Source organism: Rutilus rutilus (assembly GCF_951802725.1).
Source record: "Rutilus rutilus genome assembly, chromosome: 1".
NCBI lineage: Eukaryota > Metazoa > Chordata > Actinopteri > Cypriniformes > Leuciscidae > Rutilus > Rutilus rutilus.
In genome coordinates, this window is record NC_140209.1 from 21,911,677 (window position 1) to 22,055,855 (window position 144,179).

The window sequence follows — 144,179 nt, forward strand, 5'->3', positions numbered from 1 at the left end:
TGATCTGATGGTGTTGGTTATATTATGACATTCATCATTTGAACTTGATCACTGAACTCATTAAAATCCTTCTTTCTGACTTCGATTTATGTTGTTGGTTACAGCATAACTGTGAATCTGCACAAATGGCCAGAATCTTTTATATAATAGGCTATAAAGGATTTCTTAAAAGTTGTTTAAAAAAAAAAGATTATTTTTTTAGGCACACACAGACGTCAAGATTCAGTCTATGCATCTCAACAATGGTGACGAGCAGAATATTCAATTAGGAAAAGTAAATTACATAGACAATTCAGATCATAATTTATTCATACCGCAATGCATGATGGGAGCCATTAATGAGTTGTGATTGGTGGCAGCCACTGCAACATGCTTTATTATTGTCACCATTGTTGAGATTCACAGGCTGATTATTGATGTCTGTGTTTTAAATGAATTTATCTGAAAGTTTTTTGATCAGAACATTGTTTATTAAATATTTTGAATTATAATTAAAGTACTGATAATCATATGCTGAATCACAAAACTGCTGCTAACAAGTTAAACCAAACTATCTCAATAAGTTTCCTTTTTCAGATCACAGCATGATTATGTCAAAACATAACCAACACTACCAGATCACATTTTACTTTATTCATTTAACTGTTATAAATCAGTAACAGCAGACAAACAGCAGGAAAACTGAAATATAATGGTCAAGAGACCAACTAAAGCAAACACCCATCACCTTAATGGTAACTTACAATTTGTGATTTTCTGCTTGTTAACATCAGGTGTCTTCAATAATGCTCAATATTCACTTAATTATTCACTTAATTATCTCATTAACTTTAACACTCTTGAGTGTTATTTAACACTCATATTTTAACACTTTACACTCTTGTGTGTGGACTCATATACACTCCCAGCCCCAGGAGTGTTAATTTAACACCGCTCCATCTGAAAGCAGGTGATGGCGATTTACTACTAATCAAGGGAACCGGCTTTACTGATGAGATGCGCCTAACAATATCGTGCGATATATCGCCCAGCCCTATTTCAGAGTTTGGCGATGTTGTGTCTGTTGGAGTTATCCCTGTCAGGGGATCTGTTACTCCCCCTACACACCCAGGAAGATTTGCCGTGTCTTGACAACAGTTTGAAGCAGGATAAAAAGCTCCAGGAACAATTTGTAAGTTTGCTGATTATAACGCCATAGAGTAATCTAAAAAGTAAAATTTAAGATTGTATACTGCATATATTACAGTCTGAATCCTTAGCCTTTCACATTTTTTATTTATTTATGAGAAGCTTCAGAGAAATGTAATTTGTAACCCATTTTTTGGATTTTCAGCTTGGTGTAGGGGATAAAGCATGTTTTAGAGACATGTTCCTGAAGATCATCGTTCAAAGTAAGTTGGATATAATTTTTATTATATTTAAGTAGATGTGTATGGCCTCATGCAATTCAAATGAAATGACAGATCTGTATTTTCTAAATAAGCCATCCAGAAGAACCCGGCAACCCAGGATGCCACTGATGAAGCGGTCTAGGTTAACGTTTCGCATTACCTGAAAGGAGCATCTGACCGTGAAGGCAGAAAAAGGCACCGCACAGCTGAGAGGGACCCACAGCCGACCACTTAGGCTGACTACTGACACCCCAGAATCACTGACAACTGGAATCCTTTCTTAATCTTGCAGTCAGTAACATCAAGACCCCTAAAGAAGTCAGAAGTGTCACGCTATACTCACTAACTGTGCAAAATACTTTTATTTTCTTTTTTCAAATAATGCTTGTAAGTCCTTGTGCCACAGGTCAGCATTGCAGTTATAATGGTCTATTCTACTCCAGAGCTTTACTATAAATTACTACCACTTATCCTATTGTTAGAAATGGCTTGTAAATGTGATGTCATACTTTTATTTGGTATCCTGCACATTATTTTCAAGTATTCTCTTTACTTGTCATAATTTTTTTCACCCTAGAGCTGTCCTCTTTATATGAACAATTATTGTAAGAGTTGTAATTTGCTTGTAAGGCTGTTTTTTTTTTTTTTTTACCAAAATTTAATTAGAAACCTGCATGTTAGTATATTGATTTATTTATTTTTCTGTTATGTTTCAGTGATCTGACACATCTTGTTTAAAAGACAGTTACTGTACTTTGAAATGTGGAATAAAAATGTCAAATGGATATTTGTCTGGTTTGAGCAATCATTATTCTTGATAAACTGCATGCTATAAATATTAAATATATATATATTGCCAGAATAAGCGGCGGCAGATCGCTCGAAAATAGCGCTTGCCTCCGGCGGGCCGCGGAAGGGTAGCCTTCAATATAAAGGCGGCGGAACGATGGTTGGCCCGCGGGCCGGCCGCGGAACGAAGGCGGTAGGCAGGCGGCTGCCGCTTTTAAAAAGGGTTAGGCCATTGTGTAGGCCTATAATGTGGTGTTAAAATGCACTAAACGAAATCAACTATTTATAGAACATTTTGATTACACAGGGGTCTTTGAATAAACACATCCATTTTATCTAATTTGATACTTACCTAGACTTTGTGCCATTTCTGTCTCGAAGTTTCAAAGTCAAAGAGAAAGTTTAACTGTGGAAAAAACGTAGACATGCGCTTACCAAAGATGAAAAAGTGCTTCAAACATCATGTATTTTCAAAGCTTCAAATAATCGCGTGTGATTTACATTGATTCAGCTCATGTCATTAAAATCACTCTCTCCAACCAGGTAATCAAAGTTCGCAAGCCAAAATAATAAGCTATAATCATTACAATGGCAGCACAACTGCGCAGTGGGCCTAGTACAAACATACACAAATCAGCACGCGTCCGGTGGATAAACATATAATTTAAAGTCTAAGTTTAAAGAAAGCGAAACTGTGAAAAACAACATAGGCCTACATAATAATTTGATTGTATTAAATGTGTGTTTAACAACGTACCCAAACTGTGAGCCATTTTCTCAACAACGCCTCAAAAGTTTCAAACCGAAAGTGAATTCGAGCATAATGAAGCGTAAACCCGGATATCACAAACTTACGGCCCAGGCAGTTTTACGCCCCTGTGGTTCCTTGTGCGTCCAGTAGGGGGAGGCTGTACAATTTCTGCCTTTTTTACAGTCTATGATGAGCCATCAGAACAGAGCTAATAATAGTGGTGGAAATTTTGATTCTTTCCAAAGACTTGTTCATTTTCACTTCGTTCACCAAAATGATTCGTTCAGATTCGTTCACTGATTCGTTCGGTGATAATTTCTTCATATTACATATACTGCAGCAGGTGGCGAAAAATAGTGTATTTTATGCTATGTTTTAACAAACGTATTTACTTGTTACAAAAAAAAAGTGATTTTGCTTTGTTAAAATGTGTGCCTTATTTACTAAATTAATTAACATAAGTCTAAATAAGTGGTTCAGATGACCAATCCAAGGTTTTCATGCATAATTAACATTTTAATTGTTTGGTCAGACATACACATTCATAAATCTGGGATTATATTAAATGTTGATGTTCTGTATGTTGAATATGAAAATAAACAATTATATGTGCACACCTATAACTGCGCTTTGAATGAGATTGAATCACATGCTAAATGACCGATCTACGCAGTAGGCTACACTGTAAAAAAAAAAATCCTAATTTTACAGAGAATAACTCTAAATTTTTGTATTTTTTTAGAGTATTTTTCTGTTATTTTAAATTATATTCAAAACTCTGTAAAATTACAAACAATATCTGTAAATTAATTAATTGACTGTTAATTTAAGGATTCTTCCCTTAATTACAAATTACAGTGATTCTTATGTTTTTCACAGGACAATTACTGTATTATTTATACAGTATTTTTCTGTTTTTTTAAATTATATTCAAAACTCTGTAAAATTACAAACAATATCTGTAAATTAATTAATTGACTGTTAATTTAAGGATTCTACCCTTAATTACAAATTACAGTGATTCTTATGTTTTTCACAGGACAATTACTGTATTATTTATACAGTATTTTTCTGTTTTTTTAAATTATATTCAAAACTCTGTAAAATTACAAACAATATCTGTAAATTAATTAATAGACTGTTAATTTAAGGATTATATCATTAATTACAAATTACAGTGATTCTTATTTTTTTCACAGGACAATTACTGTATTGTTTATACAGTATTTTTCAGTTTTTTTTAAATTATATTCAAAACTCTGTAAAATTACAAACAATATCTGTAAATTAATTAATTGACTGTTAATTTAAGGATTATATCATTAATTACAAATTACAGTGATTCTTATTTTTTTCACAGGACAATTACTGTAGGCTATTATTTATACAGTATTTTTCTGTTTTTTTTTTATTATATTCAAAACTGTAAAATTACAAACAATATCTGTAAATTAATTAATTGACTGTTAATTTAAGGATTATATCATTAATTACAAATTACAGTGATTCTTATTTTTTTCACAGGACAATTACTGTATTACTTATACAGTGTTTTTCTGTTTTTTTTTTTAAATTACATACAAAGTTGTGTAAAATTACAATCAAATTGTGTAATTAAATTTGTAGCTCATTATATTAAAGGTTTATATCCATACTAACAATTTAACATATTTCCTTGTGTTGTCATTTTAAAGTAAATGTTATTAGTTTTAGATTTAAGTGTATTTTTACATTTAAACTCTGTAATTCTGGATACAAGCAAACTGCACAATTATTGTTAAATTGACCTTGCTGGTCAGACAGCAGGCCAACAGGGTTCATGGTGGAACATATAGTGCGTTTAGGTCCTCCTGGGAAGTTTGTATTCATGAGGTTTTACTATTTATTTTTTTATGTTTTAAATTAATTTATGAAGCCACTGTATCATTACATATTATATTGTTATATTATAATGCTCATATTTTGTGCAGGCATTAGCTTACTTCATTGTAAATAGAAAAGCCTGACAATGTCACTGCTACAGTATAGGTATTGTGGTATTCCTCAATGTTTCTCACTGACACACCATCTTGAGACAAAACAATGGCACTGACATATTTTAAGATAAGTCAGTGCAAGTTGCTTTCAGGTAAAACAGCTGAAATGTGCATTTTAGTCTGGGACTACAGGCTTAAGCCTTGCTTGTGAAACCCGGGGTATATGTTACAACTTGTATAGAATTATGCCAATGTTAGCAAAGTGTTGTGTTGGACAGAGGATTAACCCTAAACCAACAGGTTGTGTACAGTAACAGTGCCACACAGGGTGAAAAGCAAGACATTATTAGGCATAAGAGTATTTCTAAAGGAAAGGTCAATCATTTATTAAAGTGCAAAAGGGTCATTATGGGTCACATGGATGTAATAATGTCACCCAGAGTATACCAATCCATTAGTTTTTCATGTAGGTATACAGAATTTTATATGAATACATAGGCAGTGTTTGCTCTGTTTAATAATCTGTTTGCTCTGTTAAATTGCTGTTTAGCAGAGCAGTGGTAAATATATGTTGTTATAAGTTATTTTAAGTTTAATTTTTAATCATACACTGCAATGAAAACGCCATTTAACCAATTGAATAAATATAACAGCCAGCCTACAAATACAGCTAAATAAATAGCACGTGTATATTTTTTCATGTTCTTTCTTTTAAAACATGTCATCTTTTCCTGTAATTGCAATGTTACCACACTATTGGCTGTCTCTCCGAGTTATTTTGAGCATGATTGGTTATTCAGACTGTCATCCAGGAATCTGGCCAATGACAACTATGCGCGCCTTTTACAGGTCAAGTTTGAATATGTCTGTTGGAGTGAGTATGTGTGTGTATATGTGCTGCTGCTCGGGATCTTCAGTACTAGCATACGTCGGTTCTGTGGCAAATATTGTTTAAAACATGGATTATTTGACATCGGACTGCTACATTTCTATTTTGAGCGAGTTGCGGGATGTAAATGAAGAACAAACAAGGAATATGGACAACGCATTTTAACAACGTGTAACGGACATATTGCAATCAAGATTGCAATATGTCCGTTACACGTTGTTAAAATGCGTTGTCCATATTCCTTGTTTGTTCTTTGCATGTGTAAACAATATTTACACATGCTAGCAACACATAACATTAGCCTAATACACTGAAACATGTAAGTATATCGATATAGCTCTAATTGCGTTTAGATTCTCAATTTAACACACTATATTTTGATGTAGCAGAATTGTTTTTATAAAATATAAAGTACTTTATATTTTATAAAAACAATTCTGCTACATCAAAATATAGTGTGTTAAATTGAGAATCTAAACGCAATTAGAGCTATATCGATATACTTACATGTTTCAGTGTATTAGGCTAATGTTATGTGTTGCTAGCATGTGTAAATATTGTCAGCTAACGTTAACTTAACGTTAGTTAAAAAAAAAAAAAAAAACTCGGCATAGTTTTTGACTGCAATGACTGAGAACATTGTCTCTTTAGACGGAGAGGGACTCCAACCACACTCTTTGACTCTAGAAGAATATGCAAACTAGGCTTTTGAATAGTTGTTGATCGCGGGATATAACGTTAGGCCTAACGTTACCGATCAGTCATCATAATATGTTTTGAAGTTGGTGAGTACAATTTTGCAAGCTTTCGCAAATGTCTCTGTTAGTAAAATGCTAATATACAAATAGCTTATATTTTGCTGTGTATGTGTGTGTTTCCCTCATGATCCAGGAATTTTGGGAATAAATATGATCCAGCCACATGATCTTCAGATGCGGTGAGTATTGTTATATTAAAATACACGTGAAATAGAGGCAGAACATGTAAACTCTGCTCAAAGGCACACTGGTTCAAACCCTCCAGACAATATTTAATCTATCTTCTTGAGTTCACAGGCCTAGCTGACCTAAAAATTTATGTCCTTTCAAAATGAAAGTATTTTCAAACCTGTATGACTTATGTGAAACACAAGAATGTTGGGAATAAAACAACATTGGAACCCATTGTATGGGAAAACAAAACAATGAAGGCATTTCTCAAGATATCTTAATTAAGGTTCTACAAAAGAGATTCATACAGTTTTGGAACAACATGGAGTAAATAATGAGCTGTTCTTTTAATGACATGTTCCCAGGGTCCTTTGCTAAATTAACCTTGGTTTTTATCATAGTAAAAGTTTAGAAACCATGTTTTTATGGTGGATTGATTACAATACTTTATTACCATTTGGTTAGTATAGCAAAACTCTGGTTAATGTTAGTAAGGGTTCTCCAGATTTATATAACACTTAAGGAACACATAAAGAATGGTCCTATGTCACCCTGATGATTTTTTATTTATTTATATTTTTTAGATCAAGCATTGGAACAATGTTTACGGAGCAGACCAAGCACCAACAGAGAAACAAGCCCATCATTCAGTAGTAAGTATCCACTGCAGTATATAAAACAAAAAAAGTTATCTCTTTTTTTTCTCCCTTGTGCCATCCCAGATGTATATCTGACTTTCTTGCCACAGAGATTTTTTGAAAAATGATCCATTTATTGTAAGCCAATATAATGCAAGTGCATGCTCCAGAAACTACATGCAGCCTACAAATAGCCTGCTGTGTTGTTCACACAGGAAGTTTTATGCACTTATCATATGAGCTTTACAATGCTCTTGGATTATTGTCAGATGTGTGTTTGGACTTTTTTGACCTGCAGCATTTTGTTGTCTATTCACTTGCATTATTCGACACACGAACACAAGAGATGGATAATTTTTCTAAAAGTCTAGTTTATTTTTTCAAAAATATGTGTTCATCTGAAGAAAGAAAATTCAATTCAATTCAATTCAATTCAAATTTATTTGTATAGCGCTTTTCACAATACATATTGTTTCAAAGCAGCTTTACAGAAAGTGCATTTCAGAAATGTATATAGAGAAATACAGTTAGTTAATCATGTATTGATTTAGGGCATAAACATCGCCCGCGTCGAGTCGTCTCTTCATAGGCGCCGAGTCGTCTCTGCACGGGTGTTGGAGAATCTGTAGTTTCCATGAGAGGCTGGATACAAACTGGAGCTGACGATCTGTATTTACCTCGGGACTAGCGTCCCGAGATAACAACAGAAAAGCATATGGGAAATAATTAGCGTAGCTGCTGTTCGCAATATTAATGCATTCAATCTGATTCAACTGTAGTATAAAATGTAAGTATTATGTGAATGCCTGGCTGAAGAGATGCGTCTTTAATCTAGTTTTAAACTGGGACAGCGAGTCTGAGCCTCGAACAATATCAGGAAGGCCATTCCAGAGTTTAGGAGCTAAATGTGAAAAAGCTCTCCCTCCTTTAGTGGACTTAGATATCCTAGGAATGACCAGAAGCCTCGAATTTAGTGATCTTAAAGAGCGCGATGGATTGTAGGGCGATAGAAGTTCCGTTAAATACACGGGAGCTAAACCATTTAGGGCTTTATATGTCAGTAGCAATACTTTGTAATTGATACGGAACTTTATAGGTAACCAATGTAGAGACGACAGAATTGGTCTTATATGATCGTATTTTCTTGATCTAGTAAGAACTCTAGCGGCGGCATTTTGGACTAACTGTAGCTTGTTTATTGAGGATGCAGGACAACCAGCTAATAAAGCATTACAGTAATCTAGTCTCGAGGTCATGAATGCATGAACTAACTTTTCTGCATCAGAAACAGATAGCATGTTACGTAGCTTAGCAATGTTTCTAAGGTGGAAAAAGGCTGTTCTTGTAACATATGAAATATGATTTTCAAAAGACAAGTTGCGGTCTAATATAACACCCAGGTCTTTTACTGTAGAGGATAAAGTAACAGGACATCCTTCTAAATTAAAGTTGTATTGTAAGAGGTTTTGTGGGCAGTTTTTTGGACTAATAAGTAATACCTCCGTTTTATCTGAATTTAATAGCAGAAAATTACATGTCATCCAGTATTTTATATCTTTAACACACTCTGTTAATTTAGATAATTTAGCGTTTTCATCTGGTCGTGATGAAATATATAATTGAGTGTCATCAGCATAACAGTGGAAATTAATTCCATGTTTTCTTATAATATTACCAAGTGGCAGCATATATATTGAGAATAGCAGAGGGCCTAACACAGATCCTTGCGGTACACCGTAGTTTACTGACGTTATCTTCGATTTTTCCCCATTTACGCAGACAAAATGGTAACGGTCTGATAAGTACGATCTAAACCAGTTTAATGCCTGTCCCTGAACACCAGTGTAGTTTTGTAGTCGGTCTAAGAGTATTGTGTGATCTATAGTATCGAACGCAGCACTAAGATCAAGTAAAACTAGTATTGAGATACAGCCTTGGTCAGAAGCTAGAAGTAAATCATTTGTGATTTTAACGAGCGCAGTTTCTGTGCTATGGTGCGGTCTGAATCCTGACTGAAACTTTTCATAGATATCATTTTCTTGCAAGAAAGAGCCCAGTTGAGCGGACACAACTTTTTCTAGTATTTTAGACATAAATGGAAGATTTGAAATGGGTCTGTAATTTGCTAGGTTATTATGATCTAATTGTGGTTTCTTAATAAGAGGTTTTATAACTGCCAACTTGAATATTCTTGGAACATGACCTAAGGATAAAGACGAGTTAATAATATTGAGAAGAGGCTCTTCCACTACAGGTAACACTTGTTTCAGTAGTTTAGTTGGTATTGGATCTAATAAACACGTTGTTGGTTTAGATGCAATGATAAGTTTATTTAACTCTTCCTGTCCTATAGTTGCAAAGCGCTGTAATTGTTCTTGCGGGGTGATAATTGAGGCTGAATCATAAGACACCATTAAAGATTGTACATTTACAATTGTGTTTCTGATGCTTTCTATTTTCTCAGTGAAGAAATTCATAAAATCATTACTACTACACTGTGACAGAATATTTTGCTCCGGTAACGTCTGTTTATTTGTTAGTCTAGCGACGGTGTTAAATAAAAACCTTGGATTGTTTTGGTTGTTTTCTATTAGTTTGCGGAGATGCTCAGCCCTGGCTGCTTTTAGGGCCTTTTTATAACGTGACATACTGTCTTTCCATGCGATTCTAAAGACCTCTAAATTAGTTTGTTTCCATTTACGCTCTAAATTACGAGTTTCTCTCTTTAGAACATGCGTAACACTGTTGTACCATGGTGCTTTAGTTTTCTCTCTAACCTTTTTTAATCTAATTGGTGCAACGATGTCTAATGTACTAGAGAAAATGGTGCTCATAGTGCTAGTCATTTCCTCTAGTTCATCTGTTTGTTTGGGTTCACTGAGCAGCTGAGACAGATCAGGTAAGCTATTTGAGAAATGATCTGTAGTTGTTGGAAGGATTGTTCTGCCTGGTCGATAACGCGGCGCAACATGACAAATTTCAGCGGTACGTAGTATGCAAGTGACCATGTAATGGTCAGTGACTTCATCACTTTGCGGTATAATATCTATATCGGTTGGATCGGCTCCATGTGATATAATTAAATCTAGCGTATGATTAAGACGATGAGTGGGACCAGTTACGTTTTGCTTGACCCCAAAGGAGTTTAATAAATCTGTAAACGCAGCCCCTAACGCATCATTTGAATTATCTACGTGTATGTTAAAATCTCCAACAATTAATGCTTTATCGACATTGACCAAAAGATCTGAGAGAAAGTCTGCAAACTCTTTTAGGAAATCAGCGTAAGGCCCAGGCGGTCTATATACGGTAGCCAAGGCTAGAGATAATATGGATTTCTTTCTTACATCTAAGAGAGTAACATTTAGCACAAGTACTTCAAACGAATTAAACCTGTGACCTGTTTTCTGAGTAACAGTAAGAATATCTTTATAGATTATAGCAACACCACCGCCACGACCAATCAGACGGGGCTCATGCTTGTAACAGTATCCAGGAGGAGTAGACTCATTAAGACCGAAATAATCATTTGGTTTAAGCCAGGTTTCAGTAAGGCAAAGTACATCGAAACTATTATCTGTGACCATTTCATTTACAATAACCGCCTTAGGTGTAAGCGATCTGATGTTTAAAAGACCTAGCTTTATAAATTGTTTTTGTTCACTAATATTGAGATTTTCTGGTTTAATCACAATTAGATTTTTCTTAGATCCTGCAGTAGATTTATTATTTGATCTCACTAAACGAGGAATAGACACAGTTTCAATATAATGTTCTACATTGGTACTTATATCAATTAAGTTTGGACAGCAAAGAGTGTGATTTGGACTTTGACTTACTAGTCATATGGTGTGTAGCGTCTTGGAGATGTTGTCCGACAGAATAGCCGCTCCGATTCTGCTGGGGTGAAGGCCATCAGCACGGAAGAGCCTAGGTCGCTCCCAGAAAAGATTCCAATTATTTACAAAGAGCAGTCTCTGTTCATTACACCATGACATTAACCATTCATTTAGAGCAAATAATCTACTGAACCTTTCGTGTCCTAGTCGGTAGGTGGGAAGCGGTCCAGACACGATGATCGTTGTTTCAGGCGATGTGCTGCGTACCGTCTCGATCAGGCTCCTGTAGTCCTTCTTCAGAACCTCCGACTGCCGTAGCCTGATGTCGTTCGTTCCCGCGTGCAGCACGACAGCTCCGACGGGCTCGTCACCGTTCAGAATCCCGGGAACCTGTGCAGCGACATCGAGAACACGAGCACCAGGAAAGCAGTGAGTGCGAACCTTACCTTTACCTATGGTAGCACGGACATGCCGGACGATGGAACTGCCGATGATCACAGCGTCGCATTCCGTCTCGCGTAGAGGGGAGAAGCGGTTCTGGGTGGAGATCTCGAAGGCCGGGAGGGGCGGAGAGGTCCTAGCTCTGGTCCTGGCCCGCGTCTTCCGCTGTGGAATCATCCAGGGTCCATGTTGTTGTGTCGGTGCCGGAGTGAATGAAACCAGGGATGATCGCATCCTGGGCAGAGAAACACATGGAGTAGACGAGGTCGGAGTCAAAAGGTTACTAACCACTGACTTTTGAGCATCGGCGCGTGATGTTTCAAGCGCGAAACGTCGATCTCGTAGCTCGGCCTGTCTCTCTAGTAGGTCGCGGATCTGCTTCTCCACGGATTCCAGCTCTAACTGCACAGAATGCAGCTCGAAGGTGTCCTCACCTGCACTCAAAGGTAACGTTAGACACACATCCGTTATATTCGCCATTATAGCAGATGTGCTATAATGGCGAATTATAGCTTTCAGTGATACGGGTGTAAATAAGTCGATCGATAGGCGCGACCACGCGTGTAATGCTAGCGGGCTAAGGCTAGTAGCGGAAGTTCGAAAGGTTGGATATATGTAGCGATATCAGAGCAATCCGATTGTTTTTTAAGGAGAATAGTATTCCAGATATGTTCACACGCTATAAAAATGAAAAAGTTCGTTTGTAAAAGAGTGTAAAGAAGAAAAACAAGGTTTGAACCTTATTTAATTCCCTGAAGAATGGGAGAAAGACCCTCATTACCCATATCACAGCAGTCTGAAAACACCTCCATTTAATACAAATATTGTTGGTTTTATTTTGTAATACAAATTGGCATTTTTAGGCGTTTACCTTGCAATGAAAAAGAATGTCCATTGTTGTGAATCTACATGTTCCTTCTTTTGGTGATGCAAATTTTTCAATCGGACATAAGGTTTAGATACCAGACAAATCAGAAGACAAACAGACAATTTAAATAAAAATGTATTAAGCTTGTTTAAAGGAAACAAAAATAATTTAAATCATTTTGAGAGAATCATAGTGTGTCTTTTTTTTCTTCTTCCCAGATGCACCAAGCTGATTACTGGCCGTTTGCTGGATTGCTGTTTATTTGCTGTATCTGTCACTTCTGGTACACTTTTGTTGTATGTTTTGATTTAACTTATTAATAAACTTGTATAGTAAGGATTCTGAATGTAAAGACCATATAATATTTAATATCAGAACTATGCAGAACTATGTGACCCCCAGGGGTCTGAATAATTCCATTTTATTTAGATTACAAGTTTACATTGTTTAAATACTAATAAATTATATGTAAACACAAGTGCTGCAAATTAAAGTTTGAGATGATTTTAATCAGTTTTATACAGTTTTTTTACAGACTTATTTTGTCTTCTAAAATAAAACTGTTTTATTACATTCTTGAGCACGTCTTGACAATTTATTGAATGTGTTTGATCGTTATAATTTAGGAAAGGTCTGTTAAATAACAGTGTTTCTCAGTAGAACTTTTAGTGCCGTCACTTTATTAAAGGAGTTTGATTGTAATAATTTAGGAAATACCTGTAAAATAACAGTGTTTCTCAGTAGAACTTTTAGTGCCATAACTTTATTAAAGGAGTTTGATTGTAATAATTTAGGAAAAACCTGTAAAATAACAGTGTTTCTCAGTAGAACTTTTAGTGCCATAACTTTATTAAAGGAGTTTGATTGCAATAATTTAGGAAATACCTGTAAAATAACAGTGTTTCTCAGTAGAACTTTTAGTGCCATAACTTTATTAAAGGTGTTTGGTCATTATAATAATTGGAAAAATCCATAAAATAAAAGTTTTACACTGTAAAAAAATAATCGTAAAATAACGGTAAAAAGTCTGGCAGCAAAGTTGCCAACCACTTACCGTAAAATTAAGGTAAAATATCTTAACTCAAACAAGGAAAAATCTGTAAAAAAACAGTATTTTTTTCTAAAACTTTTAATGAAAAATTCTGTAAAATTATAGTTTTTGCACTTTATTGGAATTAAGATATTTTACTTTAATTTTACGGTAAGTGGTTGGCAACTTTGCTGCCAGACTTTTTACCGTTATTTTACGATTTTTTTTTTACAGTGTACTCTCATTCATGAACGAAAGTAGGCCTACCAGTTAGTTCATTTCGTTCACGAACGAGATCTCTCTCTCTCGTTCAGACTCAAAAACAGAGCGACCTCAGTGATAGGCATATTCGTTCAGTAGATCCAACCAAATACATGCCCCTAACACAGCCCGAACTGAAATGATATTTGCTGCCCAGCCAGCACAGCCATCCCAGATAGCAACAAAGTCTGTCTGGCTTACATTACACTTCTGGCTTAATTCTGGCACTGTTTTTTTGTGTCAAACAGTACAAGGCTAAGCTCTGGCTGGAGTCTGGCTAACCAAAAGAAACAAAAATCTAATTGTATCTTTTTGGCTGAGCCCTGGTTTGAGCTCGATCTGCCAGAATAAGAAAATATTTGGCTGAGATCTGGTTGGGTTTTGGTAGAAGAGTAAATAAAAGATCTCTGGCATGAATGTGCTCTACTGTAAAATAGGCGTGTAAAATGTGTTGTTAATTGGTTCATATTTTATACATCATTATAAGGTTAATTTTGTCAAAAAAGAATAAAACGAACCCAGCAGGCACAGGATATAGACTACAACGTCGGTGAGACGTTGAATTTTGGTTGAAAATGAAAATTGGGTTGACGTCTAAACTAGGGCTGGGCGATTTAAATCGCGATATTGTTATGCGCATCTCGTCAGTAAAGCCGGTTCCTTGATTAGTAGTAAATCACCATCACCTGCTTTCAGATGGAGCGGCATTTAGGGCTGAGGAGATATTTAAGTGATTAAAAAAAAGTAAACTTATTGAGATAGTTTGATTTAACTTGTTAGCTGCAGTTTTATGATTTTTCAGCCTATGATTATCAGTACTTTAATTCAAAATATTTAATAAACATTGTTCTGATCAAAAGATATTCAAATAAATTCATTTAAAACACAGACATCAATAATCAGCCTGTGAATCTCAACAATGGTGACAATAATAAAGCATGTTGCAGTGGCTGCCACCAATCACAACTCATTAATGGCTCCCATCATGCATTGCGGTATGAATAAATTATGATCTGAATTGTCTATGTAATTTACTTTTCCTAATTGAATATTCTGCTCCTCACCATTGTTGAGATGCATAGGCTGAATCTTGACATCTGTGTGTGCCTAAAAGAATGATTTTTTTTTTTTTACTTTTAAGAAATCCTTTATATTATATAAAAAATTCTGGGCATTTATGCAGATTCACAGTTATGCTGTAACCAACAACATATCGAAGTCAAAGAAGGATTTTAATGAGTTCAGTGATCAAGTTTTTTATTTTTTTATTTTTATTTATTTTTATTTTTTTCAAGCACACAATGAAAAAGTGTACAGTATGTACAACATAATATAAGACAATAATCGGAAAACACTGATGATCCAACAAATAAAATTCACCAAAATTTCACAAATTTCAAGTTCAAATGATGATTATCATAATATAACCAAAACACCATAAGATCACTTTTTTCTTTGTTCAACTGGCGATTATAAGCCAGATACAACAGCCAAACAAAATCTAAAGTTAATAATATATGGGTCAAGAGTCCAACTAAAGCAACCATTGATCGTCATAACGGTGGCTTACAATTTGAGATTTTCTCCTTCAGTGATTCTGCTTGTTAAAGGAGAAGTTCACTTTCAAAAAAACTTTTGCTGATAATTTACTCACCCCCATGTCATCCAAGATGTCCATGTCTTTCTTTCTTCAGTCGCAAAGAAATTAAGGTTTTTGATGAAAACATTCCAGGATTTCCCCCCATGTAATGGATTCTATTGGGACCCAAACGGTAGAAGGTCCAAATGACAGTTTAAGTGCAGCTTCAAAGGGCTTTAAACGATACCAGACGATGAATAAGGGTCTTATCTAGCGAAACGATCGGTCATTTCCAAAATAAATAAAAAAGTTTAAGTTTTATAAGCACAAACGCTCGCCTTGCTCTGTTCTGTGATGCGCGTTCGTGACGTCACGTAATACGCAATTACGTTGAAAAGGTCACGCTTGACGTGTTTACAAATGTGCAGGAGGAGGACCATATACACATTTTCAAATGTATTTGTGTCAGTTTATCGTTTAAAATGCCCATTTCGTGTGCGTATCCTGGGTGTTTTAATATTAAAAAGCCAAAAAGAACATTTTCTTCAGGACAGAAATTTTTCAAGCGTGACCTTTTCAACGTAATTGCGTATTACGTGACGTCACGAACGCGCATCACAGAACAGAGCAAGGCGAACATTTGTGCTTATAAAACTTAAACTTTTTTATTTATTTTGGAAATGACCGATCGTTTCGCTAGATAAGACCCTTATTCATCATCTGGTATCGTTTAAAGCCCTTTGAAGCTGCACTTAAACTGTCATTTGGACCTTCTACCGTTTGGGTCCCAATAGAATCCATTACATGGGGGGAAATCCTGGAATGTTTTCATCAAAAACCTTAATTTCTTTGCGACTGAAGAAAGAAAGACATGGACATCTTGGATGACATGGGGGTGAGTAAATTATCAGCAAAAGTTTTTTTGAAAGTGAACTTCTCCTTTAACATCAGGTGTCTTCAATAATGATCAATCATCACTAAATTTATCACTTAATTATCTCATTAACTTAAACACTCTTGAGTGTGGACTCATACACTCCCAGGAGTGTTAATTTAACACTGGAGTTTTTGCTGTGTACAAAGAGCCGTAGTTAACTGACAAGCTGAGCCATATCGCATTAAAAATCGCTGGCGATACGTCCACGATTTTAATGCGATATGGCTCAGCTTGTCAGTTAACTACGGCTCTTTGTAGTAAATGCCGCTCCATCTGAAAGCAGGTGATGGTGATTTACTACTAATCAAGGAACCGGCTTTACTGACGAGATGCGCATAACAATATCGCGATTTAAATCGCCCAGCCCTAGCACACACATGTACGCATGCATACATACACGCACAGACACACATAAACACACACACATTCATACACACACAGACAGACATGCACATACTACTACTTTTTTTAGGTATCAGCCATATACCCGATTTACCAATACCCAATGTGTTATGCTTGGGCAGTATACTAATGAGGTGGGTGGGACATGTTTCATGCCATGTTAGATCACATCCTGAGAGTCTACGCTTTCAGAAAATATATAGTGTAACGGCCTTTAGAGCAGTTACTTTGGTTTAGAGCAGTAGTACCTCGCCCATGCTCTAGGGGGCTCTCCAGACTACTTTTCCTCTGCATAAAAGACAGGGAGAAGAAGAGTAGGGTATGTTTGGTTGGAGAGAAGCATGGCCTCCTTCTGTTAACCTTCTGTGTAGTCTGGATTGAGAAACTGTGGTTTTGAGCTCATTCAAGTAAGTGTTGTTCATTTCATGTTGTTATAATTGTTTTGCTGGGTTACGTCATTTTCATGTAATAGCCTATGTTTGGTGTTAATGTTAGCTTGTATGTTTTATTTAGAAGGACTGCTTGTGCATACCCCATCCACATAGTTATCTTGAGAATTCCTCCCTTCCTATGCTGGAATGCTTCTGTGTGGGATTCTACTAAGTCATGCCAATTAGGGCTGGGCGATTTAAATCGCGATATTGTTATGCGCATCTCGTCAGTAAAGCCGGTTCCTTGATTAGTAGTAAATCGCCATCACCTGCTTTCAGATGGAGCGGCATTTACTACAAAGAGCCGTAGTTAACTGACAAGCTGAGCCATATCGCATCAATATCGCGGACGTATCGCCAGCGATTTTTAATGCGATATGGCTCAGCCCAGCTAACAAAAAGACGTCCCTAGAACGTCCCTGAACGTCCTCTGCGAACGTCCTCTGGACGTCTTCGTGTAGGGTTCTTTAAACGTTAGCAGGACGTCGCGGGGGACTTTCGCAGGACGTTTGCAGGACCGTCGTGCGACGTCCCGAGGGACCTTCGTGGGACGTTTGGAAAACATTCGGGGACCTTTACAGAACGTTCATTAGAAGTCCTTTTAACATCCTTTTTTTATTTTATTTTACTTCTGGCTAACCAAAGAAAACAGACACGTTGTAAGGAACAAAGTATTTATTTGAACAATTGTAAAGGTGTTGTGCTCTTTCCGTGTGTGTGTGTGTGTCTTCAAACGCGCTGGCAGCTGTGTGTGTGTGTGTGTCTCGGTCGGTCAGCTGTGGGGTTACGTTAGTCCGTTGGCAATTCTTCCCCCTGGCATCTAAAACAACAAAATTAACACATTCAGTAGTGTTATGATTTTATATGTCTAACGTTATATATGAATATGTGAAATATAACGTCGTCTCATTTCAGCAACATTTAGCAGCTAACGTTAGTTTCGTAGTGTTATCATAACTGTTAGCAGTGGTACACGGCGGACAACTTCAGCAAACGTTTTAAAAAGTCAAATTTTCATAATATGTAATGATGTATAGTGGTTACGATAACTAATGTATACTAATCTAAAAATTAAAAATACCTTTTAGACAGACGAAAGGGAAAACACAAGGCCGCGTCTGAGGAGGACCGTCAACTGTCACTACAGCTGAGCGTTGCCATGGATACATGGATACATGCTGCGTGCATAATGAATGACGTCACTCGCTTAGGTGCATTTGATCGTAACTTGCTGGTGTGTTATGGAAGGCATATTCTGCCAAAATTATAGTGTGTAGCTATATGACACTTTTTTTTGTTATTTGAAATGCAATGTGCTATCAGTCTTAAGTGCAATAATTAGAATAATATTTTTCCTAAAATAACTTATTTTGAATAAAACCAGTCCTTCGATCGCCCTGACCAACATTTTTACAGGTAGCCTAAATTAGGATACATTTGTCTTACCTGTGTTATTTTCCACTTTCTTTCCAGCATGTGCTTTTCCATTCTTCGCATTTTCCTTGGCTGCATTCATCATGTGAAGTCGATGCATTATTTTAGAGCTCCTGAGATTCAACCTTATTTTCTTCATGCGGAATAATAAATTGTAGGCTATTCAATTGAATCAATTTTCATGTTTTTGATGTTTAAATTATATTGGCTGAAAACAGACTTGTGATCTTTAATTAGTGATAGAAGTTATAAGTAACATGAAAGTTATTATCTTAACATTACAATTAAAACACTAACATTTTTAACATTAACTTAATTTTACAATTAATTTAAATAATATTTTTACTATAGTTTATTTTCAGTTATAAAACTATAACCTCAAAACCATGTTTTTTAGATAAAATCCATTATCACAGTTAATTTAATGGATAAACAAATCCCCTTTTAAATCCAATATGGGTTTATATTTTAGTTTAATAATTCATTAGTCTGAGTTGCAAGATGTCCGGTCTAATGATAAAAATCAAAGGCATGGGCGACTGGATTGTGTGTTGTCATGGAAATGGCATGTGAGGGAGACGTTCGCAAACTGGCACGGATAAATGTCCTCAGAACGTCCATCAGCGAACGTTCCAAAGCGGACCAGATGCGGACGTCCTCCGAAGGTCCCCTCGGGAACGTTCCAAAGCGGACCAAATGCGGACGTCCCCCGAAGGTCCGCTCGGGAACGTTCCAAAGCGGACCAAATGCGGACGTCCTCCGAAGGTCCGCACGGGAACGTTCCAAAGCGGACCAAATGCGGACGTCCCCCGAAGGTCCGCTCGGGAACGTTACAAAGCGGACCAAATGCGGACGTCCTCCGAACGTCCGCTCGGGAACGTTACAAAGCGGACCTAATGCGGACCTAAGGGGACGTTCGAAACGTCCGGGGGACGTCCCCTGTTTGCTGGGTTTAACGTACAACGGACATAAACACAGTACAACAACATAGCATGGCGACAGCAGACAACATAAAGCATACATCATTAAAGAAGACAAGAAAACATTTGAGATTAAGAGAGCTTACCAAGTGGCTGCACACCGGGTTGAAACTACCCAGCCAGCACAGCCATGTGGGGCCCAAATGGGTTTGACCTGGGCTATCTAACTGGGACCCAGCCAGTTTTGTCCTCGGTTTCCATGTTGGCCCCACATGGGTTTGCCCAGATGAAATGAACACTGCTTAGTATGCACAGTACAGGCTGTTTAATGTAACACTGAATCAGTGTTGGAGGTAATGAGATAATTAAGTGATTGAATAATGATTGTGCATTAATGATGAACACCTGCTGTTAACAAGCATAATCACTGAAGGAAAGAGAAACACAAGAACTACTTCCAGCCACTGCCTTGGATGAAATCAACTGAAGATAAAATACATTAAATCTCTCAAGATCTGATTAAACAACTCCACAAACAGCATTACCAGCTTCACTTATTACAAACCAGACTGACTTTATTTATGTCAGACATCTACAGAAAAGAATTAAGAAGAGGTTTAGATGTTGATTACTTATTTGAAAGTAATAGTTTGATTTGATGTTACCATTGTGGCGATCCGTGTGTGCTTTAGTCAGGCTCTTGACTTTTTAACATTAGTTGTTCTCAGGCAGCTGTGTCTGTTTGTTATGGCGAGAACAGCAAGCGAAAATATGATCAGATGCTGTAAGCTGATTGATGATATGAATATGATCGCCATATAGTGGCTTAACTCATTGATTATTTGTGAGGTTCATACGGTAGTATGTTATTCATTTTGTTTTATTGTTGTGATTCTACAACAAGAGAATAATAGAATTTAATCAGAACGTCAAATTATTTTTAAAACTCCATTTACATATTTTGGCCTCCTCCTAATCTTTCTCACACACAGACATCAAGAATCAACATATGAATCTCAACAATGGTGACATGCTTCATGCTGCAATGCATTCTGGGAGCCATGGATAAGTTTTGTATGATGCACTCAGAATGCATTGCAGCATGAAGCATGTCACCATTGTTGAGATTCATATGCTGATTCTTGATGTCTCTGTGCAAGTGGAATTTTCAGTAGTCCAACATGTGTAAATGGTGTTTTAAAAATCATTTGACGTTCTGTTAAACTGTGCTGGATCTCTTGCTGTAGAATCACAACAATAAAACAAAATGAATAACATACTACCCGTATGAACCTCAAAAATAATCAATGAGTTAAGCCACTATATGACGATCATATTCATATCATCAATCAGCTTACAGCATCTGATCATATTTTCTCTTGCTGTTCTCGCCATAACAAACAGATACAGCTGCCAGAGAAAAACTAATGTTAAAAAGTCAAGAGCCTGACTAAAGCACACACTGATCGCCACAACGGTAACATCAAATCAAACTATTACTTTCAAAAAAGTAATCAACATCTAAACCTCTTCTTAATTCTTTTCGTTAGATGTCTGACATAAATAAAGTCAGTCTGGTTTGTAATAAGTGAAGCTGGTAATGCTGTTTGTGGAGTTGTTTAATCAGATCTTGAGAGATGTAATGTATTTTATCTTCAGTTGATTTCATACAAGGCTGTGGCTGGAAGTAGTTCTTGGGTTTCTCTTTCCTTCAGTGATTCTGCTTGTTAACAGCAGGTGTTCATCATTAATGCACAATCATTATGCAATCACTTAATTATCTCATTACCTCCAACACTGATTAAGTGTTACATTAAACAACCTGTACTGTGCATACTAAGCAGTGTTCATTTCATCTGGGCAAACCCATGTGGGGCCAACATGGAAACCGAGGACAAAACTGGCTGGGTCCCAGTTAGATAGCCCAGGTCAAACCCATTTGGGCCCCACATGGCTGTGCTGGCTGGGTTGGCAAAATCACTGGTGCTTGCTTCCATGAAATCAACCAACAGGGTAAAGCAAGATTTTTTAAATCTACATAGCTAAATATTAGCACAAATATCTTGCTACTTTAATAAGAGCCAAGAGTAGGTTAAGCAAGTGTAGCATGGTGCTTTATTTCCCCCATTTTTGAATCCACAGTCCGTATATATGCACTTAGTATGTGAAAGAACTTATGAAAAGATTCTGTATGAACAGACTCACCAGATTGTCTGGATGATCTGCCCAAGTCATCCATCTTCACCCAAGTCACCAGTCACCTTCCACGGTAAAGTACATCAGGTAGTAAAAGACTTTGTTCCAGCAGTTTTTGTATTACTGTAGGTGTGAGTAACATGAAAAGCATGTCTTCATTTTACAGTAAAACTCAGAAACCAGTTGCACTTGATTTAACATACATTCCATACAACTTCCTGCATTATGATCACCAGAGCTGTTTGATCTGTCAGAGGACTGCCTGACACAAAAATACTGTGGCTATAAAACCGCATTCCACAGATAACATGGCAGTGAGGAATGGGTTGTGTCAACAGAAATGAAGTGTTCTCTTGACTCCCTGTTCAATTGACTCCCTGTGCCAATGCATTGATGAACTCAACATTTGGATGTGCCAAAACTTTCTCTGGCAGCTGAATCTGTTTGCTATGGTGAGAACAGCAAGAGAAAATATAATCAGATGCTGTAAGCTGATTGATGTTAAGAATATAGTCATCGTCATGTAGTGGCTTAACTCACTGATATTTTGTGTAACGTTTATAAGGGTATTATGCCATTCATTTTGTTTAATTGTTGTGATTCTACAGCAAGAGATTCAGCACAGTTTAATCAGAACATCAAATGATTTTAAAAATCTCATTTACACATGTTGGACTACTGAAAGATCTACTTGCACACAGACATCAAGAATCAGCATATGAATCTCAACAATGGTGACATGCTTCATGGTGCAATGCATTCTGAGTGCATCATACGAAACTTATCCATGGCTCCCAGAATGCATTGCACCATGAAGCATGTCACCATTGTTGAGATTCATATGCTGATTCTTGATGTCTGTGTGCGAGTTTTAACTAACGTGTTTACTTGTTACAAAAAACTGATTTGGCTTTGTTAAAATTTGTGCCTTATTTACTAAATTAATAAATTAAGTCTAAATAAGAGGTTCAGATGACCAAACCAAGGTTTTCTTGCATAATTAACATTTTAATTGTTTGGTCAGACATACACATTCATATGGGATTAGATTATACGTTGAGTTATGTTATGTATGTTAAATATGATCAACAATTATACGCACACCTATAACTGCGCTTTGAATGAGATTGAATCACATGCTAAATGACCGATCTACCCAGTACTCTCATTCACGAACGAAATGTACCAGTTTGATCAATTCGTTCACGAACGAGATCTCTCTCTCATTCAGACTCGAAACAGAGCGATCTCGGTCAGTGATGGGCGTATTCGTTCAGTAGTTCCAACCAATTACATGCCCCTTCACAGCCGAACTGAAATGTTATTTGCTGACGTTACGCAAATGAGACCTAACCAATACTGTCATATTTTTTGGTTTGTTTGAGTTTTTAGAGAAGTGCATATGACATGAATAAAACGTAATCAATTCATTTTTGATAATACAAAATGAACACAAGTAGTAAAGTAAAATTTTCACAGTGCAAAATACCACAAAACTAAGTCTAAAACACACAAACAAAAGAAAAGAAGGTAAAGAGAAGTGTAAATTTAAATCAAGTAAACAGTCAAGTACAAAATGACAATGTTAATTTGTCTTTGTTAGCCTATATTTAACCATGCTTGCGTTATTAAACTGTTTTCATTACAATGGTAAAGTGTAAATTTCCTTCTTTGATGCAAATATGCTGACTACACAAACCCAACTCTATCGGTTCGCCATCATTATCGTTCAAACAACTGGTTCTTTTCGTTCACGAACGACATGTACCAGTTCGTTCACGAGAAGATCTCTCTCTCTCTCTCGTTCAGACTCAAATGCAACTCGGTCACAGTCAGTGAAGGGCGTATTCGTTCACTACATCCAACAAATCACATGCTCCGTCACATCTCATACTCAAACGCTATTGGCTTGAGGTTTAGTCATTCTTGACAGGTTGAAAACACAGAGCTACCCGGTTCACTGAGCTGCTCATGCGCTGCAAATAGCGCCGCGCGGCTGTGGAGGGAGGAATTTCAGTGAACGAGAAATATGAGTCAATGGATTACGTGAACGATTCGTTCACCTAAAAGATTCGTTCAAAAAGAACGATTCATTCACGAACGTAACATCACTAATGATTATACTCTTATCATCAATCAGCTTACAGCATCTGATTATATTTTCTCTTGCTGTTCTCACCATAACAAACAGACACAGCTGCCTGAAAAAAACTAATGTTCAAAAGTCAAGATCCTGACTAAAGCACACACTGATCGCCACAGTGGTAACATCAAATCAAACTATTACTTTCAAATAAGTAATCAACATCTAAACCTCTTCTTAATTCTTTTCTGTAGATGTCTGACATAAATAAAGTCAGTCTGGTTAGTAATAAGTGAAGCTGGTAATGCTGTTTGTGGAGTTGTTTAATCAGATCTTGAGAGATTTGATGTATTTTATCTTCAGTTGATTTCATCCAAGGTTGTGGCTGGAAGTAGTTCTTGTGTTTCTCTTTGCTTCAGTGATTATGCTTGTTAACAGCAGGTGTTCATCAATAATGCAAAATCATTATTCAATCACTTAATTATCTCATTACCTCCAACACTGATTAAGTGTTACATTTAACGTGTGCACTCTCACCACCTTCAAACAACACAAGCGTACACAACTGTATTGCTCTCTCTCCCTCGCGCATATCAACATCAATTGACACAATAGTAAAAGGTCTGTAGACCGATTGTGTTTTATAGATTAGTAGTTTGTTCATATAAAGTGTTTGATTAGCAAGTACATGTTCAGGAAATGCATAATACAAATTGTATGGGTTAATGTAACGGTAAACGGACTCTGCACGAAGCTCTTTTGAAGCTGTCAAATGGTGTCACTTAATTGTGATCATTGTTGCTCTGAGGTTTCTTATAGGCTACTGTTGACTGTTTTATCGTTGTTTTATGAAGAAGCAGCAGCTCTTGCCTCGGAGAAAACAACACGGGCATAGCGACAATTTTGCATATAAATTACTACTTATATAGGACTTGAATTACAACATGTGGGCAGTTTTTCCTACATCCTTTTGTGAACGTCGTTTTACACTTGTATGCTGCACAGCGGGTCATCTTAAAAGTGCCATCGGAGCTACCAATCTCTGTATAACGGGCGTTGGAGCCCTCTGCTGGTAGCTAGGGAATCGTAAGAAGGCCGCTTGAACACTTCCGGTTAGGGATGGGCGATATATCGCACAATATTGTTATGCCCCTCTCATCAGTAAAGCCGGTTCCTTGATTAGTAGTAAATCGCCTTCACCTGCTTTCAGATGGAGCAGCATTTACTACAAAGAGTCGTAGTTAACTGACAAGCTGAGCCATATCGCATTAATATCGCGGACGTATCGGCAGCAATAATTAATGCGATATGGCTCAGCTTCCCAGTCAGCAAATTACCTTTGGCACAGATGTGGGCCAGATAAACAGCTGAGCTGTGGCCCAGATTAGTTTGTGTTTGCCGGCCCAGATATGGCCCACATCTCCTTTGCCAGAACTGAACCAAAGGACTGCCATAACTCCACCAAGCATGAGCCAAATACAACAAATTCATGTGGCCCATATGTGGGCCTGGTATGCAACTTTAGTATGGTTGAGTTCTGTTAAAATCTAATGGCCCTTATGTGGCCCACATGCAGCTGACAGTATTTAAAGTCTTAACTCACAGGTAAATTAAACACTCAACAACAAATGTACTCAAAACTATTTATTTTGACAAGCATTTAAATAATTACAGCTAAAGTGTTGTACTTAATTACAGCAGTATTCAGTTGAAAACATTTCATAAAAATAAATATAATTACAGCAAGAGTTGAATAATAACAGTAGTATTCAGTTGAAAACATTTATCAAAATAAATATAATTACAGCAACAGAGTTGAATTTAATAATTACAGTAGTATTCAGTTGAAAACATTTAAGAAAACATAATTACAGCTACTCAGTTGTACTTATTTTAAGTAGAATTCAGTTGAAAACATTCAAGAATACAAATTAATAATATAAATAGCATTCAAAGCTAATTTTTTACTCCAAAGTTCAAAACACTCGATCAAAGCTTGTATTAATGTTATGTTTAATTAGTCCAATGAGAGTAATACAAATAAATCACAGTTGGTAAAGAGAACTTTAAAGAGAAATTGAGAAAGTTAAAGCAAACTTGAAAGGTAAAGAGTTGAGAAGTGTGTTGATGTGCAGAGAAGTCTCCAATGAGGGTCGGCAATGTGTTGGCCTTTTCCAGTAAGGGGATTCTGCCTGACTGCACCTGCAATAAAGAAGAATTTAAATAATGTTAGCAGCAATACAACCTGGAAGCTAGAGCTGCAGGAGAGTGAAAAAAATCATTAATGTAAATATCCTTTAATATTTTAATTGCAATTATTAACAAATTAAACACCTCTGAATTACCAGTGTATGAAAGTTTTTCCAGTAAATTTTCAAAAGGAATTGCAAATTGTATTTTTCAATATGTGGGCCAGAATTATACCGTAATTCCTTATGACAAATTATTTCGATTTTTAGAATACTTTTGCACCAACAACCGGTTAAAATTTACAGCACTGCATGTATTCTGCTTCTTTTAAAAAAAAGACATGCACACTCTAATGTAAAAACACACCAACACAGATAGCATTAATGTCATGTTTTAGTCCAAAGACAGAGTCTACAAAAATAAGTGTTTTTACTAACAAAAAATAAACTCAAGATAATCTGCAATGATGCGAGACAATTTGGAAGCAGAAACACACAAACAATAATGGGCCAAGTACTGAATGCAAGGAGGAACATAAAGGGTTAGTTTGCCCAAAAATGAAAATTCTATCTGTAATTACCCTCAAGTTTTTCCAACTTCTGGGTTGTACGTCAGAGCGTAGACTCACTATTGGCCGACGCTGGTCATGTGTGGGATGCTGGCCAGTCGTGAGCCTATGTTCTGACGTACAACACAGAAGCGCTGTGCTGTTACACTACGTTGAATAAAGTCTTTATTTTAGCTTGTTTTGCGCACAAAAAGTATTTTCGACACTTGATAAACTTAAGGTTCAGCCACTGTATTCTTGGACTATTTTAACAATGTCTTTACTAACTTTCTGGGCTGGCAAGTTTCAATAACAGAGAAGCCTATGGAGGAGTGAGACAGCTCTCAGATTTCATCATAAATATCTTAATTTGTGTTCCGAAGATGAACGAAGGTCTTACGGGGGTTGGAACAACATGGGTGAGTAATTACTGACAGAATTTTCATTTTTGGGCAAACTAACCTTTTAAATACACAGTGATAATGAACTAAATACAGATAGTTGTAGGTATGCGCTGGTATGAGACTTTGACAGAATGATAATCTTATATTGTGATTACAGCTTTAAAATGTATGATTGAAACAATATGATTCGCAAAATATAAAAAATAACTTTCTTTAAAAACAAAACATAAAACTTCTAAATAAAAAAATGCAGTCACTTAAGTGAGCCACGGATGTGATCAGGTAATGACAAAAAAAGTTGTTTGGTTCGATACTGAGATAACAGAAATAAAAATACAATGTTCTGTAAAGCGGTTTTGAAAAGTTGTGAATTGTGCAAAGTGCAATACAAATAAAAGTGACTTCTAAAAAAGGTCTCACCAATGACAACTTCCTTTACGACCAGGCGTTGGACACCAATCTTCCCATTGACTTCTCTCCGATTCATAACGTGCCACAGCAGTTGTAAAAGTGCCTTTCAGCAGTCTCCACACGGTGTTATCCAGGTCAAAGCCACCAACCAAACCCACATAGGTAATCTGATAGGAAAAAAAACATTGTGTAAGTGGTTGAAATATGCATTTAAATAGACCACCCTAAAATGAAAGTGCTTTTATATTCAAAAATGAACTATAAACTATTATTTACTCCATCTCAAACCATATTTTCTAGGTTTTTAATATGGAAATTATTGTCATTGTCCCACCCATACCACACATTAGGGCTGGGTGGTATGACAGTATACCATAGCATGGTATATAAACTATATCGTGAGAAATTAGAGTAATTATAAAAATGTCCTGCCTCTTCCAAGCTTTATAATGGCAGTGAATGGCTGCTCAATTAATTGATAGTTAACAGAAATACAGCAATTCATTGTTTGTTCATGTTAGTTCACAGTGCATACTAAAGTTAACAAGTACAATTTTTTATATTGAATGTGTTAGTAAATGTTGAAATTAACATTAACACATATTAATATATGCAGTAGAAGTGCAGTTCATTATTAGTTCATGTTAATGTTCAGGTATTGTATCGAAAGTCATAATTTTGGTATTGTGACTTGACACTAATAGCCTACATTAACATTAGCCTACAACTTTAATTTTAAAGAGGGAAAGGTCATGAAAAAAAGTCTTTGTTGAATATCATTTCAGAGTTAAATAAAGATACAATAATGCACACGTATTAATGTGTTTATTCTTGGCATTTTTATATTATTATGATTAGTTGAATGATTGTGAACACAAATTAGGATTTAACGTTAGGTTTTCTGACAAACAGTAACACCGACATTGGACCGCGTCGCCTTAATTCACAAATAGGCTACTACACAATGACAAACTATACTATTTTATTGTGTACGACAGTGAGCTGTTGATTTATAAACAAAAACATCTTAATTTAAAACGGCAAACCAGCGAACTGCTATAGCCTAAGTTAACGGTTAAGTTACATTAAACTTTATTGTAAGTTATAGCAGTAAACTGAGGAAAATATTAGCTAGTTCAACCCCTTCCTCGATGGAACGAATAACTAAACGCATAATAACATGCAATATTGACACATAATGCTGCATATTTCATTTATATGACTTTAAAATGCCAAAACATCACTTACCTGAATGTACACAGTCGTGAGGAAAGCAGAGTAAAAGGCGTCAGCTGGCCAGCGTCGCAGTTAAACTCGCGCCGTAGTCTCACTCCACCAATAGGAGGGAAGATGCAGAGCAGCCTGAGGTGTGGAACGGCGGATGTTTGCCGCACTTGATTTCAGGATTCCTGTGTTTTTCCACGTATAAGCCAAATGTTTACCACAAGTCGGTGTTTCTCACTGTGTGCCATAGCTCAACCACATATGGTCCTCATGTGTTCGTTGTTATCTGGGCCATATACCTCAAAATCAGTTGTGAACCAAGAGAGCATTTCCCGCAGATTTTAAAGTTATGGCAAAACAAATATGGCTACGATTTGGCCCATATCTGTTCAGCCATGCCACATCTAGGCCATATGTGCCAGATAATACCCACATGTGGCCCACATGTAATTGCTATCTGGGTTGTCAGTTAACTACGGCTCTTTGTACACAGCAAAAACTCCAGTGTTAAATTAACACTCCTGGGAGTGTATGAGTCCACACTCAAGAGTGTTAAAGTTAATGAGATAATTAAGTGATTAATTTAGTGATGATTGAACATTATTGAAGACACCTGATAATAACAAGCAGAATCACTGAAGGAGAAAATCACAAATTGTAAGTTACCATTGTGGTGATGGGTGTTTGCTTTAGTTGGGCTCTTGACCATTATATGTTTACTTTAGATTTTGTTTGGCTGTTGTATCTGAATTGTAATCGCCAGTTGAACAAAGAAAAAAAGTTGTCTGATGATGTTGGTTATATTATAACATTCATCATTTGAACTTGATTACTGAAATCATTAAGATCCTTCATTCTGACTTCGATTTATGTTGTTGGTTAAAGCATAACTGTGAATCTGCATAAATGCCCAGAATTTTTTATATAATATAAAGGATTTCTTAAAAGTTTTTTAAAAAAATCTTTCTTTTAGGCACACACAGATGTCAAGATTCAATCTATGCATCTCAACAATGGTGACGAGCAGAATATTCAATTAGGAAAAGTCAATTACAAAGCCCCTCCTTGAACTGCCACCTTACCGTGGTGGAGGGGTTTGAGTACCCGAATGACCCTAGGAGCTATGTTGTCCGGGGCTATATGCCCCTGGTAGGGTCTCCCAAGGCAAAAAGGTCCTAGGCGACGAGTCAGACTAAGAGCAGTTCAACGGAGAACTTCAACTCCCACCTCCGGCAGAGCTTCGACCGGATCCCGAGGGAGGCTGGAGATATTGAGTCCGAGTGGACCATGTTCTCCACCTCCATTGTCGAAGCGGCCGCTCGGAGCTGTGGCCGTAAGGTCTTCGGTGCCTGTCGAGGCGGCAATCCCCGAACCCGGTGGTGGACACCGGAAGTGGGGAGGTGGGGAGCTGTTGACCTCAACTGGGGATGTCGTTGGACGGTGGAAGGAATACTTCGAGGATCTCCTCAATCCCGCTGTCACGTCTTCCATTGAGGAAGCAGAGGCTGAGGGCTCAGATGTGGACTCGTCCATCACCCAAGCTGAAGTCACCGAGGTAGTCAAGAAACTCCTCGGTGGCAAGGCACCGGGGGTGGATGAGATCCGCCCTGAGTACCTCAAGTCTCTGGATGTTGTGGGGCTGTCTTGGCTGACACGCCTCTGCAGCATCGCGTGGCAGTCGGGGACAGTGCCTCTGGGATGGCAGACCGGGGTGGTGGTCCCTCTTTTTAAGAAGGGGGACCGGAGGGTGTGTTCCAACTATAGGGGGATCACACTTCTCAGCCTCCCTGGGAAAGTCTATGCCAGGGTGCTGGAGAGGAGAATACGGCCGATAGTAGAACCTCGGATTCAGGAGGAACAGTGTGGTTTTCGTCCAGGCCGTGGAACACTGGACCAGCTCTATACCCTCTACAGGGTGCTGGAGGGTTCATGGGAGTTTGCCCAACCAGTCCACATGTGCTTTGTGGATTTGGAGAAGGCATTCGACTGTGTCCCTCGTCTGTGGAGGGTGCTCCGGGAGTATGGGGTCCGGGGCCCTTTGCTAAGGGCTATCCGGTCCCTGTACGACCGAAGCAGGAGCTTGGTTCGTATTGCCAGCAGTAAGTCAGACTTGTTCCCGGTGCGTGTTGGACTCCGGCAGGGCTGCCCTTTGTCACCGGTTCTGTTCATGATTTTTATGGACAGAATTTCTAGGCGCAGCCAGGGGCCGGAGGGTGTCAGGTTTGGTGACAACAAGATTTCGTCTCTGCTCTTTGCGGATGATGTTGTCGTGTTGGCCTCATCAAGCCAGGACCTTCAGCATGCACTGGGACGGTTTGCAGCCGAGTGTGAAGCGGCTGGGATGAGAATCAGCACCTCCAAATCCGAGGCCATGGTCCTCAGTCGGAAAAGGGTGGCTTGCCCACTTCAGGTTGGTGGAGAGTTCCTGCCTCAAGTGGAGGAGAATAAGTATCTAGGGGTTTTGTTCACGAGTGAGGGAAGGATGGAACGGGAGATTGACCGACGGATCGGTGCAGCTTCTGCAGTAATGCGGTTGATGTACCGGTCTGTCGTGGTGAAGAAAGAGCTGAGCCGCAAGGCGAAGCTCTCGATTTACCAGTCAATCTACGTTCCTACTCTCACCTATGGTCATGAGCTTTGGGTCATGACCGAAAGGACAAGATACCGGATACAGGCGGCCGAAATGAGCTTTCTCCGCAGGGTGGCTGGGCGATCCCTTAGAGATAGGGTGAGAAGCTCGGTCACTCGGGAGGAGCTCAGAGTAGAGCCGCTCCTCCTCCACATCGAGAGGGGTCAGCTGAGGTGGCTCGGGCATCTGTTCTGGATGCCTCCTGGACGCCTTCCCGGGAAGGTGTTCCGGGCGCGTCCCACTGGGAGGAGACCCCGGGGAAGACCTAGGACACGCTGGAGAGACTATGTCTCCCGGCTGGCCTGGGAACGCCTCGGTGTCCCCCCAGAAGAGCTGGAGGAAGTGTCTAGGGAGAGGGAAGTCTGGGGATCTCTGCTTAGACGACCCGGCCCCGGATAAGCGGAAGAAGATGGATGGATGGATGGAAATTACAAAGACAATTCAGATCATAATTTATTCATACCGCAATGCATGATGGGAGCCATTAATGAGTTCTGATGGGTGGCAGCCACTGCAACATGCTTTATTATTGTCACCATTGTTGAGATTCACAGGCTGATTATTAATGTCTGTGTTTCAAATTAAGTAATCTGAACATCTATTGATCAGAACAATGTTTATTAAATATTTTGAATTATAAGTAAAGTACTGATAATCATAGGCTGAACAATCACAAAACTGCTGCTAACAAGTTAAACCAAACTTTCTCAACAAGTTTCCTTTTTCAGATCACAGCATGATTATGTCAACACATAACCAACACTATCAGATCACACTATACTTTGTTCATTTAACTGTTAGAAATCAATAACAGCAGACAAACAACAGTAAAAATTAAAGTAAACATATAATGGTCTAGAGCCCAACTAAAGCAAACACCCATCACCTTAATGGTAACTTACAATTTGTGATTTTCTCCTTCAGTGATTCTGCTTGTTAACATCAGGTATTTTCAATAATGCTCAATAGTCACTTAATTAATCACTTAATTATCTCATTAACTTTAACACTCTTGAGTGTGGACTCATATACACTCCCAGCCCCAGGAGTGTTAATTTAACACCGCTCCATCTGAAAGCAGGTGATGGCGATTTACTACTAATCAAGGGAACCGGCTTTACTGATGAGATGCGCATAACAATATCGTGCGATATATCGCCCATCCCTACTTCCGGTGGCTTCACTGCCTAGTGGCAGTTTAGAACGTCATGAGCTATCCAGTCATTATATAGATCAGTGGTCCAAACCCCAGTGATGGGTTTAGGGGTGGGTTTAGGGGTGGGGTCAGGGGTAGGTCATTCAAATTCATATGAATTGGACAACTCGTAAAATATGTACGATATATCAAAAATTGTACGAATTCGTACGAGTGAGTTCTGTGGTGGATTTTTTAACTAATAACTAATAAATAAATACATGTATTAGTTATTAAATAAACTAATACATTTTAGTTATTAATCATAACTAACAATTATTTTTCTTGCAGGAGCAACATTCATATGCTTTTGAATCATAAATGTTTCCAAACCCTTTGGTCAAAAACTCGTGACTTTGAGTGTGTGAGTATAAAAATAACAAATAGGAGAAATGAAACTAGATAGATATCTAGGTTCAAAAACTTGTGATTAACAATGAAGTAATCAAGAAAACAGTGTTTGCTTCTTGTAACAGAAGGGTTTGCATATGAAGAACCAATCAAATTGAAGGGAAATTATGTAATGTATCATGTGACCTGGAGTCAATTATTCCTTACATAAATATTAAGCCTGCAAAAATGTGTGGCTATCAGATCATTCATTACAATCGTTGTCATCATGGAGTTTCTCGGAAAACCTGTGTGGTTCCTCAGAGAACCGCCCCTTTTGAATCACCTGGAGGCCTAGAGGATCTACAGACGGTTCCGCCAGTGTGGCAAAGTGAAGAACGCCTCCCAGGCGCTTCCTCCAGGCACTTTTTATTTTTACAGTGAGTCTCATACAGCCGGTTGGTTTAAATATCGTCTTTACACAAAATATTGTTAACATCTGATTAATGTTGTTGAGCTAAAACATTTCATCACTGCGGATCTGACAAGGCATTTTTTCCTGGCGTTTCTGATGGAGTCACAGCGCCTCCTTCAGGAGACAAACAGCGGCACACGATTCAAAGTGAAAGTGAGCAGTTCTGACATTTTGTAAGTTCTCTTATGATGTTAGACATTTCACCTCGACTCTCTAGTGTGTTTCACACTAAGTTGTACTTCCTACTTTTTGTATATACAAATGGACTTCATCCAATATTCTTATGTGTGACGTGTCTATTAATTTCCCCTTCAACAAAAGGAGACTGGATTGTTTGTATCTCCCTCCTCTTCACCCAAACCCGCTTTTGTGAAATATGCTTTTCGCAATAATAACTTCTTAAAAATAGACATGTTCCAAAACAACACTCTTACACCACCAAATGTTATTATACACTGCAGTCAATTTGTGGATGATGTCAATGGAAGAAAAAAGTACTGTTGTCTAATCATTATTTCATAAGAAATGAGGTTAGAGAAGTATTTATTTAGACTTATTCATAGAATATAACCTGCTAAACATTATCTTCTTCAATTTAAAAGGATATAGATGTCAAATTTTGATTTTGCAATGTTTGTCAAGACACAGTTATTCATATGTTACTGTGCATAAATGTCTGGCAACATGTACTTAATTTATTGTTGAAAATATTGATGGAAATTCTATTTTACAATGGAAACACACTGTGGGTCTCTATGCAAGTCAGAAAGACAAACTCACCCGTTTTATAAAAAAAATTTTTATGACCAAATTTCATTCATAACATTCAGTTTGAGTCTGGAAAATCTTGTCAGTTTATCGAGGAAAGTGCTTCAAAATACCCAGATCAAATGAAACATGAGAGAGAGATAAAACATGGAAACAGTTGTGCTGCTGTGTGATGTTTCAGCAGAACTCCTTTGTCCTGTTGGAGAAACAGTGAAACGTCAAATCTACAGTGCCAATCTAATGGAAATGTGCCTGATAAATAACAAAGCTTTTTAAAAAAGTAGTGAAGACATACCATCAGACTCTTGCTCAGGCAAAGGTTCTTCAGCATTCGCTGTATAGGCATTCAGTGATTCGGCAGCTAGAAAACCATGATAAAAGGAAGTGTGCAGTGCTATTCTCAGACATGAATAAAGCTGAAACAATATCTGAATATTTGAATTCTAAATAATATCTGAAAAAGGCATTGCAATGTATATATAATAATTGAATGCATGCAGTTTGCCTACCTAGTTTTTCGATAATTGGTTCTTTGAGGGAACTGTGAGACACAAGACAATCATATTGATCTGTTTCTTCCTCCTCAATCTCCACACTCTTCCTCAGCTGATAGGATCCATCATGGTTTGGTCTGATTCCTGTGGATTCAATCTGATCTTCAGGCAGAGATGTGCGATATTGCCTAATGGTCATCATCATGTCTTTGGGGTGGAAGCCGGTGGCCAGACAGGTCAGTTTCAGCTTGGATCTGTCCCTGATAGACCTTATTGCAAACAAATGCACATCTGGAGGAGCTAGAAACACAGGGATCAGTGGATTAATCAGTTTCATCTCTATATGAAACCTGCAGATAATAAACAAATCTCAGCATCATTCAGACTGTCAGTTCAAATATGATTGTTGTGCATGTCCGATTGGAATCCGAACACATTTAGCATGTGTGAACGGCAAAAATAAAATAAATTACATTAAAACGTCAGACGTTGTTATAAGAAACATGCTTAAAGTTGCTGCAGAAACAAGGCTGTTGCAGTTATAATAGTTCATTGTGTAATATTAAGGAGGATCTGATGACAAATGCAATATCATATACATAACTATGTTTTCAGTGGTGTATAAAGACCTTGAACCGTTATGTTTGTATTACCTTAGAATGAGCCATTTCTGCCTACACACACCTCGGGTCCCCTTACATCGACATGTTTCTACAGGAGCCCTAAACGGACAAACGTGTTTCGTTACTATGTTGTTCAGCGAATAAAAAAAAAAACACAATGATGAATAAAGTTACAATAATATTCTCAATAACATATCGTTTTACTGAATAATTAAGTAAACCTAATTTCCTTAGTTATCTTTGTAAAGAAACCTCATTGCTGGACTGGCTACTTTCTGCTGTCTCAGACGACATCACTTCCTGTCGGCCACCGTAACTTCTGTTGGTTGCAATCCGCAACCTCACCACTAGATGGCGCTAAAATTACACTCTGCACCTTTAAGTGCAGGCGCACAGAAAATTATAATATAACGGTGATATGTTTTGCGTCTGTCCTCCTTCTACCGCTGCCTCAGAAGACGCAGTAGTCCTGCACGCCAGCTCACATCGAGCTCACATGTTTTAAATAAGACAACATCTGTACTGCAAACCCCTCTGTGTTGCTGCTGTTGCTGTTGTTTTTTGCGTATACCCACCAACACAACGTCATTTCCATAGAGCGCAATGCAGAGTTCATTCGGATGCACGGATAATCAGATTTGGACTGACAGTGTGAACACACCCAAACTCACATCCGTTTCTGAGCTTCTCGTCTGCATATTCTCTTAATTTGTTGAGCCAGTCCACACACTCTTTCTCCAGGTAGCCTTTGGTGTATTGGTTTAGGATCGGCACATTGTCCCACTTTCTCTTGGTTGGTAGAGCTGCATCCACTAGGGCGACCCATTGAGACTCTTTAATATCAAAATACAGGAAGTCCTCTCCATCATAGCCGTAGTCAGAAACACCTTTGAGAAACTTCACTCTATCTCCCTGCTGCTCAACTTCACAACCGTGTCTCCACTGAAGAACATGAAGATCTGGAATGGAGATGAAGCAAAATGTTTGCAACAATAGTAAAAAATAATAATATGAATAATTAATTTAGGTATATGCAGGTTAAACAGCATGAATGTTCCTCACCTGATTGATTGTGTCGTTCCATCAGAATCTTGACATTGACATTAAACCACTGTTCTTTGCTCTTTCTGGACTGAGTGCCTTTTTCCCAGTAATCCTCCTGCATTTTCTCTTTCATCCAGGGCTGTGTGGGAATCTTTCTCTTTTCTTCACTATTGTAATAGTCGATCTGTGTGTCGTCTAGCACAGTGGTTCTCAATTCCAGTCCTCGGGACCCCTTGCTCTGCACATTTTGTATGTCTCCCTTATTTGACACACCTGAACCAGATCATCAGCTCATTAAGAGAGACTCCATGAACTGAACTGAGTGTGTCAGATAAGAGAGACATACAAAATGTGCAGAGCAAGGGGTCCCGAGGACTGGAATTGAAAACCACTGAATTCATAGATGCCCGGCAGATCCACAGGTTTGGACAAACCAGTGTAAATGTAATACAGCGAGTGTTTCTCTACAATGAAGAGGAATAAAATACCCATAACAAGGCATAAAAGAACTGCACTCTTAAAAATGATTGTAATGAAATTATTATTTTTATTATTTTAGATTCAGCTTGTTGGATAATTATGTGATTCATTTTTATTACTTTTACCCAGGGGCTGGGTAGTTTTTGTGTAACTGTACATTTTACTGACAACTGATCCTGAAAGGTTTATATTACATTATCATGACTTAAGAGATTCTTTATTGAATCACTATATGCTGTTGATGATGTTCTTCTCGCCATGTTTGATGTTCAGAGTTTATATAGACCCACAAATATCCCCTATACGGATGGCTTATGGGCGATGGAACCGATGGAACGGTTGATGCGAAACCTAATGGATTTAACAAGCATTGTCCTGACCAATAATTATTTTCGTTTCCAGAATGATTTCTTCTTAATAGTGAAAGGAACAGCTACAGTATGGGATGTAAAATGGCGCCGAATTATGCCTGCTTGTATATGGGAGTTTTTGAAAATTATTTTATTCTAAATGGATTGAATCCTTTCTTTTCTCCAAGAGTGTGCTTTATAAACAGTACATTGATGATGTTTACTATGTTTACTAAAGTTTACTATGAAATGTGACACAGCAAGTATTAGTTTTGTTGATGTAAAAGTATTTCCGAGAGTAAACTTTGAGGGGTGAGTTTTCATCCTAAAGCTCTTATCAAGAGTTTTCCTATTAGACAGTCTGTGGCACAGAAGAATCATACTCGCAATGGTCTATGGTTTAACTCTAAGATTTATGAATCGTGGTTATCACAGAGAAATTATGTTAAATTATGTTAAAAAGAAATTTGGAGATACATCTCAAAATACAAGGTTAATAATAAAAACAATCATGTAATGGTCCTGTTTGCATTGTTAAGGATTCGGCATTGGGTGTGGAGTTTTGCAGAGTCTTATGGCATTAACATAGATATCCAAAAATTTTGTATATTTAAAGAAGGTCCTCGATTGGTTTTTAAATGTCAAAATCGGCTTGCCTCCTTGTTAAATTGGGTATATTCCGACTCTTCCCTCTGTCGGGGTGTGGAAACTGTGTCCAGTGCTTTTACATATGAGTGTAAGGCTTTTAGTCATCCACACACTGGTCCTAATATTTTAATACGTGGCTTCATCACTTGTTCTTCTACACATGTGATTTATCTTATCCGTGTCCATGTGGTCTCGCTTAAAACTTCAAGATCATTTCACATTCACAGTAAAATCAGGACGGGAGATGATCACAGTCCGATACACTTTAACACTGAAGTGTTGTTTCTACCCAAATATAAAAATGTAATTAAAAAAATAAATAAACCAATGTTTGGTTTGGTCCATATTTTACCCAAAGTTGAGTTGAAACAACCAAGATTTTTTTTTTAATTTTTTTTTTTTTGAGTGTAGCCTCACACTTCAGACATACGGTTCATATTGTTAGTGCCTTACAATACATTGGCATAAAGAAGGCATAGAAAATATTTTGAGAGGAAACTGTTACACCAATAAAGATTTGTATTCTATTTCACAAAGTTTGTGCCTAATGAAGACACTGATGGTCGAAACGTACAAGTTAATAATAATAATAATAATAATAATTACCTGCTTGAATTGAAGGCAAAGTCCCATAAAGAAGAAAGACACAAAGCAGAGCAAAGATCTTCATCGTGACCCTCGTGATTATGACTGAAAGCCTTACGTTTACTATTTCATGGTTATAGACACAGGCGTAACTATCGGTAAGCAGGGTAAGCGGTTGCTTACGGGCCGGACCAATCAGGGGCCCGCCCGCGTTACTGGAAGATATTGATTGACAGCCGGGTCCCCCTATCGCATTTGACTACTTTTAGTCTGATCGCATTTGAATTTTTTTTGCGAATTGATTTGAATAAATAATGACAACAACATATTTGACTGATCATTAAATAAATGTTTGAAACGAACAATGATGAATTTGGTGTAATTTGTTTCCAATTGGGACTGGGGAATCCCCGGGTGAACATGCGCATTGCGTGCAAAACAGTAAAAAACGTTGAACTTGAGACGGAGTCATCAATTTTAAACACAAAAGTGGCTTTCAAAAGCTCAAATGAAAAGAGGAATTTGATAAATGAATTAATAAATTAACAAAAATAGGAATAGGAAGCTTCTTTAAAAAGATGACACAGGGGGAGATCGAGATTGAGATGGAGCAAGAGAGTGAAGCGAGTAAAGCACCTGAAGCGACCGTTGGTATATGATCGACAACTTCGCCTAGAGGAAAGCCTGGAAAATGCAGCTATAATGTAAGCGAGCATCTCTTTTTATCTATTTGGACCTAGGCCTATGTGTATATAGCAGTGACAGTAACAGTAACAATGTGTTATTATGGTGCGCCGTCACCAGCAGGTTTTTTTTTTTTTTTTTTTTTTTTTTTTTTTTGCGCGTAGCGTCATCATGTGTTGTAGTAGGGGGGCCGGCCTTGATAATCCTGCTTAAGGGCCCGGTGTTGGCTCGTTACGCCACTGGTTATAGATACCCGGAAATACAGTATAGCCTATTTGAAATGTGTTTGAGCGAGAAGCGCATTTCCTGAAATCTGGTCTGAGAGAAACATGCACACTGAAGTGTAAATCTTGTGGTGAAAAATAAAGACCACAGCCAGTGAGAAAAAAACAGACTGAGGTTTGCAACTGTGTGAAAGTACACTCAAATATCACAGGACAGATAAAAAAAAAAAAAAAAACCTTCACACTGCAGTTGTTTACTGCAATAAAGAAAGGTTGTCTGCGTGGCTTTTCTACTCCAACAGTTTTGTACTAATTTGCACATCTGTTGGTTACATCATTTTTTTTTTTTATGTGTGCTTGGTATTTAATCAAACAAAACTTGACAAAACACACACAAAAAAAATCACAATAAAAAGCAAGTTTATCAAAGTTTTATCAAACAACAGTACCCAGTGTGTATGTGTGAGCTGAAGTACTTGCATCAAGATTTGCAGCAATGCAGCAACACCAAAGTGATTTGTGTTAGGCTACTGACAGACAGGATGTGGTACACTGTCCCCCCCACATATATATGTTTTTTTTTTTTAACCACATGTGTGGGCAACTGACATATATTTACCGAAATCAGTTTCACTTTTAGGAAATATAAAGAGTTAATGTATAACTTTACATCTGATTTGTATGTTATTCTTTATAGAGTGGCTTAACTTCACTTAGAAAATAAACAGCTAAATATTTTTTTTTTTTTTTTTTTTTTTTTAAAAACACCTCATCCTAATGTGCCTTGATAAGTTCTTATTTGCGTCAAAGATACATCCTAGGATGTGCTGGTATATATCTTCAGTGATGTTCCTGAGGTCATTGGGTGTTTCGGGTCTTTCAGCATCACCCAGGTGACCCGGCCAGGGGCGATCGAGACGCTTTGGCTTCACTTTTCAGGACTTGTGCTGCACGCTTGGTCTGGACTGATGAAATATTTGGCCACACCCTAAACCATGTGACCAGGAAGACAAAAGTTGTGTAGTCTCCTCATTTCCTGATATAAATTACTATGTTAAGTGGTCTAAATATACATTTTTATTACAGTTTTTCTCGATTGTTTACACACATTTTCTGAAAGCATGCCTCATATTCTCAGAACTCTACACACAAATCAAAAAACACACACAATGGACAAAACCCCTCAATTCTCCTGCAAAATGAAACTTTACATTCAAAACAATGTTATTTCTTCTCAAAATGGTATTTTGTTTTCAAATGACACACACAAACCATCACATGAATAGACATTTATAAGAACCAGTTGAACACTGATGTGCTCAGTGTAAAACACTATGATGAATGGAAAACACTTCTTCTCCATTCATCATAATGACTTAGGCCTTTTTTTGGTTCAGTGTTACACTTACTACAGACAGTACATACATAAGTGTGTTGTAAAATATTTGAGAATATTGTTTTTATACTCAGAACACACAAATACACGGTAACAAATACATTTCATTTTTCCCACAAAAACATTGTACACAGTGTACATCCCAACCAACACAAAGTTGTACATACAGTGGTCTACATACAAAACAACAGAAGAATTGACTGTATACAGTTACAGTAAAAAAACAAAAAACAAAGTGGCACCCATTGCTCCATTGAAGAGCTCACCTGTTGCCCTTTTATGCTAAAGCTCTGATTGCTAATTGTAAAACTGTGTGAAAAACCCGTGTTTGCCCATGTAATGAGTCAGTGTGCATATTTGAATGGCAGTGTGTTCCTTGTGAAAACAAGAGATTTTCTGCATGAAAATTGTGCCAAAAGCAGAGAATTGTGTGTAGTGTTTTGAAAAAAGTGTGTTTTAGAACTGCAATTTGAGTGTAAAGCAGGAATTGTGCTTGTAGTTTAGCAGAATTGGTTCAAGCGGTTGGTGAATGAGTTACATGTTGTGGTCATTGTGTTTCAAGTACCAGTATTTGTGTGTAAACAGTTGAGAAAAACTTCAACCCATTTAATCCCAAATTTTTCCCAGACACAAAAATATCCAAGTCATGTGTCATTAGTATCCCTTTGAAACAATCCATCATAATTTTTAGAAATTTTCATGGAAAAGTGTGTGAAAAAGTGTGTTTTATGATCGGTCACAATTGTGACCGGTGGGATACTGTGTTGTATCAACCACTGGACAGATTGAATATAGGTCTATTTGACCTGTGCAGTGTTTTTGTGTATGTGTTTCTGAGTGTATGTGTGTGTGTGTGTGTGTGTGTGTGTGTGTGTGTGTGTGTGTGTGTGTGTGTATCAACCATTGGACAGACTGAATATAGGTCTATTTGACCTGTGCAGTGTTTTTGTGTGTGTGTTTCTGGTGTGTGTGTGTGTGTGTGTTTGTGTATCAACCATTGGACAGACTGAATATAGGTCTATTTGACCTGTGCAGTGTGTTTGTGTGTGTGTTTGTGTGTGTGTGTTTGTGTGTGTGTGTTTGTGTGTGTGTGTTTCTGTGTGTGTGTTTATGTGTGTGTGTGTGTGTGTGTGTGTGTGTGTGTGTGTGTGTGTGTGTGTTTCTGTGTGTGTGTCTTTGTGTAAAATTAGGTAGAAAGTTAGGTAGCAGCAGAAAGCATACCTGTCAAGTATTTTTTTGGCTGGGAAAGTCCCGTATTTTACCCTTCTTTCCCGCCGTCCTCCCGTATTAGTATTTTCCCGTAAATCTCCCGTTTTTAACCTGCGTTATTAAAAAATAATAATAGGCTACCCCGGGCCCGGGCGGAGTAAAAAAAACAACAAAAAAAAAACATTCCTAATCTGAGTCTGTCAGTAGCCTCGCGATAACTGTCACCTGCAGTAGCCTACAGGTACTGTAGGTGGCAGTTGTCGCGAGGTTAGTGTGTGAGGTCAGATGATGAGTGACAACCCTTACAGTCTATGGTGACAACGTGGGAAAAAACAGAAAAAAAAAAACAGAGACGGATGATGGACGCTACTACAGAGACGGAAGGCACGCACAGTATTTGTAGTGTTCTCTGTACTTATTGTCCTGTGCATTGTTCATAATAAAGTTCGTTAAAAAAAGAAGAAAAAAAGACAGAATTGGGCACTCCTGCCAAAAAAACAAAACCCTCATGTAAATACAGCGAATGCAAAGTCTGCAACAAATTTGTACAATAACTCACTAAAAGAGTAAAGAAAAGTTATGTAAAATAAAAAGAAAAACTGTAAAAGAAAAGCAATATGAAATGAAAAGAACGTGTGGAATGAAAATAAAATGTAAATGTAAAGACAAGCAATGATAAATGAACAGAAAATATGCAAATAAGCCTTTAAATAAATGCTCTTCATATACACCCTTTTGTGTTTTCATTTAGGCTATAATGAATGTTCACAGCATGGGGGGGGGGGGGGGGGGCCTATGTGTATTAGATGCTCAGTTAGCCTATGTGTATTAGCATGTAGATGCAATGGGTTATCCCACCGGTCACTATTATTGCCGGTGACATGTTTGTGAGTTCTATGACCACATTAAATAAAGTTGAGTAATTGCAAATGCATATATCAATACTAGACACCTTAAACATGATGTGTACCAAAAATCTATGTCCTATCTTTATGTTAACATACTTTACTAACATATTCTTTGGGAGCTTTCTTGCTGCCATCCTCTTCTCTTGGCGCAAACAGGAAGTAAACAGCTCTGGTCATGTGACAATTTACAGTAAACATGCAACACTGCACATATTTCATTGAGACCCTTTATTATTTCAATATCTGCTGGAAATGCATTGATAGATCATTCAGTAACATTTTTATAGCCTTAGAAATGAAATATTTTTTTACGGTCACTATTGTGACCGGTGGGATTAAATTGTATATCATCTGTGGAAGGTGTAGGATCCTAAAATGTGTTCAGGCATTTCATTCGATCCAAATTAAATAATACCATGTGTTCCCTGTCAGTCAACGTGGATTTGCAGGCCTAATTGCACAGCCTGTTCACCCTGTTCAAATTTTCTTCACATTTTCTTTCTAAAAGTGACCAAAAAGCCATTTAAAGCAGTTAATTAAATAATAATAATCATCAACATCCTCAGACGGGGATCCACAGAAACGGTTTCTATTTTTCTGCGACGTCGCACTGGAACAACAAACACAAAGTGTGGCAATGATCATCTCAGGTGCTGTTTATGTGCTTTATTTAATGTTAAAAGCGTGTAATGTGACTTTGAATATCATTTAGTGCTCCAGCTTTGTAGCTGTAAAAGCAACAATGGATAATTCACCTCAGATCTTAAAATTAAACAAATGGAAACAAGAACGTTAAAACTGTGAACAAACAAGTGTATTATTTAACAAAGATTGTTTTAGTAACTCAGTGGCCTATGTATTTTTTAAATGGTGTAATATTTGTGAATTTGATTATGTAGCCTAGCTACTTATCCATTTTCTTGCGAGTGCCGTCAAGTTTACTCTCTAGTGCCGCGAGACTCCGCCCACACGCCGTTCTGATTGGCTGTGATTTTTGATTGCCGTTGTGGCGACTCATAGTCGCGCCGTGTCGCGTCTAGTGTGGACAGACACACTGCCTGTCGCTGGAATTTTATCGCGTCACGTGTAGTTAGGACATGGTGTGAGAGTTAAACCTCTGTTTAATCCTCCTCTGCTGAGATCTTCACAGATTTAATGTCTTCTTTTCTCTTCAGTTTATTTCATCTGAGGCTGTGGCTGAAGTCAATTGTAGTTCTTGTGTTTCTGCTCATCTCTTTTTCTGTTTTCTTCTTTCCTTCAGTTATTCTGCTTGTTAACAGACTTATTAAGGATGAGATGACTCTATATTTAATATTCACAGACTTTGTGGCTCAGATAAGGTCCAGTTCTGGTTTATTTCTTTGCTCTTGGCTGACATGTGGCATTGCTATGGCTTGCTTGTGGCCCAGATCTGGCAAACAGGAGCGGTCTGCCCAAGTGCCATCATTCCACCACGCTGCATGCCAGATCATCTTTCCACAAGTACCAGATGTGGGCCGGATCTGGCCCAAAACAATGTTGCCATCTGGGTACTGCTATTCCTAAATCACAAGTATAAAGTTGGGAAGGCTGCGGTCCTTGTTCCGTTTTCTTCTACTTTAGTTTTCTGTTCCTCTTTCCGTCCAAAGTGTTAACAACAGTTCCCTATTCCTCTCTTAATAGTCCCTTAGTCCCTAAGTCACATGGCTGCTTTAATAATATATATTAAAGATGGCACTTTGGTTTAAACTTAAACTTTTGAAACAAATCTTTTTTCTTTTTTTTTTCCCCACAATGCAGGTTTTTGTGGAACACTGTTGGTAACCTTCCTTGACAGAGCCTGCAACTTAAAAGTTCAACAAGTACTGCTCAGACAAATTACACATGTATTCCCTTACGGAACCAAAATATATTTCCATATATTTGAAAACTGGATAAATAAAAAAACATAAATTTAAAGAAGTTAACAGACATCACTGCAATAGATTTCTGTCTTTTAAATATAGCAACATGAAGCATATCATTAATGTGTCTTTGTCTTCTCCTGGACTGAAGCACAGGCTCTACTCTTCAGCACAATGAGGTACAGATTTAATCCCAACATTTATTACTGGACAAAAATGTATTAAGCCGTTAAATGCATTTTAAATAACGCTGATATTATAACAAGATGCTCAGTGCTGTTATGGTAATCAGATACTTTATTTAAACACGCTGTGAACTAAGCATTTAAAAACTACTATCATATTTAGTCACACACACAGTCATCAAGAATCAGCATATGAATCTCAACAATGTTGACATGCTTCATGCAGCAATGCATTCTGGGAGCCACCATGGTATAATACTCATCAGTATATGAAAAGCAGCAATTCCTTATGTATTATTCAACATATTATATAACACATTACTAAAATATATTATTTCATATATTTTTCAGTATATTTACACCATATAATATATTGATCATAAATATATGGAAATATATTTTCGATCCGTAAGTGTTCTATTTTATTATACTTAAATCGCACTGCATTAGGCACAATTTAAAAATGTAATGAGGTCTAATATCAGTTATCTCTGAGAGTCAAAGCAAATGTCAAAGCAAATTTTAAAACCTGTTTGACATGTTGTTTAACGACTTTCTCAAATGTATTTTGTTGAAACTATGGTTAATGAATCATAATCTTAAAAGAGAAAGTCTGAAAACTTACAAAAGGGACTTCCTTCTTCACTTCTCCTTTTTTGTCTCTCTCTTGGTTTTCCATAATCATTGTGGTGAGAACTCGTGCTTTTGTCTTCTGAAATGATTGACTCTTCATCCACAGACATCCCTTTAAAACAATGAAATATGTGAGATAGTCTCCCTGGTTTCTCTCGAGCATCACAAAAAGGGGACCAAGACCCCAACTAAAGCAAAGACTGATCACCACAATGGTGATGTCAAATGAAACAAATATCAACATCTAAACATCTGTTAATTCTCACTAAGATCTTCTTTAGATGTCTGACAGAAATAGTCAAAGTATCTGTATTTTATGTCTGTGATTAAGGGCAGCACATGTGTCTGAGCCAGAAAAGTCTTTCCTTCAGATCTGGTTTCTCTGAGGCATCCTGAGAGTGTTTATTTGGTCCAGAAACAGTATCTAAATGTCCAGAATGGCCCCATTTGAACTAGTTTTTAACCTTGTACGAAGGTTCCATGAACGTGCAGAACACGTCAAAAAAAGACGTCATAAAAACCTTTATTCTGGCTCCTCAGTGGACGTCTTTTCAATGTACGACTTTTGTGACAAAAATGTTGACGTTGAAAAGATGTATTTTAGACATCATTTTGCTTAGTGGGCATGCACATGACGGACTGCGGACACTCTTGAGTCTCACACAGCCACACATTTGACTGTGGGCGGTCCGTGGCTAGACTGTTTTACTCTGAGGAGCTTTTCAGTTCAGATAACCGTTATCAGTTTTTTCCTCAATGCTAACAAAAGACAGCCAAGAAACTGTTGTAAAAAAATAGCCTAACAAGCATGGATTAGTTTGAAAGAAGCAAAGGACGCAAATACATTACAGATCTTTTCAAGTGAAACAGAAACTGCAGCTTCACCAATGTTGTGATGGGACATATTCGCACTTCTCTTTTTACATTTACATAGAATCTGAGTCTGCTTCATGAGGAGGCTCCAGGGGGCCTGACCTGGTCACTGTGTCCCATCTCAATAATTTACTCAAAGTTTCTATAAAGTCTCACAAAAGAGTACTCGGACAATGACAGACTGTGCCTTTCTTTGCATTTACTAAACTGCAAATACTTTGTGCATGTCTGAAACTTAACTGAATAAAAAAAATAATTTAACTATAAAGACATACATTTTACAAAGAATTTAACAAACATCATAACAATACAGTTACTGCCTTTTCACTTATTACTAACCAGACTGACTTTATTTCTGTCATACGTCTACAGCAGTTCTTATTGAGAATTAATAGAGCTTTAGTAAAAAAATAAAGTTTGAAGTCACCATTATGGCTATTAGTATTTGATTTAGTTGGGCTTTTGACACTTGACTTTTTAGTTTTACTTTTGTCTGGCTCCTGTAACATCTCTCTTACTAATGTAGAGCATAGAGGCATTACATCAGAACTGATTGGTTCAATGGGATCTTGCATGAAGACCTAGTCACTATAAGGTTGGGGAAATGAAGCCTCTTAATTCTTTGAAGCCTTGTTCTGATTGTTTTGGGGAAATATTATAGGCGTCAGGAGTGTCAAAAATGGTATAGTCTTGTGTCAGGTCAAATTTACAGCAGCCGTAAACCTGAGAGTGCAGCTCTGCTGTTTTATTCATTAAGCGATTGTCTCACTTTTTTTCTTTAACTGTCGATTTTTGTCATACAGGCAAGTGTTATACATCATTCAAAACTGTTAAATGTCTTTTATTTGTGTACACTAATAATAAAAACAAAATGTTATGTTTTTCGTAAAATAAAGAAAATAAACATGATGCGCGTTCTGCAGTCTCTCTCAATGTGAAGTTCATTCTGAAACGTGACAGAAAATGATCTGTAACTCAGCGAATGCTTGTCACTGTGACATTACACGTATGTCTTTACAAAGCTTGAAGTCTCCATTTTTAAATGATGTAAATCATATAAAGTCTGTGTTTCTGACTGGCTAAAAATGTTAATTATTTTCTTTTCAGGGAAATGACTTAAGAGATTTTTGATCTAAGAGGTCCACAAGTGTACAGCAGGCTGATGTTTTTATTGAGGGAGAAAAACTCATGGTTGTGTCCGATTTTAAAGGGCACCTATTATGCCCCTTTTTACAAGATGTAATATTGGTCTTGGGTGTCCCCAGAATGTATTTGTGAAGTTTCAGCACAAAATACCCCACAGTTAATTTATTATAACCATAAAATGTCATTTTTGGGGCCTATTTTAAAAAGAGCTGTTTTGGTGTGTACCACCTTAAATGTAAATGAGCTGCATATCCCCGCCCTGCTGGACCCAGATGATGAAGAGACTCTGGCAGAAGAAACGCGAAATGAGAATGGATCAAGACGTCTCGGAATGGTTATTTGATACATTTATGTACTTACAAAGTTTTAATCGCGTCCCCTTTGCAATTATGGATGTGCAACACACACACACACACACACACACACACAAATTGTGATAACGTTCGTGCAATTTTTTGAAACTACACACACACAAATACTGTGAAGTTTGCTAAGTATAAACGAAATTATATTTATGCGAGGGGTGCTGTTGCGTCATGTTGACATTACTTGTCGTACAGGTGCTTATGTGGCAAATGTGAGAAGATGGCTACAGAACCAGAAAACAAATGCTGCAGAGAGATAGACGTTTATATACTTTATATGGAGATAGAGCAGATATTAATTTATTTAAATTTGTAATTGCTGCAAAAAATGATACGTGACATAAAACTGTCTGACGTTGTTTGTTGAAACATCCTATGACGACGACAATAAAATAAATAGCTTTAGACGCATTTGTTGTTGGAACTGGCTGACATCTATTGAAATGACTATTTGCTCAAAAATCATAAAATTCATTCGGTTCACGTGACGTCACTGTAGCTTTGCGCCGCCATCTTTGCGACCGATCTCAGTAATGCCTGCAGCCGAAAGAGGAACCCTGAACTGGTATTTTATTCTATACCAAAATAAGAGAGAAGAGAAAATAATTTATTTAAAAGACTTGAAGTCTCATGTTGGTTTGTGGTTAATTATATTTCCATTATACTCTCAGTGGCCAACATTATACAGATATCGACAGATAATGTTTTGTCTATTGTTGGATCTGTTTAAATGCATTTTATCATGGTAAGTTAGTAAGATTTGGGGTTGTTTTGAATATAACTGTCTGTCTGTCTGTTAGTTAATACCTACCTAATTCTAATAAATATTTTTATGAAGTTCATAAATTGTCTTTGTCACATGCGCTTTAGATGTTATTTTGTGTAAGTAACGTTAACGTTAGCTCTGCAGACGATGCATAATCTCAGCCTTGAAATGCATATTAAAGGACTATAGTTCTTCCAAAAATGATAATTCTGCCGTCATTTAACTTACTCACCTTCATGTGCAAATCCTTGTTTACTTTCCGTGGAAGACAAAGGGACATTTTTGAATATGTAGCCTAATGGAGACTCTTGTTATCGATGTAATGAAAGTGAATGAGTAACGTTAGCCTACTGAGGGCTGTCACGCAAAAAATAATAATAATAAAAGACAAAAAAAACATCACTAAAGTATCATAAAAGTGATCTAATACGACTCGTCCGTTATATTAATAGCGTTATTTATTCATATGATAGCTTTATGTGACGAACAAACTGTAATTTAAGTCGTTATATTATAATCACTGGTGAGCTTACCTCTTGATAGCTTTTAATCGCAGCCGAATCATTCAAAAAGATTCGACTCGAAAGATTCTTTCGATATTTGTGTATATTAAACCTTCTCTCTGTAATTGAACATCTGTTCTTTTGTACAGAAATGGCAGTCTTTTATGATATTCGGCTGATGTCTCTGGCTGTGCTGATGGACGGATTAGATAGATTCATTCATGCCAGCCGAACAGCTGCAGATTCATAGATTCATTCATGACATCGCCTCGACTCTCATGAACGCGCGCCATGAAGCTCTATGACTTTAAGTATTTCTACATCATGAAAGGCCAATTGGGGCAATACTGGGGCAGATAATAATGGACTAAAGAAAACTGGCGGTAACAAATAAGGATCGGAGGAGCCTAAATAGAAATTTTCTCCAGGTATCTCTGTCTCTCTCTCTCATTCAAATGGGCAGTTTGGGCGGCCATACCGGGCGAGTCGGTCGCAAATATGGCGGCGTTCTATTTGTAGTGACGTAGGTGGCATCTATGAATACACTTACTTCTTCTGGAGGTGACGTTGGATCGCGAACAGTAGGCAACGATCCACACTTGAGGATTAACTTTGACCCTCGTTCACTAAACAGTCAGTCAGAAAATGATTCTCGCAAACATAAACGTATTTAGGAAGTTTTTGGAAGTGGCGCCTTTTCTTCATAAATAAAATCCATCCGCTGTGTTTTCAGTGGCGATGTCAGTGAAGACTACTATGTCCATTCTTACATCCCACAACAGAACATCTACATTTCTTAGGAGACATTACCGGCTGTCGTTAAACAATGGCGATGGTGTACAGATCACCGAGGGCGGGGTAACCACAGTGTCAATCAAACCACGTCGGTGGGGCTTGTGCAATTCTAAGTCACATTGCACCGAATCTTAGAACAGCTCGTTCTGAGACAGTGCTTATGATTTTTATCATTCTAGGGTGGTTTTGTTCACACACTGCCAACACACATTTATGTTCAAACACCATGTAAAAGTGACTTTTGCATTAATAGGTGCCCTTTAAATACCTTGGTATTATTTTAGACTCTAATTTAACTTTTAAAAAGCATGTTAAAAAGGTGGCTAATACCAGTCCATCAGATATAATCTGGCTAACTTCAGACACATAAGGCCATATTTAACCACAGAGGCAGCCAAACTTTTTATGCATGCCATGATTATTTTCCCACACATCATATTGTTTCACAAGCTGGTCCCAAGCAAACATGACAACTCTTAAACCAATAGAAACCCTTTATAAGCAAACTTTAAAAATACTAGATCAAAAACCTATCAGCTATCACCACTGCAATATCACTACTAAATATAACTTATTCAATTTTGACAGTTTCTTACATTATTTAGATGCCTGCCTCATTTTCAAAATTTTACATGGGCTTGCACCTCTCCACCACTGGGTGAATTTATACAACAGAAGAACAGCACTGGCAGGGCAATAGGACAGCTACCAGGGGAGACTGTGATGTACAGTATAGAAATAGCAAGTTTGGCCAAACAGTCTTCTCAGTACAGGCCTCAAATTATTGAAACTGCCTCCCTACTGAACTCAGAGAAAGCACCAGCTATCTATCATTTAAATTTACACTCAAGAAATGGATTAAAAACACTCAAAACTGCAATCATCAATAGTTGGTTTACCTATAGGTACTGCCATTCTTTGTATTGTACTTATTATTATGTATTTATTTTCTTAATTTGTTTTCTGTTTTTCATGTATTCTTTTTGTAATATGATGCTGTGTTGACCTGCCAAGGTACTACAGATGAAAATGAGCTTTTTTGCTAACTCTGGCGCATTTACATTTTGAGTCTAAACAAAAAATGTCAATTGATGTGCATTGTCCCTTTAAAAAAATTAAATAAAATTCAGTGTAGTAATAATAATAAGTAAATGGTGGGCTAATTTAGTTTTTTTATACTTGTACTGCTTATATGACAGAATATATGGTCATGTAATTCATCAAGTCGCACACAATTTTTAACCGGTATGCACTGCTTCAAGTCAAGTTATGCAGCGCTGCATTAAGTCCAACAAGCCTTCACTTTTCAGTCACATTTCAGACCACTACTCTACAGGTGTATGGAATATATATATTTAGCACCAATGCTATGTGACTGTGATGTATGACTTATTTTTTATTTACTTTTAGCAGTTTTTGTTGTCACCTAATGGAGGTTTGGTTCATTACCACTGTTTCCTTTGTCGCCTTTGGCTTTTGTCTTTTGTCTTGCTTAGTTGGGGACACTTAATATTCAACAATATTATTGATCTGCCTGCATTGACACCATTATATAAGAACTGAACTGAGCTGGACAATGACATCACTGTTTTCTCCAGAGCGGCTGTTTAGATAAATTAACTACATTAATAACTTTTTTACAACAGAAATTAACCATCACTGAACTTACTTAAGCTGGACTATGACACAATTTTCTTCTAGATCTACAAACAATCTGTATTGTAAAAAGTGCATTGACTTGACTGATATTTCATCTGTCTCTTTCTTGAACAATGCACAATTGTTTTCTGAAAACACTAATGCAATTGCTGAAAAATAAACAAGTTGATAAAAGGGTCAAGAGCTTCCCTTCCTTCCTTTCCTGGTTCCTTTATTCTCAGAGGTGCATCAGGAGGTCACAAAGTCGTGAAACTCTCACTACTCTCGATGGTGGGGCAGCCAAGTGTTACGTGAAGACTCCTCAGGTGGAGTGTGCAATTGCAGTGCATTTATGCCCGCAAAGTGCTGCCACCTGGCAGAATCCCCTGCACCTCCTAGCCTAAGTTTTCAGCTGCACTTGCCGCCAAGGCTTACAGTGCCGCTCTACAGGCTGCCTCTGCCTTGCATGCAATGGCCCTCTTGCAAGTACATCAGGCCAAAGCACTAAGAGAGCTGCACAAGGGTAGTTCTGAGCCGGGATTTATGCAGAAATAGTTCCACTAGTGCCGCTTGCACGGTGTCTGGGGACCTCTGCACAACTAAAAACTCCAGTGTTAAATTACCTGTCCTGCAGGACAGTTACTCCAATGGGAGTTTATTTGACTCCACACTCAAGTGTGTTAAATTAGCACTGAAGCAGTGTTAATGAGTTCAATATAATTTAGTGATTAATTGGGTGATGATTGAGCATTATTGAAGACACCTGATGTTAACAAGCAGAATCACCAAAGGAGAAAATCACATTTTAAGTCACCATTATGGAGACCGGCCTGCCTACTCTACAGTGTTTGTAGCGTGAATGCTGCGGACGGAGTATCTGCGTGTTTGACGGGAGGATTTTGTGATGTGGTGGTCGTCATCATCATGGTGTGTTTCCATTTGGGAGCCTGGAGTTTGCATTCATTTGGGCTCGAGGCATTCGACGCAGGTTGCTTGATGTACCAACTCTATGGACTATTCTGGTTACTTAATTTTTACTCTGTTTGGATTTTTGATCAGATATTTGTCGATTTTTCACTACTATGCATTTCATTCTGATTCCATAATCTTCTGTGGTGTTTGATGTGTATACTGTATTGTTTCTTATATTTGTCCTAGATCTTTGAACTTTGGAAATTTTTTTATATAAATTAAACATATTATTATTATTATTATTACTATTATATTTCTTAATATGCCATGTATGGTAAGGGTTGATCTTTGAGTACTATGATTGATTATTAGGGATGCATGATATTGGATTTTGGCCAATATTCGATATGCCGATATTTTCAAACTAATTTTGTCAGATGCCGATACCGATATATATATACATTTTTCGCTTGATATATTTACACTTTAATTTTACTGAAGTGAAATCAAAGTCTCTCTCCTGTACTGATTCTACCAAAAATGTATCATTTTGCAAATGTAGACAGACTTTCATCCCTGAAAAACAGGTAAATTATTTCACTTGGAGAATAAATGATATGCCAGTGCCACATTTTATTTTTAAGTTTAGACTTCGAAACTTCAGTCCTTAAGAGTAAAATAAATACAAATAAATGTTCAAATATTTTTTTTTTTACATCTTTTCCTACTGGAACAGTTCTAACAAATGCTCCCCCAACATAGTGGTTAACATGACATTGTACTTAAACTTACAGAAAACACTTCAAGTGCACAAAACAAGCAGCTGTAGTCCAGACCTCCACTTCAGTCCTGGGGCCCGTTCTTCGTACATCGCTAACTCACTTAGCTGGATTTGATTGTTGGCGATTTGGCATGATCTTGGATTGTTTGGTTCTTCGACGCTCATCCTGGACTTGCTGTCATAGCAACAGGTGCGCAATCTTAAACCTGCTCGGGAGCAGGCTTATTTCATGTTAACAGGATTAGATCCCAGCTTCATAAGCGGAGCTGATACGGGAAGTCCAGCGCAGCGCGATAGTGCACTTTCTGAGATATATATTTTTTCTCGTGATTCGTGAGATTGCCATGCACGGTAGTCTTGCCACACCAAACTCCATCATAGCTTTAGCCATGTTACAGGCATTGTCACACAGCATTACATGCACTCGTTCTCTTTCTATTTTCCATTTCCCAAACATACTTTAAATTTCGGACGCAATTGCAGCTGCTGTGTGAGAACCGGAGCATTCCTGTGAGTGTAGGACAGCTTTTTTAAGGGTGAAATCTTCGTTGATCCACTGGACAGTGAGGCTCAACATGCTTACAGGACTCACGCTTGATGTCCAAATGTCCGTGGTGAAGCTAATGTGACAAGCGCCGGCGAGGAGCTTTTCAATGTGACTGGCGACAACACTCCAACACTCTGGAGTTCAGGTAAGGCCACGTCACAAAAATAGCGCCTGCTAGGCATAGCATACTGCGGCTCTAGGTACATCATTAGCCTCCTGAAGTCAACGTCTTCCACCACGCTAAATGGCTGGTTATCAAGAGCAATAAATTTAATTATTTTGTTGTTAAAATCTTTTACCGGGTGGTCGTTGCTGTATTTTCTAGCTTTGTCAAAGGACTGAAGTAGAGGCTGCTGATGGGTTTTTGCCAGCATTTTTTCCTTCTTACTTTTCAAAAAGTCTTGGTGCTGCTCAGGATGATGGCTCTTAAGATGTGTAATCATATTTGTAGTGTTGAAAGACTGTTGTTTTACGCCTCCTCACATCACTTGTGCTTTACAAATATTGCAAATAGCAAGCTTGTTATCTGTTTGACAGGTCTCGAAATGCCTCCACACAGCTGACATGTTGTAAGTTTAAGTTTTTGGCACTCAAGCTACGTTCATGGTCGTCGTGCGCGCACATGAAACACGCCCCCCTATCGGTTTGGCTCATCGGCAGAAATATTCATATAATTGCCGATGATGGTCATTTTAAGCTTTTATCGGCCGATACTGATGTTGTGCTGATATCATTGTGCATCCCTATTGATTATGCCCTTTTTTTATTGACTATGATTCTGCCTTATCTTGTGTATAAATATAACTCTTCTCCTTAAAGGGGACATATCATGAAAATCTGACTTTTTCCATGTTTAAGTGCTATAATCGGGTCCCCGGATCATCTACCAACCCAGAAAATGTGAAAAGTGACAGCCCAGTAACTTTGTTTTGGTAAGCCTTTCTCTGGAAGCATGTCAAAAATTAAGCTAATCAGATTTTGCTCCCCTTCTGACGTAGAAAGGGGGATATTATTATAATATTACCGCCTCTTAATCTCCACGTTTCCACCCACGGCGCCTCCATTTGCTTTTCCAAAGCGACAACAGTGTAACCAGTTCTAATGCAATGGCAAAAGTTCGAGCAAAACATGCAAACAGATCTGACTTTGCTGCACAGACGAACACTGTTTGACCAAAAAAAAAAAAAAAACAGCTGTCTTATAAAGACCTCAGGGAACTGTGCCAACTTGTGTGAAAGTTAAACAGGACCGTACATGCAAGTCAATGAGCTGAAACAATGTAACTCCACAACAACTACATAAATGTATTCACAAGTCTGAAATGTCCAGGGGTCTCATTTATAAAACTGTGCGTAGGAACCTTACTAAAAGTGTACGTGCGCCCGAAAGCCAAAAATGGCGTACGCAAAAAAATATTCGGATTTATAAAACCGTTCGTACGCCAGAACCTGCGCAGAATTCACTTTATAAATCCCAGTCAGCGGAAGATTGTGCGCACATGCGTCTCCACCCCGACATAACCATATATGGAGCTTACAACGCCTAGTTTTACTATGCATACCCTCATCTGCATATAATTTGCATATGATTATTCATCCATGTGATAACGTTTAACGGTTCAAGACACATTACATTAATAAAAATCAAGTAGTTGCCTATCCTTGCCTTGTTTTTGAATACATAAATCAAATAGTGTAAAATACATTTCAGAGAAAGTTTTTCTCAATCTTTTCCACTGGCCGAATTGTATTTTTAATTGATATTTTTAATGGAAACAGATGGGCCTTGGGCATTATTTGCACTAAACTATTTTCTCAGACAGTCTGGTATTATCATGATAAGCAGTTATCTCTGTGGTTAAACATTAAAGCACAGCACGCCGCAGGAAAAGTGTTCAAAAACATCGCATCCACAACAAATATTTCTATTGACTGAATTTGAATATAAAAATGTTGTAACTTCTCAGTAATGATTTCATGTTTAAGTGCTTAACTCCATTAATTTGAATGGCATATTTAATCTAAATGTTTATATCAGAAGTAAAACATAGTTTAAATCAATATTTTATTTATTTAAACTGTTATTTGCGTCAGTTCCACTAAACTGCTCAGTGCGCTCGCTGGCGCGGACATTTAAGAAGGGATGGATATTTGCTTCAAGTGGCAGGCTTGGTGAGTGAAATTATATTTGTATTATCTTTCTGTATATGTTAAATTTTCTTTAGATTTTCTGTCTAAAAGTGACCAAAAAGACATTTAACTCCAGCTCACCATCGGTGTCGCCAATTCCCTTTGTCTCCAGAATGTGCGTACGCACGGCTCAAAGTTTGCTTAAAGGTGCGCACATTCTCCCGTCAAGTTTGTTTTTTATAGATCACAACCTTTGCGTGGGAACTGGCGTACGTACGTTTCCAGACCCGTTTTGTGCGTACGCACGCTTTATAAATGAGGCCCCAGGTGTGTCTAAAAGTCAAACTTTTCCTGAGTATCTCCATAAGGCTGCACTCGCTCTTGGTTATTTCTGAGATTTTGGATGAGTGAGACATGCGTTTTGTGCTGAGTATCTGAAGCTCGTGCAGGATCGGCCTCAAGCGGCAACATTCTAATCTGAAAAATGAAGCCTACCCGGAAGTGCAAAAAACTGCAATACATCGAAAATCCGCTAGAGGGAGGTCCCAAAAGGGAGCAAATGTCCATAGACCCCATGTTAAAATGTCCGTATTCACAGCATAAATTCATGTTTTTACAGGTTGGTCCCATGGACTTTTATTGTATTTTTCGATAGCTTCCGAGTGCCTGACAACTGTGAGGGGGGTGAATTTTTTTCTAACTCGTTAGTTTAGATTGTATTTAGATATAAAATGTATGACAAATAAGGGCGTGGTTAACTTTGATTGACAGCTGGTAAAGAGCATAGGCTGCGCCAAGGAGAATGACAACATAAGAAGCGCCATGTTTTAACACAGTTGAAATATAATACTACTGTTTCTGTATCATGAAATGTAGTTTTAAGTTTTTCAGGCGAGAATGTAGCTGTTAAAAGCTCAAATCTGTGGTTTATTTTATAGGGATTTATGAAAATTTTATCCAGTTGTGAGATCCAGTGATGACCGGGTGCTCGGTGTTCATGTACCCCGCCTGGAACAGCCTTTCCTCGGCTAGTTGTTCTGACGTTTGCCGCTGACTCTGGCGTCTCTGTAGTGGTTAAATATGAGATATAATTCGTCTTGTGTATATCTAACGGGCGATTTTTGGTCTTGTGAATCTATAATTTGTTCCCTGGCCAATCGTTTTGGCTGAGGGGAAGTTTCGTAACTTTCTAAGCTATTTAAAGGAGCCGTATGTAAGATTGTGGCCAAAACTGGTACTGCAATCACTTTCAAATTACTGTAGAGCAGTGTATCCCCTCCCCCTCCCCCTGACTCGAGGTTGCCAGATAGGCTGCAGGATCCAGCATGAACGTTTGCAGCTGCAGCTGTGGTAACTAGAGCAGAGCTGGCAACCCAGATGCTGAAACACTACTGACTTCGTGATTGGTCGATAGGTGGAGGGTGGCGCTTCAGGCCAAAACACAACATGACAACATCAACATCAGTTGAGGGCTGCAACTTCACTTTTTAAATGACAATATCCTGGCCGTACTACTGTTGTCAGTGATATAAGTATTTGAAATGAACATGATTTCTTAATGTCTAGTGACATATCAGGGCCATTTTATGATTAATTGAAATACATTTCTTACATACAGCTCCTTTAACTTTACCGTTGTATGGTTCGACTGGAGCGCTGACTTTGTATGTTTGACTGAATTGTTTGCTTTATTTGTATAGCTTCTTGTACCTTTTACTTATACTTTTATAATAGCTAATATTGATAAAACTGAAATTTAACAAAAAGAGACTGGGTTGAGTTTTGTCATTTACTCATTTTAAATTTTAATACAATGAAGATGATCTGTAATGTTGTTTACTGCAACATCTGTTGTTTAGTACAAATGCACATATTGCCTGGACCATATTAAAATGTTTAATATTTTAATTTTATATTTAAAACGAAAAGAGGCAGGTTGTGTTTTATATTTCGTTTTGTTATAAATAGGCAAACGTTATATGCAGTGAATATAATCAATACGCGTTGCCTGAACCACATTTGTATGGCTATGGCTATAATGTTTAAGATTTCTTTAAATGAAAACGAAAAGAGTAAGTATGGTGTTTTATAACATATTTCGTTGCCTAAAATATACAGAGATAACCGGAGTAGCAGAGCGAGCTGAGTGACGCGTGCTGCGTCCTTTACCCATATATGGGTTGGCCAGAAGGTGGGCGGGGTTAGGATTTCCCAAGATTTTCCAAGATGGCGCCGCCCATACCCCCCATAAACGGCTTCAAAACCGTTCTTCAGAAAGTCTATGGGTGACGTCACAGACGCTTTGTCCATATTTTTTACAGTCTATGATTGGCCTCTTCTGAACAGAGACGGAGCATCAGCTCATTTGCATTTAAAGGGACACACAAAAACGGCATGTTTTTGCTCACACCCAAAAAGGGGCAAATTTGACAAGCTGCACAATTTTCAGCTGTCCCAGACAAAAGATTTCCATCGTGAAGCAATCGTGGTGATTTCTGTGGTCATGGCTCTTTAAATGCTGGTCCTACATTGTACAGTGAGAGAGATTCAGAGACGGCCATTGTCACGGTCTTGCGACCAAAGATATTACATTTCTGACAGTGTCAGAATTTCAGCATGATCATCTCACAGTGTGTTTGCTGCTACGACCTACGTCTACTGAACAGCCAATAAAAATGCAACATGAAATCAACGCCACATGGCACTAAAACTTAAAACTGATTTCTTCAAGCTCTTTTCCCTTCCTCTTTCGCTGCTTCCTCTTTTTTTCAGCACACGTAAAAACTACAACTGCAAAAGTGTGATTCATCATTGTCTTTTTGTTTACCACTAGCACTTGCTGATGACATTTTATTATTCTATAGAAACTTGCATCATAGCTTACGATTCAATAGGTGTCATCATCGTACAGTCTACATAGTTGTACCCAAGTTTAATAGATCCATGTCGCACAGTGTGATATAAGGATCTTATAGGATTGCTAAAATCGTGCAGTCTGTACTGTATACCGCGCTTAACACCCACTGAGAAGAGACATTATACACTCTCTTAAAACACCTCTGATCTGTGGAGATCTTGGGCTGGAGATGCATAACCCCTGCAGTAAATGGAAGTATCTATTTTACAAAATAAAGTTATATTGGTATTTTGAAAAGAAACATTGACATACCTTAGAATGTATTTGAGTGCTATTAATTTCGGTGTTTATTTGTGCATGTTAACTTGCATATATTCTTTCAAATATACATATTATATGTTGACATTTTCTTGCAAGATGTTTGATTTAATAATGATTACATTCAGTAGTAGGCTGTTATATGGACAGATGACTAAATATCAATGTGAACTAACATAAAAGATAACTTCCTTAAGAGTAGTCACTATGATTACAAAGTTATAATACTTTTTCTTAATCTGAAGAGTAGATGTTTAACAGAATGTTATTTTAGAGAAAATGGAACATGACCAGGAGCTGAAGATCCACCATAAAAGCACTATCCACCATAAAAACAAAGAAGCAGTCCAGGGCTTCATTTATCAAATCATTTGTGAGCCCAAGTCAATCATAGAGAACATTAGTGCCAATGGTTTTCACACTCTACTGAGGTGTACTACAAATCTACAGTCTACTACAAATTCTGCAAATGTGCTCATTAAAAAGTGTCACTCAAAATTATATATATATATTATTTATTTATTTTTTTTAAACCAAACGGCATTGCAGTAAACAAATTATTACAATCAAAAGCATTAGGTATGTAAGTAGAAAAACGTTGCTTGACAAAATATGAAGCACTGCAAATAATTACAGTATTTGAGACATATATTTTAAGCATTAAAATCAATCAAGAAATGACACATCCCTTTGATTTTTTATTCTTCTTCTTTTTCTGCTTTTTGTCCTCGTTCAAGTCTTCGTACCATTCTTTCAGTAGATAATGTTGATCATGTTGCTCGTCCAGCCTATTCTTGAAATCCCAAACCCGCAGCTCTATTCTGTCTCTGAACTCATTCAATTCTTCTGCTTTTATTCTAACATCATCTTCATATTTCATCTTGATCTTCTTCATTTCATCTTCATATTTCCTTTTCATTGTATCGCGTTCTGTTTTCTCTCTTTGAAGATATTGCATTCTTCTCTCTGTTAGTTCTTTCTCTCTTTTTTCTTTTCTGATTTGATTCTGCATTTTAATTTTCTCCTCATCTGCCTTTTGTTTTTCTTCTTCTAGTCTCTGCGTCATGTTTTTCATTTCCATCTCATATTTGGCTTGTAATATCTGTCTCTGGATCTCAATTTCTTTGTCTCTCTCTCTCAGTATTTCCTCCATTCTCTTTTTAATGGACATCTCTGCCTCTTCAAACATGCTGTTAGTGAAGTATCGACCCTCATTAGTGTTTTTCACTTCTTCTATCATGTTCAACAGTCGAATCACTTGAGTTTTTTCTTTTTTTTCTCTGTTATTGAAATCCAGGAATCTGTTTCCACATTCTCTGATCAGTTTCTTCAGTTCTCCAGACTTACTTTGCCTCACATAATCTTCGATTGACACATCCTCAAGCTCGTCTCCTCTAGTGAACAGAACGATGCTGAACTGAGCAGCTTCATGACCAAAAATCTGTTTGATCAGATCCATAGTGTCTGCTTCTTCCTTGGTGAATCTTCCTAGACTCAACACAATGACAAACACATGAGGTCCAGGTGATGAAAGTGAAATGCATTTCACAATTTCTTCCGTCACTTGATCATTTGACAGTATCGTGTCAAAGAGTCCTGGAGTATCAACAACAGCTACTGATCGACCATCAACTTCACCAATTCTCTTTTCACAAACAGTTGTCACTGAATCTGAGCTCATTTGGCTGTGAAACTCATTTCTTCCCAGAATAGTGTTTCCTGTTGCACTCTTTCCATTTCCTGTTCTCCCGATCAGCACAATCCTCAGACACTCTGGATCATCTGATTCACCTTCAGCACCTGAAAATCACATTGAGAGAAAAAAAAAAACAGACTAACTGAAAACAAGTGCAAAAGTTTAAAAGGATTATGTTGGACTGCAGAAGTTGCAGTTGGTTTAGTTATCCGACAACAAAACAGCTGATAAAACTGGTCATTTAATGATTAATTAATGATATGAAACAAACATTTTAATTAGTGTTAGAAAGACAGAACCTTTTCTTTCAACGTACAATCACACTTTCTGTTCTCAAAATTAGCTGTCTAAGGAGGCATTATTTTAAGCCCCAAAAATAAGAAACTTTACAGTTCCTCATAATATCCCATTTTCTGGTCAAATTCTAAGGAGGTATTGACATACATTTAATGATACAGTAGTAAAAAAAAAAAATCATAAAGATATTGGAAAATAGTCATGAAAAACTGAAATGGGTATGGTAAATATTACTTCAAGTTAATTTTATTAGGGATGCTTAAAGTTCAAGTTTATTTTCAAGCATACTTTATGTAGGAAGTATTCTAATATCAATGTGCTAGACTTATATACTTGTAAGTGTACTTTTTCAGTAGTATACTTGGGACTAAATGGGCCCACTTATTAGTGTATAAATGTATACTTTTAAGGATAATTTAAGGGTAACAATAGTAAACTTTGAGTACACAACTAGTTTACAACTAAGTTTTTTGTTTGTACTGCAACTATACCACAAGTGAACTTATAGGTATACTGACTAGTCAAATACTTATATCAATTTTAGTTTATGAAAGTACACTTTGATATACATACTCTCAGTAAACTGCAAGTTTTTTATAAATCAAGTATACTTGTAAGTTTTCTTGATAAATCAATCATTTCAAACAATGTAAGTTTATAAGACATTGTGTAAAACTATATGAAAAAGGTACTTAATAGGCTACTCAATCAAAAGAGTAAACACAACTACAAGCCAAGTATACTTAACATACTAAATTCTACTTTTAAGTAGATCTCGATCAAAAGATTGAGTACAAGTATACAGTGCTGCCAGTGACAGTGAATACATTTAACAGCTTGAATGCATGATATCTAATTAATTAATTTAAGACGCTTGGCTTTATTTGCCATTTGATTACTTTATGCAGTTTATGAATTACTTGTACTGTGATCACAGCAAGGCAATGAACTTAATTTAAAAATCACATACAGTAAGAACACCTTATTTTGTGTATGAAAATTACACACTTACCCATTATCTGAAACTCTTTGATTTTATTTTCCATTCTCTTCAGTTCTTTTTTATATTTTTCTTCTGTTTCACGTCTGACTCTGTTCTCTTGAGCTTTCACATACATCTGAAGTGAGTATGGTTCAGTGATCATGTTCTCTATATAATCCAGTAGTTCTGGGATCGGTCTTGAGTTGGCAGGTTCATTTAACCCCATCACTCTGTACTGACCTCCACATAGACCGATTAACCTCTGAAATTCCGGGCTGGATTTGACAAACTTTGTCACTCTTTCGTCAACAACGAGCTCTGTAGTGAAAAGCACCATGAAATGGTCTCTGGAGTCAAATATCTTCTGGATTTTCTCTATTTCAGCTTTGTCTTCGTTGTTAAGTGGACCAACAGGAATAATGAGGAGGAAAAAATTAACTCCAGGCTCACAGAGAGACACACAGCGGACAGTCTGATGCCTTACTTCATCCTCTGATAGCCAATTGAGAGCTGGAAGCTTCACCAGAGTTATTAGACGTCCATGAAGCTTCTCTTCCAACTGACACACTGTTCTAAACTCTCTTTGATGTGACGAGGAAAGTGTTTTTTCTTCCCTGAAACATTTTGATACAGCATTCAGAGCCGCATCACTTCCACACAACATCAGGTTCAGATTTGGTTTTCTATATGACCTTAATGACACTGAAAAACATGTTAGGAAAAAGGAGTCAATTTAGAATTGGTACATACATATTCTACTGGAAAACACAACTACAATATATTGAAATATATATTTAGCTATGTGAAAGCAGATAAACAGGTGTCAATTTGTTAATTGTTATTTGATTATTTCAGTGAATAAAAACTTAAATGTAGGTCTGTTCCAGACACAAATCTAGGTGTCCCGATTTGTTTAGGAACGGACCAGGAGTAAATGAAAATACTTTTTATTTAAATACCGAGAGAACAACAGGAGCTTTAGAAAGAGCAAACACACATTTCACACAAACGATAATGGACAGGAACTAACTTAAACTGACGGCTTCAATACACAGAGCCAAAAAAAAAAAAAAAACCTTGGCACACAGGTGAAGGGAACCATTAGTGAGGGAACTTAAATCAGTAATTATGACAACCAGTAAGAAGCAGGAACATAGGAAAGTAGGTAAAACTAAACAGGCAAACAGGAACATAAGAGAAAGGACACGTTACAGTAACACCCCCTCCCAGAAGGTGTGTTCTCGCTCTATAAAGAGTATATAAGAGGAGGGAAAGAGGGAGGTGGCTCTGGTGGAGGATGTGAAGCTGTAGAGGGCTATAAGCAAACAAAGAGGGGGAGTGGAGGTTGGAAGGAGCCAGAAACCAGAGAAGCCAGGTAGGGATCCAGACCACAGCCAGCATGATGTTCCATGGTGGAGTCGCAGGAGGGCAGAGACGAGGAAAGCCTGGGAGATGGAATCAGGGATGTGATTTCCTGCGATGGAGTCAAGGGCGAGACCCAGATAGAGCCGAGAAGATATGGAGCCAGGGTCCAGACATCGCAGGTCTGGAGGGCCAAGGTAGAGCTGATAGCTCATGGGGCCAAGGCGGAGGTGAGGATCCGCAAGACCACGGTGGAGCTGGAGAGACTAAGGACAACAGCAGAGCCGGAGGAAAGGTGGAGCCTGGTGGAGCCACAGGGATGGAAGGCAGAGACTTATCAAGAGGTCAGGAATACCGTGCTGGAACATGGTGACGCCTGACCAAGGCGGACCTGGAGGGACTAGGGAGCCCAGCGGCACCAATGGGATGAGGGGCCACCCCGGAGACGAGGAAGCATGTAGCCAAGGTGGAACTGAAGGGTCCGAGGGCCGAGGTGGAGTTAGGGACTCGATGGCTGGAGGCGGAGACAGGGGATCCTTACGACAACATGGAGCTGGGAACTGGAAGGCCCGGTGCGGATTCGCACCACTAGATGGAACAGGCTGAGGATGAGTTGAAAGACAGACAGATAACAGCAGTGACAGGGCTGGGGAACTGGCTGGCTTATGTAGAGGTGGTGGGAGAGGGTGGCTCTCGTGAGTGTTCACCCCCAGTGAACTCCCAGGTCCAGATCTAAAAAGTATCGGGTGTGTTTCTCCAGTGAACAGTCCCCTTGCTCTAAGCAGAGCAATTGGACAGCTGGCAGGTCCATTTCAAAAATAAAAAACAAAAAGAGAGGAAAATGCTGCAAAAATCACCTCTGTACTAGTCCGGTATTCTGTCACAGATTGCTCAGGAGTTAGGCTGCCCCCTAATAGTCGACTAGAAGAGGCTTTATTGACCAAAATTTAATAAGTCATTTAGTCGCAGAAGAAAAAAAAAAACGAAAAAGTGGCGAAATCATGCAGGTTGTAAAGGACAGATCGTTAACGGCAGGAAATCCAAACATTCGCCTATCATTTTTCGACTTCAAATATGGCTTATCACTTGAAACATGTAAGTAGCAGCAACTTTACAAGTCTGCTTGCTCTAATGTTAGCTTAGACAAATGTGCGAAATTATTAGGCTCATATCTAAGTGTTTCTGTCGACATAAATTAACCAAAATTCAGCGTATACTTGCCTCACAGACATGATAAATATACCTATAGAAAGCTTAAAACTTTCATATTTTAAAGTTTCCTGGTGTTGTTTTGGAGTCTCCTACAACATGTTTCCATGCATCAAAGGTCAAAAAACTGTTTAATGTCCTCATAATATACATTTGCACATCACCACATTTTCAATGATTCTCAAACGACTCGTCAGATGAATCAATCTCTCTAAATCCTGCCTTTCAGCAAACTACTCTGCTCTGATTGGCCAGACAGCTCAGTCTGTTGTGACTGGTCTACCACGTACAGCGAGCGCATCGAAAATAAAAACGCCCATTGCCATTACTATGTCAGCTCCGCCTGAGACTAAACACAGTGAAGAACAATGATGTCGATTTTACCATATGAATCCGAGCGCGAGTCTAGTCTAGTCTATTCTAGTCTAGTCTAGCGAGAACTAGTTATTCAACCCAAACCTCCATCGCAAGGACGACTCGAGCAGGACGTTTCTCAGTGATACGCTACTCAGTTTGAGGTACATTATGAGATGTTGCAATTGTAATTCCTCACCATCAACATTAACATGTGCATGTCTATCAAAAAAAACAACAAAACAAAATTTTACATGTGCTAATTTATTTACAGACTATTTTTTTTTAATATATAGTGGTGAACACGTGGAAACTGTCTCAATAACAGTGCATGTATGCAGTGTATAATGGATATAGCCAATCTCTAGTGTGAAAGACTGATGTGAATGACTGATGTAACATAAATGTTGGTAAAACAAATCTTGCTCCATGCTTAATCTTTACTCAAACTTGTGAGAACGACAGACAATCTGCATTAATAGACACAGTTATAGGTAATAGTGGCTATGTATTCCAGCTATGTATACAACTATGTATACAGATGTATTTCAGTAAGACAGTGATAATGTGAGTTAGCCAGTTAGCAGGAGACCTATATAAAACTCAAAACTAAGTATTTTGAACACCATCTTTCAAGAGCAAGCGGTTTGTGAATCCTGCCATGAACATCGAGATTTGAGAAGCAGACGTCAGTAAAATAAAAGGAACACAGCAAAAGTTTAGGATTATACTGCTGTGGTATTGTGGTAAAGATGAACTTTAACCACTGATTCTTCACATGCTCCTCCTTGGGCAATGAAAAAAAAACTGGCTTTACCTTCACATTGTGGAGCATATCTTCTCGACATGAGAGTGAAGTTTTCCCTGGTGTCTGCGCATGCAATAAGTGGGCGGGCAATATGCTAATGTTTCGTCTTGACATCACAACAAAATGGCTTATGACGCGGTTGAAAAACAATTCATTTAATTGACTCAGAGTCGACTCTTACTTAATAAAGACAATAACTTTATATACGGTGCACTTTCAGATTTAAAACTTTGCAGGATGGTTTCATCCACTTAGAGCTATGTTAAAAAAATCCATAATAGGAGCACTGACGCCTGTGTCTTAAAAAAAAATTCCCCTCTATGTATTTTTAAAATAAAAAATTGAATGTCCAGTCTGTGGCAAGAGAGTAATGTTGGTGAATATAATCTATTAACATCAAATAACCACTGATGAGAAACCACTTTGGGACAGTGCTGAGATAGGTGCATTATTCTATTTTTTGTTGTTGAAAACTATATCACCTGACCATTTTTGCTTCTGGCTTTCTTTGCAACAAATAACATGTTATGGTAAAACCTGTTACAAAAACCGCAAACTCAAAAAAAAAAGTGTTAAACTGCCCAACTAAATGAAACACTGGTCACCACAATGGTGATCAAACATTTTCAGTAAATCATCAACATCTAAACCTCTGTTAATTCTCAATAAGAAATTCTGTAGATGTATTACACAAATAAAATCAGTCTGGTTAGTAATAAGTGAAGCTGGTAATGCTGTTTGTGGAGTTGTTTAATCCTCCTCTGCTGAGATCTTCAGACATTTAATGTATTTTATCTTCAGTTGATTTCATCCTAGGCTGTGGCTAGAAATCAGTTGTAGTTCTTGTGTTTCTCTTTGTCTCTGTTCTTATTGAATCTCTTTCATTCAGTGATTCTGCTTGTTGACAGCAGGTGTTCATCATTAATTCCCAATCATCACTTAATTAATCACTTAAGGATCTCATTAACTTTAACTCTGATTCAGAGTTATTTTAAGGCGAGACACGGCAGGCAAAAACATAGATTTTTCATGCAGTGGTCAGTTTTGAGATTTTGGCCGAGTTTACTCCTTCAATATGTATTATTTCAAGCTGCAATAAAGAAAACGCTGAAAATATACATTACAATGTTTATTTTGTTACATTTTGTTTACTTGCAGCAGTAAGTTTCTCCCGAATTTACCAGGAAGTTAGTATTCCATCGCGACATGCCGAGCTCCGTCTGTTCACTGAAGTCTGTCATGTCCGGGATCGTTGTAAAGCTCTGATTCTCATGCACAACGCTATGTAAACCAAATATGGGCATTTCCTTTCTATCAGTAACCAATCGTGAATGTCCAAAGGGGGATTTAAAGCTAACGACGAAATCTCATTTAAAACTATTAAATCTTTAACTGCCGTTTTCTCAAAATAATTGTTTTGCGGTTTTTTTTTTTTTGTCATTCTCCAGTAGAAACATCTCAGCCTATGTAGCACCTATGTACACCAAACTTTCCAGTTATACACTTAGCAGTATTCTGAAGATCTGTTCGGAGGGATTTGTTAATAAATCATTCCTGGCCTGATTTATGTGACATTTTAATTAAAAATAAATGTCGAAAATCGATATTTTAAGGCTGTGGACATATATCCTGAAATCCCTCTGAACATCTTTTTTCATCTTGTGTGTAATCAAAATGAAAAAAATAATTTTGCTTCTGGCTTTATCATATTTTCAGATATATCTACTGAAAAAATATGCAAAATTGCACATATTTAATGAGATAATACCTAATTTGCATAATTAAACATAAAAATGTCAAAAACTTGTAAAACATTTTTTTTTATGAACTTGTGTAAGTAATGAACTGAGGAAGTTTCATGGTGATATCTATTATTTTAAAATTTTACCCTATTCACCTGTAGTGTCTCGCCTTAACTCTCTGTAGAGAGGGACCAAATGTTCTCTGAGCAGAGTTAATTTAACTCTGGGGATTTTGCTGTGCAGGTGAATGGAATCAATAAAGAGAAAACTCAAATACAATTTTGACAATAAATAGGAAGCGGGAACATAGGAAACTAGGTCAAACTAAAGGGACAAACAGTAACATAAAAGAATGTACACGTTACATGGTTTGGTGGTTTTGGGTTTTTTTTTTAGCCAAGATTAGCCAAATCAAATGCAATGCATACATCTGTTGTTATACTTAATTGGTTTACATACTGGTAGGTCGATCACCACTTCCACTCCTCCTCCTCCTTATTCCTGCAACAAAAATAGGGGCAGCATGAAACAATGGGAACGCCTAAGCAGGGCAGTTTCTAGGTGGTCGTCTAGGGTGCCATCACTATCGATATTAACTCTTAACTCTACATTTAGCAAGAATTCATGTTAAGTATGTTTAAGCAGCCAAATCTCTTTAAATAAAGACATAGCTTAATAAAATAATAATGTAAAGATAGAATAATATATATATTTTTTTTTTAATTATATAATTTTCAAAATGAATGACGCCTTGCAGCAAAATAATGAATGTGAAATAAAAATAAATGTGGGCACCCTATATCTAATCAAAAGAATATAATTATAGGGTATAATAAATAAACTGTTTGAAAAATATTTTATTTGGGGCCACTGGACAGAAATTACTTAGGATTACTTTGCAATTACTTTTAAAAAAAATGTGTCACTCATACTTAAAATGTTCCACATTCAAGTTTGAAAATGGTCATGCCTATGTTTTATATTAAATATTCACCTAATTAAGGTGTATATAAAAGACAATTTACAAACAACAAGAAACAACTAGGAGAAAACACCAGAACGCAATAAAAGCCATACATGCGACACAATTGCATGCCTACAAACACAAAACCCACAAGAATTGAGTTGCAGATCTTTCTTCAAATTTGAGGAAATTAATCAGCATTTAATATCAGTACATTGCCTTTGATGTTTCTTACAGCATATTAACTCATTTATTTTATTTATTTCATTCTTCATTTCCTGGTTTGCGGAACAGTGGAATCTACAATCATAAAAAAAAAAACAATAAAAAAAAAACATCCAAGGTAGTCTAAATTGTTGCCTATAGTGGAATTTAACCAAGACAAATCAGGAAATTAATGACAAACTAGCATTTTAAATGTTTTGTAGAACTCTTACCTATACTGTCCGCCATTTCAGGTGTCCACTGAAGCACCTGCTACTGAAACACCTGGAACTTTGAACTCTGAAACACCTGGAACTTTGAACCCTGAAACGCACAGAGATAAACAACCGCTTGTGGAAACACTGAATACCACAGATAATTTTTTTTTTTTTTTACTGAACTGTTTATTCAATTAAGACATATTTCTTGAAATATATCCTGCTCAAACACAAACAAAACTACAAACACAAATGTGAAGTTATAGGTTATTATATAGGTTATATTATTAGCAAATAATGTACAAAGTTTTGCAAAAGGAAAGTTTATTATTTGGCAGCTGCTGTTTGCACTAAGAGCATATAGAGATAGATGCAATTTACACTAAATAGCAACAAAGCTACCAAGATCTTTAAAGGGTCAATTTTTTCTGAGATTTTAATAGAGGTATGTGTGTTGAACACCATTGAAGACAATGTTAGCATCTGCTAGATTTAATAGTGATCTGCTAGTGGGATGCAACAATTTAATCACAAGATAACAAGATTTAAAAAAAAAAAAAACACACAATTAAACACAAAATGCTGGCAGAAACAAAAACAAGGAACAAGAGACATGGGAGAGAGAATCTGAATTGTGTTTTTGCAAGCAACACTTGTGAATACACACAATTTGTAGATTAATTATGATGATAAAATCAGCATAAAGTCTGTTCATTCACTAAACTCATTCAGAGTTTAATCATGTATCAAAAATGTTACATTATCACCAAGATAAAGGATTTTAACACATCATGCACAATCAAAGAAACAGTTAAATTGTTTTGTAGAAACATAGAGATATAAAATAAATCAGCACGTCTCTCAACAATGGTGGCAATAATTTATTTATTTTTGTATTCATGCTGCAGTGCATGCTGGGAGTTTTCTAATATCCTGGAACCCAGCATGCATTGCAACATTAAACTTTTTATTGACACCATTGTTGAGATTCTTGTGTTGATTGTTGATGTCTGTGTGTGTCTGAGTCAAGCAAGAGTTCAAAATGCTGCACAAGCTGTGTGATCAACGAGCATATTTCAAATGACTCTGTACGCATTTGGATAGTCCTTCAACCAATCAGACCAAGGATCCAGGTGACGTACTTTAACAGAGCCGGTTATTAGTAAGGCAAATATATCTTTCTTTTGAAGGAATTGTTCCAGGGCAAATATAGTTCATTACTCAGTCTCTTCTCTGTGATTGAATCCTTCCAAAAGAATAGTGAAAAGTGAAAGTGCTGTTAGTTCAATTTCCTACCATCTAAATCGGAAACGATAACGTCAGTTCATGGGCAGATCTACAGGGGGGCAGAGGGGGGCAGGGGGGGGGGCAGGGGGGGGGGGGGCAGGGGGGGGAAGGGGGGGCAAGGGGCCCCCAGCTGCCCCCCTAACTTTGATGATCCAAAAACTGTACTTGTAAAAACAACCCGCCACTATGTCCACAAGCTTCTCAAAATAGTGAACTAAACAATACATTTACCAAAAGTGAACAATTAAATAAAATTTTTTAAATGTATTATTAGCCCCTCCCCCCTGCGTGCAGAGCGGCGTTCGCTCAGTCTGGCTCACACACAGTGAGTCTGCTGCGGTGCGGTGGCCGTGCAACCCGACTGGAGAGACTGAGCTGCCCCAGAGCCTCTGAAGGTGAAGTGAGTTTCCCCAGGTGTAGTTTAAACACACGTTTAACTTAAAAGTTACATTTGTAATGAATGTATTGTATGCTAAAGACGATTCAGCATCAAACAGCGAGTCTATTACGTTAGCCAAAATCAGCGGTCAAATCGCTCCCTCGTTATTTGTACGAGCACTCTTCCCTTTGATTAGCCTAATTTTGATTTTAGTGAAGACAAGAACAGCTTAATAAAAAATATAAAATATTTTTGTATCCATAACGTTTACTGATGGTCGCCGTTACGCGGCCGACGTTACGTACAACACACAATACAGTGCCAGTTAAGGCGGGCATACACTGTGCGATTTTCGTCCGATTTTGAGCCGAATTCTGACTCGTGCGACTCTTTTTCGGGTCGGGCCGATTTTCAGCTTTGTCGTGCGTCGTTTGTTCGTGCAGTGTACAGGGGGAAACGAGAGGCGATTAACCTCTCACGACCGGCAATCGGATGGTCGGATGAATTTCTGGCATGTTAGAAATTTTGGTCGCTCCTCGTGACTATATCGCACAGTTGAAGCAGAGCTACGAACCGATTGCCCTAAACTCAGTGTTTTTTCCCTCACTGCGCCTGCGCGAAAACAGTTTCATCTGCAGCAACAAAAAAAGAAAGAAAAGGGAGATAGGCCTATGTCACGGTGTGACAAATAACAATCAGAAAAGAGATTAAAGCCCTTGTGAATGCAGTGTTATTAACCCTCATATGACCTTAGTTTCCAGTTTACACTCAGTGCCTTTGGGGTCTATATGACCCCAAAGATGCACAGAGCTTTTGTACAAGAAATATACATTTTAATAATACAAATTATATATCAATTTTTTTCGTTTACTTCTCATCTATATTTTTATGCTGTGTTTTGGGGGATATGAAGTACTTTTTTACCTATTTACTGCAAAATTACTCAACTACACCATTAGCATACTTATGAAATATAACATTTTTATGAAAAAAACACATTTATGATGATCAAATTTAAATATGAGTTGTTTCTGGATATTGATCTAGGTGTTAGATGCAGAATTCTGCCATCTGGTGGTTAGATGTTTTTTTGTAGATAATATAGTTTTAGCCACAAAGTGTAATTACCATATACTTCCAGCAGAGGCCCCATAGAGATCCATTCATTTTTCTGGATGTGACTTATTGCTCTTATAACAGCTTTTTTATGAATTATATATTTAAACATGTTAAAATACATTAAATCAGTATTTTGTCAAAGTTTAGATTTTTTTTGTTGTTGTTGTTTGAGGTCTTTTGAAGTGTCTTGTTATTGCAATAATGCTATATAAATTTGCAATAATGTCACATAAGTTGCCACTAAAAGAAACTACTTGATTGCAATTGCATATTATTTCAATAATCGAAATGTATAAAATGATTAACTTTAGAATAAGAAAAAGTAAAAAAAAAAAAAAACGTAAAAAAAAAGCAGCTATAGGCGGATAGGAATAGGAGTGAAGAGTAAACACACTGAGTGTCTGTGTGTGTTTGTGTGCATGCATGTGCATGTGTGTGTGTGTGTGTAATCATGCTCATTCCACATTGTTTTTTTTTTCTCTAGTACCAGACCTTCATTTATGTGTGAACATTTTTAGATTCATGCTGGAATTATTGATTTTATTTACCAATTTCAATAAAAATGCTCTCTTTTGCAGTCACACCTGTTTGTTTGTGTTTGTCTCTCTGTGTATGTGATCTGTGTGTAATCATGTTCTTTCCACGCTGCATTTGTGCTCTCATACCATACCTTCATTTATGTGTGAAATTTTTTTGATTTATGCAGAAATTATTGATTTTATTTCCCAATTTCTATAAAAATGCTCTCTATTGCAGTCACACCTCTCTCTGTCTGTGTGTGTATTTGTGTCTGTGTGTGTGTGGCCGCATATGTGTGTGTGATAATGTTCATTCCACATGGCATTAGTGCTCTAGTACCAGGCCTTCATTTATGTGTGAGAATTTTCAGATTTATGCTGGAATTATTAAATTTATATGTCAATTTCTATAAAAATGCTTTCTATTGGAGTCACACCTGTGTGTGTGTTTGTGTGCGCGAGCATGTGTGTGTGCAAGTGATCATGTTCGTTCCACATTGCATTTGTGCTCGAGTACCAGGACTTCATTGTGGTATTGAAATTTTCTGATTTATTCTGGATTTATAGATTTTTTTTTGACAAATGAAATTTTTTTTTTTTTTTTTTTTTTTGATTTTCCCATTCATTTCAATGTGGGGTCATATTGACCCCAAAGGTCATGAGTGTGACTTTTTTTTTTTACATGCCTTTAGAACAACCGAATCAAGTTTTTTTGTGTGTGTATAGATAGATAATGTAGGAAAAGTCACCAAATTTTATTCCACTGAGATGAAGGGAACCATTTTTTTTATGAAAGAAAAGTCGCTTGGGGTCATAGACCCCAAAGCACAAATGAGGGTTAAGAGACCTCCAGTGGACACCCGCCTCTATTGCATCGCGAATCCGTTGCCATGGCAGCAAGGCTAATTGCCCGAGTGACAGCAGGTGTGGAGTAATTACAGAGAGTGTTGTGAGAGGGACACGTATTCAGATGGGGCTTTAAAAAGAGAGAGGAAGCAGACCGCTGTGTGGTTCTCCTCCCGTGAGGGGGGTTCTCCTCCTGTGAGATACTGTGTTTGTCGGTGGGTTGTTTTGGATTTGAGGCTGGGCTGTGAAGTGGGCGAAGATTGAAGCTGAGAAGTGGAAAGAAGAGAGTGAGGTATTTATCAACGAAAACCCAAGGAATATCGTCAGCAGTGGGGAAGACGCAAGGTGATGAGTATCGGATCCGTTGTTTATATGCACTAACACTGAAGTGGTGTTGAGAGTCTGAGAAGTGTGTGGCACGAGTGAATTAGTACACCGAGTGAATTGTTGATCTGTCTCCAACTTTTGCCCGCTCCTCGCTGAATGTGACGATCGCTGCACCCGTTTTCTGCTATCTCTGGAGAGAACTTGAGTCCTTGCGAGAGACGAGAGTGATCTGGTGGAGAAAGACCGGTGGGTGAGTGCTGGCCCGAATGCACGGTGTGCGAGTGGAATGCAGTGCCTGAAGTGACGATTCACACGGTTTGTGTTATGGGGTGAAGTTCATCGTGTGAAGAAGTAATAGTAGTCTGCTGTGCACTCTCTCCTTACAGTCTTCCACTCGCCGTCTCCAAGGAAGGCTTTGATATATCCAGCGCCCAACTTACCAGTTTGAGACAGCCTGGCTCTGTTAATGCTGAATGTTTTCTATGCTGTTGAACTGTTAAACCCTGCTACATTGTTACAGTGTACAGCTGAAGTGGAGTGGCTCGCTTAAAGCATCCTCCCCGCCGGTGGTCTCCACACGCTCCTAACGAAAGCCGCTGCCCTGTTCAGAACGAGAAAAGGTATTGCAGCTGAATGTTTCATCTACTGTTGAATGGTTAAAGCCTGTTGCATTGTTACAGTGTACAGCTGAAGTGGAGTGACTCGCTTAAAGCATCCTTCCTGCCTGGTGGTTTCCACACGCTCCTATTGAAAGCCGTTGGCCTGTTCGGAACGAGAGAAGGTATTGCGGCTGAAGGTTTCATGTGCCGTGGAAAAGTTAAACCCGGTTATCCGGTTACAGCGCACAGCCGAAGTGGAATGTCTTGCTCAAAGTGTCCTCCCCGCCTGGTGGTCTCCACATGCCCCATTGAAGGCCTCTGCCCTGTTCAGAACGAGAGAAGGTATTTTAACTGAATGTTTTCATGTGCTGTTGAATAGTTAGATGGTGTGCGTCCTCCTCTGATCCCTCTCCGACGAGCTGCAGGGGGTCCACGAACGTTCATCCCGCTCCGGTTCAGGGGGCCCATCGGATCGCTTCTGGCGACGAGAAGGAAGGTTTTAATTAGGACTTTTCAAATTACTACTCTTAACTTAATAAAGAAAATTGTTATTCCTCTATTCTCTGGTCCGTCTGGTTCCTTGACACGCTCCTCGAGGTGGTACCCGGTCTCCAGGGGTGGGTGCAGTCTGGCTCGGCCCACCCCGACCTGTGACACCTATTTAAGTTCTGTAGTTCAAAGCTACAAATTACTGTTGCTTACCTCCAGTTCGTGTTGCAAAATGGATTAACCATTACCCACTTCTTCCAAGCCACCTGCAATGTACACTTTTCCTCTTTTATTGTTAATTTTTTTTTTTTTGAAATAAAGCTGTTTTTAATTTTCATTGATGAATTATTGCAGTGGTCGGACATAGACTGTTAATAATGAATTATATGAATATAATTCATTGTAATCGACCCAAATGTTTTAGACAATTTTCAATGAGGAGAAGTAATAAGCTTCTATGTAATATTTTATTATCTTCACAGCGCGTTGGTTATGCGGTGATGCGCTATGAAATTGTTGCGTGGCAATTTAATAGCCTATCACTTTAATAAAAAAAGTAGCCTTCCCTAATAATAATAATAATAATAAATATAGCTGCGAGCAGCGATTGCGGGCCCAAGCCGGTGGCACCGCCACCCCGGTGCCTTTAGTTACCTAAAGGCACCGGGGATGGCGGTGCCACCGGCTTTGGCCCTCCATCGCTGCTCGCAGCTATATTTATATATATATATATATATATATATATATATATACATATATACACACACACACACACACATATATATATATATATATATATATATATATATATTTATAAGACAGAAAATATTACTTGTATTACCTTATTCTGATTTTATGATACACTCAAAATATTCCACAACAAATCCTTTAAATTTAATGTAAAAATAAAAACGAAAGTAAGCAGTGTTGGTCTCACGTAACCCTCTCATTAGAATCAAAATGTTTCAATTTTTGCGATGTATTTGGATGCTAAACTATTCTTTATTATAGGCTTTGTACTTCACTCGTGTTCCAATATCGATGGAAAAAATCATCCTCTTCACACGCGCAAAAATGTGCTTGGAAACATCACAGTGGAGCTCTGCTTACTGTGAATGGTACAGATTGTACTACTGACTATTTAAACAGAGCAGTGTAATTCGTTTATGTTAGGTTGACTATTTTTTATTATTATATTGTATTAGGGCTATAATGAATGTCAAGATTGCAATTCTGGAATGTGTGTGTGACGCGGTTGCGGTTGAACAGTGGACACAAAAACATAAATAAAATGTTTTAGTTAATTCCTACATCCATAGGAATACACTGAAAATGCTCGCTCTACTCCGCACCATTATCAATGTCTGTGCGGACGTCTGTATTTTACTAGTATATAGTATACTATAGTTAGCGATTTAAAAGCCCTCAGCGGTGTCACATGTCGATTAACCAGTGGGAAAATTTTATCACAGTCACATCCCTAATATATTTATATATAAATACAATAGGCCTACCTGAAAGAGAATTTTACTTGCCCGACCAAAGTATAGCCTGATTAGAACGTCAATAACAAAAAAATAACTTGGGAATCACTAAAACGAGAGATTATTCTAATTTCATTACATTCATTTTAAGTTGCAATCAGCAGTTAATAATAAATGTATTACTGATCAATGGTAACAAGGTTGCACTGCTGAGGCTCATGCTGCTTCTCCAGGAGAATTGTAAACAAATGAGCGCAGCACACAAAAAAGCAACCCAGTTAACAACATACTGACTATAAAAATTACAAATATGGAGTTTTTATATATTTTATAACATATGATAGAGTTAAGCAACCTCACTTGACGAGTAGGCAACTATTTCCTGAATACAATCACAATTGAAACTGTGACATTGATTTCATACAACAGGTTAATAAACAGTTACAATTAAGTCACTTACATTTTAGATGCAATATTGACTGTTTTTGTTCTGTTTCAGCAGCAAAAATAGTTAAACAAAGATCACAGCAACTTGTTTTCTCATTACTGAATGATTCAGCATTTTGAAACGAATCGCTTGACTCAAAGATTCAATGGTCAATCCATAAACATCTGTCTCAATCATGAATGACTCAGTCATTGGAATGAATCGTTTGAACGAATGAATCAATGACTCGCTCATTAAGATGGTCGCCTGGCGACACCTAATGGCGGTTTAGTGTTATGTTTAAAAGTATCATTCTTTCCAACGTGCACCATTATCAATGTCCGTGCGGACGTCCGTTTTTTTACTTTCACTTTTATATTAGCGATTTAAAAGCACCCGCTCGTGTCACACGTCGCTTAACCGATGGGAAAATATCTTCACAGTCATATACCTAATAAATTTATATTTAAATACAATAGGCCTACCTAGTAAAACGTTTTATATACTATTTTGATATCCTTTTGGACACAAGAGGGCAGTATAGCCCTATGTTTGCTTTTTTGTTGAACCAAATAGCACTAAATAGCCTGCTTTTAACTTTTTCATACTTCTTGAATTGCAAAAACAGAATAAAATAGGTTTAGTTCTAATATTTGTATAATTTTATATAAAAATAAATGGTGTATAATTACATTTTTAGAAGATTTTTACTTTAATCCCTCGCCATAGCAAAACCGTTTGAGATATTTATTATCCATTCACAATTTAGCATATTCAATGTAGTTTCATCATGTTGAAAAAGTTTGGTACGAATAAAATAAATAGTTTAAGAGGAGTGGCTAAAAATTCAGAGGCTGATTTTGCAAAAAAATTCACATTCAGACCAAAATATCTGACTTCCTGATGGCCAGAGCTATTGAATGTAAATTAGAAAGTTGTCCGGCTTGATGAGAACAATATAGAAACTATTTTTTCTTTACTGTAGTTAAAAGTAACCCCCCCCACTTTTGTCAAAAGCATGTTGAAAGTGACACACTTCCTGCTGCCAGTTGGTGGCGCTATAACTTTGACTCACAATAGCTACATCCATCTGATCGGCCTCTTACCACGAACACACTGCTGAAGTTTCATCAAGATCAGTTAATGTATGCAGAAGTTATTCCACTTCCGTGTTTCTCTTTTCTCGCCATAAATTCGATTCCTCGCCACAGCCAAACCGTTCGAGATATCAAAAATCCGTCCGCAATTTAGCATCCTCAAAGTCTTGACTACATGCACACCGAGTTTGAAGGGGACACGGTGAATTTTCTAGGAGGAGTATTTCACATTCCACAGCAAGCGTTTTCCAAACAACCCATAATAGCCGACTTCCTGTTGGGCTGGCGTAAAACTTGACCGGGGTAAAGTTGTTCGGCCCGATGAGATCTATATGTGTACCGAGTTTCATATTAATTCATGCGAGCGTGTTTGATATATGGATCAAGTTTTAGAACCCCCTTCAAGGGGGCGCTGTTGAGCCCCCCAGCCACGCCCGGGTACCAGCTTCAGCCCGGCCCTGATGGCCGTGGGTTCTGACCTGTGTGCAAAGTTTCAAGAGTTTTTGAGCACGTTAAGGACCCCAAAAGCCCCTGAAACCTTGATTAACAATATAAAAGCAATAGTCAAATCCCCCCCTCCCCTCACACACACACAAACACAGAGAGAGGGAGAGAAAATTCTTCAGAAAATCCACATTCAAACCAAAATATCTCTCTTCCTGTTGGTCGGAGATGGTTCATGTAAATTAGAAAGTTGTCCGTCTTGATGAGAACAATACACATACCAAGTTTTGTGATTCTAGGAAAAACTAAACCCCCATTTTTGACTAAAGGTGGCGCTACTGAGCCATTCCACCACGCCCGTTTCTGAAACTTTGCACATGTCTACTGGCTAATAAATGTGATGTGTCTGTTGAGTTTCATGCAATTTCAAGTATGTTAAGAGTCTCAAAAGCATCAAAAAAGAATATTAAAGTTTGATGCGTTGCCACGGCAACAGTATCTAAGATATCAATAATCCTTTCACAGGTTTACATCTGCCGTGTGTCTACATTGTACACATAAAGTTTGAAGCAAATCGGGTAAAAATAAGACACTGATTTCAAAGCATTTTGAAAGTGATGTACTTCCTGCTGCCTGTTGGTGGCGCTATAACTTTGACTCACAATAGTCACATCTGTGCGATCGGCCTCTTACAACGAACACACTGCTGAAGTTTCATCAAGATCAGTTAATGTATGCAGAAGTTATAACACACTTCCTGTTTCATTTTTTCGCCATAAATTTGTTTCCTCGCCACGGCCAAACCGTTCGAGATATCAAAAATCCGTCCGCAATTTAGCATCCTCAATGTCTTGACTTCATGCACACCGAGTTTGGAGGCGAATCGATGAATTCCCTAGGAGGAGTACATTAAATTCCACAGCATGCGTTTCAAAACAACGCTAAATAGCCAACTTCCTGTTTGGCTGGCGTAAAACTTAGAGCACGAAAGTTGTTCGGCCGGATGAGATCTATATGTGTACCGAGTTTCATATTATTACATGCAAGCGTGTTTGATTTATGGACACGTGTTCGGATCCCGTTCCAGGGGGCGCTGTCGAGCCCCCCTGCCACGCCCGGGTACCAGCTTCAGTCCGGCCCTGATGGCCGCGGGTTCTGACGTGTGTGCAAAATTTCAAGAGTTTTCGAGCATGTTAAGAGCCCCAAAAGTGCCCGAAAGGTTGACAAAATAATAATAATAATAATAATAATAATAATAAATAATCCTACCGGAAACAATAGGGCCTTCGCCCTTTCAGGGCTTGGGCCCTAATAATAATACAATAATACTAGTCTACTAATAATTTAATATATAAATTGGAAATGCTAAATCTTCTTGATATTGATAGCTGATGCTTGTTTTGACAATATCTCTGGATAGGCTGATATCGTCCATAGGCGCAACCCGGCACGAGGATTTATCGCGCTGATTCGCGCATATTTCACACGTATAGTGTGAGCAGTCAAGTCGCAGCTCGACGTTCGGACCGTACAGTGTGAGCACATAAATCCTGAGCTTTGGCTTTACATCGCATGCGATCTACTCGTTCAGTGTGAGTAGGTACCTTGCTGACATCACACAGACATCGCACAGTGTATGCCCGCCTTTAGGAGATCGATCATTTGATTAGCTAAGCAGTCCTATTAAATCCAATTCCTCTCAGATATCACAGCAATGAAACCAGGTTACAACTGGGGAAATAACAAATACAATAGGATTAAGTATGGGCGTTAATAGTTGGGGAAAAATATGATGCGTAATAATGATTAGATCTGCATTTGGTCTTAAAGAGGCAGCATGTCTAATAATCCTGCTGACGATTGCTCCATTACTGTGAATCAAACAACAAAAGGCAAAGAGAAAATCAGTCGCAGCTCTTGAATGATATAAGCTTTAATCTATCTATGATAAACTATGCAGTGTTATTTTAAATCTGACTTTATTAGATGTCTTTTTATCCCATATGTCAGTAGACATGAAATTAAAGCAATGGATATATAATTTGAATATTTGTTTAATTGTATACTTTTTTTGTTTGACCATGTGTTTGTACTTTGTTTTTGGTGTCCTTTGTCTTCTGAATATAAAACACAAAAGCCTGCACCCTTCTGCATAACATACATGTTTTATTTGTTTTGTTAAAGCATTGCTTTTTCTTTTGCTATAGATATTTATTTTACATTTTACAAAATATAAAGCAATATTAATTGTGTTCTAAATAATTTTTTCCCCTTTTTTTTTAATATAACAAAAAGAACCGATAATAATACCGTTAAAGTATCGGATCGATAAGGAGTATTGGTAAGAGTAGTAATACCGTCTATAATATACGTCTGCCATATGTTGCCACCCCTCAAGAATTCCTGCCCCCCTCTCGCCACCCCATAAATATTTTTCTAGATCCGCCCCTGTGTCAGTTCCATGCAATCAAGGGCGTAGGTTTGATTTTGAAATTGGTGGGGACGGGGACATCCCCAGAAGCTGAGCTGCATCTGTCATTAAAGACAGTTCACCCAAAAATGAAAATTCTGTCATAATTTACTCACCCTCAAGTTGTTTCAAACCTGTATGAATTTATTTCTTCTTCTGAACACAAAAGAAGATATTTTGAAGAATGTCGGTAACCAGACAGTTGATGGACCCCATTGACTTCCATTATAGAAAAAAATGCTCAATGCCGACATTCTTCAAAATGTCTTCTTTTGTGTTTTTGACAGAATTATGACAGAATTTTCATTTTTAAGTGAACTATCCCTTTAACAGAAATAAACTGTTGGCTGTTGTAATAGCAATTTTTATCTCACTGGGAAAAACAGCATCACAGGGTTAAGGAACACTCAAAAGGCAAAATTGTAATAAAGAAGAAAAGGCTTTATTCTTTGAGGAATCTTTTCGCAACCGCAGCCACCCAGATGTGAAACAGAAAGCCTACTGACATAATAAAACTGAGACATTTTATACAGGTTTCTGACATTCTTGACTCCTCCTTTCCCAGTCTCTGTAAATTTCCTTAAAGACATCTAGTATGGACTGGTTCTACCCCCCCCTGGGCAGGTCATGCTGTTCTTTGTCCCTGAGAAGCCAAAAGGCCTTCATTTACAATCTAAATGACCTCCTGCTTTCCTCAGGAGGGGGCCTGGGACCCTACTATATGACATCCTGTATTCTTCGACTAAGATTCTTTCTCGTGCCTAGGTGTTTGTTATCTCCCCGGGCTATCTGGTTTATTACATCTGCTCTTTCCTACCCCCAATTCAGCTGTTAGAAATGCTTTTACACACACTCAAATGAAATCAACAAGTTTTAAATGAATGGACACAAGAACAATGAATTTTTCATTAACATCTCCCCCCTGTTTATCATTCTCTGATAACCAATAAAATAATAAAAATTCATTTCTATTTTCTAAAATCAATCAAACCCATTTTACTATTGAATCCCCAAGAATACAATCACTTCAAGTCTTTACATCACAGTTATACTCCTCATTGCTGACTTTCATATACCTGATCATTTTACTTGAGTCTTGTAGAAAAATTAAGATGGAAAGGTTTAGGCTGTTTTTTGTAAGGATAGGTCCTCAATTATTTAGCAAGCAAATAAATATTTATATGAAGCCGGGCTATATGAATAAACACTGTCATTGCACTCTCGACCTGGATCGAACCCTCAGTCACCTCAGTATAAACAAGAACTAGTATAGTAAGAATAAAGAATATTATAATACCGAAAAAAAACGTAAATGATTATAATTTCAACTTCTGTTACTCGTACCATCTGCATAATTTTGCAGATGCAAAATTAATTGCAAACTGTACCCATTAATAACAAAATTATCAGAATTACACATACAATCATAACACTATGTATTTAGCCTTTTTCAATTAATCACAATATTTTGTCAGGAAATGGTTTTACTTCTAAAGCTATATTTAATTAAAATCTATTTAATAAAATCTAACCAGAAAAGTTTTATCATTTGATCATTCGTTGTTCGAAATTATCCTTGACTTTTCCATTACATACCGTCTTTTTTTTATTTATTTTTTTATCACCATACTTCACATTAATTAAATTAATTAATTAAAATCACAAAACTTTTCTTCAACCATTAATTGGTCAACATTGTTCCTATGTTCGTTGCCCCATGGACGTTCCATCTTCACCATTTTGACACTTTGTGTGCTGTTGAAATGGTCTTTTTCCAACGTTGGCAGGAGAGGTATGTTCTAGCGCATATCCTTGATCTTCCACTTTATTCTTCGTTGTGGCGTATGGGGTTGCTGATGTTGGTTGGTATAGTTTAAGGTGAGATGCTTGGACCCAGATCCTTCCAAGATTTTCCCTTAGATCACGATCGCACCCCCACTGGAATGAGTCGTTTACTGTCTGCTGTCACCTGTGAAGGCAGACCTTAAGTGATTTTGTTAGTGACCGCTTGTCTTGTCGTCCCTTTGGTGTGACCTGTGGATTCAACAGCCTGAAACATTATTGTCACCAGATAATTTTTGCTCACTGAATATCACTCAGGGTCCTTGTCCCCTGAAAAAAACATTCAACCCACGTTGCTCATGTTAACAAAACAATACAGAATCAGTTCTGTGTGGTTCAATCCATCCTGACATCCTGCAAAATGAAAATTTTAAGTTAGGCATTACACAGGGTTAGGCACTGTTTCTTCACTTTGCTCATGCCATGCGCAAAAGTCTGCATCTTCTGTAAAGAAAAACAAATGTTGAGGTTATTGTCACATAGTTTTCTTTTGTCTGCTGTGCTGCCACATCTGCTCCGGCGTTTCCTGTCAAAACAATTCTTGTTATTAGCACACTTAAAATACAAACAATGCACACAATTAAACCCAATGTCCTCCCAACATTTATCTTCCCACCTGTGCGATGGCTTTCAGCAAATGTGAACCCCTTAGTAAACCAGATCTAGCTGGTTAATACAAATAAAGTTCTTCAAATAAACCCCTCCTGGACTTTTACTGTCCTCATATACCGATGAGGTCAAAGCTAGATAACCTCTCAGCCTGCTGTGAAGACAATGGGTTTAGCCCTCCCCCCCTGGATTTACTGTTTTCCCACCTGTGAGGCCGAAATGTCTTTGTTTGTGGCCTGAATACAAATTATCCATACTAAAAAGTTCAAAGACTCATCTGACCACTTGTTTTACTGTGCGTTCTCTTGTTCCCGCCATGAGCATATTCATCCTCCTCTTGATGCACAACACCCATCTCGTGCATAAATTTAATATAATAAAATTCTCTTACTTTTATCAGACGCTTTTATCCAAAGCGACTTACATTTCAAGGTACACATTTACATTCTTATCAATTCTTGCTTTCCCTCGGAAATTGAACCCATGACTTTGGCGTTACAAGCGCTAACGCTCTACTGTTTGAGCTATAGAAAACTGCAATATTTGTTCATATTTATTTGGTAACATATGTTTGGATAAAGTTTGCTAACCCAAACGTTGTCCTTCAGCCAAATTTCCCATTTTTCCCTGCCTCTGAAATAAAAATATTACTTAAAGCCACAATTTCATCTTCTTATCAAATTGTTTTTTTTTAAGGCAACGGCCCCTAGTCTCACAGCGTTTCTTGCTTTTCAAGCCTATTGTTTGGTCTCTTAATCAACTGTCATCTACGAACATTCTCCAGGTCATCAATTGGTCAGGTCAGGTCGTGTACACTTTGTCAACGTCAGTCGAATAACAATCTTCCCCTTTTTACAATACATAACTGTTAAGGGCTCTCTGGATAATCTGATATTTACTTAGCCTACTGTACGTGTTTGTTGCTGTCAAATTTATAACTTTTTCTCAAAACATGACTGACGGCTATCTACGACTTCACAATTCTAATTTATCAATACTTAAACCTGTCCAGAAAGTAATTCAAATCTACTGCACATCATGAATGACCAAAATAATAATTAACAGACAGAGCTCGATGATCAATCAACTTAAAGCTCATCCTGTTCTGTGTTGCCTTCTCATCAGATTGACTCACAATCCTCAGCTTACTTTCAAATTTGTCATTTACCTTAACCCATCTATAATGCTAAAACACTCTTTCCAGAGGTTAATGACAAATTTATACACACTATTCAGACAGAACAGTTGTCCTAAACTAACACATACTGTACAAAACATGAATTAACACTCACACTCATCCCTGACTATGAACTGCTCATATTTCTTATTCATATCTTTTCTCTAAAAAGATTTAAATTTTAAATGACATTTTAACCTTACATTTTCCTGTATCTTTTATCTAATGTTTTTATGGCCTCTTAACCAGTTTCAAAGCATGTCTGTTCATTATTCATTTGATTTTAGAAAAGTCAGCTGGATTGTTTTGGTTCATTATCTTATTTTGCTCCAGCTTTCTTTGGCTGACTGATAACAGAAAGACAGACAGAGTACCATCCTCTTCCTCCACTCAAGCAGTCTCTTTCTCTCTCATTATAAGCAAATAATCTTTTCAACAGCCTCCTAGGACTGTAACTAAAATAATCATAGTCATAGTCAATCCTTAATAGTTCACAAATGTCAAAATACAAATGTTTGACTCAAATTAGAACCGTTACAATAATCTAAAATACATTATGCTATGATCTTTTTTCTAAGGTTATTTTTAGTTTAAATACTCAATTCACCTAACCTTCGTTTTTCAGAAATTTCTCTTGACTCATCACAAGCTGTTCTCATCTTTAGCCACCACCATGTCTAATGACCTTCAGGAGTTAAAACTAGTTCAATATCAAACATTTTTCTTTGCCCATAAGGCAACCAACATCATGTTCCTTATGTCACATCTTTGATCTTCTGTTAAAACAGAACGGTCAAATGTTTAAGGTGACAAGCTATTCGAAGTCCCCGTAATCAAGATGGTTGTTGGTTGTGCTCTGTGATTCTATTTACATATTACTGAGATTGGATGTAATTGTCTCTATATGATAATTAAGCTCTTTTAAGTGAAGGAACATTTTGATATATATATATTGGAGTGGAAGTTGTAGGGAACAGACCCCTCTTTGATGCTCTTGGCCCCAAGTAGCATCACAACCACTCCCTTCTTGTAGGTAACACCTCCCGAACCTGGTGGGCAGGTGCCCCAGTGGCGGCGATAGTCCCTGCCTTAGGTTGTTCCCATCTATGGCCATCAGAGAATCTTACCCGTCTTTGGGATCTACGCCTCCTGCACACTGAGTTATGGCTCTACTTCACTTGAGCAAAATTATCATAGTTTGTGGTAATGAATTTTTTTTTTTTTTTTTTTTTTTTTTTTAATCGAGGTAATCAAGAACCATCATATCCACTTGGAACATTTAATATTGACATTCAGTGTACTGTTACTTCTGTAGCCGGAGCCATCGGCCCTGTTTTATGGTGGAGGCTAAAATCAGACAAAGAAGCGGTCAAAAATGTCACTTCTATCATTTAAGGTCTGCATTATTATTTTAAAGACTTCTTTAAAATCATTCAGTTTTACTTTTAAAACATTTACAAATTGTCCTCTAAATTTGTCAAATCTGATTTGTTTTAGCTTTTCCACATCTATGAATCTTTTCAACTGAAACACTGTGCTTTACACAGCCTCAGACAACAGCTTTCAGCTGATATTGAATGAGAGAGAGACTCTTGAGGCATTCAGGACTGGTACACTGCATTCTCATAAACTTTTAACTTCAGACTTTATCTACCATCTTTTTCAACTGTAGCCCATCTTAAGGCATCTTTTCCATGAATTACATGTATTGTAATTTAGACATAATATCCACTCAGAATGAGTCTCTGTTGTACTGAAACTGTGGCAGTTTCAGTCACAGCACATGCCAGATTCAGATAAGCAAACCTGATTTGGCCAAATCACAATCTTATCTTTTAAAATCAACATTAACAAGCCTTTTTTTAATCAAATGCCTTTTACACATTTTACATTTAGCAACTGTTAATCCTGTAACACTGCTTCTGTTTATTTTATCTTAAAGAAATAATACGAATTATTCTAGTTCTTAATAACAATTTCATTTCAATTTTACTTCAATGTTTTCTCTAGGAGTTTATCAATCTGCTTCTATGATTCAACTTTTGAGGCTGCTCCCTGCTTGTGATACATTTTTTTTTGATTATCATTATAAATCATTCATTAGATTTGTCTCTCCATATCATCTAAAACCTTATCAAAGCATTTCATTCAAAACACAATCATCCTTTTAGTGACCGGTACTTTTAAAATATTTTGCAACTCATTTAGTCTTATCTGTAATTTTATGTCAACCGGTACTTTTTATAGTTCTTTCCTTTCAAAAGGAATTCCTTACACTTAAATCTTTCAATCTTCTTACAACTTTCAAAAGTTCCAACCATCAACTTTATTTCTCCCTCATTTACTTTTACAGTCATACAGTGCGCATACAGTCACTGAATGACCCAGCTGACCGCAATAAACACTCTCTGTTATTCTGCCTTTTATCTTTCTAACAGCTTCACCCTATTTTGCACTTCTGAAACATTGTGTTGTATTCAGGAAATGCAAACAGAGCCATTGATAAGCAGTTCTCTGTCTTTTCTTTTACAGTCCAAATTCAATTACAATAGCCAAATTATAATCTTCATCATATCAACATTGATCTACTTTCTAACCCATATTAACACAGACTTTTCTTTAAATTTGTGTCATTTTGGCACTTTCTTTCTTTGGAGCCAGTTAAGTTATTGTTTATCTTTCTAATTACAATCAAACTTTTACTAAACATCATCTGCAAATCTCTTCAGAGCGTGAGCAGAACTGCTTACAGCATTTGCTCTCTTTTATCTCACTATTTATCAGGACTGTTCAGTTACTCTTCATACAGTATTAAAACTTTAACGTGTCATTAATTTCATCAACACTGGTTTTTAAAAGCTTATTCTTCTATCAAATGGTTAGTTTGCAGATTCAACTTAAATCACAAAATTGTATTATAATTATTCAGTCCCACTTATCTCTACTGTTTCACAGAAACCACAAGATTCCCTAAATCTTGTTCTCGGTCTCTAAATTACACACAGCTATCCTAGATGCTTGCACCTTCAACTCTTGTTACAAAAATATGGCAATCTATTCTTAAATACCCTTGTTTTCATAACATTAATACAATAAAGCACATTCACATCATTGTTATTGCATGGCAGAACATTAATTTTCATAAGCGACACGGAAAATCTAAATATTCTAAACGGGTTTCACAAAGTTTCTGATTAACTTTAGTCACACGTGTCTGGGGAAGTTATCTCCAACCCATAATTTCCTTTATAAAACAATATATTTCCTTAAATGGCTTAATATCAACAAAATATCCAATCTCTGGACATTTTCTAATTTGATATTATCATCAACAACACTGATTACAAAACAAGTATACATTTAACATTCAGAAGCTGGTTTGAACAAGCAAGCGCTGTTGCTGTACTCCCAGCATAGCTGGACCCTTTAGGTTCAAAAGACAATCGTTTTACTTAATGAAACATTCCTTATCCTTATATCATGCCAATCCCTGTTAATCATACTCAACGCCCCATTTCCATCTAAAACTCACCTTTCGTACCATTTCAACTTAATTTGACTTAATCAGGCGTTCATAAATAGTTCCATGAACTCTATCGTTCCCTACATGTCAGTTCCTTCTGCATCTGCTCAATCCAACAATTCACTGTTTCCATCAGGAAAAACATCCTATCTTCCCCTACATGTCAGTTCCTTCTGCATCGACTCTGTTCTCTTTTATCTGCTTCTTTCCCATCCAACAATTCACTGTCCGTTCACAGTTTTACACTCATGAACAAACTTCAACAACCCTTTCTGACTAGTAACGGATAAGTTAGCATTTCAGAAAACCCTGTAGGCTACTTTTGTACAATCTCATATGCTCATCATTCACAACACTGCTCAAATCATCAGTCATAGCTTTGCTCAAAGTTTCATCAGCCACACATAAAGATCCTTTACACACGTTTAACACACACACAACAACCATTCTGTTTTCCCTCGTTCTTTTCTATTGATTCTTTTACAACATTGAGTCTTATCTTACTCAAGGTTCCCGCCTCAGGGAAATACATTTACATTTACCACCATAATTATTTCTCTTTTAACAGAAAATTGGTGTATAAAAATGATCTACTTTACTGTTAGATGACCCCATTTTGGCTGAATCTCCCTTCTGGATTTCACAATTTCGACACGTGTCTTACAGTATCTGTCAAACGTCTTCAACAGACCCAATTTTTTTTCATTACCCAAAATCGGTCGGGTTTCTGTAATTACGTTCCACTCAAAATCTTCCCAAAGGCACTTTCTAGCGCTCGATTAATTTCTGATTCACTTAATTGATTTGATGTGGCTCTTCCGTCCACTTGTACGATTGATTTGATGTGGCTCTTCCGTCCACTTGTACGAGATTTCCTCAGGTTACAGAGTTTTTGAGTAAAACTAATTAATCAGCAATTGTGATTATCTGAATCACCTGTGGCACTTCCGTCCACCAACGAGCTTAAGTGTGGTAGAACTGATCCGAATCTGTCAGATCAATTTCTTCCCCAAAAAATGTGTGATTATCTGAATCACCTTTTCGCTCGTACCAAAAGCAAAACTCAGCCAATATGGTTCACGTTCACTCACAATTATCAAATTACACTCAACTTCAATAAAACAATTTTGCCGTTTCTTACCCAGAGATGCTTTTCTGTTTTTCCCGCAATCGTCGCGGATTTTTTTTATCCTGGTGGGAGTTTTTCTTTCACTGGTCCTGAGTGTGGGGTATTTGCCTCTCTCTCTCGTAATCTGTTGAGTTTCTATCTCAAACCATCGAGGTATAAGACGGCTGCCTGGTGCTGCCGAGGTTGTGCACTTTCCCGTCAAATCCGTTCTCAGGACCAGGAGAAGAAGCGTCCGCACAGGATCCCACTTCTGACACCAGCTGTAATAGCAATTTTTATCTCACTGGGAAAAACAGCATCACAGGGTTAAGGAACACTCAAAAGGCAAAATTGTAATAAAGAAGAAAAGGCTTTATTCTTTGAGGAATCTTTTCGCAACCGCAGCCACCCAGATGTGAAACAGAAAGCCTACTGACATAATAAAACTGAGACATTTTATACAGGTTTCTGACATTCTTGACTCCTCCTTTCCCAGTCTCTGTAAATTTCCTTAAAGACATCTAGTATGGACTGGTTCTACCCCCCCCTGGGCAGGTCATGCTGTTCTTTGTCCCTGAGAAGCCAAAAGGCCTTCATTTACAATCTAAATGACCTCCTGCTTTCCTCAGGAGGGGGCCTGGGACCCTACTATATGACATCCTGTATTCTTCGACTAAGATTCTTTCTCGTGCCTAGGTGGTTGTTATCTCCCCGGGCTATCTGGTTTATTACATCTGCTCTTTCCTACCCCCAATTCAGCTGTTAGAAATGCTTTTACACACACTCAAATGAAATCAACAAGTTTTAAATGAATGGACACAAGAACAATGAATTTTTCATTAACACTGTCAAGTGTCACTTGTGCCATTGTTCTGAGCCTTGTTTTCAGTCTCCTAAGAGCACTGAAACTTCTTTCAGCCTCAGCTGATGAGATTGGGATGACAATGATTTCAACTTCATCAATTTCATCATTTCAAAAAATGAATTTTTGCTTCTTGTTAAATTTAATTAATTAAAATAAACAAAAGTAACACAATTGTTTAATATTTTGTCACAACTTAATTTAATTGTGTTCAATCAACCTAATATATTTAAAACTGAAGTTTACTTACTTAATTTGTGTGAAAACTACATGAATCATTTTTGTTGACAACTAACTGGGCAGTGGATCTGTATTCCCATCATGCTTTGCAAGAGACTGCATTAGGAGGGTAAATTTAGGGATTAAAGTGTTATTTTATGTGTTTTTCTGTAAATGGAAAGATGTTGTTAGTTAATGTTAGTGTTTAATATTCAGTTATGTTAGAAACTTAGAGGACTTTCTATAAGGACTGCCGGTGTTATATCTGAATGGCTTGGTAAAATGCACTGTAAAAAATAATATCTTTGAAAAACGGTCAATGACTGTCAGCTACGGCTGTCAAACAAAAATGATTATGGCATCACTGTGATTTTACATATTGAGATCTATCGGAGTTTTGACAACCTGAAAATATGAAGGATTTTTAAAAAGCGAAAGTTGAGAACATTTCGAATTTCAACATCAAACAGAAACACACTGAAACAGCGAATCAGCGTATGAATCTCAACAATGGTTACAAACAAAAAACTTCATGCAGAAATGCATGCTGGGCTATGGTGGCACCCAGCATGCATGGTGGCAAAAAGCATGAAGCTTTTTGTTTGTAACCATTGTTGAGATTCATACGCTGATTCTTGATGTCTGTGTTTGAGTACTTTCTGCTGCAGATTAAAATTTTCAGAAAACATTTTTTTTTTTTTTTGCACTGCTCGATAGCATGATGTAGTGTCATAAGATTGTTATAGCTAACAGGCCATATATAAATTGAATGCGCACCATCCATATACTCATAAACTTGATCAGATCAGTACTTGTTGATTATGAGATCATTAAGAATCATCTGATCATATTTTCGCTCGCCATAACAAATGTATTTTATTAAAATACAGTTAAAGCAGCCAGAGAAAAGCTAAAAGAAGAGTAAAGGGTCAAGAGCTCAAATAAAGGAGCCATTAATCACGATTCTGGTGACTTCAAATAAAACATTCAATGAAACATCCACATCTAAACCTCATCCATGACTCCCAGCATGCATTGCTGCATGAAGCATTTCGTTTGTGACCATTGTTGAGATTCATGTGCTGATTCTTGATGTCTGTTTGATACCTGTAAGATTCTGTACGACCTGTGTATTTAAAAATAAATTGTAAGTTAATTGCATTAAGCTAATCTTTTATGTATTATACTCATCTTTCAAATGTTAATATTAAGCAGCATTTGAAAAAGACATTGAAAAAGAGGCATGATGTGATTGGTTGAAAAAAAAAACCCGTTAATCTTTAAGTTTTCATGAATTAAGATTTAATTTATTTATTTTAATGTATTGCTTTATTTATTTTAGAGGATTTTATGGGATACCATATAAAATATACCTATAATTTTTTTTCATAAAAACAAACTCTCCTCCACCCAGTGCTGTTCTGTCCAGAGTTACATTTTAACGGCCCTATTTTGCACCCGCGCAAAGCGCGCTTTTCCATCCACAGAAGCACGTCGCTAAACTAGGGAATGAACTTGCGCTCCCTGGGCGGTTCAGCGCAAAAAAGGAGGCGTGTTCTGGCGCAAACAATCCCTGGTGCTATTTTACTGTTCCATAAAACAATTGCGCCACTGGCCAGAAAAAACCTAGTCTAAAGTCAGTGGCGCGTTGCGCGTTGTTCATTATGCTATTTTAAGGGTGCATGCTTGACCATAATGTATAGTGTGCACAACGCACAATTAGCATTCTCTAATCTACACAGAAGCAGCAGTTTTCATTTTTGCAAATCATATTATTACAAACGATAGATAGATAGATAGATAGATAGATAGATAGATAGATAGATAGATAGATAGATAGATAGATAGATAGATAGATAGATCACATGCTGTCACATGCGGTCACATGCTGTTCCAATTAGTAATTCCTTGTTTCCAAACACATCCTTCGTTGTCTTTTTAGACAGCGGGTCTGTCCACGGCGTCACTAAGTCTGCTTGGACATGTCAAAATGGCAATCTGGTGTTCCCCAGAGGGACATTTGAGCCATAAAGAGGACCCTGTTTTTAAGAACCCCTTGTAAAACCCCCTAGTTCAGCTTGGACTTTCTGTGACTTTACAGCCTTGTGACATTCCACACACACACACACACACACACACACACACACACACACACTCGTGGACTTTCAACCAGAAACCCACCACGAGATGCAACTGAAGCACATAGGACATTACCAAAATGGTGATATATTTCTGAGGTGCCTTTTGTTATGACCATGTCATATTGGGGTGTCTACGATTTTGTCATGTGGTAATCAAAACTTTAAATGTGTATAATTCTGCATATCTCCTGTAACTTTGCATTTCTACAACCTTCATGTGATGTGTCTGATGTCTATGGAATTCTCTCAATATAACAGAGCCAAATTCCAATAGCAGAATGCAGTAATATACATTGTTTACACATTTCATATTTCTGGAACTGGAAGGTTTAAGTCAATCGTCCCTGTAACTCGAGCCAGGAGATCGTCCAAACGAACAAAGGATCTTCCCGCTAGAAAGATCTCGACAGCTGATTCGTCCTTCACGAAGAAGGGGGGCGGTACATGGGACACTGGTAAAAGTCCAAACCTTCAGTTTCCTCTCTCTCTTCTCTCTGATCCCTGCTCTTCTCTCTTCGATCGCTCTGACCTCCTCCTCTTCTCCCCGGCTTCAAGAAACATCTGAAAGGCTCAGGCCTTCTCCTCGGACCAACACATGTTCGAGTCGTAGCTGCCGTTCTTTGCAACTAAGCTCATCCGTGCCTTTCCCCTCAAAAAGGGAAATGATCTAACTTTCTCGGTAACTTAAATTCAAGTAAGCCTTTACATCGTCTTGCGAAACGACCCAGAAGACGAAGCCAGACGCAAACCAGCCGGACACGCGCGCCTCTGTTACAGCATCGCACTGAAAGAGCACAGAATTCTGCAAGTATATTGAGTTGATAAAAGTTGATTTCCTGGTGTCTCTGAGGTCTGTGAATTAAGTTACCCTTCTTCCTCTTCTCTTTTCTTTTTTTTTTCTTTCTTTCATTTCATTCTGATCACTTATGTTATTGTTTGGTTATATGTTGTTTGTTTATTGTTTGCATTTTTACGTACGTTTATATTCGTAGCTCATATAATCTCTAGTTTTGCATTTATTAAAATTCATAAATACTTTTCACTGCCTCTGTGTTTGAAGAATCCACTTTTTATGAAGTCAATGAAATCAAAGATCTTATTTAAGCTACAAGCTCGATATTAGACTACATTCAGTAGTTTTAATTTATAAACTCAGAAAGTTGGGTGTCCGTGGCCAGGGCATGAAACTCTTTTGAAGTTTGTGAATACCTCTTCTTGACTGTAATGATTTTACATTTGTTTCGCTGGACGAATTAAATGTTGGTCAGATAGTTATAGAACAAGGTAATCTCGATAATTGATAAAATAAATGTACATGCGACTTATGAATTATGACCATGAGTCATAAATATTAATATTCCCAAGATTCCCCATATTCTTGAGCTAATTCATATTTACCCAGAGTCGTATTCGCTACAATAGATAGACAATTTATTATAAAAGCATACATCTAGCTTACACATTTACCCACATTATTATACGCCTGTTTAATCGAAGCTAATTTGGGTGTGTTTCTCCATCCCCAATGTCACTTCTCTCTATTTTACGGCCGTGACGAGAGCGTTGCTCTCCTTGGCTGTGAACCGCTCCTGGTGCGTGCCTGGCAAATCTGCCGTTATAATAGCAATACGCCAAGGAAAAAGTGCATCTGCTCTTAAAGGGAATGTGAGATGTCGCTCTGATTGGTTTATTTCACGTTACGCCCAAACCACACCTATGAATAATGAAGCTACTTCAGACCAACCCCTTTTAGATTTGCGCCGGGCGCAAGAGTCATTTATCCCACCGGGAAAATAGCAACAGCGCCGAGACCCGCCCACAAAGTTACTTGCGCTTTGCGCTTTGACACTTGCGTTTCAGATCGTTAAAATAGGGCCCAGTGTGTTAAAAATCTACACAACATGTGTCAAATTCCATCAACACATCTTGTGTGTTGTTTTTTAACACATCTCTTTTTAGAGTGTATATACACGGACCCTAGTGATACATACCTGTTTTTATGTCTGTATAACTGTCAATCTCAAACAAACTGTCTATTAACCTTATCATCCTTGAGTCTCTGTTCCGTGAGATTTATTTATGTTCATGAGAAGGGTTGAATATGTGATAAATGAGCGGTTTCTTTGTTTTTCCGTTTAGAAGACGAAAACGAGAAAACGAATTATCCGAAGGTACACGGACCCATTTATTATAAACAGTTCCACCTACTGGCCGGAACAGATAATGATGAGAAAGCTAAATGAAAGAAGCGCCTGTGATATAAAAATTTGGGGCAAAATAGAAAAGAGTACATGGGTGTCCAGATGTGTTTTTGGTTGAAAAGTTGAACTTTTAACTTGACATTGCGAGAAACTGAAAAGCAGATAAGGAGCAACAGTCAAAGACACCTGTTTAACACATGTTTAGACATGTTTAGACATTTGAAAACATTTGCTCTTTTTCATTACCACTAAGTACGGGTCAATATTATTCGACGTTTTATAACGTGAATCATCAAAAATATAAGGGTTGCTACTCAATAACAGCAGATTTAAAGGAGGACAATTTGTCTGTTGTTATCTTCATTCAAAGATGTCTGACGTCTAAGTTCACTGCACTGAATAAACTGCTTTTGTGAGGAAACACCTTATCATTTAATGAATCGACTGCCTGTCCTCTAATCTTCAACATGTTTTAAGTATCTTACTGCTCTTGTTTTACTGTGATTTCACATTATAATGTTGTCTTTAACCATGCCACTGTAATTGTTTTGAAGTCACCATAATGGTGATTAGCTAGAACAGAAATAGATTAGATTAGATTAGATTAGATTAGATTAGATTCAACTTTATTGTCATTACACAAGTACAGGTACAAGGCAACAAGTTTAGGTCTAACCAGAATGAAACAAACTAGAATATAAAATACTTTAGTCAAACTATTCTTTGCATGAACATTGAAATTTTGTTTATATATATATATATATATATATATATACACCTGTAGAGTAGTGGTCTGAAACGTGACTGAAAAGAAAGTGAAGGCTTGTTGGATTTCATACGGCACTGTTCAGACCAATCAGTGGCTGACTTGACGCAGTGCATGCCGGTTAGAAATTTTGTGCGACTTGATAAATTACATGACCATATATTCTGTCATATAAGCAGTAAGTGTAAAAAAACCAAATATATACAGTATATATATATATATATATATATATATATATATATATATATATATATATATATATATATATATATATATATATAATTTAGACCAGTGGTTCCCAACCCTGCTCCTGGAGTACCCCCAACACTGCACGTTTTCTTTGTCTCCTTAATCAAACACACCTGATTCAACGCATCAGCTCATTAACCCATGTGATAATGAGCTGATGAGTTGAATCAGGTGTGTTTGATTAGGGAGACAAAGAAAACGTGCAGTGTTGGGGGTACTCCAGGAGCAGGGACGTGCACAGGGGGGTTGCTCAGGTTGCCCGGGCAACTGCCCATATGCCCTTCTCGACTCACTTTGCCCTTCCGAGGGGGAAAAAATAAATAAATAAAAAGTACAATGGAGGCAGAATTTCACGTAGGCCTAGATAATTTTTTTTTTTTTTTTTAAAAACCGCAAAGCCTCATTCACTTCCATTCGGGCACCGAAAGTGAAAGTCAGTAGGGGAAGGGCAAACTCTGTTTACGTGGCTGCAGCGCTGCACGCGACCGGCACATGAGCTGAGCCTGCATGAGCGGACCTAGAAGGAGATTGTCGCGGTTGTCAGACGACTCAACGTTGTCGGAAAAGGTGAGTTTGTGATGTATAACAAACGAACGATCATCATCAGGGTTCCAGACTGCGACCATTTTTTGAGAATGTGCGAGTTAAAATTTGATGTGGTCGCATTTGTGCAAGTGCATGGTCATGCATGTAGGCTACTACTCAGTTAAATTCACGCATGAATTTTCCTGCATTGAACTTGTTTTAGCGCCCGCCAAATTGATTTTTTGTCCCGCCAAAGTCTTATTTGATCGGTGAGTAATGTAGATGAACTGCTGCGCGTGTGACAGGAACAAGCAGAGAGAGAGAGAGAGAGAGAGAGAGAGAGAGAGAGAGAGAGAGAGAGAGAGAGAGACACCCGTTCGCGCGCGCGCACTCTCTCTCTTCGGAGACAGGCGAAAGTGTAAACAAGACACGTACCGTCTCCAAACTAAGCGCTGTCTTGCTCTCTCTCCCTCGCACATATTAATCAAAATAAATCGACACGGTGGTAAAAGGTCGGAAGACCAAAAGTTTCATGTGGGGCATTTTTTTCCTGAAATACCGCTGGGTGTGAATTGTGCTAAATAACTTGCCTTATCTTCTCTGAAAAGCGTTCCGGACATTCAGCTGGCATAAAACAACACTTTAATAAAAAAAAAAAAAAAAAAAAAAAAAACTATCCAGTGATGAAATGTTTTCTGTGTTGACAGAAATCTTGGATGTCCATGTCCTAACTGCTGGGATAATCACACAACGCGCATGACACGTCCAATACGCGAACTAATGACTCCATTGAACCGATTTATTTTAATGAATAGTTAAAACAACTGATCTTTCCAACAGTGAACTCAGTAGACGTCTGAATCGGTGTATAACTAATCAGTAACACTTTACAATAGGTTCTATTTATTACATAAATAACATAAAAAGTACAGTTTGCTTACTCAAGCTTAAGCTTTAAAATAAATAAAACCATTTGTTTTTTAAAAAGCGTATTACTACATTTTTCCACACAGTGCTATCAAGAAGAATCGTTAAAGAATCGGATCAATAATCAGAATCGTTAGTGGCATTATATTGATAAAATCTGTGTTATTATTAGTAGTAGGCTAGTTAAGGTGATTGCGTGCTGTATTTCAGTGTTTTACTTCTTTGTGTATATTGTAATAAAGACCCTGTTATTCTCAGTCCTTCATATAGCCTGTGAGTTTTTTCAGGGGTGCCCTTTTTTCAGGTCAGAGCAACTGCCCCTCAAAATTCCTGTGCACGTCCCTGGTCTTCAGGCAAGATTAATTCTTAGATTAATTGGGTCTTCACGCTGTTAAATCTCAATAAGAACTGCTGTAGACGTGTGTCTAAAGTATTTCTGGTTAGTAATAAGTGAAGCTGGTAATGCTGTTTGTGGAGATGTTTAATCCTCCTCTGCTGAGATCGTCAGATATCTGTTAGTGTTTAACGTTCTGTTGGGATGTAAAGTGTTTCTGTATTGTCTGTTTTGTGGGTCACCATTGTGCTGAAGAGTAGGGCCTGTGCTTCAGTCCAGCAAAAGACCACTGATGATGTGCTGCTTGTTACTATATTTAAAAGGCAGTAACGGTATTGTAATGATGTCTGTTAACTTCTTTGTAAAATGTATGTTTTTTAATTTTTTTTTACATTTTCAGACAAGTTTCAGACATGCATAAATTATTTGTAGTTTAGTAAATGCAAAGAAATCCACAGTCCGTCATTGTCCCAGCACTCTTTTGTGAGTTTTGTGACACTTTGAGTAAATTATTGAGATAGGACACAGCGGCCAGGTCATGCCTCCTCATGAAGCGGACTTCCGATTCAATGTAAATGTAAAAAGAGAAGTGTGAATATGTCCAGTTACAACATTGGTGAAGCTGCAGTTTCTGTTTCACTAGCAAAGATCTGTAATTTATTTGTGTCTTTTGCTTTTTTCAAACTAATCCATGTTAATAGGCTATTTTCTACAACAGTTTCTTGACTGTCTGTTGTTAGCATTAAGAAAAAGACTGATAATGGCTATCTGACCTGAAAATCTCCTCAGAGTAAAGCAGTCTAGCCACGGACCGCCCACAGTCAAAGGTGTGGCTGTGTGAGACTCAAGTGAATGTAAATGAAAGTAGGAGCAGTTTGCTGAGGAATCAGATTTCAGCACAACGCTTGAGGTGAAATAACATCCAGAATGGGTAGGCAACAAATTAAATTACAATAAATAGAAGATAGGTTGAAATGTGTATATACTGTGGCAATGGAGTAAATAAAGATAAACAGTGAATATGTCAGTTTTTTTTTTTTTTCAAAGTGGATGCATTTCATACATTTTTTTATGAAATATGAAGAGGATTTGCCACTTTGTCACTGATAGTATTTTTAGGTGTGTATTTAATTTTCTTCTTAAAAAATATGTACATGCACTCTTTGTCATTTTGTTAGTTTTTAAATGGTTTTCTTGATAACTTTTTTTTCAAAATGTGAGTTTTAATCGAATCCCAATGGTCTGTCATTGATCGGCTCTGTCACTAATTCAATCTGTCATGAAAGTTTCAATTACATTATATTCTTTACATCTGATACTATATGGATGATTTTATTTTCAGAGGGGCAAAGGCGGGACAGTCTAAATTCTGACACTCCTAACAGTAAGTCATTAAATTATAGATTATATAGTTACCATGTAAATTCAGTGACAGTCAGTTGTTTTTTGAGGTTTCTATATGTAATAGGACATCTGGTTGTGAATAATTTACATAGGAATCACAACCAAACATTTTTTTTTTTTTCATTTAATATTCAGTAATGTAAATCTGAAGCCAAAATACTCACAAATGTTTACATTTTCAGTTACTATGGTACTGTAGCTATTTCTACACTTTTCAGGTGATGATTTTTCAAGTTTCTTTTTTCTTTACAGTATTTTGTTTTGTTTTCCAGTGTGTAATCTGAGGATTGTTCTTCTGGGGAAGAATGTATCAGAAAACTGCAAAGTTAGAAACTTGATCCTGGGAATAGATATGCGTGAGAATGAAGAGCTGGCAGCTTTAGAGCAGAACAATGTAATCCCAGTCAGTGGAACGGTGAAGGACAGACACATCACTGTCATTAACACTCTTCATCTGCTGAATCCAGACATGTCACATCATCAGATCACACAGACGGTGAGAGAGTGTGTGTATCAGTCTGATCCAGGACCTCACGCCTTCATACTCGTACTGCAGCATGAAGACTTCACTGAGGAGGATGTGAGAAGAGTGAAATATGTGCTGAAACAATTCAGTGAAGAAGCGATTAAACGTACCATCGTGCTCACGACTGATAAAGAAACACACACATTAATTAGTTCTGTAATCAGCCATACTGCACAACTGATTGGAGGCAGCACTATGGTGCAACCGCACACTATTAATCAGTTGATTAAGGACTGTGGAGGTCGACATCTGCAGCTGGATGAAACAAACACAGAATTGCACTCAGATATATTTACATGGGTTGATCAGATGCGCAAAGGAAACCAGGAAGACTATCTCACATGTGACATATTTCATGATTTTAAAGGAATGTCTGTGGATGAAGAGCCAATCGAGGACAAAAGCACGAGTTCTCACCACAATGATTATGGAAAACCCAGAGAGAGACAAAAAAGGAGAAGTGATGAAGAAAGTCCCTTTTGTAAGTTTTCAGACTTGCTATTTTAAGATTGTGATTCATTAACTATAGTTTCAACAAAATACATTTGAGAAAGTCAAACAACTTGTCAAACAGGTTTTAAAATTTGATTTGACTCTTAGAGATACTAGACCTGATTATATGTTTAAATTGTGCCTATGCGACTTCAAACTTTATTATTTTACTAAAGCTCTGTTAATTCTCAATAAGAACTGCTGTAGACGTGTGACAAAAAAAGTATTTCTGGTTAGTATTAACTGAAGCTGGTAATGCTGTTTGTGGAGTTGTTTAACCCTCCTCTGCCGAGATCCTCACAGATCTTTTAGATCTAACTTTTTGTTAGTGTTTAATGTTCTTTTGGGATTTAAAGTGTTTCTATATTGTCCCATTGCAGTGATGTCTGTCAACTTTTTTAAATTTATGTTTTTTGTATTTATTCAGTTTCCAAATATATGGAAATATATTTTCGTTCTGTAAGGGAATACATGTGTAATTTGTCTGAGCAGTACTTGTTGAACATTTAACATAAACTTAAACTTTAGTAACAAATAATTTTTAAAGCCAAAGTGACATCTTTAACATATATTAAACTCAAACTCATAGAATTCAAAGCAACCATGTGACAAGGGACAAAGATACAAGTATAAAGCAGAGATGGGAAGTAACGAAGTACAAATACTTCGTTACTGTAGCCTACTCAAGTAGATTTTTCAGATATTTTTACTTTACTATTTATTTTTGTGCCTAATTTTCACTTTTACTCCTTACATTTTTAACAGGATTATCGGTACTTTCTACTCCTTACATTTTACAAAATTTTCTCAAATAAGTTTCAAATAATTTCAGTGGACTTACCATTATTATTTTTTTTCGCGTCATCAATACCGAACTCAATCTAATTGGATGAGAATATACGTTGAACTTGACGCACCACTACAAGACGACTCGACAGATTCGGCGGCATTCATTCTCGGCAAATAATTGCGGCTTGATGGCGGTAACGTTAGCACATAGTAGTATGGACGGCGACATTATTGAAAATGAAGAAAACGGAGATCCCAGAGATTCGGCAGACAAGCAGCAAGACATGTTTAATAATTCATATTTTATCCTTTTATTTTCTTTCCAGAAGCCATATTTGAGCACACACACATACGTTTAGATTAATTTAAATGTTAAGGGGAAGATTAAAAAAGAGAAACTGGATCTGTGAATTCTCACAGAATCACAATTGAATTCATATCTTGCTACTCAGTCAGAATCTTATTAACCTGAGTCCAAGTCTCTGTCACAATAATCATATATGTGATGTTTTAGGCCTGTTGGCAGACATCCATTTAAAATGTAGGCAATGCCATATAAAGAACCTTTTTTCCATATCCACTTACATTTCTCAGCTTGCACTCTAGTAACATTTGTGTGGTCCTGGTAGCTTTGCATAAAAAAAATGGTTGTCATTCGCAGGGCTACTTTTACTTGTAAATTTCCAAGCCAGTACTTTGTTACTTTTACTTGAGTAAAGAAATTAAACCATGTACTTCTACTTTTACCAGAGTGTTTTTTAACACAAGTATCGGTACTTCTACAGTACTTCTACGGGAAGTGAGTACTTTTTCCATCTCTGGTATTAAGAGAGGAACAGGGAACTGTTCTTAACACTTTGGACACTTTGAAAGAGGAACAGAAAACTAAATTAGAAGAAAACGGAACAAGGACCCCAGCCTTCCCAACTTTATACTTGTGATTTAGGAATAGCAGTATGTATTAAACATATTATTTGTACATTGTTTTTTATTTATACTTTTTTTTTTCTTTTAAAGATGATACAAGAAAGCATAGCCCAAAATGGAATCGTCCCAATAGTAAGTAATTAATTAAGTCTCAGCAAGAAATAATGTTGTTTTAAACTGATTGGAGTTAAAAAATAGTTGTCTGTGAAAGTGTGACTATTTATATGTTTTTTTTTTTCTTTAGTGTCAGCTAATTTCTCTGGAAAACAGAAGCTGAACCTGGTGCTGTGTGGAAGCAATGGATCACTTAAGGTCGCTGTGTCAAAACTTTTAAGAGGGAAAAAGATAAAACCTTCATGTCGAATAGCAAGCAGTGAAGAGTGTGTGAAGAAAGAAGAGAAGATTCATGGACGTCTGATCAGTCTGGTGGAGCTTCCAGCTGTCAATCGGCTCTCAGAGGAGGACTTGAAGAGTGCAACTCTTAACTGTGTGTCTCTCTGTGATCCTGGAGTTCATGTTTTCCTCCTCATTGTTCCTGTTGGTCCACTGACTGATGAAGACAAAGCAGAAATAGAAAAGATTAAAAGAATATTTGACTCTTATGAGTATTTCATTCTGCTCTTCACCTCAGATCTCGTTTTTGGAGCAGCAGTGATAGACTTTATAAATGACAGCCCAGATTCTCAGAGGTTAATCAGTCTCTGTGGAGGTCAGTTCAGAGTGATGGGGTTAAAGGAGCTTGAAAACTCAAGACAAATCCCAGAACTACTGTATTATATAGAGAACATGAAGACTGAACCATATTCACTTCAGATGTATGTGAAAGCTCAAGAGAACAGAGTCAGACGTGAACTGCAAGAAAAACTGAGTGAAATGGAAAGTACGATTAATGACTTGCAGCAGAAGATTCAGTCAGAAGGTAAGTGGATTTTTGTATTGTGCATTTGCATGATCATTTTCTTTATATAATGAGAAAGAGCATTAAAGAAATAGCCAATAATCAACCTCTTGGGTTGTCAAAGGGTCTTGCTGGCTCATTCAGATGATCAGACTTGGCTATGCAATTCAGTTTGCCCCTGCATCTGCATCAAGTTATTTATTTTTTTGAGAATTAACAGAGGTGTAGTAGTTTTAAAATGTTTGGTCACCATAATTGTGATCAGTGTTTGCTTTAGTTGGACAGTTTGACTCTTGGCTTTGATGTGAGTTTGTGGTCTTTGCAGCAGTGTTTACCAAAACATGATTTGTTGCAAAGAAAGCCAGAAACAAAAACAATCAAGTGAAACAATTTTCAGCATAATTAGAAGTAAAATAGTTTACTAATTTACCACCTCAACATAACTGGATATTGCTTTTTTGCAACAGATCAATGTTCAGAATTGTGATTTGTAAATACATAGCACGAATGATTGTTTTTAGACACACAGACATCAAGAATCAGCAGACTAATCTCAACAATGGTGACATGCTGCAATGCTGCAATGCATGCTGTTTTTATACTATGGTGGCTCCCAACATGCATTGCGGCATTGAATCATGTCACGATTGTTGAGATTCATATTATGCTGACTCTTGTCTGGATGTGTATCTAAAAATATCTTTCCATTAATGTATTTTAAAAAAATTCAGAATGTCTGATCTGTGAAGTGATCTGAGAAATTACCTTTTGGTCAGTGGTAAAATTAGCGAATTATGATGCTGAAAAATATTTCAACTGACTGGCTTTCTTTGCAATAAATTATGTGTTTCAGCACACACTGTTGCAAAGATCACACACTCTCATAAAAGCCAAGAGTCAAACTGTCCAACTAAAGGAAACACTGATCACAATAATGGCAACCTAACATTTTCAATAAAACATCAACATCTAAACCTTTGTTTATTGTCAAAAAGACCTTCTGCTGAGATTTATTGTCTTCTTTTATTTGCAGTAGATTTCGGGTTGTGTGGCTTTAAGTCAGTTATAGTTGTTGTGTTTCATTTTCTGAGAGTGCAAACATGATGTTGAACCAACATCACATTGTAACATTGATTCAATGCCATTACCATTGATTTTTGGATGAAATATTTTTAAAAATTCTGTTTTTAATGTGATGTAAAGTGATGTTGAGTCAAAAATGTACACATTAACATTGATTTAACATTGTTTTGATGGTTGCTATCTATCTGAGCCCTAATCAAACACACCTGAACCAGCTAATCAATGTCTTCTGAGGGTTGTTCCATAAAACAAGATTAGAATACAAGCCAGGCTTATTTTGGTTAGTCAGACTTATTGTGGGTTGATTCTGTTTCATAAAGCAAACTTAAAATAATTCAAAATCAGTTACTCTGGCAACTTATGCTGGGAAACTAGCCTGATCCAGGGCTGGCTAACTGTCAGGCTAAGCCTCAGTTGTTACACAGATCCTCTAACACTGACCAATAAGAACACAATGACTGTCACTCTCTCATTATTTAACTTTATTAACCATTATCAGTCCAAAAATAAATATACAGTAAAGAAAATCAACTTAAATAAGGCTACAATGATAAATGAGACAATATAGACCTACAAACGTGTTAAATTGTATATGAAATGTTTAACGTTGTGAAAAAAAACTATATATATTTTTTTTTTTTTCTGGTTTTATTTTTATTTTGTTCCCAAGATTTAATTAAATAGTTTTAAAGATTTAATAAATTCTTATAATTAGAAGATATTTCTGGTGTTATAAAATATTGCATAGCCTATTAATTTTCCAAGCAATATGTATATATTGGTCAGAATTATTGCGCTCCTATTTGGTGCTCCTATCGTTCAATGTGAAGTTTAGCAGTATAAAAAGTATAAAAGAAAAAAAATATATTCCTTTTAGGCACACGAAGACATCGAGAATCAGCCTGTGATTACGTACAGGTTTTTATTCGCTTTAAAGCCGTTGGATGGAAACACACTTTCACCAGCTTTATTCGCATGAGTTTTTTTACCGAACTTCAGATAATTCGATTTACAAGTGGATGGAAACTTAGCTACATATGTGTTAATTTAACACTGTGGATTTTTCTGTATATTAATTGATAATGATAATGAATTATCATGTAGCCTGATTCACTGATCTCATAAATAGTCTTATATTTGATTATTTGAGGACTGTTTAATAAATTTCACATTATTGATTATATTAACTCTGTGATTAAAATAATATATGATAAATCATACATTGTTTAATGAATGTTTATGGCATTTTGATGGTCCACTTTAGACATTCTACTAACAATAAGTACTTTTGTAACTACATGTCAGCTAACTGTCATTAGAGTATTAGTAGAGTATTAGAAGACTGTCTGCTTATCTACCAACACTTTATTTTGATGGTCCCCCAACAGACATTCTATTGACTATAAATAACTTTGCAACTACAGTATATGTCAACTTATTACCTGAACCCTAACCCTAACAGTCTACTACAGTCTACTATAGTATATTCTAATGACAGTTAGTTGACTTGTAGCTGCAAAGTTACTTATAGTTAGTAAAATGTCTAAAGTGGACCATCAAAAATAAATGTTACCTAGCATTATTTTAGAGTTGTGTGTGTCACCATGATGGTGTTTTGTATTTGTGTGTATGATACACATTCTTTAACATGTGCTTCAGCTTGTACAAAAACAATTGTGGTGAACTTTGAATCATCATGTGTTTTTTTTGTGTGTGTTTTTTTTTTACTACTGGCATTATTTTGGTGTTTATCAGTATATCACAAAGGTTTAAAGCAGATTTTAGTACTTTAGTAAAATGTAATGATAATGTTTATCAGTTAATGAATTATAAGGATTGTCCCATAATAACTAAAAGGTTACTTTATTTTTTATGGTAAAGTATGGGAACCATAGCTAATGTTTTTTGTTTACCACAAAATGAAGTCCTGCTGATTATTATTATTTTTTTTTTTTGCCATAAATTTAAGTCCCAAGTAAGGTTGCTACTGTATTTATTTTTACGGTAAAATACTGGCAACCAAGGTGACGTATTGGATAATTTTATGTTCTAGGAATGTTACAAATCAACATTTTTAATGGTGAGTTGATAGTAAAAAAAATACATTGAAAGAATGTTTCAGGAATATCACACCTGTTAACTGTCACGGGCCCACCGGTGGGCCCAAATCCATTACATATTTAAAACAGTAATATCCTATACTAAACCTAAACTAATCTTGACAAACTATATATCATTTGAAAGCTTACAATCTTTAGTTTTCATATTTGGTGACTGATTTTAAAAATAAATTACAGAGGAGCCGTAATTTATCAATTTGCATCAAGAATATTTTCATATTCCTAAGGCGTGTTCAGACCTTTATTTTGAAATAGCAATGAACATTTTTATGTGTTTCTTAGAGGTTGAATTCATATCAAAATCTGCCAAACTTCCCATATTACTTATGAATAGAATGTCTACTTCATAAATTGTATGAAAATTGTGGAAATAATGGTTCAGATCACCACATATGGTAATGGAGGCGCCCTTATATGGGCAGCAATGGAGTCTGGTTGTCACCTAGTGAAAAAGTTTGGTACTGCGCCCAAACAAAATCTCACTGAAAGCTCATTTTTTGAGATATCAACCTAAATTTTGAAACACAACTTGTTCAGATTTTTGGCTTTGATTTTTTTGCAGTTTTAGAGTCGCCCAGGTTTTAAAAATATATATTTTATATAAAATATGAATAATTAATTTTTTTACATTGTACATTTCCATAAACTCAAACTTCTATAATTGTTTTCCTGTTTCACTTTCTTAATTTATTTCACTTCTACAAAAATCTGCCAAATGTCTTCTTTAAAACAAGACCAATTGTACGTCTATACTCCAAAGCATTCTTTAATTACAACCATTTAAGTTCGAAATGTGCATTTTAACGTCTACTCAAAAAAAGGGGGGTGACAGTTAACAGGTTAATGGATTTTGGCTTTTGAACGGCCAGAACAAGTCCCAAGTTAACAATTTTATTTTTTAATTTTTTCCAGTTTTGGTGATGGAAACGTTAAAATGTCCAGTTTTCTTGATGTTAGTGTAACCTTTTTTTTTTTTTTTTTTTTTTGTTAGTCTGTGCTTGTGTTCAGTTTTTTTTTTATTGCCTGACACCAAACCTAAATCTGCCTGATAGTAATAAATTAATTCTACCAAAATAATTTTTCAGGTGCTGAAAGTAAAGCAGATGATCAGGAGTGTCTGAGGATTGTGCTGATCGGGAAGACAGGAAGTGGAAAGAGTGCAACAGGAAACACTATTCTGGGAAGAAATGAGTTCCACAGCCAAATAAGACCAGATTCAGTGACGACTGTTTGTGAAAAGGGAGTTGGTGAAGTTGATGGTCGATCAGTAGCTGTTGTTGATACTCCAGGACTCTTTGACACGACTCTGCAAACTGATCAAGTGGTGGAAGAAATTGTGAAATGTATTTCACTGTCGTCACCTGGACCTCATGTGTTTGTCATTGTGTTGAGTTTGGGGAGATTCACCAAGGAGGCAATGGACACTATGGATCTGATAAAGAAGATCTTTGGTCATAAAGCTGCTCAGTTCAGCATCGTTCTGTTCACTAGAGGAGACGAACTTGAGAATGAGTCCATCGAAGATTATGTGTGCAAATATAACTGTGCTGAACTGAAGAAACTGATCAGAGATTGTGGAAACAGATTCCTGGTTTTCAACAACAAAGAAAAACGAGACAAAACTCAAGTGATTCAACTGTTAAACATGATAGAAGAAGTGAAAAATACTAATGATGGTCGATACTTCACTAACTGCATGTTTGAGGAGGCAGAGATGTCCATTAAAAAGAGAATGGAGGAAATAATGAAAGAGAGAGAGAGAGAGATTCAGGCTCAGAATGAAAAATTAAAAGCTAAATATGAGATGGAAAAGGAAAATATGTTGAAGAGACTTAAGGAAGAGAAACAAAGAGCTGACGAAGAGAGAATGAAAATGGAGAATCAATTCAGAAAAAAAGAGGAAAAACTCAGAAAGGAGTTTGAAGTAAAAGAGAAAACGGAACAGAAGAAACGAGAGACTGAAAATCAGAAACGATCAGAAGAGGAAGAGCAGCAAAAAACTGAATATCATCGAAAAATAGAAAAAATGAAGAGAGAGATTAAATATCAGAGATCACAGTATGAAAAACAGAAAAAAGTAAGAGAAGAAGAAGATAGAAAGAGAGAAGAGAAATACAGACAAGATCAAGAAAAGATGAAAAATGAACAAGAATGTATTATAGCAGAGTTACGAAAGAAACAAAAAGAGGAAATAAAGAAGAGACAATCTGAGGAGCAAATGAGGATTGAACAAGAAGAGGAAGAGAGACAGAGATGGAAAAGAAAATTAAAAGAGGCTGAAAATGACAGAAAAGAGATTCAAGAGGAAATTAAACGACAGCAGAGAGAATGGGAGGATGAAAAGAAACGACAGATGAGAGAACGAGAGGAAAATGAAAGAAAGAGAAAGGAGAAACATGACGAACAACTGAGAGAAAAACAAGAAGAACTGGAGAAAATGAGAAAGAGATTTGAAAGAGAGAGAGAAGAAGAAAGACAGAAGATAGAGGACGAGAGACAGAAACAGAGAAGAGAAAGAGAAGACAAAGAGAGAGAATATGAAGAAAAGAAAACTGAAATGGAAAGACATTATGAAAGGCTGGAGCGAGAGAGAAAAGAGGAGTGGGAGAGAATAAAACGAGATGATGATGAAAGACGAGAAGAAGAGAGAAAGAGATGGAAGAAAATGGTTGAAGATCTGAAACAAGAGCAAGATGAAGAGAAAAGGAGAAGAGAAAAAGAGAATAAGGAGAGAAAAGAAAAAGAAGAGAAAGAGAGAAATGAAATGAAAAAGGTATATGAAGAGAAAATAAAAGTCATAAAGAAGAAACATGAAGATGAAGCCAGAAAAAAAGCAGAAGAACTGAATGATTTCAGAGAGAGAAATGAGCAGCACGTTCAGGAGCTCAAACTGATGCTGGAAGAACGTCAGAAACAACATGAACTACTGGAAAAACTCTATCAACACCTGCAGGTCCAGAAAGGAGAAGAAATAAAAGAGCTACTAAAAGAAGTTGAAAAACAGAAGAATAAAACCAGCTGTGTCATTCTGTGATTTTCAAAGCCTAAAGATGAGTGTCAACTAACAATATTAAGGTTTTTTTTTAGTTGCTTACCTGAAGCTTTTATCCTATCATTGGATTAATTGGATAGTATTTAACTGAAATTATATAGCTGAAAAATAAAATTAATCTCTTTTCTACAGCTTGATGTTTGCAGCTTGATGTCTGTACACTGTTACATAATGGCATTTTCATATTGCATGTACACATATATAAATATCAGTATTTTAGAAAAGCATGTGTAACCGGTCCTTCTCGACCCACTCCGAGTGGGATTTGTACCGGGGTCTCCGGTGTAGGAGGCAGCGCGCTAACAAGAATGCTAAAGACCCGACCTTTAACGCTAGTTTGACGTAGGCCAGTAAAAGCTGTGCGTGTAAACCCATCCGGGTCACGGCACCAACTGAAACCAGTATTACTCGACCCGCTCCAAGCGGGATTCGAACCAGGGTCTTAGACATGGGAGGGGAGCCATTACCGCAGACATTACCATTGGTCGCTAGCGCATTTCTTGAGGCCAGGGGAGTGAGGTTTACATGCACCGATCTTACTGGCCTACATTCGTTACACATGTAAATCTGTTCTGAAAAATGAAAATGCAATGCGCTCTTACTGAGAGCCAGTGGGAGAGAAATGAGTCTGCACCACCTGTTATCATGTGGACTGGGGATCTGGAGCAGTTTTTCCTGGTGGACAGCTGGACAATGTGGCCCTGTCTATGTAAATTAATTAAGAATGAGTTAATTAAACTTGTCGGCAGAGACAAATGGTTGTTGTTAGTGCTCGTCAATGTAAAAAATTTTGAGACAGCCAAACTTATCAAAGATGGCGTGTTGATTGTTCACAGAAGTTGAGCAGGAATTTCAGCATGGCACTTTTTAACGCTCAAAGAATGTGAGGTAAAATATTGCAATACAGCAATATTTGACAACCTTTTCATTCTAGACTGACAGTATTTTCCAGGATAATTTTTTGCTCGCCTTTTGCGAAAGTTCTAATATAATGAATGAACTTTGTGTAATGTGTGTTGTGCTTTCGGATCTAGTCCTGATAACTAATTAAGGGGACTGTTTGGGGAATGAGGAACACCGGGTATGGAAGTAAAATAATGCCAAATGTTTTTGGGAAAAAAAAAGCTTGTTGAATTGGACAACATTAACTGTGCTTGCATTTTTATACATTGTATTTTTAGGGCTTGCATTTTTATGGGCTGAAATTCAAAATGGTTGTATATTTAAGCTGTGAATAATTTAATTCACATTTTCATTATTAAAAATGATCCATACCTTTCAGATTTCACTTCCAAAATATTAATTCTGTTTAAAAATACATTCTATAATATTCAACAGGCAAATTTCAGTCCATTTTATTTAGCTTCCACAAATTCAGTGGTTTAAATTCAGTTGAAAATACAACATTTCACATCCGAGAACTGCAGGAATATCAATAGATTATTGATTCATAATCTCCATCTGCTGTTAGTTGATCTCACCAGCAGGGCTGTTGATGAAGACTAGAGCAACGGGTAGAGTCATTCATTCAGATTTACAGAAATGGAGCAAGCGGTAAGTATTATGTGATGTTTATCAGGGCCAGTAGTAGCTATATATGGAAAAGTTGATAAAGACACAAAAGCTGTGTTTATGTTAAATTCTTCACGGTTACTTTTGTTCAAATAAGCAGCTTTCTCCACCATAAATTATATTAATGTTATTACCTGATGCCGAACGTACAGACCAAATGTTAAATCTGAGGTAGACATACCCTTTTCATCAGCGCATGGCTCGCCAGAGCGCCATTCATTTACAGTGTTCAATGACCTTCTTTTGTCAGTGCCTCAACCTTTAAAGTTTAATGAGTGTGTAAATGACACGAAGTTATCTGCATTTGAAACAGATGGGCGCTCATAGAATGAGTTCATATGGAGACCGGAACAGGACAGCATTCAATAGGAAGTTAGAATTTTTAATGGTGGTGCCATCATTTACTCATGAAAAATGTCTATATAAGAATAATCCTTGTAATCATTTATAAGTCATCTGGGAGTCACAGCGCCTCCTGTCGGAGAGAAACAGTGTCACATGATTCAAAAGTTAAAAAGTTAAAGTACAGGTGTGACATTTTGCTCAAGCTCATTTCTGATGGGAATACATTTTACCTTGAGTGTGTTGGATGTGTCTCAGTAGCTCGTCCACCACAAAGTCGACAAGACCGAAAATAAAGTCTTATTGCACATTTAATACACCCATTTTCCCCATAACTCTGCATTTAAATTAGTAGCACAAACAAGAAAAAAAAAATAGGTTAAAGAATAATAAAGATTAAGTAAACTGATGTTGCTTAGAGGAAGCAGATGCAATACTTTTTTTTTTTTTTTTTAACACTGAGTGTGGTCAAATGAACCTTAAGCCATTTAAGCCATCCTTAATATTTAACGTGCATTTGAAGAATTTTGTTCAAAGACGTTTTCTGATAAAATTATGAGAACATCCATCAATAATTCATGACAATATATGGAGATTTCATTAACTTTTTTTAAAAAGTGTTTAGTAAACACTTGCATATTCTTTACATGAATTTAAATGAAAAGTCAGGAACATAACTATGGGACAGGCTACAAAACAATCCCACTTTCCAAGGATGTTCTTTTGATTATGATTTCACTTTTCTTTTTTTTCTTTTTTTTTTAGTTAGTGTGTAATGTTGCTGTTCGAACATAAACAACATCTGCAAAGTTACAACATTCAAAGTTCAAAGCAAAGGAATCACTTTTAAAGGACTACAACAAATGGCTGGTAATGACTACAATGAGCTTATTCGTTATAGCATCACTGACCCTAAAATTTACATAAACCCTTTCCCCTGGGAACACGCAAGCAACAAAGTGGATGTGGCAGTGTTGCGAAGAGGAAGAGTTGTTGTAGTAGAGCACATTTATGAGTCTGTTCAAGCTGTCACATTCATCTTTTTACATTTATTGCAATACAGTACATAACACAAATGCAATAGCATGCCATAAAAGCAAGATGACAACATAGTTTATAACCGTAATTAAACTAAACTATACCTGTTCTATCTTCATGATCGCATATATTCTCTGGCTCATATCTTACAACAGTTCCCACACGATTATCATGACAGAATATGCTAATCAAAGACTTGAAGATAGCTAACTCCACATCACATAAATTCATCAACTAACCATTCAGAAACATCCTGTTGCATTCTACATGTTCTCATGCTTCTTGAGTCTCTCCATCTTTGTCCGACTCCGGTTTGAACATAAAAGGCAGCAGTTTCTGACATTTTCAGTGTGTCTGAGTGAGGTAATCGGAGCTGCTAACACGAGTAGTATGAAGCTGCAGACTCGGAGCCTGCTGCATCTACAGTCCCGCACCCAGAGTCCCGCATTCTCAGACCCCTCGTTTTTCGAGACAGCGCCTCCTATCAAATTAGATCGGATAAACATGTGAAGAACGTGAGTATCGTCAATTGTATTTAGCGAATCATACCTCATTCGGTTTCTTTTTTAATCAAACTACTTTATAGCTCATCGATACACCAACATATGAATAGTCCATTTAATATTTGTAAAGATAGTTTGTAACTAAATTTGAGCCATTAATGTATGTTTTTTCGCCTCTTTTACTTAAATTAGTTCTTATAAAACGTAAGTATTAAAATGAATCAATATTAATTTAACTGATATGAAGTTGTTGCAGCCATTTCCTCCGTGGCCCGACTTATCACCCTAGATATGCTTGTAATTTGCATTTGCAAAAAAATATTATTTATTATTACACAATATTTTTGACAATGGCATTCATCTTTTATTTTAGTGAAGTCGAGGAATTTGACAGAGTGATTGCAAAAAGAATTAAAAAAGAAGGAACATTCGCCTACCAGAAATTATTTTACCTTATGCATTTACATTAGCCAACATTTTACATTTATTCATTTAGCAGACGCTTTTATCCAAAGCGACTTATAAATGAGGAGTTTTTTTTAATGCAATTGAAGACGAAAAGTAAAGTCACTAACACAATTATTTCCTTTTTTCTTTGCTTTGTCCTGTTTACAGCAATAATGTTTAGGTGATCGTTAAATAAAGTATAGAATTGTTTATATTGGTGTTTTGTCTATTCTTATTTGAGTTTTGCTTCGCATTCAAAATATCAAAAAACAGGTTTTGTAATGTTAGCATGGTATAATGGTAATTACCATTATAGGTTGAACTGAAAGAAAAATTGGAATTTGAAAAAAAAAAAACGTAGCAATATAATAGGCTATCACATAATATTTTTCAGAAGATAGTTCAATCTGCAATTGCGACTTTATTTCTCAGAATTACGACTTCATATCTCGCAATTGCGACTTTATTTCTCGCAATTCTGACATCATATCTCGCAATTCTGAGGAAAAAAAAAGTCAAAAACTCTGACTTGATATATCGCAATTGTGAGGAAAAAAAAGTCCGAAGTGTGAGATAAAAAGTCGCAATTATTATTATTTATTTATTATTCAGTGGCGGAAACAAGCTTCCATAGTAGGCTAATTGTATCCCTTCCATCAGTAATTTTCTTTCAATTACACCCACGCTCAAAAACTACTGGGTAATTTGTTAGCCAGAGAACACAATACGTTTTTTTGGCACATGCATTAAGCAGGGAACGCAAATATTTATTTGGATAACTTTAAAACCGAGACTGTAATATTGCATCCTATTGTTTTCAATGGCATTTGGATAAGGGTGTTATACGATCTTCTGAACAGCAGGAGGCGCTGTCTCGAAAAACGAGGGGTCTGAGAATGCGGGACTCTGGGTGCGGGACTGTAGATGCAGGCTCCGAGTCTGCAGCTTCATAATGTTGGCTAACACACAAGCTGTTGTAGCTCCGCCCTCTGTGCCGGCAGCAGCAGCTCATTTGCATTTAAAGGGACAGACACCTAAAACCTCACAAAATCACTCAGGGGACATCAGAGACTTATTTTACATCTTGTAAAAAGGGGCATTATACCACCCCTATATATAACAGCACACACAACCCTATTCACTTAAAGTTATTTGTCATTCTAAATGTTTTAAGGATGTTCCAAGTTGTTGTTTTAAGAACGTTTACTCCCAACATTGAGGACATAAAAACTTCTACAACTCGAAACTTCCACAAAATTTACAAATAATGTTTTTCTGCTAAACTTTTGAGAACATTATTATAGGCCTGATAAAACTGAACAAAAATTGTATTAAGGTTACTGAAAGAACATTTGTTCATAACTTTGAGAGAATCAGAATCAGAATCTTAGCCAAATTTATGAGAACGTTCCCTCTTAGCTGGGTCCTTCCCTCCCCAAAATGCAAGCCATTTCAATCAAATAACATAAAAAAAAAAAAATATATATATATATATATATATATATAATATATATATATATATATATATATATATATATATATATAGCCTATATATATATATATATATATATATATAGCCTATATATATATATATATATATATATATATATATATATATATATATATATATATATATATATAGCCTATATATATATATATATATATATATATATATATATATATATATATATATATATATATTAAGCTTGTAATATGTTGTTTAAACTTGCCATTAATTTGTATGACATATCATATTTGTGCTTTTACAAAGTATCACATAACAACACAACTTTTTTTATTTTTCAGTGTTTCAATTTCTTGTAGTAGCTCTTGTCTTTCTTTTTCTTTCTTGTTTTTTTGTTCTCTTATTTCTTTGACTTTCTCTTCTTTCAGGTGTTGATAGAGTTTTTCCATTATTTCCTGTTGTTTCTGACGATCGTCCAGCATCTCTTTGAGTTGCTCTTTTCTCTCTCTGAAATCATTCAGTTCTTCTGCTTGTTTTCTGGCTTCATCTTCATGTTTCTTCTTAATGTCTTTTATTTCCTCTTCATGTTGCTGTTTTATTTCATCTCGCTCTCTCTCTTCTCTTTCTTGTCTGTTCTTCTCCTCTGTTTCTCTTCTCTTTTTCTCTTCTTCTTGTTCTCGTTTCAGATCTTCAATCATTTTCTCCCATCTCTTTCTCTCTTCTTCTCGTCTCTCATCATCTGCTTGTTTTCTTCTCTCCCACTCCTCTTTTCTCTCTCGTTCTAGTTGTTCATTATGTATTTTCATTTCATGTGTTTTTTCCTCATATTCTCTCTCTTTGTCTTCTCTTTCTCTTCTCTGTTTCTGTCTCTCCTCTTCTATCTTCTGTCTTTCTATTTCTGTCTCTATTTTAATTTTTTTTATCATTTTCTCCAGTTCTTCTCGTTTTTCTCTCAGTTGCTCCTCATGTCTCTCTTTTCTCTTTCTTTCTTCTTCCTCTCGTTCTCTCATCTGTCGTTTCTTGTTTTCCTCCCATTTTCTCTGCTGTCGTTTAATTTCCTCTTGAATCTCTTTTTTGTCATTTTCAGACTCTTTTATTTCTCTCTCCCATCTCTGTCTCTCCTCTTCTTCTTCTTTATTCCTCATTTTCTCCTCAGATTCTCTATTTTTTCTTTCTTCTTCTTGTTTAATCTGTAATTCTGCAATAATGCGCTCTTGTTCATTTCTCATCTTCTCTTGATCTTGTCTGTATTTCTCTTCTCTCTTTTTATCTTCTTCTTGTTTTTCTTTTTGCTGTTTTTCATACTGTAATCTCTGATGTTCAATCTCTCTCTTCATCTCTTCTATTTTTTGATGATATTCAGTTCTTCGCTGTTTTTCCTCTTCTGATTGTTTCTGGTTTTCAATCTCTCGGATCTTTTGTTCTGTTTTCTCTCTTTCTTCAAACTCTTTTCTGAGTTTTTCCTCTTTTTCTTTCAACTGATTCTCCATTTTCATTTTCGCTTCGTCTGCTCTTTGTTTCTCTTCCTCGAGTCTCTTCATCATGTTTTTCATTTCTATCTCATATTTGGCTTGTAATTCTTCTCTCTGATTCTGAATTTCTCTTTCTCTCTCTTTCAGTATTTCCTCCATTCTCTTTTTAATGGACATCTCTGCCTCCTCAAACATGCTGTTAGTGAAGTATCGTCCCTCATTACTATTTTTCACTTCTTCTACCATGTTCAACAGTTGAATCACTTGAGTTTTGTCTCGTTTTTCTCTGTTATTGAAAGCCAGGAATCTGTTTCCACAATCTCTGATCAGTTTCTTCAGTTCAGCAGAGCTACTTCCCTTCACATAATTTTCCATGGTGACATTGTCTAGATCGTCTCCTCTAGTGAACAGAACGATGCTGAACTGAGCAGATTTTGGGCCAAAGATATTCTTTATCAGATCTACAGTGTCTGATTCCTCCTTGGTGAATCTTCCCAAACTCAACACAATGACAAACACATGAGGTCCAGGTGAAGACATTGAAACACATTTCATTATTTCTGCCACCAGTTTTTCATTTGACAGTGTCGTGTCAAAGAGTCCTGGACTATCAACAACAGCTACTGATCGACCATCAACTTCACCAACTCCCTTCTGACAAACAGTTGTCACTGAATCTGAGCTTGATTGGCTCTGAAACTCATTTCTTCCCAGAATAGTGTTTCCTGTTGCACTCTTTCCACTTCCTGTCCTCCCGATCAGCACAATCCTCAGACCCTCTTGATCATCTGATTGATCTGAAGAACATGAAACACAAAATTATATATATATATATTTGACATCACTGCTGAATTTAAATACGTTTTCAAAGTAGAATGATGCTCTTCTTTGTTAATTTATATTATAGGAAAGGAAGAAAGAGTAATAAAACAGTAACAAAAGTGGCACAATCATGACAGGACACGCAGCATAGGTTTAACGTTTGTGAACCTTTTAGAATTTTCTATATTTCTGCATAAATATGATCCAAAACATCATCAGATGTTCACAGAAGTCCTAAAAGTAAAAAAAAAAAAAAAAAAAAGTTTTATATATCTGTGTGGCAAGTGAACTCTTGCTTTCAGTATCTGTTGAGACCCCCTTGAACAGAAATAATGGCAACTAAATGTTTTGAGTTACTGCTGATCAGTCCTGCACGACTTTGAGGAATTTTAGCCAATTCCTCGGTACAGGACAGCTTCAACTCTGAGATGTTGGTGGGTTTCCTCAAATTAACTGCTTGCTTCAGGTCTTTCCTTACACAACATTTCAGATGGATTAAGGTCTGGACTTTGACTCAGCCATTCCAGAACATTAACTTTGTTCTTCTTTAACAATTTTTTTTAGAACGACTTGTGTGCTTGGGGTCGTTGTCTTGCTGCATAACCACTTTTTCTGGAAATTCAGTTCACAGACAGAATTCGCTGGTATAATAGAACCGCTCCTGGCGTGCGCCTGGTAAATCCACCGTTATGTTAGCAATCCGCTATGGAACAAGCATGCCTGCTCTTAAAGGGAATGTGAGATGTCGCTCTGATTGTTTTGCCCAAACCACACCTATGAGTAATGTAGCTACTTCAGACCAACCCATTTTAGATTTGCGAGATCCGCCCACAAAGTTACTTGCGTTTCGCGTTTGGTACTTTGATACTACGTTTCAGATTGTTAAAATAGGGCCCTGAGTCTTTGGTTCACTGCCGTTTTAAGGACAAAATACTCAGCAATGGTCCTTGACTTTTTCTGCACATGGTTTGTCTCAAAGTATATTAACACTAGAACTCCCAAGGCGGTCATTTTTACCGTTTTTAAATTTTACAATGTAATAACTTTGTTAAAATAAAATAAATGTGGCTGTAGGACTCTGACTTTTCCTAAATATGTGTATATTTTATTCTGCCACTGTTATTTTATTAAAATCACAAAACACTAAACAGTTGTGACTATTTCTACCTAGAATGACCATAACGGTCATTTTGACCGCACGCGTTACAGATATCATAAGTCCGCTACATTGCAAGTTTCGCGGAGGGACTTCATCACATGGCTGGCGAGCGAACTTCACTCCGACCACATGGAATCAAAAGCCATACAACTGGAGGAACTGCAAACAAAATAAAACCAAGGAGACATGTGCCAAATGTCACAAAGTGTGTGGGAGCTGCACACAAAAGGCGGTGTTTACCTGTGTGGAATGTGCGTAAGCGTCAAAGATGCGGGGTGTTTGCGCCGTTCAAATGGGCAGTTAACCTGATTTTGTTCGTTAATATTTTTTGTTCACTGAAACTAATCGTTCTAAAGCAGTTCGTTTTCTTGTTTAGCTAATGTTCATGTTTTTTTCTTAGGCTGTTTGTATACATTTTCACATTCATTTGAATTAAAATGTTGTGTACTGTTTATTATTACCTATCATTGTAGATCTATTTATTTTTAGATTTTGAATTGATTATTGAACTTATGTACAAACAGGGCTGTACTAAACGGTATGAAGCTTTGACGTTTCCTAACTTTTGTGCGTGTCTATTCACGTGGTGAGTGCGGTGAAAAAAATTATTATTTTGACGCAAAACGTTCCTCAAATAGAGGCAGCACCTGTCGGTGCAATCTTTCTTTTGTGCTTGTTTTAAGGGCTATGACGACAGGAATTAAAAGCTTCATTGGAAAAGAGAAGGTTAACATGTACAATAGATATGACATGACGAAAATGACGTTCAGTACGGCTGATATGAACGTCAAAGTATGAACGGTCAGAATGACCGCTATGGTCGTTCTAGTAGTTATGGAATTCCGGTTGTTCTAGTGTTAAAAACACCACATAGACATATAAACAATATTAAAACCCTGATTTTCACCTCAGGGGGACTTAACACTGGGGGTTTTGCAGAGAAAATCATAATGGGTCCTATCAGAGATTTTGAGAGTAAAATACACTCACCCTGTGATGGTATCTTCTGTTTTAACTCTTTATTTTCATTCTCCAGTCTCTTCAGTTCTTCTTTATATTTCTCTTCTGTTTCACGCCTGGCTCTGCTCTCTTGAGCTTTCACATACATCTGAAGTGAATATGGTTTAGTCTTCAAGTTCTCTATATAATCCAGTAGTTCTGGTATCTGTCTTGAGTTTTCAGGTTCCTTTAACCCCATCACTCTGTACTGACCACCATATAGTCTGATTGATCTCAGAGTTTCTGATTTGACTAAATCTGTTACTAAGTCTCCAACAGAAAGGTCCGAGGTGAAGATCAGCATTAAATGCTCTCTGGAGTCAAATATCTTCTGGATCTTCTCCATTTCTGCTTTGTCTTCATTATTGAATGGAGCATCAGGAATGATGATGAGGAAAACATGAACTCCTGGATCACAAAGAGACACACAGCGGAGAGTTTGACGCATCACTTCCTGCTCTGAGAGCCGACTGAGTTGTGGAATCTTCACCAGACTGATCAGACGCCCATGACGTTTCACGTCTCTCCTCACACACTTTGATCTTATATCTGTTTTCTGCAGGATCAGCTCTGATATGGAGGATTTTAATTTCTCGTCGATCCCGCACACAACCAGATTCAGCTTTGACACTGGAAAACGTACAAAAATAAATAATGGACTTTTATATTAAGTAGAATACACTGAGACTTACACATAGACTTACTGTTAGGGCGACTGGCATCTGGACTTCTCTCTCTTTTGCTCCCTGCAATCAAAATAAAACACACACATATATATTAGTTATGCTATTAATTGTAAGTTGCTTTGCAAAGAAACATCTGCTAAATTAATAATTAACACTTTTAACTATATTGTGACACCATAGTGTGATGTCACAATGATGTAAATTGTTAATAATGAAATATTTTGGTCATGAATGAAAGTGCCTGGTAAATTAATAAGAGTAAATATGTATTCATCAGATATAAATCCATATTCATCAGATCAAGTGTCTGTATATGTGTCAACATGTCCCTCTCTGTGCTATATATAGCATTTGATTTTGTATGTTGTCATTAAATGCAATTACATTCATTTGTACATATAATGCAAGTTTATTTAAGTATCTAAAATGCAGCACAATCTTGAATACTTACAATGTGCTGGGATACCCAGGAAACTGGATATACTTCTTTTTTCTTCATTTTTCTCTTTATGGCTGTCATCATATGCTTTAACCTCTTTAAAAGAATGCACAGGTCTGCTGTTGTCTTCGTCCAGTGATGAGCCGGGTTCAGTTGCCTCTTTAGCATCATGTGTGCTTTCATTAGTTGTGCGGTTAATAGCCTCTTCACCAAATACTTTCAGCATTTGTTTCACCCTGCTCATCTTTTCCAAAATGAAGTTTTTATAGTATTAACACTAGTGTGTTCTAGTATTAACACACTCTGAGATGTTTGTCTGGAGCAGCTGAGGACGGTTGACTCCGACTCTCTCTACAACATCTGGAGGAGCTTCACTGTCAAACGCTGCTCGTCCCAAAAGGTAGTTTCACTGTCTTCTGACACATTCTTCAACACTCTCTAAAACACACACACACACACACACACACACACACAATTTTTAACAGCATTTCATTGTTTTTCACAGGAGAAAAATATTACTGCATATGATACATGTACTGTACCTGATCATTTCAAATTACATTGGTGCTAGAAGTCACAAACACATATATACATGTACATACTTATGACTTTGTTTTATTGGATGTTCATCGGATAAATTTAAAGTACTAAGAAAATAGAGATGTTAAAACAATATACAATTAAAACACAATCTCAGTTTAAAATGTAGTGATGCTTAAACTCATATGAGTGCCACTTAAAAACAAAGTTGAATATGTAATGTGGCTTTATTTCTTAATCAAACCATTTTTACATAAAGCAAATACATAAAGTAACCAGCATAGCCATGTGGGGCCCAATGTGTTTAACCAGGGTGTCACGGTTCAGGGGCGTATTCCTGGGGGGTATTCCAGAAAGCAGGTTATGTGACATAGTACATGTTTAGTATATGTTTAAGGGTAAGTAAGCGGGTAAACTCAACTACTTTACCATAGCAAGCCACTCTCTGAACACAACCCGTTCTGTTGCAGCTCATGATCCAGGGTTAGTTTACTTCAGAGGTGTTCAGTGGGTATGACAGATTGTGCATAATATTATATAGCTATAGTTATATCGATATATAAAATGCTTTTTAAACAAGGTAATGTTAATTTTGTTATAATATATAGCTAATTCTCATCTCACACATCAGTGATATGCATTAAAAAGTTTTTTTTTTTTTTTTTTGCAACAGGACATTTTCTATGCTACACAGCAAAATCCCCAGTGTTAAATTAACACTGAAAAGTGTGATTCAGATCACATTAGATCTTTGTTCATCTAACTGTTATAAATCAACAACAGCAGACGAACAAAATCTAAAGTAAACATAAGGGTCAAGAGCCCAACTAAAGCAAACACCCATCACCATAATGGTAACTTACAATGTGTGATTTTCTCCTTCAGTGATTCTGCTTGTTAACATCAGGTGTCTTCAATAATGCTCAATCATCACTCAAATATTCACTTAATTAGCTCATTAAATTTAACACTGCTTCAGTGTTCATTTAACACTCTGCTAAGAGTTTATATAATTCAAACTTTTCAGTGTTAATTTAACACTGGGGATTTTGCTGTGTATAAAGTATTTCTATAATAAAAGAAATACATGATATGATATGATATGATATGATATGATATGATATGATATGATATGATGTGATATGATATATTTCCAGCAATGTGGAAGCAAAATGACTAAACAAAAAGTAAACTTTATACAACCATGTTATTTTTGCAAGCACAGGCTATATTTCGTTTAATCAGTCTTTCTTTTTATTATATAATTAGCATCAAACAAACAATATAGTTCTTATTCACAGTGATTAAAGATTATTAATGTTTTGTCTGCCCTCTAGTGGTTGGAAATGTGTATTACATGTCTTATTATGAGCAGATTCTCTACACCTGTGGACCGTGTAAGAGGAGCGTGGATTTAAGGAGCCCCGTTGTTACATCTGGGAGGCGGGATTGGTGCGGCAGTCGAGTGGCGCTCGTTTTCTGTTTCCCCTATTTCTTTTCTCCCAAACGTTATGTTATGACTATTGTTTGTTAATAAAAACCCTATTGGACCGAGCCTTCCGTGTTGACCCTCGTTTGTGTTATGGCAAGGGCCGTAACAGTAGCTCACGAAAAGGAGGGATTTAGAGAGATTGATTCATCCATGGAGTCGTTTCAGAATCACTGAAAAATGTGGTGATGTGCAATGTTTATTATGAGAAAATTAAACCATTTTTTTTTACCTTTGATGCATGTAAAACCTGTTGTAGGAGACCTCCAAAACAAAATCTTGAGACTTTAAAATGGCATTACAGGGGCACTTTAAACAAGAAGATTGAAAAATGATTGCATTACTGTTGATTACTCTTGACGTACACGGAGGTGGGCCGACAAAAACGGGATCTCGCTTGAGAGACCAATCCACTTTGAGTGTAAACTAAACAAGCTAATGCACATTAACATCGCTTCGCAGCACAGGTATATAACAAGCAGAAGGTGCATCGCATATTTGCCTTTCGCTTCAGAGCCAAGCACTGTGTATGTTCAGCTCTACTGGGTCACGGCCTGTCACAGTCTTTTCTGTGTCTATCTCTGTCTCTCCTCCTCTTCTTCTTTATTCCTCCTTTTCTCATCCAAATCGCTTTTTTATTTCTTCTTGTTTCATCTGTACTTCTGCTATAATTCATTCTTGTTCAATTATCATATTTTCTTGATCATGTCTGTATTTTTCTTCTCTCTATCTTCTCTTTCATATCTGCTGTTTTTAATTCTTTGATTTTCAGTCTCTCTCTTCATCTCTTCTATACTTCGATGATATTCAGCTCTTCAATGTTTTTCCTCTTCTGATTGTTTCTGGTTTTCAATCTCTCGTTTCCTCTGTTCTGCTTTTTCTTTCTCTTCAAACTCTTTTCTGAGTTTTTCATCTTTTTCTCTGAATTGATTCTGCATTTTCTTTCTCTCTTCATCTGCTCTTTGTTTCTCCTCGTTGAGCTTCTTTGTCATGTTTTTCATGTCCATCTCATATTTAGCTTGTAATATCTGTCTCTGGATCTCAATTTCTTTGTCTCTCTCTCTCAGTATTTCCTCCATTCTCTTCTTAATGGACATCTCTGCCTCCTCAAACATGCTGTTATTGAAGTATCGACCCTCATTACTATTTTTCACTTCTTCTATCATGTTTAACAGTTGAGTAACTTGAGTTTTGTCTTGTTTTTCTCTGTTATTGAAAACCACGAATCTGTTTCCACAATCTCTGATCAGTTTCTTCAGTTCAGCAGACTCATATTTGCACACACAATCCTCTATAGATTCACCCTCAAGTTCGTCTCCTCTAGTGAACAGAACGATGCTGAAGTGAGCAGCTTTATGACCAAAGATCTTCTTGATCAGATCTACAGTGTCTGATTCCTCCTTGATGAATCTTCGCAGACTCAACACAATGACGAACACATGAGGTCCAGGTGATGAAAGTAAAATACATTTCACTATTTCTTCCACCACTTGATCATTTGACAGTGTCGTGTCAAAGAGTCCTGGAGTAGTCTCTCGTTTCTCCTGTTCTGTTTTTTTCTTTCTCTTCAAACTCTTTTCTGAGTTTTTCCTCTTTTTCTCTGAATTGATTCTGCATTTTCTTTCTCTCTTCGTCTGCTCTTTGTTTCTCCTCGTTGAGCTTCTTTGTCATGTTTTTCATGTCCATCTCATATTTAGCTTGCAACTCTTCTCTCTGATTCTGCATTTCTCTCTCTCTCTCTTTCAGTATTTTCCCCATTCTCCTTTTAATGGACATCTCTGCCTCTTCAAACATGCTGTTAGTGAAGTATCGACCCTCATTCGTTTTCTTCACTTCTTCTATCATGTTCAACAGTTGAGTAACTTGAGTTTTGTCTTGTTTTTCTCTGTTATTGAACACCAGGAATCTGTTTCCACAATCTCTGATCAGTTTCTTCAGTTCTGCTGATCTATGTTTCCTCACATAATCCTCTATAGATTTACCCCTGAGTTCGTCTCCTCTAGTGAACAGAACGATGCTGAAGTGAGCAGATTTATGACCAAAGATCTTCTTTATCAGATCTACAATGTCTGATTCTTCTCTGGTGAATCTTCCCAAACTCAACACAATGACAAACACATGAGGTCCAGGTGACGACATTGAAACACATTTCATTATTTCTTCCACCACGTGATCATTTGACAGTGTCGTGTCAAAGAGTCCTGGAGTATCAACAACAGCTACTGATCGACCATCAACTTCACCAACTCCCTTTTCACAAACTGTCGTCACTGAATCTGTGCATGTTAGACTCACAAACTCATTTCTTCCCAGAATAGTGTTTCCTGTTGCACTCTTTCCACTTCCTGTCCTCCCGATCAGCACAATCCTCAAACGCTCCAGATCATCCAGTTCACATTCAGCACCTAAAAATAAAGTTGATAGACAAAAAGACTTAGTGAAAACAAGTGCAGAAGCTGAAAACGTAAAGAAGTTGACTCTTCTGTTATTTTCTGACCCTTTAAAACATTAGTTTCTATATGAAGTGTATACACTCACCCACTGACTGAAGTAACTCTTTGATTTTATTCTCCATTTTCTTCAGTTCTTCTTTATGTTGTTCCTCCAGTTCATGTCTGACTCTGTTCTCTTGAGCTTTCACATACATCTGAAGTGAATATGGTTCAGTCTTCATGTTCTCTATATAATCCAGTAGTTCTGGGATCTGTCGTGAATTTTCCGGCTCCTTTAACCCCATCACTCTGTACTGACCTCCACAGAAACTGATTAACCTCTGAGAACCTCTGCTGGATTTTATGAAGTCTGTCACTGGATCATCAACCCTGAGCTCTGAGGTGAAGAGCAGTATGAAATGCTCTCTAGAGTCAAAAATCCTTTGGATCTTCTCTATTTCAGCTTTGTCTTCACCAGTAAGAGTCCCATCAGGAATAACGAGGAGGAAAACATGAACTCCAGGATCACAGAGAGACACACAGTGGAGAGTCTGACGCATCACTTCCTCCTCTGAGAGATGATTGACAGCTGGAAGCTCCACCAGACTGATCAGACGTCCATGAAGCTCAACTTCATAAATCACACACTCTGTGCTGGAATCACTCTGGTGTGAAGAGGAAAGTGTTTTTTCTCCCATAAAACATTTCGATACAGAGGCCTTCAGAGCCGCATCGCTTCCACCGAACACCAGGTTCAGTTCAGGGTTACTAGATGCCCGTAATGACACTGAAAAACATATTAAGCAGAACATATGTTTTTACACTTATTTCTAAAAATACATGAAAACAAACAAACATGTGATTAATTACCAATGAGGCACACAGTCAAGTCAAGTCACATTTATTTCTACAGCGCTTTTTACAATACAGATTGTATCAAAGCAGCTTTACAGAGGGAACAGGAAAATAATGCAACAAAGTTTGTTTCTAAAAGAAAATAGCGCCACAGTCCAGCTTAAGGAAGTTCAGTGATTGTTAATTTTTGTTGCAAAAAGTTATTAATTTAGTTCATTTATATAGCCGCTCTGGATTAAACCGTTATGTCACTGTCCAGTTCAGTTCAGTTCTCATATAATGGTGTCAATGCAGGCAGAGCAATACTACTGTTGAATATTCAATTAAATGTAGGGATGGCTGACGCAAAACAGTCGTTCCGAAGCTTTGCGAGATCCCGAAGCGCAGATGTTTCGAAACACTGATCCGAAGCGTGATTCAAAACACCCAAGTCACGTGACTATGGCCAAACGAAGCCTCGAAGTGTTTCATTAAGTGTTTCATCAGGTGTGGTCCGCCGAATCAGCGTTTGATTGACACGGTCGGGAACAGACCACACAGTCGCACATCTGTATAAAAGTGAAATAAACGCATATTGACCTCGTGGGTTTTTGTGAGAGGAGTTTTATTTTGAGATAGCGGATTTTTGGTGATCAATTTGGTGGCCCATTTGGTTCAACTGTTTCATTGCTTCATGAAGCCTCGATCTGCCCATCACTAATTAAATGTTAAATTTAATGAGGCACAAAACTACACAGCAAAATCCCCAGTGTTAAATGAACACTCTCAGTGTTTATATGATCCACACTCAGAGTGTTATAAGTAACACTGAAGCAGCGTTAAAGTTAATGAGATAATTAAGTGATTAATTGAGTGATGATTGAGCATTATTGAAGACACCTGATGTTAACAAGCAGAATCACTGAAGGAGAAAACCATACGTTTTCATAAAATCAGTGTTTGCTTTAGTTGGGCTGCCTTAAACCTTACATTATTAACTTTAGATTTTGTTTGGCTGCTGTACCTGAGTTATAACAGCCAGATGAACAACGAGAAAAGGAGATCTGATGGTGTTGGTTGTGTTTTGACATAATTTTTTTACCTTAATCACTGAACTCATTTAGAGCCTGATCTCTGAGTTTTATTTTATTGATTATAACAGCACTGCCTTGTGCAGAATAATATTTTTTAATCCAAAGGATTTCTTAATAGTTGTTCTGACTTGGTAATTAGGATTCATTACAAATAAAACACATTACTATGTGAAGACTTACTGTTGGGAGGGTCTCTGTCTTTGCTCCATTCTCTCCTTCGAATGAATACTGCTGAAATAAAAGCATTTGCAACTTAATACGACACAATAATCACTTTTCTTCTACAAAACACAAAATTGAGAACAGGTAAAACGCAATAAGATTTAATAATTCTCTAAAGAAGTTTTAAGATGTTACCATGGTAAACATAAAACACAGGAATATGCAATACCAAAATGAAGTAAAAGGGTGTAATGAGGTACACTGTTAACCCTTGCTGTAAAAAAAGGCGTAATTCAGACAGTCTCATACCCTTTTCCATTAAAACAGTAATATACCGTAGAAAATAAAACTAGCCTACAGGAATATACTGTGAATTAACAGTGCTCAAAGTCGACACTCAGAGGCTGTTTTCCCAATCACACCCTACACCCTCATTCCCTATTCTCTACATTAGTTCACTAATATAGTCCCCTTGACAGAGTGAATGAAAAGAAGAGAGTGAATTGAGACACTGATGAACACCTGATGAGCAGAATCACTGAAGGACAGAGAAACAAGAACAGAAAAAAGAGAAACACAAGAACTACAACTGACTTCCAGTAACACTGAGTGTGAAACCAGTTTACAAAACAGTTTAACATTATTTCTTTCATACATGTACAAAAGTTCTTGTTGAGAATTAACAGAGATTTAGTTAATAATAAAGTTTGTTGTCACCATGATGGAGATCAGTATTTGCTTTAGTTGGTCTCTTGTCCCTGGATTTCTTACCATTCATCTTTCTCTGACTGCTGTAACAGTGAGTTTATAAAACACATTTGTTATGGCAAGAAAAAGTCAAGAGGAAGATGATCAGGTGTTTTTGTTGTGATGATGTCACAATCATCTTGGACTGTCTGATTTTCAGATTTTTCCTGTATATATTCATTGAATTTATGGGTATTTAGAATATATCTGTGTATCTACATAATGAAATCATTATTTCTGTAATCAGGTCTTCTGAAAAATAACAATCATATAGTGCATTCAATTTGATTTTACTCCTGCTTGGTTCAGACACACACAGATATCAACAATCAGCACATGCATCTCAACAATGGTGAAAAGTTTCATGTCGCAATGCATGCTGGGTTCCAGGATAATTTAAAGCTCCCAGCATGCACTGCTGCATGAATAATAATAATAAAAAAGAAATATTGCCACCATTGTTGAGATTAATGTGCTAAATTGTGATATCTCTGTTTCTAAAACATAGTGTAGCTCTGTTTTTTTTGGTTTATGCATGATGTGTTAAAAAATGAGTCATAGTAATTTATTGCTGTAGTTTCACAGTGGTGCTAATGTAACACTTTTGATTGAAGATAAAACTCTGAATGAATAAGAATTAATTCCTTAGTGAATGAACAGGCAATATGATGATTTTGTCATCATAAGCATTACAACGGCAACCATTCATAAACTGTGTGTGCACAAGTGTGACTTGCAAAAACACAGCTCAAGCAGCAAAAGAAAGACAAATGTTTTAGCATCAGCAACCCAACTAAAGCAAGCACTGATCTCTATAATGGTAACTTCAAAAAAACATTTTCAATTAAAAACTTCTGTTTGACAGAAATAAAGTCATACTGGTTAATAATAAGTGTAATAATGTGTAATGGCTGGAAGTCAGTCGTAGTTATTGTGTTTCTCTATTTTCTGTTCTTGTGTTTCTCTTTTCTTCAGTGATTCTGCTTGTTAACAGCAGGTGTTTGTTCATCACTAATGCTCAACAATCACTTACATAATTAATTATCTCACTGCAACACTGTCTCAATGTTACTTTTTACTCTTTGTAGTGTGGATTTCCCTGTGGGGTTGAAAGGGTTAACAGTGTAAGATAAAAAGACACACCCACAAAATGTATTTTAACAGTAATAAACTGTAAGTTATAAAACAGGTTTATACTGGCAACACTGTTGCCAGTAGTTTACTGTAAAATTTCGTTTTTTGGGTCACCGTTGTGCAGAAGAGTAGAGCCTGTGCTTCAGTCCAGGAGAAGATCTACAAACATTGATGATACGCTGCATGTTGCTTTATTTAACAGGCAGTGACTGTGTAGTTGCTGATCCAGTGGAAATCTCTTTATTTACAAAAGTTTTGTTGTGGTTTCAAATGAAATAAGTTCACAGTAATACTTTGCTAATGTTATTAATGCATTAGACATTTTAGTTTAATACATTTAAATGACAGTTGGTCAATTTAAGGTTTCTGCAAGTGAAATTAGTTAACTCGAGTTTTAGTGCATTTTACAGTAACATACTGTAGATTACAGTAAAGAACTGCACAATTAACAGTAAATTACTGGCAACAGTGTTGCCAGTATTTTACTGTAAAAAACCCCGGTAAGGTCTAACAGTGTATAATAATGAGGTACAAATTCAATCATCTTTATTAATCAACCACATGCCATCAGCATTGTTTTGTTTTCTAAAATGACTTAAGCCATACAATTTAAAGGCTTTTTAACTCTATCCTTCTCCTCATTGAAAGCTTGACTGAGTGCCTGCTTTTTTTGGGGGGGGGGGGGGGGGGGGGGGTTCCCTACCCCAAGAGTACCTATCACGGACTTTATAACTTTACCTGAGCGCCTGGTTGAACCTCTTACAGTTCACATGCTATCCGCATTAACAATATCGAGGATGAGCTTCTGTCAGTTGTCTTGACCTCGTGGTATTTTTTTTTTTTTTTTTTAAGTAGCCACAACTGTGAGGCTTAAAGGGATACTTCACTTAAACAAACCGTCTGCATATGTTAGACAATCTTCTACATAATAAATAAAGCTAGAAGATCAACATTCGTATATACTGTCTTTGTATTTGTACAAAATATATTATTCAGTGTTTCAACAAGTATAATGCAGCACATTGTAACCGCACTGGCATTAGTAGTACATTTAACATTAGCTCAAATGATCTATAGGGAATTTTAATAATTAATCATGAATATGATTAATATTTTGCATATTACAGTTACATTAATTTATCGAAACTGAAACTAGATCGATATGTATATATGAATAACCAATCACAACGAATTATAATTCCTCATTCATATATCAATAATCTTATTTCAAATCGAAGTTATGGGATAACTTTCCATGGAATTAATTTAGTTATCAAACAACCTGTTTGTCCAGCAAACATTAACGTAAGATTAACTTATCAAATCTCAAGTAAAATTATCCTTCTTACAAACCCAAGAAAGAGTATTTTTTTTCTGGCCTTGAAAAAAAAAAAACTCGCTGTGTTTATAAAATTAGGTTACTTAAATCGTAACAAGATAAAGCATGTAGCTTGGATCAAACATTTTCATTGACTTTGTTAAATGAGCATTGAGACAATCAGGAATAAATGGAATTTAATAATTGAACTAATGAATACATAACTACAATTCACGCAGAGTAAATATGTATGTATATACAGAACACGTAAACAAATACAAGACTAAACGAATAACGAAAATGAGAGAGAGAGAGATAAAGTGAAACTAACATGTGCGATCAAAGAAAGATCACAGTTAGGCAGAGCATGTGAGCGGAGTGGAGCGGTGAGAATATCCGCTCATCGCTCACGGAACTGTTCACCCCTCCGCTCCCCCGCTCAAAGCTACATCAGGCCGCTCCGCTCATTATCGCTCAGCGCTCAACGAGGTTTGCTTCGCGCTCCACTCAAATCGCCCCCCGCTCGCTCCAAAAAAGGAAAAAAATCTACATGTATATTACTTTTAGCTTAGACCACAGCCTTACCTCCTAAAGAACTAAGAGTAACAACAACATTTTTCAAATAGAAATGTTTTATTTCAAATTACAGGCCTAAGGAATATAGCCTACACAACAAGTCCTGTAAAATTAAACGAATAAATGGGCCTAATAATATAAATAAAAATTATATAAACAAAAATATACATACACATTTTTTTAAAGTAACTATAAGGCCAGAATTTTGAAAAGTGAACTTTTGCGCAACGCGCACGATTAAAATTTAAATCGACTTCCATTGTACACACAAACTGCTGTAAAATTAAACGAATAAATGGGCCAAATAATATAAATATTATTATGGACGACACAAATTAGGCTAAATAAAACGAACCATTAGGTCTACTTGAATGAAAAAACGAATTTGTTTGAATATTACGCTATATTTAATTTACACTTTGTTACAAGTTATCGTTTTCAATTTACTGACCTTTTGCTTTCTTCTCAGCGTGTTCGCATAGCTCACGTTCATGTTTTCGAGAGATGTGTCTTTTGAGATTCCAAAATGAATCTTTGCTGACTGAAACGATGTGTCCACATTCGTTTTCTTGTACCACATTATCATTGTTAGTTAGTTTTATATTAATAGTACACCTGTATGACTTCTCATTCTCCTTTTTGAAGTAGCCTACTTTTTGAACTCCATTATTGAGCCGAGTTTTGACTGAAAATAGTCTACTGTTGATGACTGTGCAAGACAGATGGATCCTGGTTTAGGTTTGACTGAGCATGCTTCAGACTCGTGGTGTGACCGGAGCGAAATTGGAGCGGGAAATAAGGCGACGCTCCGTCCTTTTAAAAATGCCGCTCTGCGCTCTGTCCAAGATCCGCCCGCTCCACTCCGCTCACATGCTCTGCAGTTGGGCAAAATCACAGACAGTAACCTTTTGAGAGAGACAACAAGAAATCACATCAATCAAATCAAAAATCATTACTTGCGTATGGTTCTTTTTGTATTTGCTGAAGAAGAGCTCTTTTTAGAGCGGGGCGTGTTTCCTCGTGTCTTTGGGGCGAGCAGACTCGCGCGAAGTTTAAAGGGGGGGTGAAATGCTATTTCATGCATACTGAGTTTTTTACACTGTTAAAGAGTTGGATTCCCATGCTAAACATGGACAAAGTTTCAAAAACTAAGTTGTACGTTTGAAGGAGTATTTTTGTTCCAAAAATACTCCTTCCGGTTTGTCACAAGTTTCGGAAAGTTTTTTTCGAGTATGGGTCTATGTTACGTAAGATGGTGCGGAATTTCCTTATATGGGTTCTAAGGGCACTTCTCCCGGAAGAGCGCACACGCATTCGAGAGCAGAGACATTCACTGACCAGAGCGAGAGAAATGTCACCAAAGAAGTGTGTTTTTGATTGCCAGGGCAAGACAACCCTGCACAGATTCCCAAAGAACCCAGCGTTAAGGCACCAGTGGATGGAGTTAGTTTTTCCTGAGCATAAATGGAGTTGTGTAGACTGTTTGTTCCCTGCATTTCGACGATGATTGTTTTATAAACAAAGCCCAGATCGACGGATTTGCAGATCGTCTAATGCTTAAGGATGGAGCAGTCACAATGATAACGGTTCGGTGAGTAAAACTGCTTCTATTGTCTCTGTGTGTTGTTTCTAGCTCGGTGCGTTAGCACAGCTTTAGCTCCGCCCACACGGCACGCCTCCAGCCGCTCGTTTTTTTCCGGAAAGACTCGGTACAGCCTATCTTTCTTTTATAAATATAATAAAACTAAAGACTTTTTGGAGATATGAAGGATGCAATACTACTCTATAGGTACTCAAGATTAACAGGAGATTGAGTGAAAATGAGCATTTCACCCCCCTTTAAAGGTTCACCGAACGTGAAGTTGCCAGAAACATGATTCAGAGTTCATCTCCCTTTGTGGAGGGAGAGGCAAATATGGAAATAACTTAGTAAAGAAAAGAAAAACGGAGACGAGGGAGTGACGCGGAGGTGCGCGCCCGGAGACGGTGGCCGAAGCCGAAATTGGTGTTTCCCGAAGTCTGACCGGAGAGGAAGAGAGACCTGAGCGTGATCGCGGGAATTTCAAAAGAGTCTCTGTCTTCTTTGAGTTGAAGTTGCCTGCTCCGTTCGCTTCATTGAACGGGGAAGAGTCCGAAGACGAAAATAAAGGAAAGACTTAGAGAAAAAGAAAAACGGAGAACGCTCCCAAAAAGGGAGCCATATGGATCTTCTCGCTGACGAAGAGGGTTCGTAAAAAGTGCCCCCGGAGATTTCCTGAGTCGGTCTTTTATGGAAAAGATGGGTTAACGCCTCTGTTCGCGCGAACACCCAATCACCTTCAGAGATTTCAGAGCGGGAAGAAGTTTCTTTGTCCTGCAGGCAACGCCCACTGGATTGAGTCATGAGGGATATCAAATTTGAGACGATTTGCTCAAGACATATGAAATGTGTAAAACAATGTACATTACTGCATTCTGCTATCGAAATTCGACTCTGTTAGATTGCGAGGATTACAGAGATAATTATGAAACTTGTCATATGAAGATTATAGAACACCAAGTTACATAAGATATGCATAATTACACACATTTAAGGTTTGTTCATTCAAATAAACGTCATAAATGAAGCGAATATAACCTGTCTGGTAAACTGGAGTATAGGAGATATATGACATGCTTATATTCTAAGGTTAATATTCAAAGTTTGTGTATGTGTGTGCGTCGGAATGTTGGCTTTCCGTTATCTCTCTAGCAGAGGAGCTTGATGAGCCGCTGAAAGAGGAGAAACATTCTTCAAAAATACATTTCAGAGCTAAACACTTGAAGATCATGACTATATGATCAAAGCAACACTAATCAACATGCATAATGGAATTGTACATTATATCAAAAAAGAATATCTCTAAGTTCTAAGTTAAACACAAAGGATGTTTGTGTGTGTGGGGGGGTGTGATGTCACGTAGCAGGAGAAAGTTTCGTTATCTCTTTGGTGCAGAGAGGAATGTTAGTTTCAGGTTCTGGAGTGTCTCTGAGGTGCAATTAGTGTCGTAAAAGTCCATTTGCTCCAGTCTCTCTGGAGCCGGCGTATGATTTGTATTTGGGGGGTCAGGAGCTTACAAGCTTTAGTAAGCTTAGCAAAGAACGTTTTGGGAAGGAATGTGCTTAGAAAACACAGAGAGTCTGAATTTGTTAATTCAGGCCAAACGAATGAATGATTCAAATAGCCCAGTCGCTACAACATCATTTTAGTACTTCATTCGCGAGCAGAAAAACATGGTTGGCAACCAATCGCTGTGAGGTTCAGGTTTTGACTTCTGTCTTTAGAATTAAAAAATATGCAGTTAATAAATGCACTAATTAATAAACTTGTGACAACACTGTTTTTAAAGGTGCATTGCACAAGTCTCTGAGTTTTTGCAGAACTATGCCCCCTCTGGCGACAAGCGAAACTGCAACACTGCAACTGAACGCGCATGACGTCACGCCCAGTCTCAAATTCCGTCCCGAATCCCTCTTATTTATTTTACTGTACAGGATTATAGAGGCAATCGCAGTGATCAGAGAAGGGCTCATTCAGCCCATCAGGCAATTGTTTAAGCATGTATGGGTTAGAAAAACGGGTATTTTCAACATGAAATGTTGCGCAATTCACCTTTAACAATTATACACTGCATATTTTACAAGAAAAGATATTTGTCAATGATGCTTAAAATCTGTAGCGCTTATTTTGATCTTTAACGTTACATTTATTCATTTAGCAGACGCTTTTGTCCAAAGCTTTTTCTTTAATGTTGATTTTTCTTTAATGTTAATTCTTTAATATTGATTCAATATTACTCTTAATGCTCTTAAAAACACAACAATAAAAAATATTACAATGACAAACTCATGCTTATGTTCCGACACAGAACTTTCATTAACAAAAGGAATAAGACTGATGACATATACCCACGTTGTAACTAAAATAAATGAAAGGTCTTTGGATTTTCCCCTTAAAACACATCATCAACAAAATAGTACGATGAAAATTTTGCTTATATTAAACATCAAACTTTTATTAACAAAATGAATATGGATGATATGTTGTTTGATAATGATATACCCGTGTTGTTTGGATTTTCCCCTTACTTAAAAACAAAAGTTATGTAATTGGTTTATGGCCGAACACTGTGTAACACTACAGCGCCAAGTCTTCTCACACTCATAACTGCAATCCTGGCATTGTGCAATATCCCTTGCGGCACCAAACAAAATAGAGTTAATATTAGACAGTTATTTCTCAAACTGTATTATATACCTGTACACCTCGCAAAAATTCTGAGGTCTGAACCTCGGGAACGTCAAATGTGGGAGCGGCTTTGCTCTCAACACTGAACAAAGCCTTTTACACTCATTTGTTCCTGACACTGTTCTGTGACCCACAAAAAAACTCACTAGCATCACTACAGTTCATAGAGTTTTTAATTACATTCATCATTAAACTAAACTTATGTCGTATGTTACTCTACAATTACATAGACTGTAGAAATACGCCATTTTGAATTTGAAATGGATGAAAGTGATTCGGTGAGGGATCGTCATATAATCGTCATCGTCATATGTACTGTGTAAAGATCCTAGATCATATGTCATTTTCACAATTCACAAGTTTCAAAACGCTTTTATTGAATTTTTGTCTACTGAGGGTTTTTGGAAAGACGTTTTGTCAAATAAATAATTGGCATAATGTTAAACAACAGTTCAATCCATTGAACACACTGTAGGCCCACTTCTGTCCATCACAGCCTTTTCATTCATGTCAAAAACTAAATATGCTACCCTGACTAAGGGCTAAATCATATAACAAACAATAATGTGTTTATAATTAAATGTGTTACCTTTATGTGGAGGTTTAGAAGTCATTCTTGGGAGTGTTCCTCATTGCCTCCTCATTGCCTGCAAGACGAAATCTGTGCGGGAGGAGTCAGTCATGACAAAGGTTAAAAAACTTTTACTGTCCCTCTTGAGCAACAGGTGCAGGTAAAAGTTCAAGATACAGTTCCTGCGGGAATGAGTCATAATGTAAATGACAAAGACAATAGAGACTTTCAGAAACAAAATAGATGCACAATAAAGCGGAGTGAAATTATGAATTTCTGTCAGAAAACTTTCAGTGGCATTCTGTTCACTGATCACTATATGGCATATATTGAATATACAACCCTTTCCACCTTTGGATATTTTCATAAATCAAATACTCAAACATTAGCAGTGAACATTGAACATTTCACTCTGTATCGAAAGAGTTCCTCAAAATGAATATTTTTAATTTCATAATCTACTAATCTCCTTGGAGGTCCTCTGTTATATCTTTATCTTTTATATATAACATGAACGATACGCTGAATGCTAACGGATGCTAAATGTGTTAACTCACATTTTCTTTACTGGGAACCGTAGTACGGTCTTCTTTGGTACATCGACACAACACACAAGGAGTTGTCCTAGATCGCCCTCTAGTGCACATGAACATTAAGTGCATATATCATCCTCTGTCTGAGGAGATCTTCTGACCTCTGAAGTCTGTGGCTGTAGATCCGCTGCTGAGGAAGGTTGCTGTTGCTGGTGTTACCGTTTTGGGTTGACCTGGGATGTTTAATTCCCAGCCATCGTCCATTTTATTTTTGTGTGTGTGTGTCTATATATATAGGCTATATATACACACACACACACATATATATATATATATAAATGTGTGTGTATATAATGATTTTCAATTGCATTTCGCTTCTTCAAGATATAGTTAAAACATTAATGTAATTAGCCAATATTTTCCTTTGTAATGAGTCCAGGATTCTTATGGTTTTGGGGATTTATTTGGTCAACTGAAATGGAAAATCCAAACATATTTCAGGTGGTCACAATTCCGCTATATTATACTTTACTATATTTTTAATCACACATTCAGGCCGACGCATACTGAACTGTGCATTGCAGAAATTATTCTTATAATTGCATATGAGTTTCGGTGGTTTCCTGCTTCCTTTGTTAGCAGGTGAGTGATCGCCATTATCTGTGGGATTCGAGATCCCGGAGAGCAGTGATTTGTCCTTGGATCATGGCGACCTCAAGCCCCACAACAGAAACAAAAGGTAACTTTCTACCTTAACAATAAAAAGACTAACATTGATCGAGATAATTATGTAACAACACAGATGCGTGTGTATTTTCTCCAGAGATTTCGTACTCTTTTTACTTTCGATTTTCTCACGTAAAGTGTTGTTTACCTCCACATCTGAAAATAGCCTAACTTTGTGCTTTCTTTCATCATTTACTCAATCGTTAGGCTATAGTTTAAGTTATTCAATTTTAAGTTAATAATAATATTAATAATTCGTTACATTTATATAGCGCTCAAATTTTAAATTTAATTTTCTCGGCACTCAAAGTGGGGGGAATCTTCTCAACACACCACCAATGTGCAGCATCCACTTTTTATTTTTATTTTTTATTGTTTATTGCAGAACTTACACAAGGTCAGGGAAGTGAAGTGAACAAACAATGAAACGAAAAAAAAATATATATATATATATATATATATATCCTGGATTTGCATACTTCACATTATGTAATTATACATAGCATACACACACACACACACACACACACACACACACACACACACACACAAACAACAAGGTTAAGTCATATCTTTGAATAAATCATCATAATGCATAAAAAATTTGCACTTTTTTTATTTATAAGTCTATAGGGATGAAATAAAAGAATAAGGTCAGCAAAAAGAGAAAAAGAGGGAAGCTTAAAGGAGACTTAAAGGGGGGGTGAAACTCAGTTTCAGTCAATCTCATGTTAATCTTGAGTACCTATAGAGTAGTATTGCATCCTTCATATCTCCAAAAAGTCTTTAGTTTTATTATATTTATAAAAGAAAGATAGGCAGTACCGAGTCTTTCCGGAAAAAAAAACGAGCGGCTGGAGGCGGGCCGAGCCCAGCAAACATGCCAGTGTGGGCCCACTGTGGGTAAGTGTGGGTTTTCTGTGGGACAGTGTGGGCAAGGGCAAACCCTTTCGGGCCCCATGTGGGCTTTCTGTGGGCAAGCCCACTGTGGGACTGCCCACAGAAAACCCACACGGGCCCCCAGTGGGTTAGCCCATGTGGGGCCCATAGCAGTTTTGCCCATTTGGGCCCCCATTAGGATTTACTGTGGGCAAGCCCACTGTGGGACTGCCCACAGAAAACCCACACGGGCCCCCAGTGAGTTAGCCCATGTGGGGCCCATAGCAGTTTTGCCCATTTGGGCCCCCATTAGGATTTACTGTGGGCAACCCACCGTGGGACTGCCCACAGAAAACCCACACGGGCCCCCAGTGGGTTAGCCCATGTGGGGCCCATAGCAGTTTTGCCCATTTGGGCCCCCATTAGGATTTACTGTGGGCAACCCACCGTGGGACTGCCCACAGAAAACCCACACGGGCCCCCAGTGGGTTAGCCCATGCGGGGCCCATAGCAGTTTTACCCATTTGGGCCCCCATTAGGATTTACTGTGGGCAACCCACTGTGGGACTGCCCACAGAAAACCCACACGGGCCCCCAGTGGGTTAGCCCATGCGGGGCCCATAGCAGTTTTACCCATTTGGGCCCCCATTAGGATTTACTGTGGGCAACCCACTGTGGGACTGCCCACAGAAAACCCACACAGGCCCCCAGTGGGTTAGCCCATGCAGGGCCCATAGCTGTTTTTCACTGTGGGGCCACCATGAGGGTTTACTGTGGGCAACCCACCATAACAGTACAGTTAAATCATTGTTTTAAGATTAGAAGCTCAGGGTAAATCAAACTATTTTAACGATCCTGTAAAATGTCATAAATGTTATTTCATTCAACAGTCAATCCCATACTTAACTAAAACTGCACACAGTCAACAAGATAGCAAGACAAGTACTATCGTTACCTGTTTGCTTGTTGCAGCTGTTCCCAGACAGACGGATAAAGTCAGACAGACTACCCAGTTAACACAGAACATTCCCCTAAGGTTAGTATTGGTAGGGGCACATTCTTTTTTGGTTTTATTTTTATGTAACCATAAAATAATGTTCCCAGAACGTTGCTGGGTGGTTACTTTTAAATAACCTAAAAATAACTTATAGAGAATGTTTCCTAATGGTTATTTTTAAGTTATTATTTTGCAACCATAAAATAACGTTCCCAGAACGTTGCAGGGTGGTTATTTTTTGAATAACCTTTATAGAGAACGTTCCCTAATGGATATTTTTAAGTTATAATGTTGCATAATTGATCTCACTGAGGTTATAATTAAACAGGTTTTATTAAAATAGGAACAAATGGAACAAACCAAAGTTTTCAAGATATTTTATCTGATTATCAAATAATTCCCTCCATCAATTCTATGTTTATGTAAATGCTGCGTGACTTTTACGTGTTTTAATGGGCGCTCGCGCTGAACATTCGAGCCGCATTTGAACTGGAGCGGAGGCCGTTACCATGGAAACGGGACGACAGCTCAACTGACACAAGCAGTAACTCCGTCTCTCACTGTTGTTTTCACTACTTTCAGGTAAGCTTAGTCCCCAAACTTACACAAATAGTACATACAAATGCTTTTGACACATTCTTTCATGTAAATGACACGCTTCCGTTGAATATTTACTTTATAGAAATGATTTAGTGTCTTCAGGAAAAGTCCGCTAGCATCTCTCATCCGTTAAGTTAACAGTAGCAGCTAACTGTTACTAGCTAGAGGCAGGTTAACTTGTGCTGTAATTTAGGCTTTTAATCACATTGTATGTGTACAGTATATGAGAGATTTTGATAGTATTGTAAAGGTTTTGCTGGCAATTTCCAAATGTGTGAATGAAAGTAAACTAGTGCTAATTTATTTAACTTAAAAATATTCACTGGACGGTTAATTCATTGATTTCACGTGACGTCACATGGAACGCCCACCTGGAGGGCAAATTAAAGGAGTGTTATAATGCCAGTTGTGCCTAGTATTAACATACAATACAGTAGCCTAGTTTGAACCAGTTTAAGATTCCTATTAATTAATTTTATACTCGTATGGCCAACTCTCTCATTATTAATAAATGGTAACACTTTATAATAAGGTTTCATTTTGTTAGCTTTAGTTAACATGAACCAACAATTAGTGAACAATTACTTCTACAGCATTTATTAATCTTAAAGTTAAGATCAACATTAAATACTGTATTTGAAATGTTGTTTGTCCTCTCTCTTTTCAGTATTTATTGCAATCTAATCCTGATTGCAGAATTGAGCTCCAACCCCAGTTAAGCAGACCTGAACCAGTTGATCGAGGTCTTCAGGATCAGCAGACACTACAGACAGGCTGGAGCTAAACTCCTCCATGACCAGGACTGGACACCACTGCTGTAAGTGATCGATCTAGTCATGTTCCGAACATTTTGCAGAGGACCACTGTCCTGCAGACTTTAGCACCAGCCCTGGTCCAGCACGCCTGGACAAGCTAATCAAGCTCTTTTGGTTAAAAGAGCAAGTGAGATTGATCAGGTCTGAACATAAACTGCAAGACAGTGCACTTCGAGGACCAGAGATTGACTATTAATTAGTCAATAATCACTGATGAAAAAATAATAATTTTTATTTGTATAGATTTATGTAATATTTGACTAATATTCAGTTGTCTTCTCTCTTTTTTCCTTAATTGTGATGTGTCTCAAACAGCTAAATAATAAACCCAAAAGAGCCACTCAGGCACAGGTCACTCTTTTTCTGTGTAAGTACTCGTTTGACCGTCAGACACATTCCCTCTATTTTTGGGTAATAAAAATAACATATTCAGGCTGCAAGTTAAATCTATCAATGATTTATTGATAAAGACATTAAAAGGTTTGTTCTTCATGTTGTTCCAAACATGTATTATTTACTTTTTTCTGTGGAATGCAAAAGAAGATATTTTGAATTATGTTTAATCTGTTTTGTACAATGAAAATCCCATTGGATCCCATTGACTTTTTGAGTCATTTTTCAAAATATCATCTTCCACAGAAGAAATCATGCAGGTTTGGAACGACATGAGTGTGAGTACAAAGTGACAAAATTATTCTTTACGTTGTGTTGATAATTTTAGTAAACTGTTCTCATGCTCTTATTTCATCATGCCCTCAGTTGGTTCACTCTCTGTATGTTTCTCTTTCAACAACACCGCCTAAATTTGTTTTTAATAATAATAAACACCTGTAACTATTTTTCCGGAACTCAAATTATTCTCAGGTTTCTCCAGTCATATATAAATTAGGCTACACTTGGAACAACCCTTGTTTTTGTTTTTTTGTAAAAAAATGTGTTAACATTTCAATTGTTGTTGTTTTTTTCTCACGTTAGAGAAAAAACTGACACAAAAAACAGCCAGGCCGCAGCATCCGAAGGGGTTGATCCTGATCCTGTTAAATCATAATGCAAGAGACTGGGATGGTGGAAGGAGCAGAAGAACCAGAGGACTTGAGGACTCTGAAGACAAAAGACTCAAAATCTATTTAAAATAAATGCTGCTCTTTTGACAGTTCTGTTCAAACGTTCCTAATTTTTTTTCCACGATTTACATGCTGACGACTGGATGCTGGCTACTGTAATAAATTATTAACATAATTTTTTAACATCCCAGGAATAATTACTTTGTAAAATAGATTAAAACAGAAAACAGTTATTTTAAGTTGCAACAATATTTCAGAATATTGCTCTTTTTAATGTATTTATTAAATAAATGCAGCTTTGATGAGATGAAGGGATTTCTTTCAAAAGTATTTAAAAAAAATTACTGACCCCAAACTTTTGAACGGTAATGTATTGTGTATATATATATATATTTTTTTTTTTTTACATGACTGTGAATAAATAAAATTATTATTTGAAACATATAACTTATAATGTACTATTTCAACAAGTGCAATTATTTTGCATGTATTGTGGCAAATGCTAAGTACAACCAAACTAATCTTGTTGTTTGTTAAGGCCACAGGTATATTACAATACATCTTTGCATTGTCCACAGTATGCCCACACTTTTCCCAGTGTACCCACAGTATGCCCACACTTTTTACAGTGTTCCCACAGTATGCCCACACTTAACCCAATGTACCCACAGTATACCCACACTTTGCCCACAGCGTGGGCTTGCTGTGGGCCCACAACTGGTCCCAATGGGGGCCCACTCTACTTAGTGTGGGCCAGCCCACAGTCAGCCCACACTTTGGGCTGTCCCGATGGGGCCCTACCTGGGCCCCATAGTGTGGGGCCCACATGTGCCCCGCATTTTACGCTGGTATCTGGGCCCACAGTGGGCTGCCCACAGTGGTCCCACACGGGTCCCTAAGGGGTTTGCTGTGGGCCCACAACTGGCCCCAATGGGGGCCCACTCTACTTAGTGTGGGCTAGCCCACAGTCAGCCCACACTTTGGGCTGTCCCGATGGGGCCCCACCTGGGCCCCATAGTGTGGGGCCCACATGTGCCCCGCATTTCACGCCGGTATCTGGGCCCACAGTGGGCTGCCCGCAAGGGCCCCATTCGGGCCCCAAAGGAGCATGTTTGCTGGGAGTGGGCTGTGCTTACGCGCCGATAGCTAACAACACAGTGGCTGCGTCCGAAACCGCGTACTCAATGAGTAGGTACTTATTTTCAATGAGTACTTACTTAACGAGCGCTAAAAGAGTAGGTACTTTATAGCCAAATCTCGTTGAGTATGAATGCGAACCGGACATCTGCCATGTTGACGTTATCATGTGACCTGCTACGACGCGTTATCACAAGCGCAACAACTTAAAAGATTTGAACGACACGTTTTTCATCTATCTGTAAATATTGATATTGATTAAACTTGCTCATTTTGAAGAAACTGCTGCCCATTTATTTTGTGAATACATTTAGGGTTGATAAAAGTTCTTATATTTAACCCTACTAATGTGACCCACCGTTTTATCCTTACAATATTATTTATTTTTATTACGAAATCCCAAAATGGTCATCTCTTGAATGTTGTTAATTTCTTTATTTTATATCCAAACATTTTTATCCACAAGCAAAAGTGGCTAACTGCTTTATGTTTTCCTCTTTTTCTTGTTGAATTTAACTCTCGTTTCATCCCTCAGGCCTAGGCCTATAAATAAATTATTTTTTAAATGTATTATAATGAATTATTTAAGAAAAAATATATTAAAATATTCAACCTTGTACTAGGTTATTTTTTCCTGTGTAAAAAATCGCATATTATGTATGCAAACCCATGATATATATATATATATATATATATATATATATATATGTATATATACACACCTCATAACATCAGTAACTCAACAGCCCTACCTAGAACGGGTTTCCTCAGCGTTTGTAATGTCTGCACAAAGGGCAGCTGTGCAAAGATTTGCCTTTGGAGAAAACTGTTGATTTTATACTCATTTTATAAAATGTAAGTATCATTAATATTAAAAATTAATATTACCCCAGAATGAATTGCATTGATATCCCACCCCAAAACATACAATAATAACAACGATAAATGCTGACCAATACTTAATTATATTACTTTTTACTGAAAATATTAGTAAAAAGTATATAGTGAACATATCTACATTTGCATTCAAACAATTAAATAAAGCATTAATTAAATAATTATATTGTATTTACTGACAACAATGAGAAATATTAATAAATTAGTAAAAGAATGAATGAAAGTCACCATCACACAATAAACAAATGCATATACAAGTCAACACATGAAACAAAGATTTATTCAAACTACAATCATGTATGTAGGCTGAAGGCCTCCACCACCACCCTCCTCCTCCTTAACTGCCGATGATTTTGCAAACTTCTTCACCAACAAAACAACAACTATCAGCAGTCAATTCTCAGCTCCACACACACAGGAACCCAGACCGACCCCTCCCACAGCCAATACCCCTCTGTCCTCCTTTTCGCCGCTAACAGAGGAAGAAGTATCTACACTTCTCCTCTCCAGTCACCCTACCACCTGCCCTCTAGACCCCATCCCCTCACACCTTCTACAAGCCATCTCTCCCACACTTCTACCAGCACTCACACACATCATCAACTCATCCCTCCATACTGGCACCTTCCCTACAGCATTCAAGCAGGCTCGGGTCACTCCACTGCTTAAAAAACCAACGCTAAACACATCTTTTGTAGAGAATTACAGACCTATCTCTCTCCTACCATTCATTGCAAAAACACTTGAAAGAGCTGTTTTCAACCAAGTAACATCCTTCTTGTCTCTAAACAACCAGCTGGATGTCAACCAATCTGGCTTCAAGAAAGGGCATTCAACTGAGACTGCATTACTGTCGGTCACAGAAGCCCTACGGATTGCAAAAGCTGCTTCCAAATCTTCACTCCTCATTCTCCTTGATCTGTCTGCTGCCTTCGACACCGTGAACCATCAGATCCTTATGTCCAGCCTCTCATCACTGGGCATCACAGGAACTTCACTCGACTGGTTTGAATCCTATCTCACAGGTAGGTCCTTCAAAGTCGCATGGAGAGGCGAGGTATCCAGAGCACATCAACTGACCACAGGGGTTCCCCAGGGTTCAGTTCTCGGTCCCCTCCTCTTCTCCATCTACACTACATCACTGGGACACATCATACAGGCACATGGTTTCTCCTACCACTGCTATGCTGATGACACACAACTCTTCCTCTCATTTCGACCAGATGATCCCACAGTAGCTGCACGGGTCTCGAGCTGTCTGGCAGACATCTCCACATGGATGAAGGAACATCACCTGCAGCTCAACCTGGCAAAGACTGAGCTGCTCGTCCTCCCTGCCAATCCGTCTCTACAGCACGACTTCACCATCCAGCTTGATTCATCATCAATCACACCATCAAGGTCGGTCAGAAATCTGGGAGTAACGTTTGATGACCAGCTGACCTTCACAGATCACATTTCAAAGACAGCTCGATCATGCAGGTTTGCGCTGCACAACATCAGGAAGATCAGACCTTTCCTAACTGAGCACGCAACACAACTCCTCGTCCAGGCCCTGGTCATTTCTAGGCTTGACTACTGCAATGCTCTTCTGGCCGGACTTCCAGCATGTGCTACCAAACCTCTTCAGATGATCCAGAATGCTGCAGCTCGTCTTGTCTTCAACGAGCCCAAGAGGGCCCACGTCACCCCTCTGTTAATCTCTCTGCACTGGCTACCTCTCGCTGCTCGCATCAAGTTCAAGGCATTGACGCTTGCTTACAGATCTATCACAGGCTCAGCTCCCTCCTACCTTCACTCACTCCTACGAGCCTACATCCCCACCAGACGCCTACGATCAATCAACAAGCGACGTCTCGTGGTTCCATCACAGAAAGCCACAAGATCACTTTCCAGATCATTCTCATTCACAGTTCCATGTTGGTGGAACACTCTCCCCACCCTCATCCGGAATGCTGAATCCCTGACAACATTCAAAAAACAGCTGAAAACCCATCTCTTCCATGAGCACCTAAACTCATAAAAAAAAAAAAAAAAAAAAAACAACCTTTCCCTTAAAATCCCACCTATCATGCTTATGCTACTCTGAATAATGCCTGAACTTCGTATTCTGAACACTTCTTGCGTTGTTGTTGTCTTTTGCCTCTTCATGATGACTCGCTTAATTTAGTCCTGATTTGTAAGTCGCTTTGGATAAAAGCGTCTGCTAAATGACTAAATGTAAATGTAAGGCGCTGAGGTTGTTGCGTGTTGTGTTGTGCTTCACAATCTGAGGCAATAAGGGCAGGTGGAGTGATGGAGGGACTCATGGCACCATCTCCAGGATTCAGCTCTCATCCTCAGCACTCACACCAGCCTGCTGACATTTCAGATTCTACAAAATGCACAAACATA

General features: G+C 37.3%; 4 protein-coding genes and 2 long non-coding RNA genes across 6 annotated transcripts; 3 read left to right on the forward strand and 3 right to left on the reverse strand.

Moving 5' to 3' along the window:
• The first annotated feature begins 6,280 nt into the window (after positions 1 to 6,280).
• LOC311292862 lies at positions 6,281 to 13,120 on the forward strand. Its single transcript, XR_014627829.1, has 4 exons — positions 6,281 to 6,581; positions 6,688 to 6,733; positions 7,310 to 7,378; positions 12,730 to 13,120. It is a non-coding gene; the product is annotated as an uncharacterized lncRNA (long non-coding RNA).
• A 3,890-nt stretch (positions 13,121 to 17,010) lies between these two features.
• Positions 17,011 to 109,182, forward strand: LOC311291741 (GTPase IMAP family member 8-like). Its single transcript, XM_084410960.1, has 8 exons — positions 17,011 to 17,127; positions 34,564 to 34,687; positions 97,528 to 97,669; positions 98,081 to 98,122; positions 98,415 to 99,149; positions 100,967 to 101,008; positions 101,121 to 101,795; positions 106,063 to 109,182. The coding sequence occupies exons 3-8, from the start codon at positions 97,666 to 97,668 to the stop codon at positions 108,009 to 108,011; spliced, it is 3,447 nt and encodes a 1,148-aa protein (XP_084267086.1). The 5' UTR covers positions 17,011 to 17,127; positions 34,564 to 34,687; positions 97,528 to 97,665; the 3' UTR covers positions 108,012 to 109,182.
• LOC311304339 (zinc-alpha-2-glycoprotein-like) lies at positions 33,864 to 38,299 on the reverse strand. Its single transcript, XM_084431298.1, has 7 exons — positions 38,203 to 38,299; positions 36,508 to 36,582; positions 36,137 to 36,313; positions 35,746 to 36,033; positions 34,467 to 34,751; positions 34,253 to 34,318; positions 33,864 to 34,153 (listed from the first exon to the last, which is right to left on the reverse strand). The coding sequence occupies exons 1-7, from the start codon at positions 38,264 to 38,266 to the stop codon at positions 34,062 to 34,064; spliced, it is 1,047 nt and encodes a 348-aa protein (XP_084287424.1). The 5' UTR covers positions 38,267 to 38,299; the 3' UTR covers positions 33,864 to 34,061.
• Positions 109,183 to 113,679: 4,497 nt separating the features above from the next.
• Positions 113,680 to 122,588, reverse strand: LOC311291781 (uncharacterized protein). The gene is made up of 5 exons (XM_084411022.1): positions 121,505 to 122,588; positions 118,986 to 119,411; positions 118,553 to 118,594; positions 117,840 to 118,478; positions 113,680 to 115,665 (listed from the first exon to the last, which is right to left on the reverse strand). Exons 2-5 carry the CDS (start codon positions 119,215 to 119,217, stop codon positions 113,705 to 113,707), a joined length of 2,874 nt encoding a protein of 957 aa, XP_084267148.1. The 5' UTR covers positions 119,218 to 119,411; positions 121,505 to 122,588; the 3' UTR covers positions 113,680 to 113,704.
• On the reverse strand, positions 121,620 to 126,179 carry LOC311292198 (GTPase IMAP family member 8-like). The gene is made up of 3 exons (XM_084411788.1): positions 125,543 to 126,179; positions 123,541 to 124,221; positions 121,620 to 123,407 (listed from the first exon to the last, which is right to left on the reverse strand). Coding segments are annotated over exons 1-3 (1,575 nt in total). The 5' UTR covers positions 125,544 to 126,179; the 3' UTR covers positions 121,620 to 122,514.
• Positions 126,180 to 137,301: 11,122 nt separating this feature from the next.
• On the forward strand, positions 137,302 to 140,111 carry LOC311292876. Its single transcript, XR_014627833.1, has 4 exons — positions 137,302 to 137,854; positions 138,540 to 138,689; positions 139,003 to 139,054; positions 139,663 to 140,111. It is a non-coding gene; the product is annotated as an uncharacterized lncRNA (long non-coding RNA).
• The last annotated feature ends 4,068 nt before the right edge of the window (positions 140,112 to 144,179 follow it).

Bases quoted from the DNA above. Each gene is read 5' to 3' on its own strand.
- LOC311291781 (XM_084411022.1), bottom strand. From the start codon at position 119,217: ATGAGCAGGGTGAAACAAATGCTGAAAGTATTTGGTGAAGAGGCTATT. The intron at 118,479-118,552 runs GTAAGTCTATGT...TACGTTTTCCAG, and splicing joins AGATGCCAGTCGCCCTAACA to TGTCAAAGCTGAATCTGGTT. The intron at 115,666-117,839 runs GTGAGTGTATTT...CATGTTCTTCAG, and splicing joins ACAGAAGATACCATCACAGG to ATCAATCAGATGATCAAGAG.
- LOC311291741 (XM_084410960.1), top strand. The intron at 99,150-100,966 runs GTAAGTTTTCAG...TTTCTTTTAAAG, and splicing joins TGATGAAGAAAGTCCCTTTT to ATGATACAAGAAAGCATAGC. The intron at 101,796-106,062 runs GTAAGTGGATTT...ATAATTTTTCAG, and splicing joins GCAGAAGATTCAGTCAGAAG to GTGCTGAAAGTAAAGCAGAT.
- LOC311292198 (XM_084411788.1), bottom strand. The intron at 123,408-123,540 runs GTGAGTGTATAC...CTTTATTTTTAG, and splicing joins AGAGTTACTTCAGTCAGTGG to GTGCTGAATGTGAACTGGAT.
- LOC311304339 (XM_084431298.1), bottom strand. From the start codon at position 38,266: ATGAAGATCTTTGCTCTGCTTTGTGTCTTTCTTCTTTATGGGACTTTG. The intron at 36,314-36,507 runs GTTTTCAATTCC...CCACTGTGCTAG, and splicing joins GGGCATCTATGAATTCAGTG to ACGACACACAGATCGACTAT. The intron at 34,154-34,252 runs GTATGTCTTCAC...TTTCTCCAACAG, and splicing joins GCCTGAGCAAGAGTCTGATG to GACAAAGGAGTTCTGCTGAA.